Source organism: Anabas testudineus, chromosome 22 (genome assembly GCF_900324465.2).
Source record: "Anabas testudineus chromosome 22, fAnaTes1.2, whole genome shotgun sequence".
NCBI classification, from domain to species: domain Eukaryota; kingdom Metazoa; phylum Chordata; class Actinopteri; order Anabantiformes; family Anabantidae; genus Anabas; species Anabas testudineus.
The window spans coordinates 17728856-17869584 of record NC_046630.1 but is presented as its reverse complement, the minus strand read 5'-3'; the positions used below and the strand labels follow the sequence as shown (position 1 = coordinate 17869584).

The 140729-nt window shown below is 39.8% G+C and overlaps 13 protein-coding genes across 15 annotated transcripts in view; 9 read left to right on the top strand and 4 right to left on the bottom strand.

Moving 5' to 3' along the window:
- Window positions 1-5136, top strand: part of spp1 (secreted phosphoprotein 1) — a 6979-nt gene extending 1843 nt beyond the window's left edge. The window contains exons 2-8 of one of the 2 annotated variants that reach the window (XM_026339034.1): window positions 1224-1295; window positions 1424-1465; window positions 1544-1597; window positions 1815-1886; window positions 2004-2138; window positions 2778-3128; window positions 3869-5136. In XM_026339034.1, coding sequence (XP_026194819.1) covers window positions 1242-1295; window positions 1424-1465; window positions 1544-1597; window positions 1815-1886; window positions 2004-2138; window positions 2778-3128; window positions 3869-4288 — 1128 coding nt within the window. In that variant the 5' untranslated portion in view covers window positions 1224-1241 and the 3' untranslated portion in view covers window positions 4289-5136. Of the gene's footprint in view, window positions 1-1223; window positions 1296-1423; window positions 1466-1543; window positions 1619-1814; window positions 1887-2003; window positions 2139-2777; window positions 3129-3868 lie in introns of both variants that reach the window. The other variant, XM_026339033.1, reaches the window with a different exon arrangement.
- Window positions 5137-24870: 19734 nt separating this feature from the next.
- Window positions 24871-30655, bottom strand: parm1 (prostate androgen-regulated mucin-like protein 1). The gene is made up of 4 exons (XM_026340428.1): window positions 30522-30655; window positions 28157-29038; window positions 26314-26392; window positions 24871-25775 (listed from the first exon to the last, which is right to left on the bottom strand). Exons 1-4 carry the CDS (start codon window positions 30586-30588, stop codon window positions 25694-25696), a joined length of 1110 nt encoding a protein of 369 aa, XP_026196213.1. The 5' UTR covers window positions 30589-30655; the 3' UTR covers window positions 24871-25693.
- A 24657-nt stretch (window positions 30656-55312) lies between these two features.
- On the top strand, window positions 55313-58018 carry LOC113148743 (formin-G). The gene is made up of 3 exons (XM_026340521.1): window positions 55313-55441; window positions 56274-56669; window positions 57082-58018. Exons 2-3 carry the CDS (start codon window positions 56377-56379, stop codon window positions 57542-57544), a joined length of 756 nt encoding a protein of 251 aa, XP_026196306.1. The 5' UTR covers window positions 55313-55441; window positions 56274-56376; the 3' UTR covers window positions 57545-58018.
- An 11917-nt stretch (window positions 58019-69935) lies between these two features.
- On the bottom strand, window positions 69936-71186 carry LOC113148408 (5-hydroxytryptamine receptor 1A-beta). Its single transcript, XM_026340108.1, has one exon. It carries the CDS (start codon window positions 71184-71186, stop codon window positions 69936-69938), a length of 1251 nt encoding a protein of 416 aa, XP_026195893.1.
- A 2150-nt stretch (window positions 71187-73336) lies between these two features.
- LOC113148244 (E3 ubiquitin-protein ligase RNF180-like) lies at window positions 73337-77928 on the top strand. Of its 2 annotated transcripts, none has more exons than XM_026339861.1 (8): window positions 73337-73449; window positions 73912-74007; window positions 74203-74298; window positions 74488-75207; window positions 75396-75515; window positions 75772-75991; window positions 76131-76259; window positions 76688-77928. In XM_026339861.1, exons 2-8 carry the CDS (start codon window positions 73951-73953, stop codon window positions 76882-76884), a joined length of 1539 nt encoding a protein of 512 aa, XP_026195646.1. In that variant the 5' UTR covers window positions 73337-73449; window positions 73912-73950; the 3' UTR covers window positions 76885-77928. The 2 variants fall into 2 exon arrangements, with proteins under 2 accessions (XP_026195646.1, XP_026195645.1); XM_026339860.1 differs by having other exon boundaries at window positions 73337-73454.
- A 2656-nt stretch (window positions 77929-80584) lies between these two features.
- On the top strand, window positions 80585-84503 carry LOC113148247 (regulator of G-protein signaling 7-binding protein B-like). The gene is made up of 6 exons (XM_026339863.1): window positions 80585-80716; window positions 80907-81079; window positions 81559-81689; window positions 83102-83240; window positions 83375-83445; window positions 84024-84503. Exons 1-6 carry the CDS (start codon window positions 80585-80587, stop codon window positions 84113-84115), a joined length of 738 nt encoding a protein of 245 aa, XP_026195648.1. The 3' UTR covers window positions 84116-84503.
- A 3850-nt stretch (window positions 84504-88353) lies between these two features.
- Window positions 88354-96411, top strand: c6 (complement component 6). The gene is made up of 18 exons (XM_026339858.1): window positions 88354-88665; window positions 88777-88953; window positions 89374-89530; window positions 89814-89958; window positions 90151-90289; window positions 90669-90807; window positions 91098-91310; window positions 91609-91852; window positions 92071-92193; window positions 92288-92454; window positions 92542-92767; window positions 92896-93064; window positions 93188-93299; window positions 93722-93854; window positions 94005-94199; window positions 94667-94754; window positions 94973-95217; window positions 95704-96411. Exons 2-18 carry the CDS (start codon window positions 88808-88810, stop codon window positions 95883-95885), a joined length of 2823 nt encoding a protein of 940 aa, XP_026195643.1. The 5' UTR covers window positions 88354-88665; window positions 88777-88807; the 3' UTR covers window positions 95886-96411.
- Window positions 96412-96897: 486 nt separating this feature from the next.
- On the bottom strand, window positions 96898-106124 carry c7b (complement component 7b). Its single transcript, XM_026339859.1, has 18 exons — window positions 105863-106124; window positions 105598-105659; window positions 105314-105389; window positions 104203-104344; window positions 103891-104035; window positions 103637-103775; window positions 102054-102182; window positions 101666-101909; window positions 101214-101327; window positions 100863-101029; window positions 99962-100190; window positions 99192-99363; window positions 98935-99022; window positions 98697-98829; window positions 98355-98546; window positions 97707-97803; window positions 97408-97589; window positions 96898-97266 (listed from the first exon to the last, which is right to left on the bottom strand). Exons 1-18 carry the CDS (start codon window positions 105866-105868, stop codon window positions 97088-97090), a joined length of 2496 nt encoding a protein of 831 aa, XP_026195644.1. The 5' UTR covers window positions 105869-106124; the 3' UTR covers window positions 96898-97087.
- A 1823-nt stretch (window positions 106125-107947) lies between these two features.
- On the top strand, window positions 107948-123564 carry ghrb (growth hormone receptor b). The gene is made up of 10 exons (XM_026340192.2): window positions 107948-108457; window positions 112655-112742; window positions 118358-118493; window positions 119973-120002; window positions 120174-120244; window positions 120492-120670; window positions 120951-121095; window positions 121301-121391; window positions 121663-121732; window positions 121908-123564. The coding sequence occupies exons 2-10, from the start codon at window positions 112664-112666 to the stop codon at window positions 122781-122783; spliced, it is 1677 nt and encodes a 558-aa protein (XP_026195977.1). The 5' UTR covers window positions 107948-108457; window positions 112655-112663; the 3' UTR covers window positions 122784-123564.
- LOC113148246 (coiled-coil domain-containing protein 152) lies at window positions 123558-128205 on the top strand. The gene is given in 9 exon segments (XM_026339862.1): window positions 123558-123970; window positions 124224-124329; window positions 124676-124744; window positions 124890-124954; window positions 125498-125633; window positions 126028-126071; window positions 126073-126156; window positions 126489-126596; window positions 127317-128205. Coding segments are annotated over 9 exon segments (804 nt in total). The 5' UTR covers window positions 123558-123907; the 3' UTR covers window positions 127446-128205.
- A 691-nt stretch (window positions 128206-128896) lies between these two features.
- Window positions 128897-131655, top strand: si:ch211-22d5.2 (serine/threonine-protein kinase NIM1). Its single transcript, XM_026340563.1, has 3 exons — window positions 128897-129608; window positions 129816-130084; window positions 130398-131655. Exons 1-3 carry the CDS (start codon window positions 129335-129337, stop codon window positions 131151-131153), a joined length of 1299 nt encoding a protein of 432 aa, XP_026196348.1. The 5' UTR covers window positions 128897-129334; the 3' UTR covers window positions 131154-131655.
- A 1155-nt stretch (window positions 131656-132810) lies between these two features.
- gadd45gb.1 (growth arrest and DNA-damage-inducible, gamma b, tandem duplicate 1) lies at window positions 132811-133911 on the bottom strand. Its single transcript, XM_026340564.1, has 3 exons — window positions 133711-133911; window positions 133384-133591; window positions 132811-133273 (listed from the first exon to the last, which is right to left on the bottom strand). The coding sequence occupies exons 1-3, from the start codon at window positions 133851-133853 to the stop codon at window positions 133160-133162; spliced, it is 465 nt and encodes a 154-aa protein (XP_026196349.1). The 5' UTR covers window positions 133854-133911; the 3' UTR covers window positions 132811-133159.
- A 3408-nt stretch (window positions 133912-137319) lies between these two features.
- On the top strand, window positions 137320-138410 carry LOC113148770 (growth arrest and DNA damage-inducible protein GADD45 gamma-like). The gene is made up of 3 exons (XM_026340565.1): window positions 137320-137426; window positions 137529-137736; window positions 137847-138410. The coding sequence occupies exons 1-3, from the start codon at window positions 137326-137328 to the stop codon at window positions 137958-137960; spliced, it is 423 nt and encodes a 140-aa protein (XP_026196350.1). The 5' UTR covers window positions 137320-137325; the 3' UTR covers window positions 137961-138410.
- Window positions 138411-140729: the final 2319 nt, after the last annotated feature.

Sequence of the window (140729 nt, the reverse complement as noted above, 5' to 3'; positions counted from 1 at the left end):
CCAGATCTTAAAGTCAGACTGGCCCTCACAAAGACAGACATAAGACAAATACACACTTGCATACAGCCATATGGGCGTCTGTCATGATTCTGCTGCACTGTGGCTTTCCAGTTATAACCTGGTGAATTACACAGTATAGGAAGAGTCCATCATTAAAGACAGACGCAGACTTTCAGACTGCACGTCCCACAGCATGGACAAAAAGAAGAGCTTGTTGGAGCAAGGGAGGGGGAAGAAAATAATGTTTGCTTTAGAGCTCTGTTTTTGCAGTAAATATTTCAATAAAAGGGTTAAAATCTTTTAAAATTCTACTTGTTCGCAATAAGTTCCATGAAAACTCCAGCAATACGTTGCTCCTGCCGACAACTAATATCTGTGTAGCCACTGAACAATGCAGGTTCTGTGCTATAGCATTAAAAATACACATGCTGCACTTGCTGACACTTTCCTTTATTAACTAGTTTATTTTCAGTCAAACGCCGTCTTGTTACTTAAAAAACTCATGAGAGTATATTAGTGCCACGGACTGAGCAGGACAGTTCTGAGAGGTGGGCAAACACAGTGCTGGTTTGACTCTTTTCATTTGTTTTTCTGACAAAAATAAAATGACAGAATAACGGCAGGATGTCCAGCGTCAAGTTGAAACGCTGTCTTTCCGAAGAGTCCTGTACATGACGATTGATGTGAAAATGCTAAGCCGAATCTGACAGCAGAGGCCTTTAAACGGGCAAACTAATTTAATCTTTGTCTAAATTAAAAAAATAAACCCGTTATTTTCTCACGTCTTTTGGACCAGAAACAGCCCGAAACATCCTGACTCATAGTTTAACAAACCACAAACCAAAGCGATGCGATTTGCTTTGCTCTGATGACAGAGAAACGGACACCTAACCGCTTGTTTAGGTCTGTAATTAGGGACTTAATGAATTCCAGTGTATATACCAAGCCACAGGAAGTGCCACTGCTAGTTAACAGTCATGTGATCGCGCAGTCTCCATTTTTAGGATGGAATCTGGGCGAGAGGATTTACCGACGGAACTCGCTGCTCATTTTCCATTTGACATGTCATTGTGTTTCCTGTGAAGTTATGGCCTCCGGACATGTATTTTGGTGCCGGACCATCTGCGTGTATCGTGATTATGTTCTATTGTTTTATTGTGTTGTGAGACGATGTTTTATTGTGTGATTCCAACCTGTGTGTTTCTGGTTTTCTTCCCATCCAGACACCAAACTGTGACACAATGAAAGTGGCTGTTATTTTCATTCTGCTCTTTGCCACAGTTCTCTGCCGGCCGGTGAGTTATTTTGTCTGCCAAGTCAAAACCAAGTTAATTCTGGCTGAACTGAGAACAGTAACTCTGCTCAGCTCATTCACTATTTGATACATATGATAAATGTGCGATTGTTTTTTTTGTTTTTTTAGGCCAAAAAAGTTTCGGACAGTTCAGAGAGCTCCGAAGAAGTGGTGAGTATCTAGACAGACAGATAGAGACAGATAGGGAGAGACAACCATTCAGACACTCACTCACTCATTTGTCCACAGGTGAGACGACCAGCACCTCAAGCTATCAAGAAAAAGGCGCCAGTGGCTCCTCAGGTTCGTGTATCACAAGTACAGGTAAAATATTTTAGTGTGAAACTTCCTGTTTGTGTTTCTCTGGACTGCAAATGTTTGGTTGCAGTGGAATGAAAGTAATAAAATGAGAAAGTACTATAAACGCACTATAGTTTTTGTGATTATGACTCATGTGCTGACTGGAATTTGCTTGAGCCATAAATAAATTACTAACAAAATAAAACACTGTGTCTCTCAGAATGTTGTAGCAGCAGCAGCAGAGCCAGCTGCAGCCGAATCAGATGAGAGCAAAGAGAGTTCAGATGAGGAGGTGAGAGGCGCCCTTACAACAGTTTCAACTAAATCGGGACTGTTAACCATGTTAAACAGAGGCTTAAGTTTACGCTTGTGATTATGCAGTAACTTCATGGCCTGATGACTTTTGCAGAAAGCACCTGAGGCCCCAGTAGAAGTCAAATCTGGCAGCACAGCGTCAGCCTCCGATTCTACCTCTGATACAACCTCTGTCACAGGCAACAACAGCGACAGTGAAGACGATGATAATGATGATGATGAAACAGAGGTGAGTATGATCAGCACACAGTTAACACACTTTTAACATCAGGAGCATAAAAACACACAATGATCTGGACTTCAATGAGGGAATTTCAATTTATGAAAGGAAACTGCTTCTGATTGCAACATTTATCCTTGTTTGTAGATGAGTTTTTGCATTGAGGCCCACTGTGTTTATGTGGCCTGCTCATGTTTATCACTAGAAATGTCCCAGATTTTGCTTTTCTGTGTTAACACAGTACATGAATACAGCAAATGACCTGTGACAGTTTCTTCCATATTTGTATTTTTACATCATATCATGTATGATGATCATCAATAATATTGGCTGATGATATATTAAAGATGATATAATATTATTTAATCTATCCTAACTCATTATTCAAATGGCACACAGATAGAGTAGTGTAGTAGTAGTAGTATAAGTTGTAGTAGTTCTGATATTCTGGTCTTTCAATACTTCACTTCAGACATAGCAATAAGCATGCTGACAATATCAAAAAGCTACTTGTTATGTCTTACTCATCTTCTAATCTGAAGAGTTTAAGATCCCAATCCTTGCTCCCTGCCTGGATGCTCCAAACCCCAAATCCCTTTTTCACTCACCAACCCTCTGACAGCTCACTTTTCAACTCTTTATCTCCAGGAGACTGAGGAGAAGGAAGAGGAAGAAGAGGAGGAGGAATCCAGCTCAGAGTCAGGCGAGTCTTCCACGCCTGCTCCCACTGTTGTCAACCCCGTGGTCATCACAGATGCACCTGTAGCTGAAACCACAGTGGAGCCCATCGAGCCAACCATCGTCACTGACACTGACACAGCCCGTGGCGACAACCTGGGAGGCCCCAGTGACTACAAGTCCATCATCTACGTAGAGGACAAATCCTACCACAAGATTCCTGTTCCATACAAATCCTATGAGTTTGTTGGTACAGGAAAGAAGGTGGCCTACGACATGACCTATGGCAATGAGGTGGAGAAGTCCATGAAGGTGCAGAAGGTACATGTCAGTTTGAACTTGCTCCGAGTGTTCTGTCAACCGCCTAAATGAATGAAAAATCTGGATAAAAGAATTATTTTAACATTTTTCATTTTTCTCTCTTCAGTTTAACCAACAAAAAAAAAAAGTTTGAAACATGCAAGATTGTAAAAACCATACTCAAATGCAAATAGCTAATATTTAAGCACTTGCACTTCATGACTTCATGCTGACACTTAGTGTTTTTCTACTTTTTAACCCAAGCTCAACTCTTTGATTTAGTTTTGACTTTGATTTTCACTGCAGTCATAGTCAATGTGGCTGCTCATCATAGTAAGGCTGCATGAAACTGCTGTCATGTTGTCTTCAATGTGACAAATGAATGAATTTTATGAAGTCCTTGATTCTTGGTTTGTGACTATAGCACAGCAGAGAGAATAATCTGTATTTTCAAGTGTTCTCGTGTCACCTTTTGTTACTGTGTCAGCTTGTTTGGAACCTCCAAAAAGAAAAGGAGCAGGGTACCAGGTGCTATTTGTCCTGTTGAGCTGGCAACATGAGACAGAAAAACGCTACTTATAATTCAGCACTGTCACTTTATCTCCTTTTAGAGCTTGAACTTGAACTTTTTCTTCATGTAAATTCAGCAGGTTTAGTTTAACTTAGTCTTTGCTTAAACTAACTTTCTTCCAATTTTAACTGCCACTTGCTTTCATTAAGTCTGTTCTGTGCTTATGTTGTTATTTTTCCTCTTCCTCCAGGCACTTCAGGTCCACTCTGACCTTCTGGAGGAGGGCACTAGCACCCATGAGGAGGGCCAGGCCCTGGATTCCTCTTCTGGCACCCTGGACCTGGACCCCAGCCACCGCCAAGCCTCTATTCCAGAGGAGGAGAGCACCAGCACCAGTGAAGCGAGCACTAGCGACACCACCAGTGAGAGCTCAAGCACCCCAGACGAAGAGGAGGAGAACGATGAGACCGCCAGCACTGACAGCGACAGCAGCACCAGCCAGGAGTCTGAGGATGAGGAGGAGAGCCAGAGCAGCGAGGAGGGCACAGCTACGCCTGGAGCCGCCGACAGTGATTCGGATGAGAGTGACAGTGATGAAAATGAATCAGACAATGAGGAGGTGGGACCTGACACCACCACTGACATGCCACAGGTTGTCACAGCCAAATAAGTACCGCCCATCCACGACCTTGAGTGGATGGCGGTGTCATGATTCACATAATGAGCGCACGCTGCATCCAGGTGCAAAAAGTTCCTTCTACAGCAACTTTTTACTGCAGGGCCAAACAGGGACAGTCGAGGCTTAATTAATATTGATTTTCATGTGCAATGTGCCAATAATTCTGTGATTGTTTGTGCATCTTTTGGGAAGCAGAAACTTTATATTTAAATAAACCAACATCTGTTGACATCCTTTGGTGTAGTCATCTTGGCAACCCCATGTTTAACCTCACTGGAGAAGAGCCGTTAATGCAACTTATAGGATGTTCAAACTGACAACTGCTACCTGCAACAGGAGGTTGACTGACCTCATGACCTTTGCCCCCACCCCCTTGCCCCCCTGTTAGTGCAGGATAAAATGTCAAAACTTAGCAAAGAACAAAGAAACAAAGAAAGTTGACTCCTGGTATCTACACTAGCACAACTATGTATTTAGTCTTTAACAAATGCAATATGCGAACCTTCATTATTTTGTGCTTACGACATAACAAAGAAAGTGCACAGTTTATTTAAATATAAGTAATCATTTTCAGCTTTATAAAACTTGACAGTAACTCATAGATTAACTGCCTGTGTGGCCTAGCTTTGTTGCTTGCTAGTATCAAATCTGCTGGTGTAGATTAAAGGATGAAAACAGAGAAACTCAACATCAACTACAGCTTTCAGTCTGGTATAGATGCAGTTCACACACATACAACACAGTCCTGTTTATTTGCACAGTTGCTACCTACACAACATGTTGTTTGTCCCATGTTGTTTACTGTAATGTATCATGTTTTACCATTTCTAAAAATATTAATAAAGATCTTTTTCATAAAATGAGATTATGGATGTTTTTGTCAAAGGATCACTTATGCAGGGGCTCTCGAGCCTAGCTATTTGCATTTGAGGCTCTTACGTGTGTCATGGCTGAAACTAAATACATTTCTGAAGGTCTTAGAAGATGTTTAGCAGACTGGAAACGTCTGGCACATTGTGTGCAAATGGAGAACATTCAATCCCATACTATTGTTACTAGAAGAGTTTTCTGGGGATGGGTGAGACTTTTTGGCTTATATGAGACACATGATGTTTGATGAACAAACACTGCGTTTAAACATCTCCCTTGCTTACACCCTCTATGGTGGTGGCAGTGTCATGTTGTGGGCCTGCTTTATTGCCATTGAACCCAGACAGCTTGCCATCATTGATGGAGCTATGAATTCTACAGTAAATGTTAAGGTATCAATCTGTGAGCTAAAGCTTAACAGAAAGTGGATCATTCAGCAAGAAAGCAAACCTAAACAGACAAGTTATACTGTCAAACAATAGGTAAAGCAGAGAAAATTGAGTGTTTTGGAGTAGCCAAGTCAAAGTCCTTAACCTATTCCTAAAGAAATGTTGTGGAAGGACCTGAAGCAGACAGTTTATTTTTAGAAGGCCAACAAACATCTGTGAGCTGAAGTTGTTTTGAGAATTGGCTAAAATCCCTCCAACTGATGTTCAGGGCTGATAAACAGTTACCAGAAATGTTTAGTTGAAGTTTATGCATAAGGGGTCACAAGTTCCACAAGTTCATCCAACTGAAGTTTGATGATGATTTTCCATGACTTATGAATGAAACTGTGTAGTGTTTGTTTAATTGGGTTCTCTTAATCATTTTTTTAATATTATCAATCTTCATATTATTTCAATATGAATTCAAGTATCCTTCACATGTTTCTACCCGTACCATGGAACTATCTTTGCTCTGATGTCTCTAATGTCTGGAGGAGCAGATATATGTAGGACACCCTTGACCACGGAGAGACAGACGTGTGAGACTGTGCAGAATGGGTCCTGCTGGCCCTGACCATGAAGATAGCAAGAAAGGGAGTGTAGCATAGTTTGGTGAGAAGATATAATTCTGCTAAATAGCTGTGTAACAGGTAGTCCTTTGCTCACTAGTTAAATCCTCTCATGAGAGTGTTGCGCTGTATAACTCAGTTGTGTTTGTGCTTTCTTATTTCTTCCTCTTGATATAAGCATTGTGTTTATGTCCATGACAGCGGTTTGGGATTAGACAAAACAAAGAACATAATTACAAGTAACAGCGTAATTGAAAATGACTACTAGGCTATATTATGTTCATGGTAAAATTCAGGCAAAATATGAACCAAACCTGCACTATGTAAGTGAAAGTGTCCCGAATTAGCTTCTAGTGTGCAAACCTGCTGGTGTTCTTCATGAGCAGAAATGTTCAGTACAGAAATATGAGCGTTATTTCTGCAGAAATCACAAATCAAGGTACTCTTATGCTTTATCTAGGCTTCATCTTTTTATCTGCTTTTGGTGAAGACTGTAGAGACACATAAGCACAGAGGAGTTCAGACTAATTACAGGCTTCATATCTTTGATGCCTCCAAAATGTAGCAGTAAAACCTCTCAGGAAGAAAGACGAGACAGGTAAAAAAAAAAAAGTATGTCTGTCCTAAATATAGTATGTTAATAGACTGACAGTACATTCTATCTAGACTAATGAAGATTTCGATATTGCACACCTTTGGCCAGTTGTTAAGGATGACTGGTAAGTGGTTTTAACTTTGTCCAAATGTGACTACACTGTGGGATTCAGGGAGCAAATGTTTATTCAGCATATACATTTAGGGAGTAATACAACCGTGCGAGCTTAAGACGTGAACAGTTTTGTACCAGTAGCCTCTCAGAGGCTCCAACAGTTGGTGTTTCTTAAACAGGGTTTTGGTTGTTGAACGATGTCCTAAGTCTGCCGGGGTCGCTCCTTCAGGGAGGACTGACAACTCATCCAGTCCTGGGAATACATCAGAGCTTTAGCTTTTATGTAGGAGGCCTGCATAATAATAACAACATGTTAATAAGCCAATTGCGATTACTGTATTTACCCATGAGTCACCGTGACAGTTGTGTAATCCTGCGCTGGGATTTGAGACTTGAAGAAGCGATCAATAAATCTTTTTTTAGAGTTGTGTGATCATGTGTGATCACTGTGATCATAATCCAAACTGTCAGTAGAAAGGAAAGAAAAACTGCATTTAGGATTTTAATGGACCTACCACAGCTGCTCTGGTGTAGCGCTGCCCTCAGCAGTAGAGCCTCTAATTTGGACCAGTTTGGTTGCGGAAACATGTTACATTAAATACATGCTGCCCATTCACATCCTCAAGTGTTTTTGCTGTAAGTTGTTTAGATTATGTGGGAGGGAAAAGCTACTAGCCTTCTTTGGTCAGTCTTGCACAGAGAGCCTTAGGGATGTGGGTAAAGTGTATTATTTTAAGAAAACCGTGTTTGAATTATTTCCTGGTCACCCAGATCTAGACGCACTAAACCCGGAAAAGCCATGATACCGTATCAGCCTGCGTTTTTCTGATTTCAGGCTGTCAACTAGATGTTGGAGCCTGGCTGCAGACATTTGCTCTGATTCAGCCACAAGATTACAAGCGAGGTCCAACACTGATGCTGGATGATAAGGTCTGTGTCCCGGGCAGTGTTCAGTGAGATCCTATAAAGGAGGTCAGTGGGGTTGGGGTCAGTGCTTTTGTGCAGGGTAGTCAAGTTCTTCCACAATTAACTAGAAGGAGAACTTTTTAGGAGGAGGATCTCTGCAATTGCAAAAAGGACAAATACAACAACACACATTAAAATGTAGAATGCTGCAGCTTAAAGATTTGTCTTTGTAACAACAAAAGGGCCAATAAATGGAAAATATAACTAATAAACTAAAAGACACGTTCTACATTACATACTGTAATCATCTTTTATTATACTGTATATATTGCTCATCTGCAGCAATATTATTTTTACTAATTAGTCCACATGCTTGGACTAATAGACCATATTGTGGGATTCAAGGATGCAAAGCTTTATTTGTCACATACACAAGCAGTATGTGTAGTACCTTTCTCCAGGACATAAGTAAGAGGAGCTTAAATCTTAGTGTTGTTTTGCAGACACAATTTTCATTATGCTGTGATGAAGGACATCCCCCACTAGATGGGGCTGAGACATTGAAATACAACAACCAACTGTGTTGGGTCACTAGGTTTGCTGTTAAACAACATTCAAAGAGACTTAATTTGAAGAAACTTAGATTTTCTCAGATACATTCAGCCTCACAAAAAGGTTTTAGTGTTTTGTGCCCAAGCTTTCATCACAGAAATTCTTTATAGGCACTATTTCTTAGGTACAACTGAGTTTCAAGTAAAGTTTCAATAAAAACTGTTGATGTGCAGAAATGTAGATTTGAGTATTGTAATGAGAACAGTGTTTCTAGAGATACAGGTTAGTGTTCAACCCCATTTTTCAAGTTGTGGAGCATCACACATTGAATTTACCTCCTAGGTAAACTGAAGCTGGGAATCTCAAAGGAATGTACCTAACACAGGGCTCCCAAAATTGTGAAACATTTGTTTATGGTCCATCATAAACCATGCGAAAAGAATGAGATTTTATTATTACAAGGCAACAGAAATGATTGATAATGTGGAGGCTTGACTACGTCAGACCAGCAAACTGGCAGTGGAGATGACAGAGGAAGAAGAAGAGAGCCAAATGAGTAAGTATGACTATTCTGAATATAATTCCTTACATAATAAGGGTGGACTGGAGGTGTCCGGTTTGCTAGGGAGGTTCCATAGGAATGAGCACTCGGGTAAGAGCGTCTAGTGGAGCTGAGGGTTCTGGGAATTGTGATTTCAAGGACCAAAGTGGCAAGCAGTTGCAGGTTACATTACAACAAGCACGAGACAATGAAAACAAAGTAACAAATAAAACATAAAAAGCTAGATTTTCCCAAAAGACAACAGAAAGCACGATGTTTACTGGTAAACAATTCCGGGAGCCAGGTTAACAGGGGCGTCCTGTTGCGTCATAGATCATACGAAGAGCAAAAACTAGAGAGGCAAAAAGGGGTCCAAACTACAAGAAGCACTTTCAGAGGGGATAAGAGGTCAACACAGGTAAAAACCATCTGGATTAACAGAGTGAACACAGAGAAGGCCCGGAGAGGATCAGAAAAATAAAAGTTGGAAACAGGAAGTAATGCTGGAATAACGACAGTAAATTGACTTTTTCAGATCATTGTCCTGTTGCATCACCAAACCTCTACTAACTTTCCGGTGGTGGACAGCCACCCAGATATTGTGCTGTAGGATACCTTGACAGATTGGGAAATCATTTTCCCCTCTATGATGGAAAGCTGCAGTTTATCCACAAAACAATTTCTCGGTGGTGTTGTGGAGTGTTGGCAAACTTTAGGCATGCTGCAATGTGTTTTTTGGGCACAGCACTATGTATGAAGAGAAAGGGAACCGCATACTAATATTAAAACAATGTGAAGTACAGCAGAGGGCCCATCGTGATTTGGGGCTGCTCTCCTGCCCTATAGCCTGGACATCTTGCAAAACGTTTTTTTTTTTTTTTTACCAGCACAATGAACGTTTATTAAGTGTGTTTATTATGAGAAATTAATGCAGAACTCAAAAGGGTTTAGTTCCTTGCCATTGTTTAAAGTACTATGAAAGGGAGATACACCGCACACAGCACAGTGTAGATACACATTCACATTCACATACTGTACGTATAGGTGCATATATACATAGTGCATCCGTACATCACAGTAATCTAGGCTCTGAAGAGATAAAACAGTGGATGATTAAAGCAGAGTAATTTACCTCCCACCTCTGTTTTATATTGTACAGGAGAAACACCTTTTCATGAGTCAGTGAGCATCCAGTCAATTTTTTAACTATTTTGTTGAGACCCCATATAGAATCACTTCATACTCATCAGAGATTTTTTACAACTGTCATATATTTAGGTTTACATTTCTTTAATGTTTTCCATTGATACGTTGTGCAAACATTTAGAACTAATCTGTAATCCGGTGTTATTAATTATAATGCATTGTTTTTATACAAATTATTTGATAATATGAATTCATTTAATGATAATATTAAATTGTAATTGGCTTTTATTTATTTTTTATTAGAAAAGATCAGCACTGTTATGTACAACATGTTCAATCATGCACATTAGACCCTTTCCAACACAAAGAACACAAGTTAAAACAGAAACACATCAACAACATGAGCCCTGTGGGCCATATTTAGATTGGGAAAAGATGAATCCCCAACCATCAATTAAACAAACTCACTGCAGCAATAACTCAGTTTTAACTCAACATGTACGGACAACAGAACGGGGCGCTACACAAACACGACACTCCCTGCTCAGACTATAAACACATTACTGTGGCATACATACTCTGGATGCTTCATACATTTTTTCCTAGGATTTCTGTGAATTGTATTCAGTGTGTACTGACAGTGTTCACCTTACGTTGTGATTACTTGAATACTCGACTGTAGCAATTCTGTCTTTACTGCTGCTACTACTACTGATACTTGGATATTGTGTCAGTATGTGTTTTATGTATGAGTATTACAATTCTATCAACTTATAATGACTTTTGATTCAAATTCAGTTGACGCTTTATCTTAGATTTGCTGTCAACTTTTTACTATAAATTGTCATTGAAAGAAGTGCATGTTAAAGCACGTAACTCTAAAGATTACAGTATCACTATTTAAAACAGTTAACTAGTAAGCCATCCTAAGTTCAAACCAGTTTTATTGAGTATCTCTATAAGTTTATAAAGCAAGCTTGCACCAAATACACATGGGTTTATCTCTTACACATAAAGTTAGAATAGAATAAAATACAAATACCCTGGTAATAACAAAACCTTGATAGAAATGTGGTAAATTGTTGTTTGCAGTTGTTGAGTGAAGGTACAGCTTAGTTATCTCCTCTATTTTCGGTGATGGGACCCTCTGTTGGAATGTCTTTAGTAACACAGTGAGTCACACCGGTGGATGATTCGGGAGCGGGTGTGCTCGGTGTTCCTGCCGGGGGAGTGGTCTCTGCCACCACTGGTCTGTCTGTGTCTATTTCTGGTTCAAGGGTAGACGTACTCATCTCTCCTGTAGTGACATCTGTCACAGCGAAAGTAATCATGGAATCAGTTGTCATAGTTCTAGTGGTTGTGGCCCGCGTGGTCTGAGTGATGACAACTTCCTTAGATGATTCTTCTGAAGACCGACTTTCTGAAGAATCAGCGGATTCTTGTGCAGATGAGTCTGACGATTGATCAGACTCAGAGGAAGAGCCTTTGTACTTGGATTCATTAGACCGGGAAATTTGTCTGTACATGTGTCTATCCAGCCATCCATGTCTCCAGCTACGTTCAGGGATGTCAGCATCATGATGCCGGTAGTGCCTGATCTGTGGAGTAAATGAAATGAAATTTTTAAATAAGAGAGACTTAGATCTATAAGATAAATCAAATGTATTCCTACTGGACAGTTCTGCAGCACACAATATATATTTACTTGTATAAACTATATGATCAGTACCAGTGAGCAAAATAATGTGCTCTTTAGGTGGAAAATGCGGGTGTGAAGGGGAGGGTGTTGGAGGCCTGTGTGGTTGATGACAATTCCTCATTAGTCATTTTAAATCTAATTTAATCATAACCATACTTTTTACCATACAAGACATTTTAACAACAGAGGTATTGAAAAATAGAATCAATTAAATTAATTATTTGAAATGAAATTTTGATTACTACTAACTTAGTGTGATTGGAAAACGTTTGGGAGGGTCCCCTAGACTTCCCCTCTGGGATGTACCTAGTCATTTTAATATAGTTTTTTTGATTGCAATAGGACATATTTTATATCTAAAGCTACAATATAACATTTTAAGTAAGTGTACTCAGTCCACTCTGCCCTGACCAGCCAGAACTCCTCACTCGGCTTTTTTGCCATCTGTTATGCTCTGCTACGCTCTGTACAGATATTAGTTATTACCAAATTGAAATTATTTAAATGATCTGATTGGTTAGAAGTCAAACCCAAAACCTCCCAAAATTTCTTGTAGCACTTCAAAGACACCTGCCTGTCCCTGGGCTACACGGGACCACCTCAGCCTCCAAATATGTGGTAAAGCAACACATTTTAAAAGCATGACTCCATAACTGGAGTGTTAGTAGTGAGTGAGAAAGAGAACTGAGTGAGGGAGTGTCGTGGTTAGCTCACTGGCTTTGCGGAGGTTGCTATAACAAGAGCGATGATGAGGGCGGTTGTCAGGAGCTTCATCTCTGATTGGCTCAGATCTGGGAAGGAGGGAAGCCACAAACAAAAACACTTACAGTAAACCAGAAACAAGAGACTGTGAGCATCTGGCTCTTACTGGAAAACTGCGAGAATCTATTCATCCTACAGAGATTTAAACTAGTACAGATTCAACTTTCTTTACTGAATACATGCATGTTTTCAGTTGGTGAAAAGAAACACCTGCAAAATGTCATTAGATATAAAATAACAAATTGGTATTCATATATTTAAACTTACCAATTTTCTGTAGCACTCCTCTTCTGTAGCTCCTTCTAATGTCTCTTAAATCCTCTATAAATTAGATGGATTCTGTGCTGCAGAGCTAGCTGCTGTTCATATATACTGCCTGGGCAGAGGGGCTGGTCTGGGTTATAGAGGAGGGGAGGGGCTGAAGAGGTGACAAATCGTTGGCAAAGTTTGTTTCATAAATTATGTTTTTTTTGTTGGTGTTGTTTTTTGGTTAATACTTTATGGATAAATACTTTCTATAACTAATATTATATATATATTGGATATTTTGTTTTATATTATATTATTTTAATAGCAAACATCTGAATTACTAATATGTATGGTACTATATCAAAAAGTACCTTCATGTACCTCACCATGCTTGATGATTCAGCTGATTGTAGTTCATGTTGTATTTTGATTATATAACTTTGGAAGAATATATCCAAGAATCATAAACTATGTATGTTTGTAGAGAAATATGGTCAGAACTGGGGTGTAGTAATATTAATATGGAGTCTAAGACCATTTTGACAATTTGATCATGGAAGAACGCTAAATGCTTTAGTTTCCAGTTGTACTTTTATTCTATTAAGTAGTTTTATCCTTCGTTTTTTTTTCACTGTGTTGTAAATTGTCATTTTGGCCCATTAAACTGGTCTCAAAAACAAAAAGTCAAGACTTACACTCGTACTCGTAATGATGAAATCTGTTAATTTAATACCTTGTAGAAGCCTCTTTGACCCTAAGTGGAGAACTTTTAAGTAGCATATGATTATGATTGATTGATAAAAGTGAATCCTTCTCGCATGTGTATTTAAAACAATAGGCTAAGATTTGGTGTCTTTTACATGTATCCACAATCTTTCTAACATTAACTTTACCAGAGATGCTATATGCAGGTATCCTGGGAAGAACAGAATGTCATCAGCAAGGATAAACAAGAAGCCACTGAAAACAGACGTTTGGTTGAAGTCTGAATGATGTCATGGAGACATGCTCCAACACACAGACTCTAGGAGTGTTCAATAACGTGAGTGCAGGCACCCCTTGATCCTGTGTGTGTGACACACTGTTTATTCATCGCCTTGAAACTTCCCTCCCCTACTCTTCCACTCCTTTCTTGTCACGAAAATCACCTTAGGAAAAATTTGCTGCTGCTTCTTGAAGGAATGATGCTTTCAGTAGGGATGGCAGTGCCAGGCTTTCGGTTGATCAGTTCACCACTTAATTAAAGGAATTCCTCGTGGATTACCAGCGCAGTACTACAACACAGGTGTAATACACAACTTGGCTATTCAAACTAATCTGATAAATGATTAACCAGAATGTTTTGGAATGTTAATTAATAATTTAACACACACAAAAGGGATGACGTCAACTTGATGTTTTATTTATAACTATGTATTAAAATATAACAGGGTTTATAATAAGTGTAAGTATAAGTCATTGAACTAATAAGTTTTGATATTTTTTTTTGAGTGTATAAAAACACTTCCCAATTTGGCAAGAGCATTTGCACATGTGTGTGGGTCTGTGGAGGGGAAGAGAAGCAACAGTGGAAGCACGTCTGCAACATCATGATTTGTTCTGAGTCAGAGTCCGAAATAACTCGGGAAACCATTTTAGCCACATTAATTACACTTTAACCAGGGGCATTCAGGGGAAAATTTCAGCCATGGTCACTTATTACCATCATGTAACCATGTCTTTGTACTGAACTGCTGAACAGCAAATGTATCTTTACACTTTTGTTCTCTGTTAAGCTGGGGAAAAAAGAAACTATTGTTTTAACACTTCTACCTCCGTTTGCTTTCCTATATTCAGACTGCTTTCTGTGTTCAATAATAGAAACTTTATTTAGAGATGATTTCGATTTTAAGGTATTTGGTGTCTGCAGAGGATCTGTCACAAGTGTTTTGCTGTAGTGCAGTGTAACAACATTTCCTGAATGTGGACATTGCTGCTCATTTACCATCAGAGTTGCTTTGTACCTGTTGTTTTCTTTCAAAATGTATCTTGCAGTAGCTTACATTGTGGCTGGATATGCAAACCCCTTATTGCAGTACCTAAAGAAGGAAGTATACATCTGACCCATTTGCAGTCACTGGGCCTCCTTGACCGACCAAGTATTTAGTTATTCTGTCTTAGAAGCCAATTGTGAAGATTCTCACATTCATGCATAGTTATTCAACAGGAAATATTTTCTTTGTGCTGATTGTGTCAATGCTCCCTTGCTTGCTGTAAAACCAATACATGTTAGTCACAGTTTATTCACACAGACTTTGTACTAGGGGCTCGCAGGTAACATTTTGGCCAATCGATAAGATGACTGCTTTGGACGATTGCATTTTCACTTGCAGCCCAGAAGTTCAGGGTTCCAGTGTGAGAAACTGATATCTGAATTTTTCAAATGCAGACAGACTAAGCATGATAGATATGCCACCACAACCAGAAAGAGACCCTGCAGTTACTGCATTTCTCCAAACAAATATCAGCTACTATTCATCTCTCCATTATACCATTATTCTAACCACGTGTCCTCCCATGAGTTGCAGCTACTGTCTTACAACTAATGGCATAAGCTGTATTAGTCAAATATATTGCATTTTTAGACTAAAGGTGTATGAATGGATAATGTAAGATATTTCTATTCTAGATATAGTACATAGAGGTATTTTCATGTGGTTATGGTTATTTTATAGGGGGAAAATGCTGCTTATGGTAATGCAAATTAAGAATGCATAAGATAAATGCATAAAGAGAGGATAAAGATCTGTAACAACAAAAACTGCCAGTCCAAAAAAAAAAGACAGTAATTCCTGTGTTGGACCACCTTTAGCTTTGATTACAACACACGTTCCCCGTGGCATTGCTTAAATAAGCTTCTACAATGTCTCAACATTTCTTCCCGTCCAAAGTTGCATTATTTAGATCTTGTATTGATGATGCGAGAGTCTGACTGCTGCTCAAAGTCTTCTTCAGCACACCCCAAAGATTCTCAATGGAGTTAAGGTCTGGATTCTGTGTCATGCTTCTTGAACCACTCTTTCATAATTTGAGCTAGATGAATCCTGGTATTGTCATCTTGGAATATGTGACATCAAGGAAAAAAAAAATCCATTGATGGAATAACCTGGTCATTCAGTAAATTCAGTTGTCCTCATTCTTTGGACACATAACATTGCTGACTCTAGACCTGATCAACTGCAGCAACCCCAGATCATAGCATTGCCCCCACAGGTTTGTACAGTAGACACTAGGCATAATAGCTGATTCACTTAACCTGCCTCTCTTCTCACCCTGATGAACTCATCACTCTGGAACAGGGTAAATCTGGATTCCAAACCTGGATCTAGAATCTAGACCTAATTCCAGTGGACAGTTCTTAACCCAGTTTTAGTAGTTTCAGTCTCCTTAAATATTTACTTTGCTTGATGCCAATAACAACACAACCACAACACTACAACCACAGGATGTGTCTTCAGACATGGTTGTTTAAGAAATAAGAAGCTTCTCACTGCATCATTTAGGGTTAAATAACTTGTTGCAAGCTGAATAATAATCATCCACACAGTAATTATCTAATAGGAGGCTTTTACCTATTTGCTAGTGACTGGATTTAACTACCTGCAGTGTAGGATTTATTGGAACTTTGAATGGTCTGATGACATTTCACCTTCTTTGTGGCTAAAACACAACACAACTTTCACAGTGGAGTGTGCATTACCGTCATCATTCGTAATGATGCTGGTGTGACGGAAAAACAATGACTCATGGTCATTTGGTTCAGTTCAGTCTGGGACTGCAGACATTGTTGCAACAGTAATAAGAAGCCAGTATGAGGACATTAATAGCAAGTTACCACAGTGACTCATTAGTTTTGTCAAATGTTTAGTGTATGTGTATGTGCTTTATCATGACGCGTGATTCATACACTGTATTTGTTATTGTTGTATCTTCAAAATCTCCTTTTCGTTTCTATATTTTTTTGTTTCTCCTTTTCCAGATTCTACATGTAGTTTAGAGTTTATTAACCCAAAGGTTTCTAAAGTCTCAATGTGTAATGTTGAAGTTTAAACATAAAAGTAAAAGTTAAAAACAGAAGCAGATAAGCTTCAGTGAGCAGAAAGTTCCCAGGGACGCGGAAAGTGAGAGCTACCTTCCATGTAAATGAAACTGCAATTCACACAGTCTCTGTTCTGTTAGACCTGGTGTTTGTGTGGGCCGATAAACTGTGTGTGTGTGTGTATGTGTGTGTGTGGTTAACAGTATCACAGCATCAGATCAAAGGTAAAACGTATGTGTGTGCATGCTTCAAGCTTCCAAGTGGAAATACAGCAATGTCAGTCCCTATGTCAGTCAGTCACTTCAGTTAGACTGAAGTAGCTTGACAATAACTCATAATAATCAGAGGTGTTTAAAGTGCTCAAACTCAATACTCCAGTAAAAGTGTTTCTTAGAAAAATGCTGCGCAACAAATAGATGTCAAATGTTTAGTGTATGTGGGAACCTGGAAGAAATAGGAAATGCCATGGTCAAGTCCTACAGTGTCAATATGTGAGAAGACATGTTTTAGTTGTGGTTAGGCAAATAGGTTAAGGAAATATGTTGTTTGTGATTTGGACCAGGGCAAACAAATGTGTAAAAAATACCCTTATATTTGCTGGCTTTCTTTTCTGAAAGGGGCTTTGCCAGACCATTCTTGCAACTGTATTCAAATCTCAGAGAGTCTTTTTGATCTAACCAACAGTGATGGCATCATTTTGTTATCAACCAGTTTGTTTTTCCAGTGTTCTTCTAGACTGTTGTACCTGAGCTCACTAGAGTGTTTTCTTCGAGTTGTGCCTTGAAACAACTAAAAGCTGTATTTTATTAATTAGTTTGAACCTTTGTTTACGTGAGTGTTGTGTGTGTTTAAGGACAGAGGCGTGTTTTACACAGAATTACTGTATCACCTTCCTTTTTGATTACATTTCTAATTGTGTGGTTATATTAGTTATTATTATTATTATAATATTAATTGTTGGAGTGGAATATTTGCCTAAACATGTTGGACGTGTTTGTCTGATTCTCCTCTTCATTATGCACCACATATTTTTAGTAAGAGACAGGGCTGCAGACGAGCCAGTCAAGCGCACACACTTCGGGTGTGAGGTTAAGGTGGTTACTGATAATATCTAAGGAACCAAATGGGCAGACACAGAGTTGCAGGTAAACAGCCTTTAAGTCCCAGCACAAACAAAAGCAAAGTAAATCTATAATAAAGGGGGCGAAGCAGTCTCTGAACGTATCTTCAGTAAGAAGAGTTCGGTTCGCTACTAAGAATTAACAGAAGCTAAACAAAAACAAAGACAAAGAGGAGTTCAGAACTGGATGAAAACAGACACAGTATGTAGCATTAAAGCTGCTCTAAACAGTCTTAAACTTACCAACTGTCCAAAACCACAGACCTCGGACAAACTAAAAGGGTTTGAAGAGCAGCCACACTGTAGTGGAGACAGGCGACTGCTGATGACACTCAGTCAGGAGCACAGGAATAACAACGCCCCAGCTGGTGGTAGTGATGTACATTAAGTGCGGCACACAGGTGAACATAATAACAAGCATAGAAGGGCACAGGAAAAAGGTGGATTGGCTGAGAACACAAAGACAACATAAAAAAACAAACAAACAAACCCCAAAAAGAACATGATCACAGTAGCAATAATAATCTTCATCATCATAATGATAATTATCTAAATGTTTTATGCCAGAGATGTGCTGTGAGAAGATCTAATCAGAGCATCATCTGACCTTCATGGCAGCATTTCTTGGCATTTCCACCACACTGAATGTGGAATGAACCACTCAAGATGTAAGCAAAGTCAAAATTTACAGTGTTAATTCAAGGGGTTTGAGTCACTTTCATACACACCCCCTCATTTTTGGGAGCTCATAAAGAACACAAAAATGGCTTTGCATAAATTTGCATTTTCATCTCTAGATTTTGCATTTTCAGTCTGAAAAACTGAATGATGCTAAATGTGGTATTTGTGCTAGCAAAAATGAAGTAGTTCCATTTTTGGTTCAAATGAGAGTGTGCAATTAAAACTTGAATCACATGCCCACACAGGCCAACTTTACATATTGATTAAGACAAAACCTTAAAATGTAAGAGTTAATACTTTTACCAGCCCTTTGAAGTTTGAAAAATTGCATTTCTACAAAACAATCACAGAATTTTAATTAAGAAATCAAGTTTTTGTTTCCCTGAAAGAAATGAAGTCCTACTTTTCAATAACAAACATGTCCTTAACATCTCCGCTTCCATAGAATCCTAGGATTCGCTTATTAAAACCATAAAAGAGGAAAGTGCAAATAAAGTGTAGCCTAATGAAATGTTGTCCTCGGGTCTGATAAGTTGTCTGATTGTGTGTTCTTCTGATCTGTAATTTAAAACACGTTAAAGACCATGATCCAACACACCAGTATGTGGATTTCTTTGTTCTACACATGTCACATACATTAATGTCTTATACTAATAATACTATATTAATAAATTATTCTGCTCCAGGTACTTGAAGTACTTGAGTACTCGAGTTTGTGACAGCATCATGAGCAAGACTGAACTAAAAGAGTGTTGACAACACATGCTCAATGTCTCAGCCTGTTGCATCATGTTACAAATGTGAGTGATGAGCGACCTCTACAGGTCGTTAGACTCTGGTGCAATCTTATCTTACTCTACAGTAACTGCAGTTTCAGTGGTGGACAGATAAACAGAAAGTCCTCACATTGCCAACATGGACACAAAAGGGATCTTTTATCCCCCAGTTGCTGCTAATTCTGGATCCAGGTGTTGTATACTGTCTATATTAAGACAGAATGCTTACTTGTGTGGGTGTAGGCAGCGTCTGCTCTATTTAGGCTGATCCAGAGTGTGAATGTGAGGTTCTTTTATTTACTTGATGTTTGTTTTTTATACTGTTTCGAATTATTTATTCTGCTTTTATTACTTTTTTTATATATACATTACACATACTGGTTGGCACCTTAATCTCGTTGTAAGATGTTGCAATGACAATAAAAGTTTATCTCTCTATCTCTCTCTTATCTTATTAAGTACTTCACAACACACATTTAACATTTACAATGGAAACTTTTGCAAACTGAAAATATGAAGTGTTGTGTGTTCACTAGCTACTTTTATGGAGTTTATGTAGCTTATTCATGCACACTCAACATGATGTCCAATTCATGATCCTCACTATGCTCTAATCCAGTGTCCAGTGCCTGCATTTACACTACTTACATTAGGTGGTCTATTAAAAGAATTATTCCATTCACAAAAAGCTACATCGCTGTCTTAACAATTGCCAAGAAAGTAAAGGCTGAAACTGAAAAACGGACAAGCTAGTGTCTTTGTAAAGCTTTTAAAATCAATATTAATGCCATGGTGCTAGGGAAGAGCTCTGAACCAGCAATGTCAGAGCGGATTTTAAATTAGGTTATAGGTAAATATATGTAGAGCAAATTTCATGGCAATCAGTTATATGGTTGACACAGTGTTTCAATCTAAACCACTGACATCAATCTCATAGCGCTAGAGGAGAATTCACAGGACCAAATGAGTATCTGCATCAAATTGAAGGGTAAATGTATTTTCTTTTTAATTATTTACTGTCATTTTCTCTTATGTCTCTCCTGCTCCTGACCCTCTGCTGTGCACGGCTGCAGTAGCCAAACATTAGCACGCGTTGCTGCTAACAGCTGATACTATGGTCTGGGCCCTGCACGTCAACCTAACCTGATGTGGCTTTCACTTTCCCAGACACGTGATTGGCTGGCGGCGCTATAAAATGAATATTTTAATAGTTCTTTTGCCCAGTTCTACCTAATACAATGAATAAAATTTTCTTGTTAATATGAATTTGTAAGGGCTCCCAGTGTTTGGTTTTCTTTTAAACTAATCAATTCATATTGATTGTGATTAAGAAAACATTACTTGGCTTTTGAAACTCAGCTGCATCAGTCACATTTTAGATGTGGACAGATGAAACAAGCTATTATATTAATACAGAGGCGTGTGGTTCACTAACATCTAAAAACTGCCGAGGTGAAGTGTCTGTTTCTTGTGTTGAATTTTACTTCTAAAAAACGCATCAAAGCAGAAGTTACAGTTGATTTAAACCAGTCCTCAAAGGTAGTTTGTAGTTCTGCTTTTAGTTGCTTCCACATCACCACGCGGTTGTATTTGGAACATCGAACAGGTTGGCCACAGAGTGGCTTACTACCTGAAAAAAACTGCTTTATCATGACGCGTGATTCATACACTGTATTTGTTATTGTTGTATCTTCAAAATCTCCTTTTCGTTTCTATATTTTTTTGTTTCTCCTTTTCCAGATTCTACATGTAGTTTAGAGTTTATTAACCCAAAGGTTTCTAAAGTCTCAGTGTGTAATGTTGAAGTTTAAACATAAAAGTAAAAGTTAAAAACAGAAGCAGATAAGCTTCAGTGAGCAGAAAGTTCCCAGGGACGCAGAAAGTGAGAGCTACCTTCCATGTAAATGAAACTGCAATTCACACAGTTTCTGTTCTGTTAGACCTGGTGTTTGTGTGGGCCGATAAACTGTGTGTGTGTGTGTATGTGTGTGTGTGGTTAACAGTATCACAGCATCAGATCAAAGGTAAAACGTATGTGTGTGCATGCTTCAAGCTTCCAAGTGGAAATACAGCAATGTCAGTCTCTATGTCAGTCAGTCACTTCAGTTAGACTGAAATAGCTTGACAATAACTCATAATAATCAGAGGTGTTTAAAGTGCTCAAACTCAATACTCCAGTAAAAGTGTTTCTTAGAAAAATGCTGCGCAACAAATAGATGTACCTTGTTTTTTTCAGTACCAAAGCACATGTATAGCAACTTGGTAGTTTAAACGAGCGTTGAATTTGATGTGTTTTATAGCCCTGTAAATGTAGCTGTCTACTCCAGATTTGTTTTGAACTCTCAAAGGTGAAAATTATGACAAAAAATATGTCGTTACCTACAGACTGTGGAACAAAAACAGCAGCTGGTAAAGGTTGGGTTGATTTTAACCACCTTATTTAGTGAGTAGGGTTAAGATATAAATTAAACATAAGCAATGTATTAGTTTATAAAGTTTTTTTTTATTAGAAAATCTAAATCTGCAAAAAGTAATTAATAACTAGCGGTAGCACTCAGCTCCAGCTGGAACTGTGGGGTAACTAGGTGTTGACAACAATCGTGTGTGAAAAAACCTGACTGGCAATCAACCATACCAGAATTGGATATCTGCTATAGCTGCATGGTCACCAGTCATAGCTGATCAAACTTCGAAACCAATCTTAGTTTAATTATTCACACCAAGTTTATGTTAAATGTCAATTAGTACATGATAGCTAGTATTGTATATAGTAACACAATCCAAAATTCGTAGATAAACATTAATATATATATTTAATATATAAAACTACCTTATTGGCTTTGAACCCATTCAATCAAATGCAGTGGTTACATTTTACATCCACTCATTATTACCCTGTCTCCTAGAGGGCTTTTTTCTGATCAGTTTAATTAGAGCAAAAGTAGAGGAGACATCATAACGATGAACATCCTCAGCACTGTTGTCATACTGCATGCTGTCAGTCTGTGGTTTTTAACTGCTGTGAGCTGTGAGCAACAAAAAAAAAAAAAAAAAAAAAAAAATGCAGAGAGGAAAAGGCTTCTTCCGGTTTCTTATAGTCTGACATAGTTCTGTATAACGAGGCCAGTGAATGAACTAAAAAAAACGTGTTGTTCACACATACTGCATATCAGTTTCATATTGTGCTTTTTCTGAAAATCTTATCAGCAATAGAGGACTGTTCATGTGTTATACTATGTGTAAAAATAAACACAAACAGAAAGCATCTTCATAGTCAGCCTACTGACACAAAGGTGCACAAGTTTATATCCTAATAATCATTCTGCCAGAATGAGCCGTAGAAGGTCTTTAACCCATCAGTAAGAGCGATATATGCTCTTTTCTCCAGATCTGGGAGGAGATACCCCAGGATACCATCCATCCATATCCAGCATGATTTTTTTCCCTATTGAGATCTGATGTGTTTACAAAGTGTTTTTGACATTGTTTCGTTTCACTCTCTACACAACTGTAAAGGATTGAAACGAACCTTGAACCTTGGACCTGGCCTGTAGTCCATGTATAGTAATAATAGACACAGATGCACAGACACACACATCAAACTGCATCTTCACTGTAAAATGTAATGGATTAGATTATGGGCACTATGGGGACTTTTTTGTCCTCAAAAAGAACACACATACACACACAACATGCATTGCATATATTTATTTGTGGCCTGATAATAACAGTGCAGTGCATTGTTCAGCTCCCTCTGTTATTACTGCTGCTGCCCAGTAATGACGACAAACAGAGAGGTGATGTACCAGTGGAGGAAAGTAACTACAAGTAAGGACATGTAGTGTAATTCAGTACACTGTTTAGGTTGCGCAGTTACTGAAGTATTTGAATGTACAAACATTATCAGTAGCTTACTTGTCGTTAAAGTAATACAATATCCTGATCAGACCCAATAAATCACGTGTTGTTATCCTGTAAATGCCACAGCAGCTGCTGTTTGCCAGAAGTTCACCTTATTGCAGTAGTGCCTAATTCAAAATCTTTTGTGAGCTCTGATATTTCAGTTCCTGGTTACAATTCATTCAGATCTGTCCCACTCCAGTGTGAACACAGTTGGGGCACTGAAACTGCCACATATGCACAGACTTATCTGAATTGTGAGACACGTAAACAAGAATAACAGCTTAATTTGAGCGAATTTATGCTGGTTTCTAAAAACTGCTCAGTTACAACATGCTCGTTCCACTTTCCCTTAAACAAAACTTGAAGGAGCATAAAAGAACAGATTATCTACTATCCTCTCTGTTGTCCACTCACCCCAACCCGTCAAGGCAGATGGCCGCCCAGCCTGAGCCTGGCTCTACTGGGGGTTTCTTCTGTTAAAGGGAGTTTTTCCTGTCCATTTTTAGAAAGTGTACATTTTACTTCTGCCTCAACCAAGTGTAACATTCAAATATTGCTGTTGGCACATTAACTCATCAGTAACTATAATCCACACAGTTTGTATGCTGTGGTACATACTATTAGAATACAGTATTTATATATGCTTCTGAAAGGGGCCAGTAATAAATGCTTTTGATACATATTTTGCTGACACGTCATGTAACGTGCAGTGTCACTTTGTGCTATTAATAAATAAGATTAGTACAAGAACAAAGGTGGAAGTTCAGAAAAACAACACAAGGAAAGGTGGTGTGGGTACAGTAAGAAGGATAGCAGGGGCAGGAGAGGAGGGTTTCATGGGAACTGTGAAAAAGAGGAAGAATGGAAGCAGTAAAGGGTAGGAGGGCACATATGATAGGACCCTCATTAAAGCTGTCACTAATAAATGCTCTGCAGCTCATTGAGGAGCAGAGACAAATGCATTCTGCTGAAGCCCTCTATCCATGTTTTACATGCACACATTGTTGTGTCACTTTATTTGTTTCACATTTTTGGAACAGTAATTACAGCTATCATGCTTTTGTATTTAGATAGCTACAGAACAGACGTAACTGAGATTGGACCCTGGAGCCATGCTACTAGCACGCCTAAGACTATAGTGTACTTATAATGCTTATGTGTGCTTGTATTTCTCATGCTGTACTGTATGTCATTTGTTACCACTGTTTTTCCTCTAAACAACAGTAACACACTCATAGTATTCCTTTATCACTTTATTGCACAAAATATTATACAATCTGTCACATTATATTTCAACTGAATACAAACAAACAATACTCGTACAAAGTAAAAAGTACAATTGGGCACGCAGCCTGGCAGAGCTGCAAAGGCAAAAATCTCAGTAAGTGAACAAACCTTTACCTCAATAACATTCATTCTGAATGGTGGCTGAAACTGCACAGGGTCAATAGAAATATTAATAATGAAGCCATATTTGATCAAATCTGAATTTTGTATTCAGCTAGTAGGAGAAATTTTGTAAAGCCTTTTAAAGATATGTAGAAGCAAGATAAGTTACAAAGAACAAATCAACCATTTTAATGCTTTTAGTTTAATTGAATAGTGCAGAGCATTAAATATTGTAATGGTAAAGTGATGCAATGCTGTTGTTTTTTTTTTTGTTTTAGTCTTTAGTCTCGTTTACTTTCTGGTTGGTTACTCTAATTTTAGACCACCCCTCGCTGTTTTGTCAAACCACACAGGCAAAGCTACAACAGCTATATTTGTCATGCTTTTTCGTCATTCTTTTTTTCAGAACTTCCATTGCTTCTGTCCTGCACGTGTTCTCTTGGGGATCCAATGAAGCTAAAATGATTTGTAAAGGCAGGACATTTTGCTATCTTGAGTCTGAATTGTTTAGATTGCTAAAATATAATTTAAAATTTTGAACAAAGACATCTGAAATGACATCATTTCACAGGAAAATGTACCTCTGTAGGTGGCAACTACAAAATTTAGTAAGTCATCTATTGCAATTCTAAACTGTTCTTTTAGTCATATCTTTCTACAATTTCATAAATTATGGTGTAATATCTTTATTTTTCTATAAAATACATTCTCATTAAGTATTTCTAACCCACATGTCAGATCTTTTGTATGAATGATACCTCTAATGACCTGCGACATATCTAGAACCTTCCTGTGTCTATGCAAAAAGAGCTCTGAAAAGTTACCTGAGTAAAATTTGCAACAGTGTTTACCCAGTAATAAAAACTAGGCTAGTTGAACAAAGATCAATAGATATGTCACATTAGTTTTCCAACTGAGAACAATTAAGCTATCAGGCTGCATGTCAGCTATAAAAGGCAGCACTCCTGAACACAGTTTGAAAACACTGATCAGAATCACGTTGCAGACTGGTGACACTTCATGGGTCGTACATAGGATTGCTGAAGTTTCCCAATGTGCCATAGTCATTATTATCCAGTAGGGGACCATAAGACGTGCGTCTGTAATGAACAATAAAGACAGAAAAGAGGAAATTAAGCAGAGAAAGAGGAACGAAATAAAAAGTCAGCCCAATAAAATTACTTAAAAACCCAACACCACACCAAATGCCAGTAGACAGCTAAAGGATTGGTTGGTAGTAGAAATATTTCCCAATTAAATGAACCGTGATCATAAACTATAGTCAGAACAGTCCCTATGAAACCACAGTGTAGTATAGTAGTTGTGACTAACTGGAATACTGTTCATGGAAATAAATAAAATGCTGCATTACCAGTGGAATTCCATTTAGTTTAATTGAAACAGAAGCAGAAAGTTTAGAAAATTACATCTAAAAAAACAGTTGAGTGAACAATGCCTTTCCAAGCTCAAGCCAAAGGTTCCTGACTGTTCTCAGTGACCTTAAGGCCAGAGACAAATTTATAATCATTGTTTTGCACAGTATGCTGTCAGCATATAATGTTTCCCACAAAATATCAGCAAAGTTACAGCTATGTCGATTGTTTTTTTCCAGGACATGTGTTTGTTCTCTGGACTCACCTCATCTTGTAGTAGTAAAGCGCACCCAACACTAGGATGACAGTTACAATGAACACACAGACAATGACAGCAACACTTCCTGGAGAGAGATGGAAAAAGACAAGGATTGTAAATTAAAAGTCTTTCCATAAAGTTATGATCTGACCAAAATATTCTTCTGTAGTTTCCTATATATGATATATTATAATATATTATATGATGTAGGTTACACAGCTTTTGAGTTGGAGTATGTAAACTACATGATCTACATAACATACTCACATACCTAAAGATTTGCCAGAGCCCAGTTGCTGCCAACTGCCTTGTATCGGTACGCTGTACCTTGTAAGTTGCTTTGGATAAAAGCATCTGCCCAGATTACTAAATGTAAATGTAATATAAACAGGAAGCAATTTGAAAAGGTTGACTGACCATCAACTAGCTCAACATTGGTGGTTCACAAACAAGGTGACTCCTGAATGTAGGCATGCCTGTGGCTTATATTAGTAAGCTACAGTAACAAACTCACACAACATGTGAACAAAACAATGTTGGAATTACACAGTCACATCTTACACTGACTAGCAGCTTGTCAAGCTTTTGATTCCAGCATTAGCAGAGACAGCTACAGATACAGCTGTAATCAAGCCATATCACAGTTGCAGGCCTGCCAAAGTACTGACCTATTTGTCAAGTTCAATACTATCATAAAAGATGTCGTAAAAAATGTGACTCGTGCAATAACTGATGATGGAAAGAAAATTGTCTTCACACAAGGGACAGAGTTCAAACTATGTTTGACAACAACAACTAATACTTGAAATTGTTTGAGGTTTGGTACCTAGTTAACAACATCAAAGTACATAAGGTACAGTATTAAGAGGTAAACCATTCAAAAACCAAGACAGAATAAAATAAATCTTGTAAAGATGTGACTGCAGTGTAAAGAATGGAATGTGAGAGGCAGATTCTCTGTTCACATATTAACCACAGATTGGCACAGCACATAAGCTGGTCATAGAGGCAGGTGTGGCTAACATCATTTTTAGATTTCTTCCTGTTGTGAGTTAGTCAATGTATAACATTTGACACATTCGGAAACATTCAGAGTTGGAGTTTTTATGATGATTTCCATCTGATTTACATGAGAAAAAATTTATGGTGTGAGATAACATCCTGTTTACAGGAAATATATTTTGGCTATACTAAGAAGATAATGAGTAACATGCACGTCAGAGACCAACAGCAAGTCTAAGATCACTGCTTGTGTGCAGTGGATGGTGGAAATAAAAAAATAAAGAAAAAAACAAGACAAACAAAAAGCAGAATCGTGTCCAGACAAAGCACCAAGATTTAGCAGTACTGTATATTAAATACCAAAAAAGCGTTACTACTGCATGGAAACATTTTTGTAGTGCTTCTTTCAACATGGTTACTTTTATATAGGCGCTCAGCACCTGTGAGTGTATTGTAAAATGTATTTGCTCATATATTGTATATTTTGTTAGCCATGCTAAAGGGCCCCCACAATTACATTCCTATACAAGTAATCTATAAGGGCAAATTAGTTTTATAGGAAAACAAAATTTCACATTAAAGCCCAGAGTGCAACTTCACAGTTTCATCTATGGTTAGGTTTGGCATAAAAAGCATTGGAAGTTGCCAATCAATGGCCCACGGCACCTACAAACCACAAATAGGACTGTGAAGTTCAATGTAAACTCAATGTAAAATTGAAAAAAAAAAAAAAATCTAATCTAAAATGTATATGTTTTTGCAATCACATATCTTACATTGTGTTTTTACAGTTTTACAGTTTACAGACACAAATCTAAACATACTTATAAAAAATGGTATTGCGTACCTGAGCTCAGAGCATGGGACTTGTGTTCTTCCTGCACCGTTGTGGTTATGGTTGTTTGGTCGGAGATAGTACTTTTGGGGGTATTGAAGGTGGTGGTGGTTTGATCTGTTATGATGGTGGTTGCGGGTGGGATGATGGTGGTGGTGCTCATTGTGTCGTCGGTTTGGTCGGTGTTGTTAGTGGTACTGGTGGAGATACTACTGATGGTGGTGGTGCTCATTGTGTCGTCGGTTTGGTCGGTGTTGTTAGTGGTACTGGTGGAGATACTACTGATGGTGGTGGTGCTCATTGTGTCGTCGGTTTGGTCGGTGTTGTTAGTGGTACTGGTGGAGATACTACTGATGGTGGTGGTGCTCATTGTGTCGTCGGTTTGGTTGGTGTTGTTAGTGGTACTGGTGGAGATACTACTGATGGTGGTGGTGCTCATTGTGTCGTTGGTTTGGTCGGTGTTGGGGGTGCTGTTGACTGGAGTAGTTCTGAGGCTGGTGATGCTGTCAGCTGTGGAGGTAATGTTTCCTGTCATCGGGGTCTCAGATGTTGATTGAGGCACAGAAGAATTGTCCGGGGTGTGAGCTGTGTTAGATGTGTATGTTGGGTATGGGGAAGAAGATGTAGAGGCTGAACCTAAAGAGCTGTTTTCTTCAGTGCTGGCGGTCATTGGTTCTTTTGTATGTACAGTGGTAGAAACCATATTGTTGGTGGACATAGTTGAACTTGTTGAACTTGCAGTGAGATCAGTTGACGTTTCAGGTTGGGTGGTTGGTGAATTCCCAGTTATGGGGTAGGAGGTTAGGGTGTTTGACGCAGAGGTCACTGTAGAGGATGGTAGTGTGGAGGATTGGCTTGATGCAATCTCTGATACTGCACAACCCAACAGTAGACCTGTAATTCAAAAAAACAGATGCTACTTGTCAGGAGCAGATTAAAGTCATACAGTACATGCTCTGATTCAGTTTATTAATATTCTGCCCAATCTGTCAGGAAACCAAAGTTGATTAACTTTTCACCTGTACACATCAAGTATTTGTCCTCTCAGATGTACATTCACATGAAAGATGACACAAATATGCAAGGACATGTTCTAGTTGCTCTACAATAATACTATTCCACATCAAATGATGATGACCTGGTGCTCGTACTGCTGAATACAACATTCTTAAAGAGGAAATCTTAGGCGCATCCCACACTGACTGGAAGGAGACAGCATTGAAGCAGTATCATTGTCACTTTTGGAGCTCCTTCAAAATTTCTGTGGGACAGGTTGAGGAGTCGTTTGCAATGATAACACCACACATGAGGAAACAGAAATGCCATAGAAATAAAAAAGTATTGACAGCAGGAATAGCATATTGGTGATTTCCTTTCCAGATGATTTGTTGATAATAAGAAAAACATAAAATAATTCTAGAAATATTCTTTAACAGTGTAGTCTGTCAGTGATAAACACTTTAACTTCACCAACTTGTGATGTTGCTCTGAAAAAAATAGACATTTAAGAGGCTGATAGTTAACAATCATGATCATCAGTGTTTGAGTAAACCGGAAATCACCTTGTATGATGTATGGTACTAAAGCTTTTCCTGTCTTCTTAGTAATCAGGTCAGTGTTTTGAATTTAGTCAATGGAGTAGCTAAAGCACCAGCAAAAATATAGTAGATGACTGATAATACTTTATCCAGTATCCATCACAACCCATGTTTCACACAGCCAAAGTTGAAGTACAAACAACAAACTACAAAACATTTCCTTCTTCATAGTTTTAGAGCCACAACACAAATTGATTTAATTACAAATGAAGAGCTATAATAAACATGCATTTCCAATGTGATCATAAGGCTCTGTACAAAATCAACAAACTAAACTAAAAGAAAAATAACTTTTTCCATTGAAAATTAACTTGTGGCAACGTGATTCACTAAAAAAAAAAGTCTGTTCTTAAAAGTGGAAGAACTGAAACGGAAAAATGCTCGAAACAAACTTCAACAGAAGACTAAAATGGAACTTAAATTAAATTTGAAGGGCTTTTTAACAATAACAGAGACGGTTCTTTTTTGGCGCCTGCTTATTAATCACAATCTCGCTGTCACTTGAAGTGGCTTGTCAACTTACACGTGTTTCCTTTACTTCCCTGTGCCAAAATTTCACAATGAACTAGTAAATTATTAAAAGTGAATAATGTTTTGCTAATGTCAAAAACTGTTTGACATTATTGAAATATATTTAATATATAATATATTTATATATTTGGATTTGCATTACATTTACACAAAAAGGCTGAAGTCCTCCTAAACAGAGTAAGAGAAGACTTGTCAGAAAATGAAACTCAAACTGAAAATGAAATGCTTTGTTATCAGAATCTACTTACATATTATCGCGGCTTGCAGGCGGAACCTCGTCATTTTGCTCGTTTGACTGTGTATCTCCACAAACATTTGTGTAGTTGCAGCTCTGCTCTCCCTGCGAGCAGCTGTAGTGTGTATGGCCGCCTGTGACTATAAGTGACTGATTATAAGAGCCTGGAGGCGAGGCTACATGTTGATGAGTCACAGTCAAAACCTCACAGGGGGGCTGGGTCATGAAGCTACTCTGATGAAGGCTTTAACACTAAAAAGCACAGGAATTTCAATAATAGATGGCATCATGTATTGTTTTTTTTTTTTTTTTTTTTTTGAAAGCTTGATGTAAATTATGTGGTACGTTAAATTACCAGTGAGGTTATTGTAGATGATGGTACTATGTACAGTTGTACTGCTCTTCCTATTTTTTGCATAAATAACATCTAGTGGGCACAGGATTAACCTATTGCCCCAAAATATTCTGTACACACTCTTGTACTCTCTAATAAATTGTTGCTGTGAAAACCAGCAAAGAAAGCTTAAAAATACCCTGTCATCTCTCGTTACAGTATGAGTTTCTCATTAGGCAGTTGTGCTTAAATGTCAATATTAATTCCATTCTTTTCCAATAACGTTTTAGTCCCTGTACTTACGACTGCTTTAATTATGCCGAGTTATGTTTCATTGTAATTATTAATGCATGCCAGCAGAGAGCAGCACAGACATTAGAATGTGGCATGTGGCTTTTTAACAAGGCCTGGAGTTAATGTGCTGATGATCTGAGGCCACGATAAAGAAAAAAATAAAATAAACATCAGTGAGTGAATGTATGATCATTCTATGTGATTATGTGTTCTAGGTTTAATTCTGCATAGCCATGCACTCTGTCTGTGTTTTTGACGACAGTATCTGTGTTTTAATCTTTCAGTTTGTTGGTCAGCCATTTTGTTAGAGACTAAATATCATTAGATGGACTGCAATAAAATTATGGCCCAACTCTGCTGGTTCCTAGATGATATTTCCATTGATTTGGTGAGCAACCGGCATTTCCTGTACCACCATCATCACCCTGTGATTTGACTACAGTATCTGTCATTTATCAGATAGTCTGGTGGAACCATGTTAAAATGTAGTCTTGTCCAGTGTGTTGCCTGCAAATTAAACTCTGCTATAGCGTACTTTAAACTGCCAGCATGTTAGCAGTGTTAGCATTTCCTGATTAGAAAACCAAAAAAATTTAGGAAAAGAAAAGATGCTGGGCCTCTCAGAGGGACTAGCACAGTTGTAAAGCACTAGGCCAAAATCTCAAAATTTCTAAACCACTTATCTAAGACATTCTGGCTGATACATTTACTTTTTTGATCTGATGTTGCCGTGGGTGCTGCCACTAGATGGTCCTGTATCGACAACTAAACTGGCTTTGCTGCTTTCTTCAATTCTAGCTATCATAAGGTCTGTAGATTGAGATAAAACTGTAGAGGTGGAGGCAGCAACACTGGTGGATGAGGTGGTGATGAGGCTAGTTGGGAGGTTGGGTAGATGAGTCGGCAGTTGTGATCGGTCGTGTTACTGACAATTCCCCCATCAACTCTTCAGGTGTGTTTTGAAAGACTTCATGGACCACACAATTATTGATTCATGTTGTATTTTCACCCAGTGAGACAGGTGCACTCCTGTTGGGGCAATGCAGAACATCAGGCATGCAAATAAATGAGGCATTGAGGCATATTCGCAGGTATCTGCATTTTTTTTTTTAAATCATGCTTTTAGGAATTCAGAATTTAGACCTTCAGAAAGAAAATAAATAACCATTAGGCCTGAGCAACTTATTTTAAATCTGTCAAAATGTAAATATTCTGTTGTCCACCAGAGAGCATTGACAGCACCTTTAAAATCATACAGAACAATCACAAGATATTCTCACCAAAATTGACTTTTGTTAGAGACCTTTTTAACTTTTTAAAAAGTAACTAAAACCGCTTTCTCTAATATGTGCTGCAGCAACATGAAAACATTGTTTTTACATTATAACTGGGAAGGATTTATGTTAATTTGGGTTGGAAGTCAGAGATAGTGGTATTGTTGACAAGTGGATGTCACAGTGGATTAAACATATATAGAAGTCTTCTGTCTTGATTCTGAGAAAGAATAAAATTTTTGACTGAGAAAAAGTAATTGGGTGCCTAGAGTTAACTGCCACCATGAGCTGTGTGTCACAGTCAATGACCCGATGGTGATCAGCCAGACTATACTACCTAACTTCCTGTTGCCCTTTTTACCTCATACAAGTTCGAAGCAGCTGATTATTTGTTTTTTTCTGGTTTTTGCTTCTCAAAGGACAAGCTAAAACAAGCACAAATAGGACCAAAATCCCGAAATGTGCAGTGATGTTAAGACATGTCTACTGTGAGTGAGTTTTGCTTTCACTGATAAAGGCCAACAGCAAGAGGTTTACATATACCTCTGTGGGAGATGGGAATAATGGACCCTCATGCAATGACCTTGCTGTGACAAACTCCCTCTGCTGCCGACTGATTGCCTAATTAATCTGCCTGGCTGCTGATAGCCCTGAATTAGTTTGCAAAACAAATGAGGACGGCTGCCATGCCACTGAAACCTCCATGTGGGGAAGGGCAGTGAAAGAGGGGCTAGCATAAATGAATAGCAACACTTATACTTTTGTAATATTTGGGAAATGACTTTATATTTCTTTTTTCGTTTTACACTGATAATCCTAGAATATGCAAAAGATAAGAACAGGTCTAATTGACACTGGCTAAACACAGAGAAGCAGCAGGTGGAGTTTAGTATTCCTTTACCTCAGCTTGACACAAGTAGATGTTTGGTTTTTCTGGAGGTTGAACTGGCGACCAAACAGTCATTGCGACTTTTGTTTTAAAAGAACTTTTCGCTTTATGCAACACAGGAGGCATTGCTGCTGCAAAATACAAAGACAGTGAAACATTAAAGCGGTTTTTCAGGTGCCACTTCATCAAAAGAATAATGGGGGTAATTATCCCTGAAGTGGAGAAAGGTCTGCAATTTAAATGGACTGTTTCACTAGGCTGGAGTTAAACCACTACTAAATTATGTGCAGAAAAGAGGTCCCCATCTGTTTGTGTGTACATGCCTGTTCCTTTGTGTATACATGCTAAAACTTATAAAAAACATAACAAACTACACATTGACAATTTTCCTGTCTGTAGCCTTAAACAAGGACATTTGTCCTGAAGCTTGTCCTAAAGATGGTACTAGAGAATCATGAGATATTAAAATGCTAATTGAAAAGGACAGTGAATGTGCTTATTGAATTTTATGAGATTATGCCCACAGGAATGTCTCCATTTTATACATGTTGTAATCCTCTAATTATGAGAATCTAAAAATTGGTCCAATTTCTGTGTTAAGTATAGCATCATGGAACAGTGTTTTATAAGGAAAAGTGTGGTTCTCAAGTAAAGGGAGAAATCATATGAAACATCTACTGTGCTGAATGTAAAATGTGGAATTTTATGATTTTATTTTGTCATAAAACATGATCTGATTTACACAACTCAACCAAGTGCTTCCTGTAGCTGGGGATCAGACCTGCAAATTGTTCAGGAGGAATTTTAGCCCATTCTTCTAGACAGAACTCCTTTAGCTCTGTCATATTTATTGGACGGCTCATGTGTGTGGCTCTCTTCGAATTGTTCCATAGCAACTCTATTGGGTTGAGATTTAGTTTTTCTGAAGCCAAACAATATGTTGAAGATGTTATGTTGAATTTTTTGATATACTTGGGAATTCCTCTTTCCCACAATCTCTGGAAGCTGGCCAGGCCCTGATGCAACAAAGCAGGCCCAAACCATGACGTCTCCTCCACCATACTTTACGATGGGGATGATGTTTTCATGATGATATGCAGTGCCGTTTTTATGCCAGATGTAGTGCTGTGCGTTCTTTCCTAATAGTTCTTAGTTTCATCGGTCCACAAAACATTTTACCAATACCGCTGTGCAGTGTCATTGTGCTCTTCTGCTAACTTCAGGTGTGTAGCAATGTTCCTTTTAGTAAGCAGCAACTTCCTTCTTGGTGTCCTGCAATAGACACCCTGCTTATTTAATGTTTTACTCATGAACTCAGGTGTTAGCCAGTTCCAATGCCTTCAAATCTTTGGCTGCCACTTGGGATTGTTTCTTTACCTCATTAATAAGTGTTTGTTTTGCTCTAGGGGTTATTTTGACTGGTCGTCCACTTCTTGGTAGAGTAGCCACAGTCCCAAAGTGTCTCCTTTTGTAGATTATTTGCCTAACTATAGACTGGTGAATTTCTAAAGTCTTTGACATCACTTTGTTACCCCTTTGTAGTACCTGAACATCAACAGTTGTTTGTTTACATGTTCCATCAGTCTATTGTTATCCTTCTCGCATTGAGGCTACTCAATGCTAGAAATTGTGAGGAAACTTAACATTTCTTATCATGCTGTTATTACTCCCTTCAGAAAGCAGCGCAAACTGACTCTAACAGGGACAGAAAAAGGGGTTGGAGGACCCAATGCACAACTGTGCAAGAGAACAAATATCTGAGAGTGTGTAGTCTAAGATAGAGATGCCTCACATGTCCTAAACCGGAAGCTGCACTAAATAGAACACATCAAACACTAGTGTCAGCATCACAAGTGGAAGAGGAGACTTCAGGATGCTGGACTTCATGGCAGAATTGCCAAGAAAAAGTTGTATCTAAGACTGGCCAATGAAAGCAAAAGACTGAGATGGGCAAAAAATCACAGACATTGGAGACTGGGAGACTAAAGGAAGTGTTGTCTACAGATGAGTCCAAGTTTGAGGTCTTTGGATCAAACCGGAGAACATTTGTGAGATGCAGAACAAATGAAAAGATGCTAAAATAGTGCTTAATACCTTTAGTCCAGCATGGTGGAGGCAGCGTGATGGTCTGGGTGCTTCGGAGGTGGTAAAACAGGAGATCTGTACAGAGTGGAAGGGACCTTGATGAACAAAAGCTATCAAAGTTAACAACCAAAATAACTGCGGTCTGCCAGACGAGATGATGGCACTAGATTAATCTAATTACAGCATTAGACACAATACTACTGTACTTTTAAAGCTTATCCTGAGACATCAATGGATTTTTTTTTTCAGTTGGCATTTAAGTATTTTAATGAATACGACATACAGGCAGCTGTAACCTGCTGATGTTGCTAGAGGAAAAGTGAAGGCTGCATTCAATCTAGTTGTTGACCAAATGACAATGACACATTGAAAGAAATTTGTAGAGAACGTAAAGCAAGAAAGTCTTAACTGGGAAGAAGCTGAGAGTTGTGTGCTTATTACTTCATGGGCATTTAGTTTGGAGCACAGGTTTTTTCAAAACACAGTAACTGAGAAATTTCATAGATTCTACACTCTGTTGTAACACGTACATCTGTTAGTTACATGTCAGAAAATTTGTCTTTTTGACCTTTTGTAAGTAACTTGCTAAAGACATTGTAATAACTAAATCATCTGTTTCAACAAAAAATTTATAATTTCTTTAAAAAAAAAAAACATTTTTTTTTCTAAATTTGTAATACCCTGACATTTGTGGATGCATGTTTAAGTGTGTTTGCTTCACTGCATCACTAAGAACTTATCCTGAGATCATGTTGTGAATATTAATTAGCAAAATATAATCTGGCCAGTGAAGCTCCTGAATATGTTCTGTGGCTATTGGCTGTTATTAGTCATTTAGGTCATGTGTTCACACATTCTCTCCGTGCAAAATGGTTCCGTTTTTTTTTTTTTTTCATTCTTATTCTCTGATTTAAAAGTTTCAAGGTAACGAATCACCTCATCTTAACGAATCAAGAAGGAAAAATGGAACTAAAGACCAAAAGATCTAGCAAAGAGGAAATAAACCAAATTCACCGTGTATATAGACAGTGCCTGAAATGACAAAAGGTTACATGGTTCTCTTGGGCAGGTTTACCTCACTGTAAGGGATTTGACACATTATACAGCTGCCACCCGATGCAGCAGTCCCAGCTCTGCACATCTGAAAAAAGCAATATTGTTGCTCTTTACAGTGTACAGACGAGTCAGCTGATCCCCTTTAAGTTCTCTCTTCCAGTCTGGGCAATCGCCCGAACTTAATGAGCCAGTGACCTTTCACAGCATCGTTTTGCTCAGAAGGGTCTACTACTAAGTCATAATCCAACACAGCCTTGCCAGATTGTATGATTTGCATTTATATTGACAGGAGGAATTTGATGATTGATGCAGTGGCGGTTGCAGAAGCTACAGCCTGGACGCAGTCAGATAAATGACATACTGGATCTTCTGCAAAACTTTTGACCCCCTCAGTTGAAGCAAAATATTAATTTATTTATTTTAAACTTTGTGTTTCGCTCAGGGGCATACGTTTCATTTCTAATCACAATCGAATATAAGAACACACAAGCACTTTAATTAAACATAGAGAAACGCTTGATTAATTAAGAATTAAAAGTTGCATTCATAACGGCAGCAGCCCCTTAACACACTCCCACCTCCATGATTTATAGTGGGCACTATACACTCACTGTAATCATACTAGTCCATGTCCTGGGCATGCTGGACCTCATCTGAAGTAAAATATTTTACTTTGGTTAAATCTGACCAGAAGAATGTGCTGCCAATATTCATCAGGTTTTTTTTTCATATCATATAAGATTAATCTGCCAGTTTTGTGCTGTTTTGTGAGGATACCAATGAGTGTGTGTGTATGTAAATGTATGGAATTCCTAAATGGTAAATGGTAAACTTTTGTCAAACCCAATGAATCAAAGCTGAACATCTTGACTTAGCTTAGATCTTCAGTGTTTCGTTTGAAATTCAATGTGGTGGTGTACAGAGGAAAAAATGACAAAAATAAATCTACTACTTACAAACCCAACTGTTCCATTAGACTCAACCCAGAGAAAATACGACCGAAAAAGCTGTTATCTATCACATTTTACAGACTTGTTCATGCAGTAATCATTAACTTGAAATCACACACAATGTTGAATTTTCTGTCGAAGTATACACAGTTTTATTTTGCACCTTCATTTAACAATTTCACATTGTGCTAATGTAAATCCTATTTTATCTATAACTATGAAAATACATATGAACGTCATTATTTTATCAGGGACATCTGATATTTAATTAAGTCCCATATCGTAATATCACTGTAACCCAATTACCTTTAATTAGTTTTTGTAATTAATAGAAAGATTTCCCTAGGATCAAAATAGTGTATGAAGACATCCCAAACTCTTTCTAGTTCACAAGTGCAAAATTGTTCTTTCCCTTATAATTACTCGCACAGTGGCTTTCTTGAATGGAAAGACTGTTATGATTGCGTTACATGTTTGTTTATCTAGGAACATTTTTGGAGCATGTCTCAGGTCATTGCTTGTTCTGATGAATGCAGATAGTGTGAAAACCGATGTTGGGCTGTTGTAGACTGGCAGATGGGAGCAGTGGGAGATGCAGTCTGTTACTAACTTCACAAAGAACTGGAAGACACAGATGAGCAGGGATCTGTGAATGACAGGAAGTGTGGCACTTTGTGATTATCAAGAGGACAGACTTTCTTTCAGTCAATAAAATATGTCATGACAGGTAATCACACTTTACTTTCTTCAGAATCCTGTCAAATTTCAGACCTGAGAAATGCCAGAGACAGATGTACAGGCTGTTGTCTGTACTTATTTCTTTACATGGACTTCCAGAGGACTCTGAGTCACTGTGTGTTTCTGTTCACAAAGATACAGAATATGAAGGACAAGAAATTTATAACTTACTTTACTTGCTGTCTTTTTTTAAATTTTGTTATTTTATTTTTTCAGTCATAATCGTGTAATTAACCTTCTGTATACTAGTGGATACATAGAGACTCAATGTCTTAGTCTTTGCAAGCAATGATAATTAAAAATCACAAAACATCAATAATGTTGACAGTGAAGGAGACGATGATTCAGTAGAAAGTCATACAGACAATAAACACACAGTAAAAACTCCTTGGATGGAGTATGCTGTGTTGCAATTGCATTGACTCAGCAAGCCCATGCATGCACGGCTGCTGATCATCTGCTCATGTTAGATGATCTCTGTTTTCTGGCTTCTCCCTTTTATATCATCACTGCTTTCCACTGCCCCTCATCTCTGTCCATTCCTAGTTCCACCAGTTGCCTCAAGGATACACACTCCTTCACAGCGTTTCCACACTCATGTCAGTAGCTTTTATGTCACGTTTGAAGACATCTTTACACCTGAGGCAGGGTCATCCTGTAGACAAGAAGTAAGCTCACCATACAGGATGTCTTCTGGGACCCTGCCATTTTGCATCCTCCACAGGCATCTCTTCCTCAGGATGGCATGGCTGCTAAGGGACGGAGCATGCTCGGGGACCTCTGAGTTGGTGATGTTGTCTTGCCATGTAATCCTAAGGATGTGCCTGAGACAATGTGAGAGAAAACTCTGTCTGTTGTCGTGCTTCTAGTATGTTGAGTGCACAACTCATACTATTAGTACATTTTAGAGGTGTGTGTGTGAGAGAGAATATTACTTTTTAGTAATGATAATGATAATAACAATAAATAAACATTACATTTTCAGAAACCTTTAACATGACTGGTAATACTGATATCTGTGATCATTTTGGCCACTATAATTGGAATTGTGTATGGTACCTCCCACCAAAAATTTCCACTACTGTTCATTTACAGTGGCAAGTGGAAGTTTTTGGTGTCCTCCATGCTGATTATCAGCCTAAAATCACCATGTGCCTGACAACTGGCCCATGAACCTTTGCAAAGTGTTCCTACTGTCGGGAAACAAGGTCAGCATCATCAGCAAAGAGGAAGCTTCTGAGTAGGTCCTGACAGACTGGTTTTGGCTTGCATCTGCCGAAGGAGCTTTTCATTAAAACTAGTGTTTAGGTGGCCCATCACAGAGGAACTACATACATAAAGACAAAGGAACCAAAAATGTGTGATGTCAAAGGTTCTGTAACAAACCTCATGGGGAAGGTCTCCTAGGTGGCACACAGCTATTTTCATGCTTAATGGAGGAGGTTTGGAGGTAAACCAGTTTGTGGAAGCTTGATGAGAACACTCGCTTGCTTTGGTGAGATTGAAACAGGCGGTATACACTGTCATAGTTTTCTCTGCTCTCTGCAGGTCATTTTAATTGTTGACAGCCTGCCATTAAATTACACTGACACTCTTGGTAGACATGATCAGCTGCAGCTTGTAATCTGGCCAGACCAATCTGGGCAATGCTGAGTAGCCTTGCTGCAGTTATGGCTCTTGAGTGATTTCTCAAGCCGACTTTAATAAGATCACTACTGAGATCTGCCATACCATGCAGAGTGGGGGTAGTTTGCCAGTGACCTCACAAGACATTGTGTATGTTTTTTCTTTCCACAGCTTTCCCCTACTGTTGTGGTGATCCAAAACTGCTGCTGACCTTTTTTAGCCCTAGTCGTCCTGGTCTAAGTTGCATGCTGCAGATGTGCAACACCAACATTCACAAACACAACAAACACTCCTAAGGAATGAATGCTGCGTGATGTAGGCATGAATGCATAGTAACAAGTAAGCATCGCAGCTTTAGGAAAAACTGACAAAAGCATAACAAGTGTTAAACTTCTAAGAATAGTAAAATTGTCTCTCCAGTTTTCATCCAGTTTGCACTGCTTGTGAATTGCAATTATGCCATGCCTCTATCTGAATAGTATGTAGTCCAGGGAGAATGAAGTTTCAGGGAGCAGGTTTAAATTCCAAGGGCAAAATGAGCTATAGGCTTTTTTTTCTCCACCCACTGGCAGAGCCCCATAATCAGCAGCTGAGTTCTGACTTACAGTCTAACTGTGAGAGTATAGCTCCACACATGGAAAAGGGCTGGAAGCTGGAAACTAACATTCTACACTCATACTTTTCTCTTCATCCATGTGGTGTAACCAGGCTGAATTGCCAACCAATAAATCACATTAATAAACTTTTTGTCTAGGAAAGTATGAGTGGATGGGGCACAAATGTTGAACTTATGTGGGACAGACTGTCCATACACCAGTTTCATTTAACAACATCAGATACAGTAAATTTAGGAGGGCCTTGGCCATCTGGGCGTGTGCTCACTCACAGCATGCTCAGTTGGATGGGACCTTCTACATTTTGACAGCTCCATGAGGCCAAACAGCTTTCTGGGAAGACATGCTGCGAATAAAAAAGAACAAGCCATTTATTCTCAATAACAAAATACGGCATCAGTGAATAGAAGCACGGTATGGTTGTCACTCTTAAGCTGGGAAAAAAACACTCGTTCCAACTTTGTGGCAACAAAAGTGTTTCCTGTTTAAATATGACAGGCATTGGGTTTACATTAACTTTGCAAAATGGTTATCTGGATAAATCAGGTTACACAGTTCTTTGATTACCCATGTATTAGTAACCTGTTTACTGAAAACCATATACAGTTCATGTAGCCACTGGGCTTCAGTAACTTACAACTTATTTTAAAGATTTTTTGAGCTGATGGACAGCACAGTGAGAGAAAGACAAAGGTAGCTCTGTGAACAAAGCAGGCTCCATAAAGAAATGGTTTTCCCAGTTTGGTATGAAAGAACTTGATTGGCCTGTGCAGAGCCCTGACTTCAAACCCATCCAACACCTTTGGAATGAACTTGGACACTGACTGAGCCAAACCTTGTCAACTAACATCAGTGTTGGTCCTCACTAACACTCTAGTGGCTGAATGGGAGCAAATCTCAGCAGCCAGGCTCCAACAATTTGTAGAAAGCCACAGAACCATAAGAATTAAAGCTGTTATAGCTTTTGGTATATAGATGTAGTGTTTTGGTGTTTATAGTCTTGAAGATGTGATGGTATATTGTAAAGTCTTATTATATTTCAATAATAACAACAACAAAAGATCAGTGAGGACTACACTGATCAGCAACAGCATTAAAACTGTTTTTTTCTGTTCTGACTGTAACAAGCACGTTTTGCAAATTTGTATCTGTTTTCTTTTCCCCATCTCTGTTAAAATGAAGCTGACAGCTGCTCTCACAAGCCTTTCTATGGAATCTTTGCTGATCTTGTGGTTGTTTTATTAATATTAAATTAAATCAAGTACACATATTTTGCAGTCATACATTATTATTATTCGGTGTTTAACTACATTGTAAAAATCTATGTCAAATTGTTAATCCCATACTGTGCTTTGAATTTTATTAAGAGTGAAGCCTGTGGTCCCATTCTTACTTCTTTTACATTAACAATAGTTCAAATGAAACATGTAATGGTAAAGGCCACTAGTAGTGATGACCTAATGCAATCATTTCAGCTTTCCCACGCTGTCAAAATTCCTTTCTTTCAATACGTCATTACCATCTCAAACCAAAAGTGTTTTTTCAGCTCAAAGAGTCCTTTTATTTTAATTCCTTAAAAATCTACTTGTTTCTCTCATTCTGCCTTTCAGACCCACGCTCATACAACACTTTTCCATCCCATTACCACCTTACCCTAAGGGCACTCCAGGCACGCAGCCAGTTCCATTTTCTGCTTCTGGCTGTGGAGCTGCCACATGGACCATGATCCATGCACACATTTATTTGGCACTTTTTTTTTTAAATGTCGAATGCCTGACAAAACCCCTCCCCAACTGTCCCTGGGCTTGGGACAGGCACCAGCATCACTGGCTTGTGCATCCTCAGTGTCTCAGGCATTGGGACAGTGTGAGGGTTCAGTGTTTTTTACAGGAGTACTTCAACATACGGCCAGGAGGACTCAGGCCGTGAACTGCTAACCCTAAAGTTACCCTAAAGGGTAGAAACCAGCAGGGGTCCTGCAAAGTGCTTGATTTTAGACTAGATAATAAAAAACGGTGAACGTTTGCAGGTAATTACCTGAATAACTGTGAACTGTGTTTACTGTACAGTTCCCTGTACTGTACTGTACTAACCCTAACCCTAACCTTTATGATTATTGTACAGGTGTAATATGAGTATCAACAGTGACAGTGTAGTTTTTGTATTTCTTTACCCAACTGACCTTATTTTTCATTCATGTTTTATCCAAAGAGTCACTAGGTTGAATTTCTTGATAGAAAATGACCAACCACATTGACTTTATCATTTTCAGCATGAGTTACAACAACACACTTACAGTCTCACTTGTTCTCATCACTCCCTCACTTTCCTGAACACTCACACGAATATAAAATGACAGAGATCTTCAGACATCAAACGCGGACAGGCACTAGCCGAGATGACTATCATTACAGTGCATCTTCTAAGTATTCCAACTCAATCAGAAGTGATGCAAAAGGCCTTATCAGAGCTGACGAGCTGCCCTCTTGAGTCCTCTTCTTCCTTCTTCTGCTGATTGCAGCTATCAGTGGATGTGTGGGCGAGATGCCGTCTGATAACTCTCCTCTCTCAAATGAGTCCATCTTCCCATCAGAGAGGTGATGTCCCCAGTAGGTGTCATAGCAGAATGCCATGTGGTGTGCACACACATCAAGGCTGCATGTTAAATGTGCACTTCATGGTTGAATGTCACACATTAATGTACTTATCATTTAGTATCCCATTTTCCATTTCAACATTTCAAATTACTATTAGGGTATATGGTATTTAGACCTGCACATTTACTGTATTTCATTAGAGAAATTAATTAGGTATGAGGAAAATGTAGTTACCATTGTAGCTGTTGGGAGGAAAGGCCCTTTGTAGATTAATGGAATTTCATCTCTTGTTGTCTAAACAAGGCTAAAAAACCTTTGTAATTCCATGGTTTCAAAAGGTTATTTCAGGACGTTCCCTGACCTTGCTGGAGCCCTGCCAGAGGCAAAATCTTGTGTTGACCATAACTTTGATAGTGCTGGACGAATCCCGAGGATCATTTTATTAGAGACTATATCAAATGTATTAGTTTAGGTTCCTAAGATCCAGAACATTTGAATTATTAATGAAGACAGCACTGTTGTGCATTGTGCTGGGATTGTACGTAAGGTAAAGGAACTAAATTTAACATTAGAAAATGGCTGCTCAGTGGGGTTGTTTTCTTTACAGTTTGTAGATTTTCCGTCCTAGGATTTCTTCTCAAATACAGAGTACTACCACCTGCTGTATAGAGTGGTATGTCCCAGTGCTACCTGGATGTGGTTAGCTACAATTCAAACACAAACACATTCTGTCTTATGCCTCAACCCCCTTGTGGATTATTAGTATTAAACAGTGATTTCTAAGACTTAATCAAGTACTGCTGGTGACTAAACAAAACCAAAGGTGTTATAATGCTGTAGTGCACTAGACAGTATATATCAGAAAACAAACAAAGCACATTAGAAATGTGTTAAGTTCTTTCTTGTGCCAATCGTCAGATGTATTGTTGAACACAGAGCTCTGGTACCTAAGGCCCCAACAGGCAGCTTAAACTTGTATTTAAAAAATGGGATAAGGATGGTTTTTATCTTTACAAACACAAGGATTTGTTGAAATGTGGTCACATCTCGGAGATGCTCAGTCCCCATAAGAAGGTTAGGATCAGCACTACCCAATCCGGCACATTGGGTTGGTTGGGTTGGGTTTTTAGTCATCTCTTCTAGCAGTAAATACTTTTGCTTTATATTAAGTAGCTTTTCTAACTTTTTTGGATAAACCCTCCAACCTTACAGTAATATAGACTACATTGAGTACAATAAAACACATACATGGTAACATGAATAATTGTTTTTCGATTTTTGGGATTTTAGCTTTATTTATATTTCATACTCAAATCTGAAACGTGCAAATAAAAGTATATGGGAACATAGTTAGTGTGCACATGTTTGTCACTGTGTACTTCTCTCTGTCAGTGCAGATTGGCACATGTTGTCTCTGATCAACTATCACATGCTGCTATTGGTAATGACAGATAATTAGAAGCCAGTGGGTATAAGAAAGCACTACAAAGCGCCAAGATTTTAAATCCTGAGGGTAGTGATAATTATCATTATCATGTTGAGCAGACAGCAGTTTACGCAGTTCGTTTAAAAACTAATCACAACTCAGTGGAGGGTCCTTGATGTGAGCTGGTGGACAAACTCTGGATTTTGCGTCACTCTGATTTTCACACATTCGCAGCCTAAATAATCGCTGCGGTAGTTCTAAGCTGTTAGCTAAGCTTGTCACCAGTTTTGTATTAATTTCTGCCTCAAAGAGTTTTGATGATAGAATGCTGTAGAACTGAATCTTAAATCTTAAAAACTAGTTAGCATTTTAGCACCTCCCTTTCTCTCATCTTGATGTCAATTGGGTTTTTTAAATGTGTTTATTGTTCGATGCCTGAAATAAGGGCTGTTGGTACGTCACTACTGATGAAAAAGTCCTTACAACTTGGAGATTGATTAAGGTCAGGTCACACTGAAAAGAAATACTTTTGTAGAGGAGGAAAGTGGGCTGAATCAAATTACCTGCTAGAAAACCAGCAATTCATCCATTCATCTGCACTCAGTTGAGATATCAAATTTGGTTTTATCCTGAAGTAGACAGGAATGATCATTTGCACTATAAAAAATGTATTTGCTGTGTTGCCTCTTTGCAGAATTTAAAGGAGAATAGCATAGGGGTCCTATGAACAGATGTGAACAGGAACCACACATCTAGTGCACTGTACAGCAAATCTGTGCTAATTTCTTGAATCAGCTTCAATAGGAGTATGAGCTGATGCTTTGAATCTCACTAAAGTGACTCCACACCAGACAAAAATTGCTCAAATACTGTTGTGCCAGCATTCCCTCTCCACTGTATAGCATGTACCACACAAACAGACACAGCGAGGTGGTGATAGGTCTTGCCTGTGGCACCAGATGTCCGATGAACCTCTACTAGATTCAGTCCTATAACAACAGACTCTATTCTTTCTACTTTGAGCACTGTCTGGTTTCACTCAGCCACCACTGCAGAGCGGCAGGTAGTCGACAGGCAGGCTTATTTCAAAAAGCTTAAGTGACTGAGCAACAAAAACGTCTGCCCACCTACCACCACACTCTCTTTTTATTGGTAGAGTCATTAAACAGTTATTATTATATATTCAGACAGGCTGTATTGTTTAGCCTGATCACATGTATCTAACACTATTTGATTAAATGAAGTACATGTAATAATGGAAACAGAGTCACAAGGATGGTTGGGTTGGATGGCAGGTGTACCAATATAGCGCAGAGTTTGGCTGCCAGTGGTTAGGTTTAGGTGACAAAAGCACTTAGGAAAAGATTCTAGTTTTGTTTAAAGGTAAAATAAATCTGTCAGAATTATTAAATGTTTCCCCTTTAAGGCAGGACACAGTATTTCTGTAACCATAACCAAGTGAAGGGAGTTTCTAAACACAAATGTAGTAAACTGTACTAATGCTGTAATCTGAGACTTGTCATTTATGTAAATCAACATGTTCTTGTTATGGTAATATAAAATGTGATCTGGTTGTAATTACGTATTTGGGGTTGCAGTTTTATTGTATATATACAATTCTAATCCATACACGGTCATTTCCTCCTCTTCCCTATTTTATACTAACACCCTGTAAACATCACTTGACCTTGTTATATCTCTAAGTGTGTGTTGAGATGTTTTTGGCTCCCTTTCTACATCTATATAAACTCTATAATAACTGTATTATTACAGTAAATAATGTGTTCCAAAACTCGCTGGTTCTCTTTCATGCATCTACAGGTGTTGTTGAGGCCACATTTTTAACTCTCTAGTGGCTAAAGAATCTAAAATCAATAAACTTGTCCTGCTCAGACTGTCAACTATTATTAACTTGTCACATGACCCACATTTTACTAAATGTCTGTTTTTCATGTGTTACATTATCCAACTGTAACCATGGTGACTAAAAGCATATGACTTTTTTGTCAGAACTTTTACCTCAGAGCATGACTGTCCTGTACATGCCCACTCCTTCCAGGACAAAGAGCATATTTTAAGATTTAATAAGGCTGTCTGAATGGAAACCATGTTGTGAAAAAGCAGGTTGGATGATGCAGTGCACCAAGCCTTGTGTACAAGAACTTTTCATAGTTTACATGGACACATGGAACTACCAAGTACAGTTTTACATGCTTATCTCACCTTTGTTTATATTACTGAACCATTGCAGATGTGTAGATGTTTGAAATTATTTATTTACAGAAGGACAAGTAATTTAGTGCTTTGTACAAGCTCCTTTGGCAGAAACTGTAGCTTCAAGTTCAGATCAAGATTTGCCTGGATTTTGGCAGTTAAACCCACTCCTCCTGACAGATGCTTTTAACTTTTAGTCTGACAGACTTTCGAGTCGTCTCCTTTGTTCACCTAAATCCAACAAGGTGGCCCATCCATCCTTCTCCCTACCCACTCCACTGGCTCTGCTTAGAGAATGCATGCTTCCTCAAGTCTGCCCTGTGGATCTCCTGCCTCTGCCTACAAGGACATGCCAAGAAATCTGAATAATCATATTTTTTTGAACAATCTCAACTAGGTCCTCAGAGCAGCATGGTGGCGCTACTGTGAGCTCCTTCTGAATGTTTGAACGTCTTACTCTTTACTTGGAGTGAGCTCAGACACTGAATGAAATTTGTTTTAGTCACTTGTAAACCTCTTACTCACTAAACAGCTCTGACAGGTGTCAATATGTGCAACAGATACACACACTGGATGAACAGTGCAGACAGTTAAATGAAATGGCTGCAGACCTAAACATTAGCTCCTTTGGAGAATACTGGACAGGCATTAAAAAACCCTTAGATGATAAGAAAGCAGTCATCCCAGTGGATATACTGTGGATCGAGCACACTCATACATGGTGAAGACATGACCTCTGGCTTTTTAGAGAGCAGTGTTATCTTGATATATCATATGTTAGGTAATGCAAAAATAATGTGATAGTGCCATATTAATGTATTAAAACAAATTCTTACATGAGCATATTACAGTAGAGCTGAGTTGTTTATTCACTGAAAATCATAAAATAGAGTGAAACGTGGTGCCCTATCACTTTAGCCCAAGGTGTCCATTCAAGGGTTTGTTTATAAAAGTTTACTATATCAGAACATTTCAATTACAGTAACTGATCATGACAATATAATTCTTTTTCTAATCTCCTATTACCAGGATGTGTGGATTTTAAAGTGCATTCATTCTGAAAGCTCCTACTTTCTCACTATCAAAAGCCATCAATGGAGGAGCTGGTAGAAGAGGCACATGTATAATTTTAACACCTATTATAGACTCAGAGAAATTGATCCACTTTACTCGCAGACATAATCACTCTGCTTTTGGACTGTTTCTTCCTGTGTCCTCGTGTTGCCCTCAGTAAGACAAAATCTGGTCCAGCTCTTTTACTGCAATCAGGAGTGATGTTGTTAACAGGATTAGATTGAATATGTTTACTGCACAGTAATTTGTGGTGCAGTGATGCATTTGTTCTGTTGATCATGTGGCTTTTGTGGCCTGTAAAACTAGATTCAGATTAGCGATTCTATCATATGTATATTCACACATCCACAGGTATTTTTCACTTGTTCACTAAATAATTTTTAAATAGCTTTTTCTTGATTCTGCAGAGAAATTTTATTTCAATAGCATAAGGACATTTTGGTATTATAAGGGCAGTTAGCCTGGTCCTCACAACTTCAAAGAGCTGTTTCAGGATTAAGTTAGGGTTAGGGGCAATGGAACTTAAATGTGAATGAGTTTCGTGGCAATTATGAAAAGATAAATGTGTGTATGTTACTGAACACAAAAGAGCTGGCAGGTGTCTGGCCACCTGCCTGACTGAAAATCCATTTAAAGCCTTGAAAACCAGCATCTGCTGCGTTACGAAAGTCATGAGGCAGACCAACTGAGTGACATTTGATTCAGAGCTATTCATTTGACTCAGTGATGGACACGTCTGGCTGGCAATAATAAAACGTTAATTATTCTTCCCGGAGGTGACCTGCAGGTAGGTGCAGTAGACGTTTCTTGGACGCGATTATGCTGTAATAATGCCATCTAAAAAACGAAAAGAGGTACTTTGGAGAGTACGAATGTAAGGTTTTGAAATTTTTTATTCTTGCCAGGAAAAATTAAAGCCAACACATCCTTTCCTGGTGATTTAGAAATGTCTTAATATAATGAATAATGATCCCAATTTTTCTTGCCTGAATATTCTGTAATTTAATGTGCGTCATAGCAAAAATTTTTGCAAATTGAATTCAGCCTTTCTTTTTAGAATGACTGATCACACACTGTCATATTCTGTATATTTCATTCAATCATATTTAATTCCATTTTGCATTCCCAGTAATGTAACCTGTGAGTTAGGACTTTCTGTGGACACAGACAAGTCCTCAAACTCCTTTAAATGACCAATAGAAGCCTCTGCTTGTGTAATAATTACCATTGCTGCTAAAGGTGCCTACAATTTGTCACTGATATTGGTAATAGCATACTGGCGCAAAGGCTACTTGGACTTGTATTTTACTAAAATCTGGGATTTACCTGACTCAGGCTCAGGCTGCTTGTCTAAAAGGTTCAGTCTTTGCAGGCAAAGATGGGTTGTGCCTCATCACTTTGTGCCAAGACCTCAGGTGTCATTACATTAGAAAGCGTCATGCTACCGTGATGAAATAGTCACATGGGCTCGGGAGTACTTTGGAAAACTGCAGGCAAATCACACAGTTCACTGCTGCCTCCAGAAATTCTAATTTGCAACTCAAAGTCAACACCAACGTATCATGAGCTCATGTCACATGGGCTGAAAGACTGTACACACATGTTCTGGTCATCCCATTTGCTGAAATTCATTACTGCGATTAAATTGATCCTAATTAAGTTCTTTTGTACATTTGTCAGACAAATAAAGATTCAAACTAATTAACAAGTCACATATTTTATTTTTTGTGCAGAAAGAGTGTACATCTTATGAGAGACAACCACCAGATACAATTGAAAACATCAGAATAACCTAGTAAGCTGACATTAATTTGAATGATGACATTACTTCTCCATAGAAATGCAAAAGTTGTCATCAGAAAACTTTTATGGGTTTTTTCACACTTTGTGTTGCCTAACCACTGTTTCAAAGGTCAAACTCTGACCTGTATGCCACAGGCAAGAATATTGAATCAGCCTGGAAATTAAGAAGTTGATTGAAGCATTGCTTGATGAGCATGAAGCATTTATTAAGCGTTTGGCTTGAGACTAATGAACACCTTTTAACCCGCGTCTCATCTCTGTATTGAAGACAAACCAAGTCTGACACTCACCACCACTTTGAATCAGGAGCAGTGAAAACTAATGCTAAAATCCACACTCGCATCTCAAAGGCTCAAAGTGGTGAAGAAACTGTGGAGGTTTTGCATTTGCTGATATGGACACTTAAAATCACGAGGAAGCAAATACAACAGCCAAAAAGCAACATATAAATAAGAACACTGTGGTTCACTGTCTTACGTTTCACTTCCAGGTTGATGATATGTAACCATAAGAGCAAAACTCAGGATGCTAGATTGTTGAGTGTGAATTATGCTGATTGAATTAGTTCTTTGTGCTGAATTCACGTATGTGGATATTTTTTTTACCTTACTGACAAAATAACGATTACGTTAGAACAACTCAAGGTAACACTTCCATTAAACTAATATGGCATCAGTCCACTATGTGCCACCTAGCCCTCCTCTACTGTGCTCTTATACACTCTGTGTGTGCTCATGGGGTTAAAATCTCATTTTGTGTTCAACAATAGAGAAAGAACTGGGGTTGGGCTTTAGCTGTTAAATAAATCCCTACGGAACCATGTTTTCAGATGTATGGCATTGTAAAACATGGGCTGCCTCTCTCCTAAATGTTTAAACATAAAGCTGTTATTAATATTTAAGCATCAGTAAGACAGCAAATCAGTGAATTTCCCAAAATATTGTGCTTTCCGATTACGATAGCGTAGTTGAACTGTGAGTGTGTTTATGTGGCCCTGCTGCAGAACAGTGCCACCCTGTCTGCTTGTGAGCACAGGACAGAGGCCGACTGAAAATGAGTGTGGACAGCTGAGCGACCGCGGGGCAGCCCCGGCCGAGGGTCGTCATCTGATGACCTTGTGCTGTCTGCCATGGAAAGTTGATCTGACAGCGCGAGGCCTGGGGCCGCAGACACACATGTGAGAGCACAGATAGCCACCAGGATGCAGACTGACTGACAGACATGGTGTCAGTAGGACTGGGAGGCGTTGAGTCATTAACAACAACACTTTGCACATCAATTAAAAAATTAGTGCTCAATTCTTTTTTCCTTTCTAATTGCCAATATAGAGTCAGTGTGGTGAGTAGTTGTCACTGTGGCACATTATGTGGGTCAGGAGTTCAGTCCCTGCAGTCAGTCAGTACTGACATGTCCAGGATCAAGAACCTGGGGGGTTAACTCCTGACTGACAGTGACTCAACAGATAGATGAGAAGTCCTTGTCCCTGTGCATGTACGAAGGATTTTTATTTCTAATGAGAAATGAAAACCTACCTGAGACAACTATTGTTATTATTATTGTTGTTGTTTTTGTCATTAATATTATTATTGGTATTATTATTATTAGAATTATTTCCACCTTCTTCATTTATTTACATTTCTTTTAACAGCATGTTTTGTTGAGTTCAGCTGCACCTAGGTCAATTTGTTGGGGAATTTCATTGTTAATTGTCTAATTGTTCAGTTTTACAGGATTCCAGAGTTTGTACAATAAAAAAAATGAAAAATGTTTAACTTTGTAACCTAGCTTTAAAAAAAAGACAGAAAATTCTTGTGGCTAGCAATCACAGTTTCCCCTTAATGATTTATGCAAATAATGAATAATTTAGCTTGGGATTAGAAACTTTCCTGTTTCGATAAAGCAGTTTGCATCTACTCATGTCAGCTCAAGTCAATTTAATTCATGTTTCCATCATGAATCAAAAAACATACATTTGATGCCACTGCCTTTCGACTTGATATCTTATAAAGTTCAACATTAAGGGCCACTTTTTTCTGAGCTGCCTGACCTCTGACAATAGGTAAAATGTCCTGATATGAATATGATAAATGTATCATTGGGCTTATAATCACTTTCTGACGACACACCAGTTGGCGAAGCTCACTGTGGTGGATGCTGTGCAGCCGTGTGTGTAAATTCTAGTCATGTTACCCTCTTATGGCTGGCTGAATAGATAAGGCATAACCACTCCGCAGAGACTGCAAAATGCAGGCCTGCTCCCAAGACAGAGACCTGAAGGTCACCAGAAATTTGAAAACCCTGCTGATACTGTGTTCAACGTGTACCTTCATCTACTGTCAAAAGATCCCAATTAAACCTTGAGCTCAGGCAGGCCCTGCAGCTCTCCAGTAATTGTCCCATTTCACAATGATGTCATGGAGTAAAAAGCACATTTCATTCTAAGAGAGAGTCACCTGCGAAATGAAAGTTTGATTTTAGAATTTTAAAAGGAGGAACTTACACATATTACATTTTACAGAGGTTTTAGTCACTGCCTTGGAAATTACAGTTTTAATTTTAGTAGTAACAGTAACATAAAACTTTTTTCTACTCATTATGCGACTCTGTATGCCCATATCCTCTGTTTCTTTCTCTTCATGTCATTCTTCCCCCGCACTCCGTCAAACTTAAACACTGAAGGTCGTTGCTGTGAGTAACATGTGTTGAGCAGTCTTGAGTTTAACAATGTGGATCAACAGTGGATGGGCAGTCAAAGAGCACTTAACAGCTCCCTGCTAGTCTTTAGTCATACACACATGGTGGGGAAAAAAAAAAAAAGTCCAATCACTGAACTCCTACTTCAGACGTCTGAGGGCTCCATCAGTCTGACAGAGCAGCGGCTCCACATTCAGATGAAAACGGCCACATTTGCTCTTCACATTAAGAGCTCATGAATAGATTTACATCGCTGGGATCATTAACTGGAGGATTCTCTCCACTGGCTTTCACACGACACTCTTTATTACGCTGCCGCAGGTGCCATCGCCATCAGTTTCAACGCCTCGACTTCACCCACTTCATTATCAAACATTGTTACCACGAGATCATCATCATCGTCGTCATCGCATCACAATGCAATCATCCTCTTCTCCGCCGCGTTTTCATCGTCATCAAATCGCTATTAGCACTGGTTAAATGAGGATTTGTGAGGACAGAGAGTCCTCGTCCAGTGTGGGTGTGGGGGTTCACAGCCCACACTCTCACACTGTTTTCATAGGGATTATTTCTTCAGTAGAAAGTAATTGATGTCTGTCCAGACTAACAGTAGAAATTCCCCAGACCAAATTATTATTGGACTTTTGCTGACAAAACACTTTGCTGGTGTTATGGATGAGTGGTCTGAATCCCCATTCTTGTGATGATATAGCCCAACCAGTCGTGTGCTAGTGTGCTTAACCTCATTCTTACTCCACCTCCATCCAGTTGCCTCTGCATAGTCCAGAGTTGCATATAGTAGCGACCTGTAGACAGTTTCCCTATTTCTCAGCCATCGTTTCATCACACGTGCTACTGCACAAAACCGAAGCAGTGAACATAATCTTTTGTGGTCATGTTGTTCTTGCCATGCATTAACTTTGTTTGATAAGTCATATATATCCCAACGTGTGTTACACGTCATGTTTAATGTCACAGAGCTGATACTGTACCTGTGTGAAATGGAAAGCCCTTTAGGTGGTGTTTTTTAGTTCCATTTAAATAATCAAGGTGCCTTGAAGCATGACCACAAAATAAAGTGGGGTTTCTGTAAAATGAGGGCTATGGACTCATTGGGCATTAAGATTAATGATACTACTACAATAAAGGTACTTTGATGAAACACTTTAAGGTGACTAAAGCAGGTCCAGTTACTATGACTCTAGTTCCAGATAACTTCACTTGGATGACTGAGAACCTTCAAAGACAAATCTATTAAATGGATTGAAATTGACTTATTGTACAATGCACTGATCATGTGACCCACACTGACCACCCAGAAAAGAGAATCACAGCAAGAGGAGAAACTATGAACTGGTAGTTCAGCAGGCTTTAGAAGACTGGACTGTTCACTCCCAAAGAGATCACAGACTGATTTCTACTATGTGACAGTCTGGAAGCGGCACACACTCACAACTTCCTCAACTGTATGCAACACACTTAACAACTAGACATTTTGCCAGTCGACAATACTGCAAATCCCATGAGAATGACCATGCATCCCTGCTAACTGGCAGCTAGCTGTGTTTATATGAAGTGCAATTTACACTGAAAAATAAAAAAAACATACACACAAAGACAGAAAAGTGCAGAGTTTGGGTAAAGTGACAGTTTTGGCTGTATAGTACGACGAAGTATTAGAGCCATGAGGAAGAATTTTTTTTAGTTTTTATGTTGAGATTATGTAAAAAAAAAAAAGTAACAACAGGAAACGTCGTTAAACTTCCTCCAGTATTCTCACCTTCATCAACACTCATCAGAATTCTCATAATTCTCATTTTCTTTCCGATCTAATTCTCATCAGATTGTCACTATAGCTGATCACCCACATCCTTCACTACTCTTTTCACATGTCTTTTCATGTTTCACAACTTGAGAACAAGCTTGATGACAGAATGTTCTGTTACTTTCTAATGATTTTATCATTTACTGTAAAACCTGTGCTGGGGAATCAACCACAAGAGATCCTCATCTTCAATCAGGTAATGGAAGTGTTCTAGCATCCACATACCTGACAAAGTTAATGGATAAACAGTGTATATAAAAAGTTCTTGTTGGCCTTCAGCAAAGCTGAATTTAGACTAATTCATCTAAAGATATTTAGAATAATAAGCTACCTGAAGATATCAGACACTTATTTCTATAACTGGCTTTCTTTTTTAAGAAATAGCATAGCTTCTGAATCCTTTCCTTGCACATTGTTTGAGCAGATCACCTCCCTCCTGAACCACAATTGGGTCCCTGATAACAGATCTTTTAATATTACTCTGTTCTTCAATATCAGAGGATTGTGAGGATATTGAGCGAAAGCTAAGAGTTTCTCCCTTTTAGCTTGGCCCAGCATCAGAACTTATTAGACAGATAAATGAGAGCGGGACTTGCGTCGGAGCGGGCCTCTCTCTGCGGCCCCGCGTGTCATTTATTCATCGCCTGAATACTGGCTCAATCAGATAGCACGCAGCCTTTCACAGCAGCCACCATCTCCCTGCATCTGTTGACCTGTGCTGGCACAGCCGAAAACCAATGTGGGGGGCTTCGGTGGTACTGAAACAGCTTTTTCCTTTTCACTTTGAAACCGCCTTTGTTCAATTAGGTTTTTTTTTCCCTCCCCAGATAAAGCTCAGATCTAAAGGTCAGCCTGTGTACACCATCCACTATTCTAGTTTGTGTTTTCTTCCTAGATTTATCAAAATAAAGAAGCCTTGTAAAGCTTTTCCTTTGTGTTGCGAGGTGTCGACTCTCATCCTCTGCAACAGCTCGTAGGACGTGTGATGAGAGGCCTTTTTTTTTTTTAACTTTCTTATCCTTTACGTGATAATGTGTGGTAACGTTTATAGCTAGAAGTGGACTGGAAGAGTAGCTCTTCCTCCCAGTGGACACTACTGTTCTGAGTATGTATGTGTTCACGTGTGTTTTGCTCACAGGACGAAACACACACTCAACTCAAAATGAACATCCTTGAGCGGTTTCCTGTAACCATGGCAATAGGAAGTGCTCTCCAATCCAATTTCTGTGCTGCGTGTTAGGGAAGTGCACTGTTTCCTGCTGTTTTCACCAGCTTCCTCCCATTGGCATGTGCTCAGGACTCTGCATTTGGTCTTGGAAAGTCACACCAGAGCCTGTCGTGTGTTGTGTGGCTACGGTTGGTGTGTGTGTGTGTGTTTCTCTATTTTGCGCCATTGTTTTTCTTTTTAATTTATTGACAGCTCCATCAAATTTGAATGACGTAAGTTGAACATCTTTTTTTGTAAAATACTAACATAAAACTACTCGTAGTTTTAACAGAGGAAGTTTTCTTTATCAATGCCATTACTATTTCCTACATACCTAGTAAACTAATCTGATGTTGTAATGTAATGAATGTGATTTGACTAAAGTGCAGCACTGAGATAACGTCATCCGTTTAAAAACTGTAGGTGACTTGAAGTTAGTCGTGACTGTTAGTTGTGTTATGAACGACTGGTTTTACAAGTGCGTCCTAATAAACAGTTCAACCTGTGTTTTCATGCTCTTCCAAACACTGACTGTCCTGAACCACAACTTTACTGTTAAGGTGCACTCTCGTGGCGCTCATAGCAGCATTTATTACTGTAGCAGGTAGTTAGGCTGAGAAAGTAACTAAGTTAGTAACTTGCTGATGGACAAAGTGGAGCGTTTAGCAGCCAGAGGCAAATATCTCCCTCAAGAGTTGGTTAGAAAACAGAAACAGAGCTGAAGCAGAGTGAATATTGGATTTAAATTTAATCAAGTAAAAATAATAATAGAGTTCTAAAATGCTGGAATGTGTAAATAAGAACATGCATCATGTGTGATGATGTGCTAGTCTTGTGTGGTCATGTTTGTCCAAAATGGACAAGAAAACAATTATTTAACATAACAAAAATGGCTTTGCAAACATTTGTATTACATTATTTAATATGTGACTGACCCCCATGTTAAAAAACAGTTTCGTTATGCTCCGTGATTGCAAATCTCAAGTCTTTTATTGTTACCTCACCTACAGCATTTGTGCACTTGTAACCACAGCAGTGCAGTGATGAAAATCTTTTATGTTACAGAGCATCAGACACTTAGAGAGAACATCTGTATTCAACATGGGGAGATGGTTTACAGCAAACAACACTCCACTTGTGCTCCTCCGCTGAATCAAACCTGGCAGCGATGCAGTATCTTTATCAGGTTACGGGCAGCAGATCTTTCCACATTTCTCCTCAGCGTAGACGCCCGACCCTGCTGGATACCGTCGAGCCCACCTTCGTACGAGCCATCATTAACCCAAAGCGCAGGGTGGAGGAATCCCTCCAACCACAAGCATCACAGTCACCTAATACCTGTGGTTCAGCTGGAACAGCTGGTAAATCATGCTTGGATGTGAGGGTGGCTGTGCTCCTGGTGACTCTGGCTGGAGCTGTGATCCTGCTGCTGCTGTACAAACTCTTACAGCTGAGACACAGGTGCGTGTTTGCCACAGAATATGACATGGTGTTACAAACCAACCGCAGCCCAAAGATAATATATACATATGTTCAGTCAGGTAGAGTAGATTAATAAGCATTGATGGAAGGATGAATGCAGCCTGACATAGAGACGTTCTTCCAGAAAAATGTGAGACTGAAGGAGTGACAGTTAACCTTTCAGCACAACAACGATCCAAAGCAAACAGACAAAGATAACGATGGAGTCACTCAGGACAAGTCTTTGTCTGTCCTCATGCGGTCCAACCAAACCTTGATGGTTTTATAACGACAACCTTCTTGTCAGTCTTAGATGTTCTGTTGCTAAGAAGCAAACGTTACAGTGTTGATGAGAGTTTTACTTGGTTAAATAAAAAAAATAAAGTGTTTATTGGTGTGTTGCGTCCTTCAGGCTGCGGTTGGCCCGGGCGCAGCATGCTCTGGAGTACTACAGCTTCTACCACAGCGCCACCTACACGCTCAAACACCCCGTGCCATGTCAGGACCCACCAGCCAAGAATGGGGTCATCTGTGACGCTACTCCGCCGGTCCTAGCCGCAGCCACAGTGACACCCCATCACCCGCTACCACCCCCACCTGCAGCAACACTGCCGCTTCCTTCACCTCCCGCCCTACCTCCACCTCCTCCTTTACTTGTCCACGCTCCACCTAATCTCCCACCTCCACCCCCTCCTGCCCTCACCTTGCCGCTGCCCCTTCCTGTTATCCACACCACCCCGCCCAGCCCTCACCTCTCATGGGGAGCGTGCTCAGACACAGACGTCTACTCGAGGATCAGAGCGTTCAGGCCCTCCAGGCTCTCTGGCCTCTCCAACCGTTCAACGGTCATTCTGTTTGAACACTCATCTCTCTGACTTAGAACACGACTTATCCAGGGGATGCTGTGTATGATGTGCTCATTCAAGGTATCACCGACTATTACTTTCAGCGCTCTACACAAATTTAAAGATGAAGTTTGGGTTTTGAGAGCCACTGAATGCATTTATCTACTATCCCCTAGAAAGATCCAAACTTTTTGCCAGACCAGTGGAAGAAAATTGTAATTAGGTTTTGTTTTATTGGAGAGTGGATGTTGGCACTTAATTCAGACTGGTGGAAACAGACGTGGGAAGTTTATTTCCCTCAAGAACTTTAACAGCATCACGTCTATTCTGAAACCTGTTTCACAGTTAAATAAGACACTTTCACATAAAGAAAGACTGTTCACAAATTGAGAGAGGCTTGTTATTCAGAGCGTCATCTTCAGTCTTTTGGAGTTTTATTTCCTATATGTGAATTTTGAGAAATTAATGTAATAAAATAGATCCATCTAAAAAAAAAAAAAAAAACCTTCAGTTTACTCAGGAGTAACTTATCTTGTCTTTTTTAAATGATATAATTCAAAACTTGCTTGCTAAGTCTGCTTTATTGAACTAGAGTTTTCAAATCTGTCCTCAAACAATACATATGCATGTGAGAATATGTCTTGGTTTCTGTAACTAGTCCTACTCTCCATGTTGGCCCTAAAGCTTTTCACCCAGAACACGGTACTCCGTAAGAGATATTTATTTTATCTTATCTCTATGTGTACAATATTTTGAGGAATACATACACATGCACACACCTCTGTTTCTTTTGGCAACTGTCCCCGTTTCAGTGTAAGTGATCTGCCGACTGCTTTGTAATCTCTACAGCCTTTCTAGTAATACTGGATACTGGATAGTGAATCTCTATGGAACTTCAGTTTGGTTGATTGATAAATAACAACATGTGCTATGTGTTTATTTGCACTTACATCTCTGTCAGTTGTTGTTAGCTCAGCTGGTGATGACACAGCTGTGCTTTTCAGACTTTCTATCACAACAACTCTCCTACTGTGGTAATTGTCCTCTGAGAAATGGGCTACACATACACTCAGCTCTCTCGGCTTTGCAAAAAGGTGTGTTTATGCCCATTTTGAGCACTGTTAACAATAACTTTAACAACAACTTGGTCCTTTCAGGATGTTTCATGGAAAATCTTGTAGAATGTAGAAATAGGACGAAAGACTGTACTGTAGTCACTCTTTCCGAAAAAACAACGGCCTTAAAAAACTAAGTAAACAAAGAATTGTATTTAGTGTCAATTAATCATCATTTAGTGTACTACACTTACACTTTTTCAGTTTCAGTAAATAAAAAAAACTACACAGAGTACTTGATCTTTTACTTCAGATGCACTCTTAACTAATTATAGACTACTCAGAATTACTATTTCAATCAACTAAAAACCTTGTTTAGCTTATTGCTGACTTTCCAATTTAATTCAGATGAAGTAATGTGATGGTTTGGTAAGAAAAGCACACACATCACCATGGTCAGTGTACTATGTAATACTAGATTATACTACACTACTGTTGTTCTGTAAGCTGTCAAAATTGGCATTCACACATTTGGGGTAACTTGATAAAAACATGTAAGAATTACAGTTGATACTGTTGCTACCCATGTAAATTGAGTTAGGACAGCATTGAGTGACTCACATGCAGAAAAAACTGCTTTTCCAGCCCCTGTGCTAATCTCAGCTGACATGCTGTTCAACCACTGTGGCCTAACAATAGTAGTAGAAGATAGAGAGTGGCGTACATTTTCTCATCTGTGCCACCAGCAGAAACCAAATGTTCCCAAAGATCCAGATTGAAAAGTTCTGAAATGACTCTCAGTGTGACAACAAAATCAGTTTAGTTTCCATTGAATGGAAGTTCTTGTGATCTAATTGCAGCAAGAAAAAAAAGCCCATTTAATCTTATTCCACATATTCCAAGTAGAAGAAATACTGAAAGTCGTTTTTCCTGCATTCTACAATGTAAATAATATGTTTGTTGGTATTTTTGCAGTGTCGGTATTACCACTGAGGCCATTGTTTTGTCAAATGGGAGGCACTTCCTCAGATTGTTTGCCATAGCAGCATCCCCTCCCATTCTCTGTTTCCCCTAAGTCTGTCTCTTTGTCAGTTGCTTTTTTAAACTAAAACATACGTTTCAGGCAAAGTGTTTTTAATTGTATAGTATTGTATAGTATAACGAGTGCTGGTGCAGCACTGGAATAATTCCACATACTGCATATTCCACAGTGGCTACCATACTGAGCATTTACACATGAGCACAGATGACTCTGTAAAGTAGCTTTGCCTACACACAGCTAACATCAACTGTGTCCACCTTGGTCGTAACAAACTATTAAGTTGATTTATCTTTCATTATTTACACAGATTTTCCCAACAAGTCTCTCATCAATATTTCAGCACGAGTTTGTAAATTCATGAGTGAAGCAGTTTTAGTTGATGCTGGTTTGTTTTCTCCTTGCTGAGGTGAAAACCGAGACCTTGTTCAACATGCCCCCTCAGTTGATTCTCTATGTGAGCCTGCTAGTGAGGGCTCTGTCTCCATATTAATAGCATGTTAATTCAATCTGTGCATACAGTGCAGCAATGCAGACAAGTGTAATAATATATTAACTGAAAATTTGCATTTCAGAATAGAATTTGTTTTAAGAAAACGCATGAGGCCATTCTCACCAAAGTGGTTCATAAAGGCAAAATATAAAATCTCTATAAAACATTTCAAATTCAACATACATTATTTATGCAGAGCTGCAGTATCATTTTAATCCTTTTAATATGCAAGTCACCTCTAGAAGTGGTTTGCAACCACAGACTCAAGAACAAGCAGCAGACTGCAGATTATCCACCAGGGGGAGATGTTCAGTCTTCAGAGCAGTTCTGCAACCAAGTCAAACTGTTCATTTTAAGGTCAGATTTTGCTAGAAACCCCTGTTAGAGGAAGCAGAGAAGAGTGAAGGAGAAACAGGAAAGGGACTGCTTGCATCATGGCTGTGCAGTTTGATGTGGAGAGTTAGGGGAAGATATGTGCAGGGGCTCTCCCAAATCAAAGGTGCCTCTCTCAGCATTTTAAATAGTTCAAATAGCCCTTTTTTATATTTTGGCACCTGCACTTGAGGAACTCTCTGCACGTCCCAGGTTGGGGACACATGTAAGGATAGGCTAGAGAGCAACCATAGAGCTACATAAATACCTCACTTCTAATTTCACAACAACGCCAAACATACAAATATATATACGTGTTAGTTAAGTAATAGAATCAAATACATTGTATCCATCACGCCACATTATAATAAAATATAATATACAATAGACTGATGTTTATCTTTACCACAAAGCTTTAGTTAATCTTGTTGTTCATGATAGTCCAGATCCTAGCCCTTAATGTATGCAGTTTTTGTTCCAGACCACTTTCCACCGCTGCAAACCATCCCTGGTTGAAATGGACTATGTGATACTTGATGTGTTGCAGCTCATCTAGGCTCCTTAGCATGTTTGTGGGGGAATGCCAGTATGTAATTGTAGCCTTACTGTCTGTCACTGGTAATATCACTGTTTGTCAGCTCTAAAGATTTTGCTAAGCTTTCAAAACACTCAGCGTTATCTGCAGGCCTGCATCTTCTCAATCTGAATCTTGGATATGGCAGATGATTTTTTCGAGTGTGACAACAAATGTTTAGCAGCTGCACTTCCTACAGTGCCTCTCTTTGCCTGTAGGAGGCACAGTTGAAAACATTGCAGAAGCTATTACTGTCCTTGTCTGTAGGTGGCGATGGCAGTATGTGGAAAACTTGTGTGAAATCAGCTGAGCCTGGTTTGAAGTGTCACAATAATTACACTGGTTTGTGTGGGACAGAGTAGAGTTGACAATCAGCTAGATCGTAAATCTGACCCAGACTCCCTATAATGGACTGTTTGTCCCTAAAGCCCTTGGCTATAAAGAACAGACACTTGGTAATTGCATTAGCCCTTCTCTCACTTTCTAATTTCTGCAGTCACAGTGAGGGGAAATGGTGTTCATTTGCGTTTTCCTCACTGTTGTTACCATTGTATAATATCAAAACAAGCTCTTGATTTGGGAAATTGTGGGATGCAGTAAGTGGTAATTTTGCAACTGGTCAAACAGATGAAAAAACACTTTGAAGGCTAAAGATCTCTCCATTATTAAGATGAAATTCTTTATCAAGCAAAACAAAACACACACAACATATAAAGTAGCTGCTTCTGTCAAAGCAAGCGATTTCTGTAACCATGACAAAAGAAATGCTCAGGATCCTTTTTTATATTACACACGTTTTTAATTTTGCTTCATACTAAACTTTTAAAAATATTTGTATCATAGAAATAATTGACGCTCCAAAATAAAGGTTCAGAATTCCACACTTTGCCTCATGTGTACTGTAAGTATGCAGAGGGCGTACGTTCATCTCAAGCAAATAAATAAATTCATACACATTTTCAAGGTTGTATTTCAAAAGGCATAAATAATATTACTTTACATTTAGCATATTGTATGTGAAACAGGTTGTAACCTGAGTTTTAAAACTGTTCTTTTAAAAGAAAGATGACTTAAAATAAAAGGTCAAAGGTCTGACTGTCAGTTTGAATTGATTCTATACACTCTATTCTAGGGCTTAGCAATCAGAACCCAGAGTGTGTTCCCGACATGCAGTCCAGGAGGAGGTTTCACTATGAGTAGTTTCACTGATTTCTTACCGCTCTCTGCTGTATGCATGTAGTATGAGAGCCTGGTTCAAGAATCTGAATCAGTGCCACATCTAAAACTGACTTGCATGACTGATTGGTAAAGTTGAAATAAACTGAAACATCTAACTTAAAGACAACGCCAGACTGAAAAAAGGAAATGTGATTATCATGCTACTAGTACCACGTACTCATGATATGTGTCTTTCAACTTACTGCTAGGTGTTTATCTCTGTAGCTTCAGATAAAACATCACATCATATGTTGTTTAAGAAAAGCAGGACAGTCATTGTTGCTTTAATATGTTTTTAATACTAACATACAGTAAATTAGTCCCTTGCTACTTATGTTATAAATTTATAGCAGGATCATTAATATGTTTGATGACTATCATTAATCACTTAACAAAAAAAACAAAAACAAAAAGCTTCAAAAAGTCCAGATCATCAGTGTTGAAATGTTGGACGGTCTGGTCCAGACAACTGGCTTCAAGAAACACATTGAAAAGGTCATGGATTGATCCAACCTTAATAACACTGAGTATTTCTCTGACAAGTAACACACGCCTTGCTGCGTTCGAATGGTGTGCCCTCAGAATAAAGTGTTTTCCATTCTTCTGTAGGAAGAAAAAGATCCATTTTTGTTCCATTACAGTCATTTAGGAAATGATAACAATGGACCACAGTTAGGAAATGGATGGGATTGCTACTGCCTGTTAAAAAATCATAGTCATATCCCTTCCCAGTGATTAAATTCATGATAGATACTAGTGATGTTTTTCCTTTACATGCATTCATGTCTGCTATATGAGTGCTGTAAACTGCAGTCAAATACTTCAAAGTGCAAGGCTGCAAGTTTCATTACATCTAATTTACCTAAGTGTCAGGCTGTTGTCCAACCTAAACTGTGGTATAGTTATATATATGTTGTTTGTTCCTAACCTCTGATGCTCATGGAGAATCAGTGTTAACTGGACTTGCTTGAGGTTTGTCGTTAAATCTGGACAATACCCTACACAAACCCCCAAAATATCACTACCCATTGTTAGCTATTATAATAAAGCAATCGTTGGCGTTACTGATTCTCACTGAATCAAATAAAAAGTAGTCCTTTTGCAAGGTAATTACAAAGTAATTTACATTCTCAGTAAATGCCATTAGCCTGCAAAAACCAGACCAAATGACTCAGTTGAACAGGAAACTTTTCTTATATTTGAAATCGGATTAGAGCAGGAACACCTGTCAAACATATCAAACAGCAAGACAACAAACAATGAGCCTCTGTTTGATGTCTTACTTAAAATGGCTGACAGTGAACCCAAAGTGATGGGGCTAACACCTGCTACTGGTTCGGGTGTGGAAGGCAGATGGAGCCAAAAACACAGCAGGCTTTAAGGTTTAGGAAAGTGATGGAGTAAGAAGGGAAAGCAGCTTGTGAATGGACAAAGACGATGAACATTAGTTAGTTACGCCATGTAAAGTCTCCTCCCAAACTGTTGGAGCTGCAAGGCCAGTTGATTTGTGTTTGTTGTACACTGAAGACATTTGGGGCTAAGATCAAAAAAGGAAGATCAGACAAAGGTTGAGAATTTCAGCTTTTATTTGATGGTAGATACACACCTAGATACATTAAACATCACAGGATGTCGCGCCTTCTGAATCAGATGACCCACATTTTATGTGAGCAAAAGTATGGGAAATTATGACTGAAATGTATTTCTTTTTCCCTGGTGTGTACTCTGAAGTTGCTTGTTCAAACAATAATTACCTCTGAATCTTGGTTTAAGCCTTGGGTTTGTTGTTAAAAAGGATAAACCTGAATATGAAACATGAACAACAGAGAGCTGACGAAAACATGAAAGCAAGTCTTTGTGAATCTGAGAAAGGAGAGAAAAAAGAAGGAAACCTCTTGTGTACTGAGCAGCGGAATGATAGAAACATTTTTGAACATTATGAAGAAGGCAGTGACATCTCCAACAACCTCCACAACCTCGACTATTGAAGAAGACTTCATGGGAAGAAACTACAAGATGTGAACCAGCAGTAAGAATCAGAAAGACAAAAGTTCAGAAGCAACTGTTTATTGACTGATAAGACCAAGATTAACCTCTAACATGGGACTTTATCAGAGAGACAAATATAAGGTTTTACTGAGCAGGTCAAGATAAGATAAGATAAGAATTCTTTATTGTTATTATACATAAACATAACAAAAATTAGCTTGGTAGCTCTTGTCAAAAAGAATGAAAAAAAAAACCACATAATAATAACAGTAATAATCAATAACAATAAATGGAGTAAAAAAACAAAACAAATTTGCAAATAGTATTTACAATAAGTAGCAGCAGTAGAGATGTAGGTGGTAAAGCTCAGTTGATCAGAAGAAGCTGCGTGTCAGTAACTAGTTCTAGTCCTTATGTTTCTGCACCTCTTCTGTAAAGAAAAACCGTACTCTTCACCTCCTCCTTCAATAGGCACAAAAGAGCAGTCCATGACCTGCGTGGGTGGGATCTGCAGCAATACAGCTGGCCATCTTCTGGACTCTACTTGCGTTGAGTCTGAGTCTTTAGACTGTGTCAAGGTCCCGTAGAGGACATCATATGACCCCCTGTGCTGTTCTTGTGGTCAGTTATGGTCCTGATGCCTCACTTTGTGATCAATGTGCTCATCAGTGCATTCTTTATACCTGTTTTTAGCCACCCCGATGCCCATTTTCAGTTCTTTCCAAGCCACACTATAAGCCAGCTTGTCACATGACCTGTAGGCAGCATCCCTTGACCAACAATATGGTCAAGGCATGTAGCAATTGTGCAGTACTGCACATAGTCCAGGATAGACGACGAGTAAGCCTCCAGGTCTGATCCTTACTTGAACACTCACAAGACCTTAACCCATGCATGCATGTCAAACGATGAGTACAGGAGGATGCAGTAAAAGCGTCAAAAAGCATAGCAAAAAAAAGAAACCAACAATTGGCTGATGTTCCCCAGCGCCTCCTACTCATCCGAAGCCATTAAGATACAGTATGTCAGTGCTATTTATAATTCCCAGTTAGTTAGAAACAGTTAGTTTCTGGAAATATATCAATGTAAACCAGCTTGTGTGGCTCTAGGAGGTAGAATGGGAAATAACCACTGGATTACATATTTGAGGAGTTCAGAATAAGGAAGACATTAAAAAGCTTTATTTAAAAGTAGGTTAAATAGATTTTTTTTTAAACTAATGACAAACTATCCTCACCGAGGTTCTAACTAAAAATATTTCTCTTTTACTTCAGGTTTCCATGCAGAACCAGTGCAAAGTTTGACCAGCCCTTAGGTTGGTGAAGTTACTTTATTAAAGATGAACACATAATTAGTTGTGACTTCATTATTGTTGGAGGAGCCCTGTGAAACTGTCCGACCTCACAGCAGAGACTTCATTTGTCTGCTTATAGCTCCATGAGAGACACTTGTGCATGACCAGGAATCCATTTTTAACATGATCCTTTCAACAAAAGTTTGATCGGTGAAGAAACAAAGTTACACTTTGGTAGCTGCAAAGCGATAACAATGATATGTTTACTGTGTTCTCCAGAGAGCTTTAAGATGATAAGGGTTTATTTTTAAGAAGCTAAATATTGAGTACATTGATCCAAAGAGGCCGCGAGAGATTAAATACAACATTAAGAAGAAGAAAATAGGATTATGGAGCAACACTTCACTTGTCTGTTGCCTTTTTGTGGCACTGATCTGATGCATAAAAAGCATTATGAATAAATAATGATAATGTATTTTTAAGTTAAAGTGACACCGTGTTTTAGGTTTTTCCCTAACAAATACACTGGGGATTTTGCTGCTTGAGCGTTAGCTGCTTTTAGTACATCTTAAATAGCATTTTCGGTGCTTTTTCAGGTGAACTGTGCACTGCTAAAAGCCTCTCTAGGTTACATTTAATTAAAATGCATTGTTTGTAAGTAACCCCAAAATTGAATTTCTTAGGGTTCCAACCCAAGGACAGTAAAAAATGAAGCACAGCATTTTTCTACCAGCAAAACTCTTCTGCATCAGAATGATTTGAAATAAATCACAATCATGACAAACTTCTACATGCAGGGGCTTTATTAACAAATCTTTTTTTGCCTCTAACTGTGCAGCATACTGCTGCTGCATGTACAGCATATACAGTAAGCACTATTTCAAGTGAAAGGTACATTTCTTATATTGAATCATCTGCAGGTTCCTGCTGTGCTGTTTTCCTCTGAGCTCATTAATAGCACCGGTTCCAAGAAGAGATCCGAAAAAGATGAGAAGTGTTTCTCTTTGGCTCCTGCAAGATTATGAAATACCGTAACGTAATTCCTCTGACAGCACAACGCCACAGGCACTCCTGCCGGGAAACATCACCATCATGACTGAACAGTTCAAGAGAGTATGGATGAAATTTAATCCACACTCTTCACCTCCTCCTTCAATATGCACGCTGATTTACAGCCAAGTGCACTCGGCCACAGTCTCTGAGGAAGCTACAGACAACAAACCTGGAGATTACACAAGCATCTGCAGTCATACATTAAAACGTGGTGTGAAATGTTTTAGTGCTTTTATTATTTTCAAGCAACCTTGTGGAATTGACTTCCTGTCAGGGAAGAGTCTTGTCTCAGGCTGTTAAATCTTGTTTTGTTCTATAGTTTGATGGGAAACTTGATGAAATAGTCAATGAAGGGACAGAATAATCAATCAATACAATAATCATATCTATACAGATTTTACAATATGATCAGAAACCTTTTTGTTACTGATCTTTCTGCCCTAACTATGGATTTACAGTGTGAACAGGCAGCTCAGTGCTCAATAGTTAGACGGTCGGGTAGGTTGAGTAGATTTATTATATGAGCAGGTTTTCCTGAAAACCTTGGTGGTGGGCGAGTAACGTCTATAAAAGTTGCTGATTTAGGAAAAGACAGACTTTCTTTGAAGAATGGATGGAAACCAAAGAAAAACATGCTAAAATATTCTGGTTAACAGTTGTGTCAGTTTATACCCAAAGTTTGAACAGTGTGTGTTACTGCAGTGCCGAGCTGAGATGATGGTGTCATCAGCATACAGGTATGTAATAAGACACAGAAAATAATTTACAACTGTAAGTTTATTTCTATGCTTTAAAATTGTTTGAAAAAAGAGAAAAAAAAAAACTAACTAACTTGCAGCCAGGTGCTTTCAACTAGATTTCCAGATCCTGAAAATGTAATCGTAAATCAATGCAAATGTTCTCCTCTTATTAAAAAACATGTCATTGGTGAAAAACCAATTATGACACACAGTTAATTGTAAAGTTGGCAAATGCCCCAAAATGACATGTTTATATTTAGGTGACAAAGTCCTTTAGAGGTTGTAGTAATTAGCAAATAGCAAACAGGAAGGCAGAGACGGGTCCTCCTGTAAAAAATGACTCCATATGTTGTTTATGCCAGCAGGTTAGTACCACCCACAGTACAGTGCCATAGTAATTACTGAATGACCTGAGCAAAAGAGAAAGTTAGGTGGCCATGGAAAGACGGTGTAAGAGGATGAAAGTCGTTTAAAACCAAAGCAAGTTTTTATGTGCCGCAATGTAATCAAACTGTGATGGTTCCATAATCATAGGAACTTACAAAGTATAGTAAATGTAGTAAATGTCTAGTGCAGCAAGTGGAATAGTGGCAAGGAAAAAGTTTTAAAAGGAGTATACAAATTTGACCTTTTATATGTATTTATATATTTAAATGTAATCCAATTTTTAGCAGACAAACTCTGACAACATCCCAGGAATCAACTTGTAATAAACCTGGATTATAAATCTGTATGAATTATTTTAAAATTATAAAGCCAACCAACGATGTGTATACTCTTACTTTAATAACCTTAGAGTTAGTGGAAAGTACAACTGTAAAAGAGAAAGTTTCGCTCAGTCTCGTGCAGCTCCCAAACAGTGGCTGTGAAAAAAATATCCAAAATACAAACCACACCTGCTTATTGTCTGAGTAGCTGCCAGCTGTGGGCCCCTCATACACACCTCTGTATTCCTGTGCCACAACAGGCCTTTGATCAGGTAATTGCCCCTCGGCCCCCAGAGTTTGCATCTCCCATATGTTGCTATGGCGACCACCTCTCCAGCATCCATCTGCGTGCCCCCATCGCAGCCTTTTTAAGATGGACGTGTGTGTTATGCGGCTGTGAGTGATGGAGGATAAAGGGCAGAGATGCTGCTACAAGAAGCACCCCGGCCAACCTTTTAATGACAGCCCGTGACGAACGTGCGTGTGTGTGTGTGTGTGCGTTTCTGTTTCTGTCTCTTTTTCTCTGAGTCTGTCTATGTCTGTTTGCCCGCACACGATATCTGAGTCGCTTTCCCGTGTCAGTGTCACTACCCGGGATTGACAAAATGCATTTCTTTTTTGACTGTAATAAGGATTTTCTTTGTTGAGATGCAGCACATCCACACATGCATGATATGAGAGGATCAGAGCAGAGGTGGACCTCAGGGGGAACAATCTGGGGGCTCAGGATGCTGTTTGAAGACACTTTGAGGAGGATGACATATTTTCAGGTGCAAGGGATTAAAGTCTTTGAAAAGTTCAGCAGAAAAAACCCACAGTGACAAATTTAAATTCACAACTCTTTTTCAATAAACATTGTTATTAAAATCTGTTTCCGCGATAGCTGACAGGATTTTTTTTTGTTTCAGTTTGTTCCAGATTGTCAAGTGTTTGCATAATTACCAGATCATAGGCTCCATGTTTTTATGGTTGTTTTTTCTTAATCACATTTTCAAATTCTTGTCCAACAGAGGAGGTTTAGCCAGACAAGGATTTTTAAATTCACATTCACCCACAAAACATCAACTGTAGATCTGGAAGCCACAGGAAAAGTGTCTCCACTACATTCATGGAGAATGTTTAATGTCGTATTTTTCATGAATCCAGAAACCATTTGCAATTATTGGCACTTTAAGACAGTTATTACTCAAGAAAAGATCAGAAGAAGCTGATGTTGTGACTAACAGTTGTTCATGGAGCAAAAAAATTATATTTGGCAGCAGCGTGAGACTTTTTCATCTCTTAGTTCAGATGCTGAATGTCTCATTTTAGTAATTTAATGAATAAATATTGCTCATTTGGCTCCACATTAAATCGTTCAAACATACAAAGTGAAATAGAATAGAAAGGTGATGGAAATATTGTTTTTATTTCATTATGTGTTGGGGTTGGATTTATAAAATGTTATAAAATAATGAAAACTCTTCATCAATATGTCTGCATGTTGCTCCTGTCTGTCCAACAGCACCAAATCCAAAGATATTTTATTTACAATAATACAAGACAGAGAAAAGCACCAAATCATCCCATCTGAGATGCAAAAGAGGTGAACTCTTTTAAAATCATGACCTCAGAAAAAGACATTAATTAGAAAAGTATTTTTATTGAACATTACAGAACAGGATGAGAAACATGGAGCTTCAATCGGACGATCACAGCTTTATCTATGCATAGACTACAGACATCTCTGGGAATATTTAACGATGGCGATCAACAGTTATCTTTATATGATTATGTTTATTCTCTGTGCCACTGATACGGGCTGTTGGGTTTTAGAGCTGCTCCACTTTTCATCTGGATCTCTGTAGATCAGGTGAGTCTCTAATGACACCACAAAAGCCGAAAGCATCACGGTCTGCAGAAATGACACTTGATTATTTTCTTGAAAGCGCTCTGAAAGTCTTTGTTGAAGTACGCGTAAATGATGGGGTTGAGCAGAGAGTTGGAGTAGCCCAGCCAGTTTATCACGTCCGCCAGCCAGCGAGGCATGTAGCACGACTCCTGGCAGAAAGGCATGACCAGGGCGACGATGAAGAAAGGCAGCCAGCAGAGGATGAACGTGCCCATGATGATGCCCAGGGTCTTCACCGTTTTGCGCTCTCGTGCCAGCGCGATCTTGCGCTTCGCCTCTGTCGCCTTCTCGTGCCTGCTCTCGAACAGGGGCACGGAGCTCGGGGTGTTGGGTAACGGCAAGTTGCCTTTGGAGTTGCTGTGAACTTCGATAATCTCCAGAGACTCGCCGTCCTCCGCGTGTTTCACCGCGCCGTTGGCGCTCGGCAGTGGCCGGGGAACCACGCTCCTTTTCCAGTTTTTGCCCTGCGCGTCCCCGTGGGTCTTTTTGTGGAACAGAGCGGGGGATAACGCTAAGCAAGAGTCGGACACTTTCTTTTTCTCCGTTTTACGCACCGTTCTCCTGATCCGAAACCTGGCAGCTTTGAAAATCCGCCCATATAAAACCAGCATCAGTATCAGCGGGATGTAAAAAGCACCGAATGTGGAGTATATTGTGTACCAGGGGTCTTGCCTGATTTTACACTGCTTAGGGTTCGCCCTGTCCTCTGCCACGCTGCCGGGCTGGGAGCGCATGATCAGCATAGGCGGCACTGAGATGGAGAAACCGACGAACCAAGTGACACTTATTAAGACCGCTGCTCTTCTGGGCGTCCTCTTCTTCAAGTAGTCAATGGGCTCTGTTATCGCCCAGTATCTGTCCAGAGCGATGGCGCACAGGTGGAGGATCGACGAGGTGCAGCACAACACATCCAAGGAGACGAAGATGTCGCACGGAATCTGTCCAAGAGTCCACCGGTTTAAGACTTGGTAAAGCGCCGCCATAGGCAGCACCAGCACGGACACCATCAGGTCGGTGACAGCTAGAGAACCGATCAGGTAGTTGGCTACATTTTGCAGAGACCGCTCCAAGGCGATAGCTGCAACGACGCACGCGTTCCCAAATATTGCGCACAGGATGAGCGCGCTGAGCAGGAACGATGTGACCACTTGATAACTCAGCTTCACCTCCTCGTCTTCAGGTTTGAGAGTTTTGTTATAAGGGTTGTCAAACTGAGACCACGCCGTCGTGTTGTTTGTGCTGTCCATTGCCGGTAACGTCGATTTTTTGGAGACCTGGGATTACTTGTTGGAGAGCCCGGTGCGCATGACACCGTGGCACCTTGTGCTGGGCATAGTGGACTGTTTGGTGCTGCAGAGGGTCTGTGAGTCTCCGCTGCTGACGGAGAATGATGTTGCGTATTTATACTGATGATGGAAAATGCGTCACTTGTCTGTGAGGATGTAACAGTCTTGCTGTTTGTATCTGTTTAGTCGGCAGCACAGACAGTGAAGATGTCGGTATTATTAAAAAAACGTACAGGCCAACTGACTTTGCTTCAGACTGACAGTCTATTGAAATTTCTTTAATAGATGTACATTTTTTTGAAGCCACAGGGTTTTTTCATTTCGCTGAAAAAGAACTTGGTCAGTTTCTAATCCCAGTTTTCCTGTTTCATCTTTATAATAGTTAAATAATGGTATAATAATTCAAAAATATTAAGGTTTATTTCATTTTACAAGCCACTGAACGTAACCATTGCCATAAAAGGAATAATTGCTTTATGTTTAACTTGTGAGCAGTAAATATATTGTTTATCCACCAATAGACGCTTTTCTCCGTTTTCAGCACCACGGTCAGATCAATAGAGAGTCCAGGTGGGACACTGCCACCTGGTGTTCGTCCACTTTGACTTCCATTCTATTGCACTAAAAAACTTATTTTAAGCAACAGTAACACTGAAAAATGACCTTATTATATAACCTAGTTATTTTGCAATAACTAGGTTATCGTTACTATTATTATTATTAAAATACTTTAATTTAGTACAATTATCACTTGAAATTCTTTACACAATTTCAAATATTGTGTAAAGACTTAAGTACATATTAAGTACATGCTACGTGTATGGACAATTCGAAAATTTCCATACATAGTAATTAATAGTAAATTAATAGTAGTAAAGTAATAAAAAAATACAAACAAAGATCTGATGTGTAAGTGGTTATAGATCTGCAAAAAGTAATTAGCTAAAGCTGTGAAATGCTGAAGTTTCCCTCAGAACAGTGAGTTTTTGTGAGCCATTACTCAGTTAAAAGAAAATATGCGGTGATGTTCATCACAGCATGATCCCTGTTTCTAATGCAGTGCCGCCTGGAGGCCGAAGATCACACGCATACTATATCATCCTTGTCCCTGGCTCACAGAGATTTCTCCAGATTCTTGTAATCTTTGGATGAAAATATTTTGAAAAATCTGTTTCAGATATGACATTTTTTAATAAATGTGAAAATGTTTAGGTTAGTCTAAAATATCACCATACCACCATCTCTAATAAAGAAAACACTATCTCTTTTTATAAAAAATATAGTATAGTAAATATAGTAAATATAGTAATACGTTTTTCTGCATTAAGACGCAAGTAGGAATATTTTGCATTAAGTTTGAGATCAGCCTCTTCCCAGTTTCTTCTGTGCATAGATAGATAGACAGATAGATAGATAGATGGATAGATAGATAGATAGATAGATAGATGGATAGATAGATAGATAGATAGATGGATAGATAGATAGATAGATAGATAAATAGATAGATAGATAGATAGATAGATAGATAGATAGATAGATAGATAGATAGATAGATAGATAGATAAATAGATAGATAGATAGATAGATAGATAGATAGATAGATAGAAAAATAGACAGATAGATAGATAGATAGATAGATAGATAGATAGATAGATAGAAAAATAGACAGATAGATAGATAGATAGATAGATAGATAGATAGATAGATAGATAGATAGATAGATATACAGATAGATAGATGGATAGATAGATAGATAGATAGATAGATAGATGGATAGATAGATAGATAGATAGATAGATAGATAGATAGATAGATAGAAAAATAGACAGATAGATAGATAGATAGATAGATAGATAGATAGATAGATAGAAAAATAGACAGATAGATAGATAGATAGATAAATAGATAGATAGATAAATAGATAGATAGATGGATAGATAGATAGATAGATAAATAGATAGATAGATAGATAGATAGATAGATAGATAGATAGAGCTTGTGTGTTTTCTCCGACAGTTAGTGAATTGTCTCCTATAACAATAAATAGAAACACGTGGATTTATGTATGCGAAGGTTTTTTGGTGTAGTGGGCTTTCCGTAGGAGTGTCATCGTTTTCATGACGTCACGGCCTCGCTTAAAGTAAAAAGGCTGCCGCGTTATTAACTTTACTGTTTTTATTCACAGGCTTTCGTCGTTACCTTTACTCTCAAAGTCTTCAAAGCGGTCGGGTGCGAGTTCACATCTTTAAAATTCAAAATGCTCTGTGTCTTCATTCTTATTCTGCGTTTTAAACGCAGCAGTAGAGTCTGTTGTTGTTGACACGGCTACTGACCATGACGTGACTGTGTTTTTATTCCACCACTTAGCTAGCTTATGTAGTGCTAACATGCTAAAACTTTAATATAGCAGTGGTAGTTTGAACACAGTGAAAGAGACAGTGCCTCAAGTCATACATGTTACATTCATGCTTTAAGTTTATTGTTTCTGAATGTGTCAACTGTATTCACTTTGGGGTTCAGGCTAAAAGCAGCCACATCCATATGGTGTCAACGCAGAGGAGCTACAGCATCAGTTTATCTCATATGTAAAGAAGCAGGACTGCTAAGTGTTAATCAAGTGTAACTATGTTAGTGAAGATGTTTTTCAGTTACATGTCTTTACTGTAATTATCATCATCATCAACAGAGATTAACTCACTGTTGGTGAGCCTGAAGAAAGGGGACCATGCTCCGCTGCAGGAGGTGTCGGAAAGGTGTCATAGAGTCAACATGCCTGGAGACGGTGGGTGAAGTGTCTCAGTGTCTGTGCTGCCACTCTTTGACATATGCCAACACACACTGCTCTAACAATTAGTTGAATAATCAGTTGGTGGGTTTCCTAAAATGAATCACCAATGTTCTTTCAAGTTTATTTTAGTTTAGTTGGGGTCTGATGGGAACTGCCTTTGCTTAATATTTGTCTTTAATGTTAAAACAGGTTGAGGAAACAATTGAAAGCTCAGCCGCTGTTTGTAGTATTTGGCACGTGAATGTTGACATGTTACCAGAGTGGATTCTGACCTCTGTTCACCAGGTTAGTGTGTTATCTATGTCTTTGCAATTAAAATACATTTGATTGTAAATGGTTTGTACATACAGTTTACATACGTACGGTATAGTTTATACAAATCACAACATGTTTAGTTTAGGTGTATTTCCAGTCCAAGTTTTACATCCAATAACAATACATTACATGATCTATGTATCTGTGGTTTCTGTCCAGGCCCAGTGGACTGTAGGAAAACTGAACTGCCAGAACTGCCGAGCTCGTTTGGGTGGTTTCAACTTCATTAACCGTTGTGAGTGTCCCTGTGGCCGGGACGCCACTGTTCACCTTAACAAAAGCCGTGTGGATCCAGACCAAAAACACCACGTTCTTATTGTCCAGCTGAGGAGGACGAGGCCTGAGAAGGGAGGAAGGGCTAGTCTGCTGTCAGACCACCCTCAGAACAGCGAGGATAGGCCTGCACTGCACAGTCCACAGCTTAACTGTGCTGCTGTCACGTCCCACATCAGCCCTACAGAGCCCTCAGAGACAGTGACTGACAGTGAGAACAAATTCTCTTTCAGTCCTCTGTATTGCATCACTCATAGGAGAAGGTGCAGTATGGAAGATGATGCCGCCTTCATGTCATCATGTTTTTGCCCTGCAGGCCTGGAAGAGTCTGCTTCTAATTTGTCAAGGTTAGGGGTGGATGAGGCTACAATGCCACTTATTTCTTTTCCTACAAGTCAGCAGTTTGACACAGGTGCTACAGCCACATTCAGCACTGTCGCCCACCGTCCATCAATTTCTGAAGGGAGACGGTCAGATCGAGCGCTGCTGCAAAATGTGGAGCATGTGGAGTCCTCTGTAGAGACCACAGCTGTCCACGAAGACATTTCAGATTCTGACCTGTTCTTCAGAGGAAGAACTGTCTCTGAGCAGGAGGATGAAGTGGTGGTACGTTGCTAGTGCTTTTCACAGTAAATCCAACAGTGCCTTACAATGCATTAAGATTTATGCCAACAATCATTCAACGTGTTGATCATGGTCGGAACTGAGCTGATGGATTCTGTTGTTTCAGCTTTTGAATCTATGGCAGGGATCATGATTTTGTGTGCGTGTGTGTGTGCGCGTGTCCTTGACAGCCTCCAGCCTCCCCAGCTTCAAACAGACTGAGCAAAAGAGAGAAGAACCGTCTGAAGAGTGCACGCAGGAAACAGAGGAGGAGAGAGCGATGGTTGCGCAGTCAGATAGAGCAGGAGCAGGTGAGAGATCCGGCTTCTACGTTACATTGGTGCAGAGTAAAATCTAAATTACTTAAGCTTAACAACAATGCTATCACAACTCTTTTACAAATTCATTTAAATATTTTTTTTAATTATTGGACATTAGGATGTGGACAGTATCTTGTCTCATGACAGGATTTTAAACTAAAAGTTACTTTAAATATAATTAATGTATTCCACCTGTGTTATTGAAAGATGTTTAACTTGGGAAACATTTAACCTATGTTGTGTCCAGGCTGGGAGTGTGTGCGGTTCACTGTTGGACAGTGAGGAGGAGGTCAGAGAGGGCCTCACCTGCGCTGTATGTCTCGACGTCTACTTCAGCCCGTACAGCTGTCAGCCTTGCGGTCACGTCTTCTGCGAACCTTGCCTTCGCACACTCGCCAGGAACCGGCCAACAAACACACCCTGCCCTCTCTGTCGCATGCTCATCTCACATACCAACTTTCACAAAGGTGAACCTCGTCCACAGCTACAGCTACAAAAGTATAGTACTATATGCTATGTGAAATGTTGACTACTGATCAGATTATAACAAATGATGATTTAATCTTCTGCTGTTTTTCTCACTGTGCTTTTTGGTTTCTTCTTCAGAGCTCAACCAAACAGCAGAGACATTTTTCCCAAAAGTCTACTGCGGCCGCAAGCAGAATTTCCAGAGTGCTCCGTGTGCAAAATGGCCTCTTCCCGCCTGTCACAAACGTACTTTCCGCTCTTTCTGGGGTGAGGAACTGAAAATGTTGGCATGTAGTTGTATGAACATATTTTAATCTTGTCTTGACAGTAGGTCTATCGTAATGACAGTGAAGTTTCTGTGTTCTGCACAACACTAAATTATAATGGGAAATGGGATATACGGAATAATACGGGGGGAGGGAAAGTAATTTAGATTCATAGCTATAGACAAACATGAATGCGAACTTAAAACAAAAGTATTTCTTGTAAATAAAACTTTTTTTCAGAGTGTGTGCACAATAGTTGAGATTTGTAAATTCATACAGCATGTGGGAAATTATTTACTGGGATAAAAATTAATTGCTTTGTAAAAAAAAAAAAAACTGCAACAAGAAACAAGAAATTTGAGCCAGAATTAGGTAACAAGTGGCTTAGTGACTGTGAACCCAGATTCTTACTTTATCTGTTACATTCAGGACAACCGAGACAGGGAGCCACAGCAAGGAGACGCTGGCGCTTCACCCATGCAGGCTTCACCCTGCACGCTTTGGACTTCACCGACATGCGAGGCTGGCTCTTCGACATCGGCCTGGTCATCATCTACATCCACTCAGTCAACTGGATCCTGGCTTTCCTGCTGCTCAGTTTCCTCATGTACTACTTCTTCTTTTGAGACACTGAGGAGATCTCAAGTGTTTGTAGCACATGCTCATCTGTCTTCATGTTCTTTAAAGAGCATCTCATATGCATTTTTCTCCTTTAGCAGTGGGCAGATGTCACAACTCCAACCTGTTATTTCAGTGTTAAAATGTATCTGATCTGCTGTCGCTGATGTTATCAGGACATGTAAAAGCACAATCTTGAAATGTGTAAAAGCTCATAGTGGTTGCACATTATACACTATGGGCTAAGTAGCTACAAGCTAATTTGATAAATATGTCTTTTTCTGCCTTTTTTGGTCCCTGGAAATTCCCCATCATATATGTACACTAATTCAGATTAAATAGAGGTCAGCTGTATGGCAGCTCTGCCATCGCTGTGTGTGTGTGTGTGTGTTTGAGAGCCAGGTAGGTAGAAAAGTGCTATACAGTATAAGTACAGACCATTTACCATTTGTATACGATTTAGGTGTTCTGATGTACAGAGCTAAAGGGCACAATTAGAAGTGAAGGCGAGTAGTTTTTTCTGTTAATGCTGTAGCTGTTTAACATGCTGTGACACTTGTAGTTTATTGAGGAACTATTTGGGTAAGGTAGACTCATCACATCCTGATTCAGATTCTTGATTAATAGTAATGTTCTACTTTGTCTTTAGTCAGAGTGACCAAGCTCATTTTACTCCAGTATTACTGGAGAAGGTTTAATCCGATGTATTGTGAGGCACAGTGAGGGATTATGTATGGGGACGCTCAGGAACCAAATGTCTAACAAACAAAAAGAGCAGCTTGAGCAGAAAGACCAGGCAGAAATGTAGTCTTGCAAATGGGTAAAATGCCCATTTCAGCATTGTGCCTCTTTGCTTTTTGTGTGCCTTCTGTCTACAACAGATGATGGGCAACTGGAAACAACATTAGTATTCTGTGGAAATAGTTGTCTTGCTACAAATAATTTCTCATTGATTTGTGCACATATGCATTTTTTTTTAAACATACATGGTTAGATTTAGCTTTTTGTTCTTAGGAGAGTAAAATTAAAAGCAATAAACAAGCTAGTTTTTATTCTTTTTTCATATTGGTCTGTTCTGTTTGCTGATTGCTGAGTACTGATATGAAAATTAAAAACAGATCAGGTTACTCACCAGGTGAGTTAATGGTATTAGGTTATGAATAAAATAGAAAAAAGTCACACTAATATTTTTGTTGGACCACCTTTACTTTGATTACAGCACTCATTCACCGTGGCACCGTTTTAATAAGCTTCTGCAATGTCACAACTTTTATTCTGTCCAGAGTTGCTTTAATTTTTCATTGTATTGGTGTCGAACTGTTGCGCAAAGCCTTCTCCAGCACATCCAGAAGATTCTCATTGGGGTTAAGGTCTGGACTCTGTGGAGGACAATCCATGTGTGACCTTTATGTGTCAGATTAACATCTTTTCCACGACCACAGAATGTGTCTTCTGACATGGTTGTTTAAGAAACGAGAAGCTACTCACTGCATCAGTTAGAGTTAAATAACATGTCTACAGTGGAATGATAACGTTGATCTACATCTATTATTTGCAAAAGCTTTCTACATTGTAAACTCGTACACTGGCCATGTTACTTTAAGGTAAACACTACTATAGTGTCATTGTCAGTACAGTTCAGAGGTTTTCTTCCTTCTAGTGGTCAAAAGAGTAAAAGTTGCTTTAAAAAGAGGTCTGATGAACAACATCTCTGAGCTTTGTGATTAGAGAGTACATCTGAAAAACATCCCTCTGCATATATTAAAAATCTTTCCTTAAGATGGCATCTTTTTTGTTTGCAGTGCAAACTACTATTTTACTTGTATCTCAATATTCGTAAATTCACATTTGTAATTTTTTGTGCAAAATGTCAATTATTCAAGTACGAATATTCATTTATGCATTTGTGGGTTTTTTGAGTTTGCACATATTTGTGTATATACTATATTTACACACATGTATATATTTCCCAATATAAGAACAACAGCTGCCAGTCAAGTCAACATGGTCCAGTTGTCAAGATGGTTTTGTCAATACTAACCATCCTGATAAAAAGATAAGCTTGGCAATATATTTATCTAATGTTAAACATAAAAGTGTCTTCTTTTATCATTAAACCAAATGTTTTGAGGACTCTGTAAAACATAGCAACTTCTAAATAAAATGAACATGAACACTTTTTCAAAATTAGCTTTATTTTATTCATATTTTTGTTAAATTGAATGTAAAATCACCACATTGGTAAGCTGCGGATCAGCAGGTAGAGCCAACCAGTCATGGGGTAACATTTATTATTATTATTATTATTTAGACTCGATGACTAGATCTGTATTTGATCTTAATTTGATCCTAATGTTCACATTCACCAGTTGTAACCAAAATGAATGTGGACAATGATACTTTTAAATCTAATGTGTCGTTATATATTTAATATTATTAAACTAATCGAATAAGAAACCCAAAGGTTTTCATCCAGGGTCCTCGTATGAATCGATCTATGACATCTCTTTATTGTTGCTGTATGATAACCTGTAATATCAAACGCTAACCTAAGGGGTTAGCAAAGCATTCATCACTAGTTAGCTTTTCATAAAAAAAACTTAAATTAATGTCATAATTGAGTATGTCGTTAGTAAATAAATAACTAAATAACAGTTTGGGACACAATTAGCTCTACATGGGTAATATACAGTATATGATCGCTAGCCCGTAACATTACAGTAAAGCTAACGTTAGCATTAGCAAAAATTGTAAAATATTCAATAACTTACCTTAAAATTAAGTGCACATCATTTAATACAGCATTTTAAATCGTTTATTAAGTTTGAACAGTAATGTCTGTGAAAACATGTCACAGTTGTTCGACACAATCCATTCTGAGACGGTGTGGTAACTCTTTTTAACGCTGATTCGTTCTGCTGACCACCGGAAGTCGGGGCTCTGAGTCAAAGGTCAGTTGTGGTGTCCGCTGATTGGCTGCGCGACACAGCGACGTGATTGGCTGATGTGTGTGAGAGGATTTGTATCCGCAGGACGACAAATGCGTAAATAAACAATTTTATAAGATCAAGTTACTTTTTGCACAAGAAACACAAATGTGAATTTAGATTCTGTGCCCAAATATTCAGATACAAGTATGTTTGCACTGCAAAACTTAAATTTAAAATCCAAAAACACACGTGCAATATTTTTGCACTATATTAACAAATATAGCACAAAGACCCATGATGTGTGAAAACGCATCATGATGTTTAATTGAATAATGAAATGAAGGAATCCTGGGAGTCCTGTTTTTCTCTGGACCACTGGTGCTACTAAACAGTTAATTGTCAGTCGGGGTGACGACTTGTTTTGCTGTTGGCTCCCTCTGAATCCTCCTCACACGTGAGCGCGCCGCGGAAGACGGAGAAGCCTCCGTCTCGGCCTTCAGGAGGGGCTGAAGGTGACTCTCCTCTCGGCTGGGATGCAGAGGAAGCTGCTGTGGAGCTGCTGGGGGTCTGTCCGGCCCGCTTCACGGCCCTGCTCCAGGGATTAACACACACAGCTCTTGCTGGAGCTTCAACTCTCACCAACCCGTCGACCCTGCGGCGTCTGAGCGGGTTCTTCTTTTCTCTGCAGAGGACACAAGAGCTACCAGAAAGGAAGGGGGGGGGGGACTCTCTGTGTCTGCCTGCACCTTGACTGGTCTTCGGTGGTGGATGTGCATGCATGAGTTCTGCACCGTACGGGCGGAAGAAGCGCCCACGATCAGCAGGGAGCATCTTCCCCATCAGTAAAGGGGCGCAGACGGAGCTGGAGCGGAGGGAGAGCACGGAGGGGGCTGTGGACTGCAGCAGGATGGTGAGTCCTGAGATGCTGAAGAGAAATGGTTGATGCTGAGCGCAGCTCTGCACCAGATTACTGATTTCCGTCGTACAGGTGGCGAAAATAGGACGAAAACAGAAGCGCTTAGATTCATTTGAAGGCTTTCTGTTGTACTTCTTCATTGCATTCAGGCTTAACAGCAGTCGGTGGTGACATTTTCTTCCAGACTGTGCAGGAATTCAACACCCTCGTCGCGCTGTACCGGGAGCAGGTGATATCCGTCGGGGAGATGTCCGCGGACTGTCCGTCTCTGCGGGCTCAGATGCACCAAACGCGGACCAAGGGCTGCTCCATGGCCCGGGCTGCGCACCAGGACCTGGCCGTCATTTCTGTTTCAGGGTAAGAAGTAATCACAGTGTGATGACCGGGAAGCGCAAAATAAGGTTTTTATGTTTACTCTCCATGTTGCTGAAATGCTGTTGACTCTATTCTGACCTCTTGAACCTTAGTTCAGGCTACATCTGCTTGATCCAACACACTCTTCAACGTGCAGTATGCTATACTATGGCTACAATAGCCTAATAATAGCAATTCTTTAAAAATGTTCAAAAACATTTAATAAAACAAATATAACTAGTGTGGTAAAAGAATCAGACAAGATCATAATGGCACATGAAATAATTCAAAATGTAAACGGAAGAAACAAAACATGGAATTAAATTTTTGTGGTAGTGAATCCACTGTCTCCTGTTAGCGTCATATTCCCCTTCTCCGTTTGACAAATTATATTTTCTCCTGCCTCTCTGTCATCCCCTTTCTCCCTCTCATCTGTTCCCACCTCTTCTTCCTCCTCCTCCTCATCCCCGTTCCCGCTGCAGTCCAGAGGACGGAGAGATCCACCCTGAGATCTGTCGGCTCTTCATCCAGCTGCAGTGCTGCCTGGAGATGTTCATAACAGAGATGCTCAAATCCATGTGCCTGCTGGGGGTGCTGCAACTTCACAGGAAAAGTACAAATCACAGATGACAAAATGACAATATCAAAGAAATCACAAGTTGAGGTTCTCATGTACTAACAGATTACTGGCAATAGGGAATGCTAACAAACACAGACTGAGTTCATTGAACCACCTCCATGTGAATCATGTGACACTGGACATTGCCCATCACAACAAGAAAAAGAATCCAGTAAATCTGTGAAATAATCATTACAGTAATCACACGCTGGCATGAAGTAAACAGGCCATTAAACAGAGGTAAAAGCAAAGTAAGTGACATAAGTGAAAATAGATTTAAAAGTTAGGTGGTAAAAATGTGTTTGACAAGAAAAGAGACTGATTTTAAAATCTGAATTTGGATTTGGTTCCCATGCCAAAATACAAAATAACAGTTTTCCTTAAGAACGTGGTTCTAATTGTATTAGCTAAAGACAGCTGAAGCTTTTAATATTTCTTTAAACACATAAAATGGTAACACATATATTAATATATATAGAAATAGTGAAAAGTCATCTTAATTAACCTCTAGTTTCAGAATGAAAACAATCTAATGCCAAAATCAGCAAATGAGCAGTTGAGGGCAGATTGTTGCCATCTACTGGTCACTGGTTTCAGCACCTTGTTCTTCCAGCAATTCTTCACAATTCAACACAGATTACAACCACGTCACGTATCCCACGTCTGCAGAACAAAACATTTCAAAAAGGTTCCAAATTACAGTTAACTTTAAAGTTAGGAATGTTTTCTCATGCTGCAGTTTAAAGTTTATATAACAAACTACAGCATGCTGGTAGAGTATACTAATAGATAAGGAGTGATGATCATGCAGCACATGAATTGAATTCCTTAGATATAGCTGTGCAGTGCTTTTACAACCATAAGAAACTTGAGACTTCACTTGGACTTCATCAGCAAAGACGTTGTTGTTCATTGTTTTTGGCCATATGAAGTTACACACTAGATAATTTCCTATCAAAAATATGTTCATATGTTTTTAGTATTTCTTATGGTGAACAAATGTCTGGATTGTTGATGATTTACATTTTATTTTGTCTGACTATAAAACCATAACAATATAACTTTTTTAAAGTAAATTCCCAGAGAACCTGGAACAAGCACATAGATTTTTTTTTACTTGCATATGTACGATCGCAGTTCAACAATGCAGTGTGGACATACAGTAAAACATCCAGCAGACAAGACAAGAACTTGTGTTTTATTTGTTCTGGTTTTTGGAGGGAAGAGATACAGACCGAACCCAGCACCATTGAGACAGCAGAGGGCAGCAGAGATCTCTTAGTGTTTAGAAGGACAGGAACTCTTTTACACCATATCTTACACTCTGAGATCAAATACAGTGGATGTAGTTGTTTATTGACGTGTTGACAGTGCCTCCGTGCTTTTGTTTTTTACCGGTCCTGAAGGAACAGACTCTGAACCGAAGGTGGACTTCAGGGTGGATGAGAGCTCAGATGTTCCCATCCTGGAGGACCGATCCTCCTCACCCATCGACTTCCCTCAGGAGCAATGGCTGGTGGGAAATGACATTGAGAACATAGAGAGGTACGCTGGCTCAGCCTGCTTTTTAAATCCATTCTCAATGATTTTAATGCAGCGTGAACAGTTTTTGTGAAGTCAGAGTAATTGTCTTTAAAAAAATGACGATTTGCTGATTGATTGGTTCTTTGTGTTCACAGAGATATGAGAGAGATGAGAAATTTACTCAGTAAACTCAGGGACACGATGCCATTGCCACTGAAAAACCAAGGTATGTAATGTTGTGAAGGAGACTCGAGATAGCTGTCGAATGCTGGGGAAATGCTCGCCCTTTGGAATGACCTGCATTAATATATAAAGAAGTCCTAAAACACAATCAAATCTTCATTAAAGTTACAGTGATAAACCATTACCACACCAATTAATGTATTGAATTACTGATCCCCGCAAGCAGTCATGTGACGAATGTAAGAGATTGTCTAATAAATAGTTAGTTAGTGTGCAGGACTGACAGACCACAGACCCATATTTATTTGTGGGCAACACACATTTAATCTTCATGCTAAACTAAGCTAATCAATATTTATTTAGTATTTGACAAAACATAATGTTTCTTTAACAAGGCAGTTTACTTTTTATTGAACTACTCACAACTTAACAAGAACAAAAACAAACAGTAGAAGCAACAGGACAATGGAGTAATCGTGAGTGATAGTCAGTCAGATAGAAGACCAAAGTTAATTTAAAACAAACAAAAAATAACAGGGAGGTCAGAAGAAAAGAAAAAAAAAGTCTTAATAGAAATAAAGCTAACTTTGAAACTTATTGAGGTGTGTGTGTTTGTTCCAGATGACAGCAGCTTGTTGAATCTGACTCCTGACCCGTTGATCAGACAGAGGAAGAGACGCTTCCCTGGACTCTGCTGCATGGTGTCTGGCTGAGAGCGTTAATTGTTTTCGTGTCTGATCCAGATGTATGAATCTTATTTCATTCTACTAGCATTATTTTTTAAACATCATCTGAAATTATAATGTGTAATACACTGCCCGTCCAAAAAAAAAGTCACGTCACACACACTGATATTTCGTTGGACCAGCTTTAGCTTGTATTACACCTCACATTCACTGTGGCATCGTTTCGATAAGCTTCTGCAATGTCACATATTTTCCTGTCATGAGTTGCATTAATTTATCACCAAGATCTTGATCTAGTATTGATGATGGGAGAGTCAGACCGCTGCACAAAGTTTTCTACAGCACATCTTAAAGATTCATAATGGAGTTTAAGGTCTGGACTCTGTGGTGACCAATCCATGTGTGAAAATGATCTGTTCCCTGAACAACTCTTTTACAATTTAAGCATGATGAATGCTGGTATTGTCATCTTAGAATATGCCTGTGTCATCAGGGAAGAAAAAATCCATGATGGAATAACTTGGTCATTCAGTATATTCAGGTAGTCAGCTGACCTCATTCTTTGGACACATAACGTTGTTGAACCTCGACCTGACCAACTGCAGCAACCCCAGATCATAGCACTTCCCCCACAGGCTTATACAGTAGGCACTAGACATGATGGGTGCATCACTTCACTCTCCTCTCTTCTTACTCTGATGCGCCCATCACTCTTGAACAGGGTAAATCTGGACTCATCAGACCACATGACCTTCTTCCAGTGGACAGTTTTAGTAGTTTCATCAATCTCCTTGGATGTTTTCTCTGCTTGATGTCAATAATTTGACCCTTCTGAAATAGATTAACATCTTTTCCACAACCACAGGATGTGTCTTCAGACATGAAATAAGAAGCTATTCACTGCATGAGTTAGGGTTAAATAACTTGTTACCAGCTGAAACATAATCATCCATGCAGTAATTATCCAGTGGGAAGCTCCTACCTGTTTGCTTAATTAAATACAGGTGTTGACTGTCTTTTTTTTTTTTTTTTTTTGGACAGGCAGTGGATCTGTTACTTGATTTTATCCCTTTTTTTAAACGTTGATCATTATTTTTTTGCTGGCTTTTCTTTTGGTTTTTGAGTTCTGCCACTGAGCTTTCTTAGATTTCTGGCTTTGATCTGTAATTAACTTATACTCTTCCCAAATTGTATAAGAATGTCTTTAAGTGAACAGCAGAAAAACAATAGCCAGTGGTAAACGCTTATGAAGCAGCTCCATTAGAGTTCAGCTAGCCTCACACACTGAGTTTGTGTATCAGTTCCTTCAGTTAAGGTCAGACATCTTTTTTAACTTACACAAACAGTTATTTCACTCCTTATCCTTATGTTGTGGTTCTTTATACAATGAAAGATAAATGTATATATTCAGGCTATGCACAGGCATTTTAGTTTTTGTGTCTTGCTGTGCTTGTGTCACATCCTCCATATCTGAATGTGTCCTACTATGATATGTTTTAGTCCGAGCACCGACCTGGTGTATTTCATTGGAGCATCATTTAGTAGAGACTAAGTCTAAGTCTTAGTGTCACTATGTAGACAAATCAAGTCATTTCCTCTACTATGGTGCAGACACACAACTGGCTCGTATAATTATAACACTTACTCTTACTTACTCTTGGAAAAAAAGGATTTTGAATTTATTCAGTGTACATGTAAAATAAACATGCTGGATGTGACACGGCTGTTTGAAAGCTTTGCCTAAACACAAACTCTTAGATGTTTTCAGCCTTTATTTTGCTCCAGTATTGTCAGTGATACACAGTGATGCAGTTGTTGGTTAGTTCCCACTTCAGTACAGGCCAGGTCTTGTTTGGCTAGAGAAGAACCTTTTAAAGTTTTTTGTGACTTCACTGTCTTCACTGGCACCAGGTTTGAAATTGTCAGTTTCAGTTGTAGTACAACACTAGGACCTTGAAAACTATTAGACCAGATTTCATTTCCATGTCAGGTTTCTGTGGATATTCTGGATCCCCAGAGAATGAATACTAATAATCTTACTGACCTCAACCTAATCAACAGTAGTAAACCTCAGCTTGTATTCAGAAAATATTAATATTTAGAAAATATTAAATTTTTGTAACTTGGCAAACTAGACGAGAAGAAGTGTTAATTTTACATATTCTTTTATTATTTTGTGGTAGGAAACTGAGGACACGTAATCTAACCCGTCAGATCTAATCCTAACATGACATTTTATTCTTGACATATAACAACTTGTTTCTCAAGATATTATGATTTTCTTTTCTTAATATTCACAGAAGGGTATTGTAAAAAACACTATATCTGTATGTTGGTCAAAATGTCCAAAGCTTCAATAGTTTGGGGTGAAACGATTACTGCAGCTTTTAGTGGGCGCTAGCAAGGCATCTACAGTGGCTGTAAAGTAAAAAGTAAAAAGTATGTGACTCTTTTGGAATTTCATTTTTTTTTTTTTTGCATTAATTTGTCATAAAATGTGATCCAGTCAAGAGTATTAACAAACATAAGGTGCCTAAAATAATAACGTAAAATATTTCAACCATAAAAACCTCATTTTGCTAATGGAGTCTTGTTAAGGAAATTAGTTTGTATTAGAGCTACTTTGACAAAAACAACTCAAACTTTTTGGGGTTGCTCCACAGAATACCCTTATGTGAGCCATGGCTCGCCAAAAGGAGCTTTCAGCTATGATCAAGAATTGTTGATTTACATAGAGCTGGAAAGGGTTACAAAGTGATGTCAAAGACTTTAGAAATTCACCAGTCTAAAGTTAAAAAATCTACAAATGGAGACACTTGGGGACTGTGCCTACACTAACAAGAAGTGGGCGGCCAGTCCATGACCCCAAGAGCACAATGAATACTTATCAGTGAGGTAGAGAAGCACCCCTGAGTGACAGCCAAAGATTTGAAGGCATCATTGGAACTGGCTAACATCTGTGTTCAGTAGGTAAAACATTGAACTGGCAGGGTGTCTATGACAGGACACCATGAAGGAAGCTGCTGCTTACTAAAAAGAACAATGCTGAACACGTGAAGTTTATCAAAGAGCACAGTGACACGACATGTTTTGTGGACTGACAATACTAAGATTGAACAATTTGGAAGACATGAAAGATCTGACTTTTTTTTGTGCTGTGCATCATATTTATCAATACTCTCGACTTAGCTGAAGATTAGATCATGTTTTATGAGAACTTAATGCAGAGAAGGTTTCACATGCATTTTCTTGTCACTGTAGTTTTGTTTTATGCAGTATGTGCAAGCTGTCATTAGTAATCGTACCTGAAAATAACGTTTCAGCTTTACTTTTTCATCCCAAGGGCTTTGTAGAAGTTCCACAAACAAAAAAAGAGAAAGAAAAACAACACACAACAAAACTAATTAAAAACTAATTGTAAGTGCTTCATCTAAAGCATTTTGCCATAGACATTTTCCCATTGAATGTAAGTGCAATGTAGTTTGTAATTTGTGTGTGCGTGTTTTTTTTTTTTTTCTTAGATGTATTCTGATGTGGTGATGTCTAAATATCTAAATTCTTTGTTGTGGCATGTAAAGTGTATGACTCAGACAAGGCCATGCATAGTTAGTGTGTCCTGCATTATAGAGAATCCACTATGTACAGCTTAGGACATTTTATAATATGAATAAAGTTTTATACAAAAATAAGACGATGTGTATTTCTGGTAATTCTTTTAACAGTTTATCATTTTTGAAATATAGCTATTTTCATTTTAAGAGCTGACAAGATCAGTAGCCTCATATCTAGAAGTTAAGACAGAATGAAGTTAGTGTAGCTTAGCATTGAGGCCGGAAGCAGGGGAAACATTTTTCTCACTAAACGTTCGAGGCTCTGGGAAGGTTTCACATAACTGTAGAGGTGTGTTTGCACCTGCTTCCTCATAGTAGAGTATTTCTACATCATTTATATTTTAACCAACTCTGTTAAGTCTATAACATTACCACAGAGTGTGTGAAGCAAAAACACATCACACCAAATCAACTTTTGTTTACTCATTGTAAGACACGTGCTTGTTGCATTTGTTCCCATTTTGGTGAAATTGAATTATGCATTCTTCATAACCATTGGAACAGTTTAGTGCCAGATTGTGCAAAAAAGCCTGGACAGCTAAAGAAAGTGTGGAACGAAAAGCACAGCTCCTCCCTCAGTATCTCAGCTGTCAAATCCCAAAACATCTGGTTTATGTCTCAGGAGCTGGGAAACTCCAGAGCGCTGCAATTCCCGTAACAAGGAGATACAAGAGGGTTATGTAAGAACTTTTCTGTTTTCTATGTGTTCTGATTATTGCCATTATTAGGTAGAGGCTTTTTTTCGGACACAAATTGGGCAATAGCAGTCCACACGTGAGAAGATCCCCAATCCTCTGAGGAGTGGTGCTGTTGACACAGACGCAAACCTCCCAGTTACATTCAGCTCTGTCTGCAGTGCAGAGCGAACTTTCTCTGAGGACTTACAGCCAATTAAATATATATGCAAGCAAAGGATCTGATGACTTACATGGTGTAAAATCTGCTGAAGAGAACGTCTTTTATGTGGTAAGAGCCTTTTTCAGGTTTTTAAAAGTATGTTTTACAGGAATGCACCATAACTCTTAGTTGCTTTGATTTTTGTTTTCTACCTTTTTATGCTTTATGATTCTTTTTCAGAGGAGGTTTGAAACGAGTTTGAATTTCCCAGATGGCTCCTTCCAGTTTCTTGATCCTCCTGCTACAGCTTCTCAGCTTCATATCAGCTGGCCTGGCCTGTTTCTGTGAGCGGTACCCCTGGGGCTCTTGGTCCGCCTGCACCACTACCTGCAACCACGGTACACAGCAGAGACACAGGTGAGACACCGAGCGAATGACGCACAGCACAGAAACAGGTAAGGTGCAGCTCAGGGCTGGGCAAGAGAGCCAGGCAAAATAATAAAGATAGAAAACAAAAATCAAAGCAGCTTAGAGTTATGGTGCATTTAAGTACTCATATTAAGTTGTATATTATTTTACAGCATGCAGTGTTCCACTTCCTGTAAAACATACTTTTAAAAACCTGAAAAAGGTGAGGCACAGCACAGACAGGTCGAGGTCATAATTACCAATGTACTGGAGCATTTTAGTTTGTGGACTTCTGTAAGTGAAATCAAAAGCAACTGTAGAATTTTTTTTTTATTTTTTACAAGCTGTTTTCATTTAGTGTTGTGAAATACAAGCCTTATGCAGATGATGCCAACAGCTACGTTTGTAAAAATAATCACCTTTCCACAGGAATTTTCAGTATGATGATTATTACTGGAGGAGCAGCTGCAATGAGCTCTGTGAGAGATACGACCAAAGAGCCTGTAACGAGAAGGCCTGTCCAATAAACTGCCAGCTGACAGACTTCGGGCCCTGGTCCGAATGCTCACCCTGTGCCAAGAAACAGGCAAGAAACACACACATCACACTGCAAAACAAACTGTGTGTTTAAGAAGGCTCTCATGCTGCCATCACCTTGCTTAACAATATATATTGATGTTTTTGGGGTTGAATACCCTACGTGTTCTCCAAGTCGTTTGTCCCACCCCTCTCATACAAGCCATATGAGTGAAAGTGTGCCCCCACGTACAGAGGCAGGCGTCTCTGCAATCCTGTAATGGACTCATTTTTTCTGCAACGGTATTTTCTGTCTCATTATTTTCTCCTGTGTTGTCATGCTGTCGTCGTAGTTTCGGACTCGATCTGTCATGAGGCCATCCCAGTTTGGTGGGTCCGACTGCAGTGTCGAGCTGACAGAGGAGAGGCCCTGTTACCCGTCCACAGAGTGCAAGTTGCCCCCTATCGATTGCAAAGACAACTTTAAGTGTGATAATGGTAAGTGTGTACAAGAAGAAAAAGAAAAACTGTGGTGTTGCTAGAAGGAGGAAATGAATGTTTGTCGCAGCTGATTGAGGGAGTCAAACCAACATTTCAGACACAGGCCAAGTCTCATCTGCTACACACACACAAACACACTATCAGCAATACAGACACACACACACATCTGACACATTTCTTCTGTTGCAGGACGCTGCATCAACTCAACCCTGACATGCAACTCACAGAACGACTGTGGAGATAACTCTGATGAGAGGGGCTGTGTCGACCCCAGCACTTTGTGTCCAGAGAAGAGAGTGGCCCCCGGGGCTGACCTGGCGGGTAACGGGTAAGCTGAAGTTGAAAAGGTCAAGCTATCAGTTTTAATGTTAATGAGCCCACATTCCTAACCTACTGTGGTCATAAACTACATTCCCTACTGTCAGGCTCTCTTGTGTTCTGTTTATCCTCTTAAAAACATGCTTTTGTAGTCATTGTGATATTCTACTGGCACTAACTTCCGTACCATAGCTGCAAGGACAAAAATTCAACTAGCTTGGGTCGTACTGTAATTTCAAGGGCAATACAAGTATTGATGCTTAAAAATAATTAAAACAAGGCAAAGAAATTCTCACTAAAAAGTAAAAATAAACATTTTGTGATGTGTCTAAGCTAACATGACAAGACAAGTAAATCCAATTAGACTTTTCCTTGATTTGTGTTTGAAGGTTTGATGCTTTAGCAGAGGAGCCCAGGGGAGCAGTGCTGGACAACATGTTTATGGGAGGAAGTTGTAATATCAAAAGGCCTCAGAGCACGCTGATCTACCACCGAGTCCCTTACAACTTTGAGAACTTCGACATAAAGGTAATACTGTCTAGGTTTTTTGTTTTTATAAGTTAGACTGATTCAAGTTCTCTAAAACACAGCATACACGTTTCATTTGTTCAGGGATTCAAATGAGTCAATAGATATATGTCTAGGCATTACTTGGATAAAACATACAGGAAATAATGTCATTATGGTAACTAAAAACAAGACTAGTGTTTTCTTGGGTTTACCACTAAATACCTCAGGAAAAGTTTTGTTTTGTTTTTTGTTGTTGTCATTAATGTTGTTAGAGACTGTTGCTTACATTTGTAATTATGCTTGTAAAGGTTGGAGTGCTGGAGGACTTCAGCATCGAGCCGCAGACGCTGCACACTGGGCCCATCAATATGAAGAAAGCCAGTGGTCCATATGGGGACAGTGCTAGCGATAAAGACTTCTTTTTCTTCACTCCCTTAATTATCCCCTTTTTTTACTTCAGTAGTGGCTCTATGACGCGTTCCAGCTCCAAGAAAGATGCTTTTGAATCTTCAAAGACAATGGTAACTGACTCAAACAACAGCACGCACACACACACTTGTAGATGTAGACATACTTGAGATGTACATAATGCATGTCGTCATTTTACAAAATGTCCTAACTATCAAGGTCTACTGGTGGTTCCAACAACGATGTTAGGACAAGGAGTATACACATACACAAACACACACACACACACACACACACACACACACGTACTGTATTTGATCCCACGCACACACATTGGTTGCAGTCCTACTCTTTATACTTTTTCTTTTAATTTTCTTTTATAGATGTATCTTTTGATATTTCTCTTCATAGGACTCCAAGTTTTTCCGGGTGCACCAGGTTCTGCCAGTATCTACATTCAAACTGAGGCAACCTCGAGACCTCGTCCTGTCACTGCCTTTCGTCCAATTCCTCCATGCTCTTCCTCTCGACTACAACTATGCCCTCTACAGGGAAATCTTCCAGCGTTTCGGAACACACTACTACGGCTCAGGGTCACTTGGAGGACACTATGATCTCCTGTACCAGTACAATCGACAGGAGATCATTAGTTCAGGTACAATGACAATATAGTGTCTATATTTGCTCCACATGAACATGTAAAATCTGAAGATTTGAAGCTGATTTTTTCCATCTTACTCTCTTGAAAGATAGCTCTAACATGAGCTTAAGAATAATATAGTGTACCTATGCTAGACCTATGGAACGTCATATGCTCCTATTTGTGAGTTTCTTTGTTTCTAAATCCTGTTGCTCTACACTATACTCCAACAGGTGTAACAGAAGAGCACATGTCAAGCTGTCTGGGCAAAGACACCACCTGGACCATCATCCTCTACACCGAACACAGCAGTGTAACCCGGTGTAGTAATGACAGGATGACTCAGAAATATCAAGGTTACATCAAACATCTGGTCCACTTTTCTCATCGGATTCTGAAAAGAGCACAGATTTTGTTAACATCATGCTCTGCCTTCATTGTTTGTTCCAGGTTCATACATTCAGGCATCAGAGAAATCTTTCTCCATGGTGAAGGGAGGTCGAACCAGAGAAGCTGCAGCTCTGGCCTGGGAGAGACAGGGATCCACTCCAGACAAAGAATCCTTCAAGAACTGGGCCAAGTCTGTTCTTGAAAACCCTGTTGTGGTGAATTACAAGGTAAAACGTGAAGCGCCTCACTCAGACATCTTCATTCAGAACACATACCCCCTTGCAGACACTTTGTTCATGTGTGTGTTTCTCCAGTTGCTGTCCATCATAGATCTGGTCCGGGGGATCCCCTGTGCTGCCACAAAGAGAAGGCACCTGAGGAAGGCCCTGCTGCAGTACTTAGAGGAGTTTGACACTTGCAAGTGTGCTCCCTGCGCCAACAATGCTAGACCAGTTCTCTCTGGGACTGAGTGCAAATGCATTTGCCAGACTGGCACATTTGGCACCTACTGTGAGAAACGAGCTCCTGATTTCACTTCAGGTACACAAAGACAGCTGAAAGACAAAATATGCTAATTAACTGCAGATTTAGAGAACCACAGCCACCATAACTATGGCAGTTGGACAATTCAATACTTCAGTTCAGAAACCCAATTTTCTATGTAACAGAGGAGATGGATGGTTACTGGAGCTGCTGGACGCCATGGAGTCGCTGTACAAGCTCCATGAAGAGACATCGGACCAGGCAGTGCAATAATCCTGCCCCAATGAGAGGAGGTCAGCCCTGCCAAGGTCCTGACAGACAGGAAGAGTCGTGTCACATCTCCATCTTTGCAAAGTAGGGTGAATGTTATTTAAAAAAAAACTGATATTCAACACTGCATGAATGCAAATATTGTGTTTCATTACTCAGTCAGTATTAATTTACTGTTAATGTTCTGGTTCGTACTCTCTTGTGCAGACAGAACACTTGTGACAATGATGATGACTTCACTGTGGGCTGGAGGAATGAGCTGCCCCCTGGTGTTCAGGGCTGTCTGAGGCCACAGAGCCCCTCCAACAGCTTCCTCCGGGTAAAACCAACCCATCAGCAACAATCTAAACTAATAACTCTGAAATTGTCTCAACTAATTGTCTAAACTACTGGAAATGACTTCTCTCTACTCCAGTCTCAGAGAAATGATTCTACAGGAGACTGATGAGTTTCTCCACTTACTAGAAGTACAATGCACAACTGTCTTTAACATAAATAAGGGCACACATCATGACACCTGAAAGAAAAGTAAAATCCAACTCAGACAACGGGAGCTCTGATCAGTGCTACTCATTGTGTGTAGGAGCACTGAACCACTGTCATAAGATGTAAGCAGAAGGGGAAGGACATATCATTAGCCAGGGAAAATGAAGCAACAGGAAGGCACAAATTAAGCTGTGCTATGTTATATTTGGAACATTTCTAACTTTTGTCCTTTTCATAATTTCCATCCACTGACAGAAAGCAAAGGAGTATTATAGCTTTGGTGAGGATGAGGAGTTCCAGTGTTTCACTGGATTTGAGCTGGAAGGTTTTCAGTTTATCAACTGTCGTCCTGATGGAACCTGGAGTCAAGCAACTGGAAAATGCATAAGTATGTTTTTTCTCACCACTAAACAATGATTTATTCAACAATGGCCCTTTTTGGCCTTTTTATTTTTAAGTCTATTTTTATTTCCGCACATAATGAACCACTGAGATTAAATTGGATATTTCTGACTCAAATATCGTCTTTTGCTTTTAGGGAAGATCTGCCTTCCTCCTGACATCCCTGATGGAATGACGTTGCTCCCCGACAAAGACGAGTACAGGGTAGAGGAGTCAGTGAGTTTGAGCTGTAACAAGATAGGCCAGGTGCCTCAGCCACAAAGCTCCTTCAAATGCAGCAGCAGCCTCACCTGGGAGCCCTCAATACCTGCTGACCTGCACTGCATCGATGGTACAATAGATCACTGCTTACACTGTGACAGGAAATAAAACACTTTTTATACAGGGTCAGCCCATTGGAACACTAAATACTAGAGAAATAAAGAGGAATTAATAATACAATCTAAACATGTACCAGCATACAGGTTCATTGAGACAAATTTTTCAGTCATTTTATTGTTTTAATTTGGATTAATCTATGGAGTATAATCAAGAGAATGATGAGAAACACTTGACCCAGGAATACAGTTGAGCTGAAGGCTGCTATCAAACCAAACTGGTCTTCGATAACATCCCAACAGCGAAACAGGCTAATCACCCTCATGTCGTGTTGCATTGATGCAATAATTCGTGCAGCTAGGTGTAGTACGTAAATACACATAATTTACTTTTAGACGTTTTCATTTCTGTATTATAGATCCTATTTTGATTGATATTGATATTTATTGATATCCTATGTTTGTTTTTCTACTTCATCAGTAGAGAAGCCTTCTGTTCCAGGTCAGTGTGGTCCAGGGCGGAAATTACAGAACTCTCAATGTGTCTGTATCCAGCGGGAGAGCTGCCTGTAAGTTCCAATTACTTATTTTTATTTTATCTTACATTTCAATTTTATAGTGCAAGTGATTTTCTTTTGTCTTACAATCATATTATAAGATTATATTGAAACATATCCAACATATGGGGGATGTATGCATGTATGTAAACTATGTGTATATGTGTAATGCATTGTGATTTCTTACCAGCAGCTGACTGACTTGTTTGTGTATGTCTGTGCGTGTGCAGTTCACAACCAGCAAATCTCTGCGTCCTAAACGTTGACATCGGTGTCACCGTGTCGATGTCCCTCTGCTCCTTCCATGCTGGTCGTTGTCATGGGGATCCGCTCTTCTTTGTCAGCGAGGGTGCATGCAATCCCGCTGACTCTGCCAAACTGGAGTGGGCCAAGTTCAGAGCCAAGATGTCCAACAAGAGCTCTGTTCAGGAGCCCTGTGAACTTGATACCTGTTACGAATGGGAAACCTGCAGTGGTGAGTGTGTCTGATAGGAAGGGTGGTTTATGTAGCTCCATAAACTAGAATGGGTGGTTACATACTCAAACATAGGCTTAGATATGATTAAATGTAGTCTTTAAGACCAATTGTGTGGCTTGGTGTTGTTGCCTACACTTCTGTGTGTTCTCTATTTCTCTGCTTTCCTTTTATGAATGAAGAATGCCGATTACCGCCACCTCCTGGTATAGAGCATTATTACCTGTCATATAGCCACTGAATGTGCAGGCTACTTCACTGTTGCCTGTAATCCTTGTGGTTTGTTCAAGTCAGCCTTTCTTGCTGTTTGTTTCTTCTTTGTGTCAGCTTGGTTATGTCTTTGCTTTATCTGCAAAGATGTAGCTAATTTCTCACTCTAAGAGGGGATGTGATGAGCAAATTGTTATACCTTTCTGCCGTTTGCAACAATTGTAGTGGAAGTGATATCAGATGCATTTAGTGATGTTATCTCACATGTGTCCTCAGTATCCAAGACGTGTGAGTGCAGAGCTGCCCGGGACTGCCCCAAAGTGGAAAAGCACATGTTCTGTGTGAAGCTGACAAGGACCCAGAGGGTTCGCAGCATGGACCTTTGTTCTATGGCCGCCCTCAAATGTTCCAGCTATCAGTTTGAGGTTATCAATGAAGGCGTCTGTGAGTCCAGATGATCATGGTAAAGGTTTTCTCAGCCACTGAATAAATCTAACTGAGGTGTGTTGAAGGTGATTTTCATTTAAGTCCAGTTATTCATTCTTTTAACTGCACTAGAACCACAAATTAAGAAACGTATCACCAACATAACACTATATTATTCTCTTAAAAATGACATTATATTTATTATAGCAAGCTTGATCTGACACAACCTATAATCAAGGACCTGAACCTGATGGTACATAAATTAAAGCGTACATTTTAGGCCTAACCTGCACAGACCTGAGGATTCTCAGATCTGCTCCAAAATGCATCCCACCCGAACAGAAACCAACCTTATGTGCAATTACAAGTATAAAACAACGCTGAGATCACAGGAACACAGTTTTCATGTCATGTACTATGCAGGATGTGCAGCACATTTTACAGCCAGTGTCAGTCAAGTCTATCTAAAGTTACACAGTGGAGAATTTAAACTTGCTAAATGTAGTTTAAATGCAGTAATAAAAGTCTTAAATTGTCATCTTGTTTGTTTCCTGTCTGTTTTTACATTCTTACATTCATTCGTCGTTGTCACTCTTTACCTACTCAACAATGTAATCCCCACTACTTAGTTATATTTACCTATACAGATGTTTATTCACAGTGACGGACATTAGACGAAATTGATGCAGAAATAAAGAAATGAACATGATTATCAAACAAACATGCCAATAACAAAAGACAATTGATCCAGGAATTTGATACTGTAGCACATCCAAATTTTAAAATGTATTGAAATTCTGCTCTTAAGTCCAGATGTGTCTGCAGCTTTTTGCTGTATTTTGGAATAAATGTGCTGAACTTAATTTTACTGGCAATTTACAAAATTGTGTGATGTTTCAAAGTGATGTTGAATGGCCAGGTAGAAAAGTACTGTATGCTCTTCATGCAGGGTTGTATGTGGAGTTAGCATGTTCTCCCATGTAACAAAACCAACAGTGCAAAAATGTATTCTAACGTTTTTTTTTTTTAACTTTCTATTACAAAATACTATTAAAAAATCTTTAACAAATGCAGTTATAAAAGATATTGCCAACATAACCTGATGACAATTTACATTTAAATGGCTTCACTTATGCTTCAAGTGTTGCTTCTATTTACAGTTCAGTTATTGAGAGAGTTCCAGTTTTTATTTTATGCACAATATAAGAACTCACAGTGAACGAAACCACCATCTTTATTCAGGACAAGCCTCAATACTGATCACATCCACCTGTTCACCAGCACACCTTCTGGCCCCCACCTCGCATTCAGTCATCGTCACAGCGCCGCTGCCAACATCAGACTTAACGCACAGTGGAGGGGAGTCCTTATGACATTCAGACACTTTCCGGCATTCGCATTTTCTTGCTGATTCTAAAATTGAAAATCAAAAGATTAAAAGATATTCAAGAGCAAAGTTTTTTTGTACTCAAATCATGGTGTTATTTTTTTAAGAATGCTGGTCAAAACAAATAATAAAGCAGTTCAACTCTTAAAGGAATCCAGCACACTCACCCTGACAGATTGTCCCTGGTTTGCAGTTCTCGCAGGACGTGAACGTCTCCCGTGGCCACACACAATCACTGTCACTGGCCAATGTGAAGCTCCGTCCCACACACTGCAGTGCTCCAAGCTGGCAAACACTTAGTAACCGCATTTGGCTTGAGCTGAGTTTGGCACAAACCTGCAAAGAAGTCCTACGTAGAGACAATATGTAGAAAAATAAAGCATTTTAATGATTGTATTTTAAAATGTTAGCCAGGGGACATCATGGCATATTTTATAAAAATATAATTTCGAACAATCCTACTTACATGCACTGAAACGGCATCTTACACACACAGCCAGTTTTTCCCACAGTCTCCCATGGTTTACACTTCAGGTCAGGAGGTGGTGATGGAGCTGTGGGCACTGAGAAGAAAATATAGAACGCAGGATTAGACACAACACTAATGCATGACCACGTGTGTGTGTGTGTGTGTGAACAGAGCCACTCATGGTGAAAGAACAATAATAAGAACAACCATAAGTCTCCACGTCCCTCACACCTACAGAGCTTTCAGTCAATTGTTTCGCTGTGTGACAACAAAATAAAAATAAACTCTGACTGCCCAGCACAGACCAGGATGAGTTTTTTCACTGTTCTGCATCTGGACTGAATATCTGTTAAAATATACTAGTTAGTCACTTGCTTTGGCTTAGATGGTTATTTCAGCCTCTAGCAGACACAGAACAAATTATCATCCCACTGAAACTTTGTTTGTAGCTCCCTCAATAAAAGTCCAGTCTTGTTATCTTTGATTCAGTCTCAGGACATTCCTAAGAAACATATGTAGCTTCTTAGAAGGTTAATTTTCCTTTTGTCTTCACCAGCTAGCTGCTAACTGTATCATTCTGCCCTTTGGTCCAGTTTAGACATGAGATATGAGGCTGGAACATTTTCCTCTCAGGGACAAAAGTACCTGCTTTACAATGTGCGCCTTCAGGAGAAGGAGACCACTGCAGACTGGGACTGCATATGATCTCTGAAACATCACTGTCCAACAGTGACCCCGCAGGACAAGACAGGGACACTCTGTCTCCGATCTGATAGGCTGCTTTGGTAGGTGTGGATATAACTTTACTGTTGAGTGGAGGAACGCCACAAGTGGAACCTGGAACAGAAATAAAGTGATTTTAAGTACGTCAAAGTGTCACTGACAATCCCAGCGTAATGTGAAACGTTACAGCATTTAGAAGCTGCGTAACTCTTTTTAACAAACCAGAATACAAAAATAATTCTTGTTAACAAGGTGAAGACATACTTTTACAAACCATCGCTTCTGTCGCCCACTTCTGGTTTTCAGTGCACTGAGCCACAGAGCTTCCACTCAGGTAATGTCCCTCTATGCAGGAGTACTCCACTGTGTTTCCCACCAGGTAAAAGTCTCTGGGATTCTGAGAACAAGTACTCTTAGTCATGTATCCTCCTATTTGTCATACATCACTGAAACCAAAAAGCCTGCAGCTCTCCAAAGTTAAAAATCTTAAGTACACCCTCACCTGAATATATCCGTTCCTCAGGGTTGGAGGTGGACCACATGTTTTTGGTGGAGTCGCAGAAAGACTAAAGCACTGAGGCTCCATCATCCTACACACAAAGGTTACAACGAGAAGAGTCAAATACCACCAGACACCTGCTGCTCATATAATGTATATAACAAGACCCACGGCCCACAACAACAACATAAATAACAAGAATCAAAGAATGAAAAACATCACAAAAAAGTACGAGGTAATATTTGACTGTGAGGACTTACTGTAAGTACTGGATATCAGAGTCCTCACAAGGTTTCTGCTCCACCTGCAGTCCAGTGCAGTGGTGCCCTCCTCGACTAGGGGCAGGGTTATTACAGCTGCGAGTCCTTGTCCTTTGTCCCCCTGAGCAGGAACCCCAAGAAGACCAGCAGCTCCAGCTGCCATGGATCACTCCTGAGAGAAAGACCAAAGATTCTCTTATACTGACTTCTTGCTGAAGGATCATTTAGACCTGGTACAATGTTAATTCGGGGTGGCTTTGGATCAATAGGTAGAGCAGTTGACTGCCAATCACAGGATTGGTGGTTCGATTCCCGGCTGCCACGTCACATGCCAAAGTGTCCTTGGGCAAGATACTGAATCCCTTGTTGCCCCCGGTGAGTCAGGTCAGCTGCATAGCAGCTCTGCCATCGGTGTGTGAATGGGCGAATAAGATGCAGTGTAAAGCGCTTTGAGTACCAGCTAGGTAGAAAAGCCCTATATAAGTGCAGACCATTTACCATTTAATTCTAGCTTCTGAGTTGTCATAGATGAAGGTGGGTTAAAACAATCTACATTAACCTTAAACCTAGATTAAATCTTGGATAATCTTGTAATTCTATAAATGTCTAACTACATTTCAAACTGTCTATTTCATATCTTTAAAATGTTTAAATCCTATCCCAAGTCTTGTTTTGTCACACTCATCTACTTAAAGTTAAACTCACTAGTTTGGCTAATTTAGAATTAATTTATAAACTAGAATTAATTTGTGAGTTTATTGGCAGTGTACCTGGTTGTGCTCCAATCACAGTTCCAATCTCACAGGCTCGACCTGAAGTTCCCGGCTGGCAGACGCAGCGACACTCGGAGCCCATCAGCAGTGGCTGGCCGTTGTTCTGGCAGGGCCGGCAGTGACAGGGATGCTCCTCCGCCATGTACTCCTCTGTGGCTCTTTTCAGGTGCAGCTTCTTTAAACCAGCACACTGCACCTCTTTCACCAGCTCATACAGAGGACGCAACTGGAAAAACAAGTTTACACTCTATTTATGTGCATATACAGAAAAGGAAGCAAAATCAAGGTGTTTTAAAAACATTCAAAACATCTGAGACACCAATTAATATTTAAGGATATCATTTACATGTAAATTAAACAATTTTTATTTTATATATCATACTATATACCATACACGGCCCTATAGCTTCACCATAACAAAGAGTACAGTGTTAGGGATGGAGCAGCTAAATGGCTGTTGCAGCATTTCAACACTAGTGTAGATATTACTTATTTTGTGCTGTTATGTGTTCAGAAAACTGTTTTAGACTGGCAAGTCTACTGTGAAGTATCTAATGTTTAAAGGTCTGTCCTGTCACATTTTGAATTTGAGAAAGTTTACACTTCATGGATCTGAACCAAACTAGTAGCCCAATCAGCATTACATTTGCCAAACATGTGTCAACTCATGATACTACAAATAAAAATAAATAATTCTAAGTCCTTCAATCTAAGAATATCAGCTTGTCATGTTATATATTGTAATGAGCAAGTGAACAGGTCTTGTATGTCAGAAACAGCAAAGTAATCATTTAATTTCCTCAACATACTGGAAAATGACACATTGCTTATAATATGAATAAATTTTTTGCCACCATTAGCACTGTGAATGCAAACAGCAGCTAAGAGACTGTCCTACCTTCTGGTTTATGACTTCAGGGAAGTCTCTGACAGACGAAGCCCAGTTATCGTAGACCTCTCCATTAGCTTCTGGATTGTCCAGATCCAGAACAGACAGAGCACCTATGAAAGCTGGATCTCCTCCAAAGACGTTGACCTTAATAGGCATCTTGTTTACATTGTGTCCTGCAGACGAATATCAATGGAGACTATTCAGGGCTCAACCAGACTGTGGGATTGCCAAGTTTCATTAAATTTATTCAAATACAAACTCAACAGAGTTAAATTGTAGATGTAGATTACAGATTTTTATAACCTTTGGAGATACACTGTGCCATTTGAAAGTCTAAATGTGAAGGCTTTCACTCACCGTAGCTGGATGATAAAGATCGTGTCAGTTTTTCACAGACTGTTGTGATTTTCTTCCTGAACAGGCGACGTTTGACCTTTCTCCAACATCTCTGGTAATCTATATCTGTCGTACCTTTACACAAGCAAGACAAGAACATGCAAGACAAGAGTATTTTGTTAGTTCAGAATACTACATTTATCAGCTGACAGGTACTACACGTAGAGAATACACTCACAAAGGAAAAAATACAAAGTAAAATCTAAACAACAGGTAACACTTCACAGAGTTAAGTTAATTACAGTTAAATAAGTAGAACATGACTCAGTTTCTTTGATCTAACTTAAAACAACATGTTTCTTGTTATTGAATTTTCTCCAAAGGCATTCAAATGTATTGTTGCCTTTAGTTTTGAATCAATGTTTCTTTAGTTCCTAATAAAAACAGCAACAATATGCACCAAAAGTTCTTACTTGTCGATGCAAGCGCTTGGCGGTCTAATTCCAACAAGGCTTGATATTCGCCTCCTAATGAGCCCTCAGAGAGGTAATGTGTGCCATATTTCTGTAGCAGCTGGCGGTAGGCTGAGTAGTCATATGTGAATGGCAGAGATGACAAGGCCTTCCAGAAACCTTCAGCAAGAGTCAGGTACTGAGGGGCAGAGTTTTGGAACTGAGCCAGTTCCACTCTGTTCTTCAGGATTATCAACTTGTAAGCCTAGATGAAAGTTAACAAAAGACTGAAGGGTCACTCTCTGTAAGCTGGTGAATACAAAACCTTAACCAAACTCAGGACAGAAATCTGAAAAATAGACCAACAGAAGCAGCGTAAAAAAGCATGGTGATAATAAGATATCATTACCTTAGTGTCAGTAAGCTCTTTGTGGAAGGTACGACGGTCATGTCCTACCAAGGCATTAGACTCAATGTGCTGCATGTAGGACCAGGCGCTGTCATAGGATTCGTCGCTCTCGTCATTGTTTACTGTCACCTGTAGCACAATATTCAACATTCAGTTTCCTTAGCTACTGTAAGAATAGTTTACCATGTTCTGATAATTGACACTATGTCCAGTACTTGGACCTATGTCAGGTAGTAAAAATACAGTGGCAAGAAAAAGTAGGTGAACCTTTTGGACTTTTGTGGTTTTTGAGTTTGCGCCGCACAAGAAGAATGTGTTTATGTGAGTCATGCCTGTCCAAAAGGATAAAGAACTGTTGATTTACATAAAGCTGGAAAAGGTTAAAAAGTGATGTCAAAGACTTTAGAAATTCCCCAGTCTCCAGTTTTAACAAATAATCTACAAATGGAGACACGTTGGGACTGTGGCTCCACCACTAAGAAGTGGGTGGCTAGTCCAAATGACTCGAGGAGCAAAACAAACATTAATGAGGTAAAGAAACAACCCAGAGTGACAGTTAAAGATTTGAAGGCATCATTGGAACTGGCTAACATCTGTGTTCATGAGTCTACAGTAGGTAAAACATTGATCTAGGACAGGACACCACAAAGGAAGCCACTGCTTACTAAAAAGAACATTGCTGCTCGCCTGGAGTTTGCCAAAGAGCATACTGTTACTGCACAGCATTATTGGCCAAATGTTTTGTGGCCTGATGAAACTAAGATTAAACTATTTAGAAAGAACACACAGCGTAAAAAGGTCACTACATATCATCATGAAAACATCTTTCCAATCGTAAAGTATAGTGGGGGTAAAATCATGATTTGGGCCTGGCCAGCTTCCAGCGATTGGGGGAAAGATTAATTCCCATGTGTATCAAAAAGTTCCTATAATGTGAGACTTCTGTACATCAGCTGAAACTCTGTAGAAGTTGGGTGATGCAATAGGACAACGACCCAAAACACCAGAGTAAGTCCACAAAAGAATGACTTTAGAAAAACAAAATCCGCCTTTTGGAGTGGAGTCAGAGCCCAGACCTCAACAATAGACCCCCAATAGAGATGCTAAGAAACAACTTTAAGAGAGCCACACAGGAGATGTCCAAAGAATATGACAGAGCTAAAGCAGTTCTGCAGGAAGAATAGGCTACACTTCCTCCTGAACAATGTGCGGGTCTGTCTACAGTTACAGGAAGCGCCCGGTTGAGGTTATTGCTGCTAATGCAGAAAACCACAGAATTTGACATACTTTTTCTTGCCGCTGTACAGAATGTGTTAGTCCTCTCACATGACCTATAGAACAATTTGCTGGAACAACTCTCCCATATTCAGCAGGTATCTGCTGTAATTGCAAAATGGTGTCTGCTGTAATACAACAGCTTTCAGTAACAGCAACAGACAGTGCCATGTTACAAATGACAGTCTCCACCTTTCTTGGAAACAATGTTGTATTTATCTAAGTCATATTACATTTACAAAAGAAATCAGGACTTTGCAACGCTTCATAAAAATGACCACTAACCACAAAGTTCTCGTTCAACTCACCTCGAAGTTGTACCTGAGGGTGTTTTGTGGCAATCTGTAGTAGGTATTGTGATCACCACTGAAGACCTTTCTGCACTGCCCTCCAAAGCTCAGAGTGTTGATAACTCCTGCCCTCAGTTTCCCTGTTAGCACGTCATACCTATAAAACAAGGCAAATAAACCTATCTAAACATGTTTTGGCTGTGTCATGCAAGCAGTCATTTTAACTTCTGAGTTATAATGAAATGTCCTGGTGTTGAGTTGTAGCTCCTCACCCTCTGCCTGTGAAATCAGAGTTGGGAGGCGTTTTGTCAAGGTCACATGAATACTGACTATTGTCCGAGTTACAGTTTCTCTCATCCAGACCATCCTCACAATCCTGGTCCCCATTACACACTAGAGAGCGGCTGATACACTGACCTGCATCAGGGGTTTCAATAAAAAGTTAGATTTAATTTCATTTCCAAGACACATATTCTAGAAAAAAAGGAATTGAACTCTGATTGACCATATGTGTTAAGTATTTTTGAAAAATATCATTGGTGATTAAATATTAAGTAATGCAAAGTCTACATGTTGCAGTTTACCAGAGGTGCAATGGAATCTGTTTCCACAGCCTGTTTCCAGGGGACATCTTTTCTGTGGGACACATCGCTGTGTTTGTGTAGCCTCTCCTGAACATGGCATACCCCCAAATTGGGCGTAGATCTCCACATGTCGAGTCCGTACCTACAAAGGAAGCAATTATACATATTAAATTAAGTAAAGAACAACTTGTGATAAGCAACATGTGAATTCATTCATTCAATTCAGAACCACAGTGGAATAAGGACTGAACACTTAAAGCCAGATAGTTGTTTTTCTGACCTTTCCAGTGACTCTATTTCAAATGATAGGAAGTGGAGTAGGGCCCTGCTCTCCCACATCTATGGTCCCAATGAACAACTGATAAAAATCTATGCATTTTTGAAGGATTGCTACAATCAGCATTTCTTTTAGAAGTCTTTGTAATCCAGTTTAGCTTTGTGGTCCTTTGACACTTGAATGTGCATTCTTGACTAACAACCAACAGTCTAAACAGTACTAACCTTTGTGAGTACTGAAACCAAAGGTTTTATACTGTACGTCTGTGCTACGCTGAAGTGTACAGTAGTACACAAGAGTAATTAGTATGTTGGCAGCTATTGTTATTAATATGCAACACTTTATTAATAAATGGTATGAGCTGTTTGAAAAGCTATTGTTATTGGCTAGCCTTGCAGGTTTGCAGCTTGTTAATGCTGCTAGTTAGTTCAATAATTTATAGCTACTAGGCTCTATATCACTCTGCCTCCAACACCAACTGTTAATCAAGGACACATTGACTGTACTGTGCATTTTCTTTGGATTATACAAACATGGTGATTCATTGTCTGTTTGGTGGGTTAACATAACAGGGTTGGTACTCTGACACAACAGACATGACAAAAATTGTGGCTTAGTAATTATAATCTTAGTGAGTTTCTGTATTACATCACATTCATGTACTCACATTTTCTCTTACTGTCCAAAACTTTTCTCTTATTTAAGTTTAGTCATTTACAGTGTTTTACTGTTAATATGTGGAATTCGAGTCAGAATTACAGAAATTAGGTTAACGTTAATTAAGTTTAACTTATGATTACATTCTGCACATATACACTGTGTGTTCTGATGTACCTTTGTACTGCTGCAGCCATCACACTCAGACCACTCTCCATAAGGCCCCCATCTGCAGTTTACAGGCTGCTGACACCTGAGAAGAATTGACATGTTGTAATTGTAATATAAAGATTTCTTGATGACTTATTGCTTAGTACAGTTTACAGCAAGACCATATATATGATCCACACACGGATCCATACATGGATCATATAATGTTTGAAAGAGAACCACACAATCATTAGGATGCATTATTAGGAATATAAGGATAGATCATGAGGTTTACATGTGTGTGCACTTACCCAACTGGAGATAAACAGACGAGCGACAACAGCAAAGAACACAGGACTGTGGCTAAATTCAGCTGATCAAGACATAGAAAATGATTGACTTAGTCTCACAAATTAATATCCAGTTAAAAAACTGCCCTTTAAATCTTTAGATTACTAACGATCAGTGATGATTAGAACAGATCGTACCACAACAATACTAAACAATACCATCAAATACTGGATGAAATAGTTGCACCATATCTGAATAGTGAATATATTGTGGAGATTAGAGTACCTTCATGATGTGCTCCTCACAGTTTGGCCTCCTCTTCTGGTCCAGCACTCTCAGACGCAGGGTAATTTAAGCAGTGCGAGAGGTGTATTACTCAACAGAACCACGAGTTCAGGAATTCCCACACAGACAAAACTCAGATCCATTGAGTCTGAACGACCACTTTTAGGTCACTTCTCTTCACACCGTGACTCATACAAAAAGACCCAGTGTTCTTTTCCACAGCTTAAGCCCAAGCACAGCCAAGCTTGTGTTCATAGTGAGCTTTATTCCAGTAAATTTAACCATAATCCTGTTTGCTTTGAGCGCTCAAAGGCACAAGACATCTGCTGGAAGAGCTTCAGCAGAGTATGACATCAGAAATTGCATCACAATTGTTTATCCTCGATAAGGCAACCACAAGCTAAGTCTGCATGATTTCGTCATACTATGTCAAAAAATCCCTGTTTGGCTCAGATTTTAATGCATTTGATTTTAATGTTCATTTACAAATTGTTCAAAATGCACATACCCGTTGTTTGTTTAGTACAAAAAAAATATTTTTTTTCAATTACATTTGACCATTGTTAAAAAGATAAAAAGAAAATTGGTCAGTGAAATAAAAGTCTCCTCAAGTCTGTAGGTTAATCAGAACCTTTCAGTCTAAAGTGGTTTTCCCCCTCTCCTCTAGTTTTGATCAGTTAATTCTTTTTACCACATTATTCGTAGACTTGGTGTAACTTTTATTAATTCATGTATGGCCCAGAACGCCTTCTAAAATAACATGTTGGCAACATCCATAGTGCATGGAGCTAATTTGTGATCTTGTTTATGTCCTTTTCTTCCCCGTAGTGGCCAAAGATGAGTTAGTGCAGCTTTAATCTAAATGTTTTACTTACTTTAATCCTTGACCCCAATAACGAGTAAACTTAGGTACTGTAGGTGAAAAAAATGTTTAATATATGGTTTTAGGAGGAATGTTTGTTATATAAGAATAACAAAACAATTCTACTTGACAAAAAAGAAAAAAGGGATGTTTTTTTTTTATTGACATTTTTATTTTAAAAAGTAAAAAATTATACTAAAAATTATACTTAACAATTTGATAGTTTAGGATTTTAGCGGGGCTAAAATGACAGATAGACTAAAAAGGGTCTACAGCCACTCTGACTAGTAAAATAAATATCATAGAGTAAAATGTACAAAATGTCCCTCTGAAATGTAGCATGAAATGTAACTACTCAAGTAAAGTACGGGAACCTTCAAACTGTGCTTGAGTGCTGTACTCAGTATTTAGTAGAGACTAAATGGCTACTTGCTGCCACTGTAGCTGTGTTTGTGTGTATGTGTGCTATGTAGAGCATGTGGAGAGTGTGTGTGGGTGGTCCCTGCAGTGTGTTCAGTGGTCTGACGGCACAGAGCCAAAAACAAGGCAACGCTGCTGCTGACATGTGAGTGGGTGAGACTCACATGTACCAACGAATGAACACGTAGGTTACTGAAATGTGACTCCAGGGGCTGGGAAATACCACTGTGAGCCTGTGGAGGAACACTTCCAACACGAACACAAACTGGTTTTCTAATCCTTCACCAGTTCTAGTTGTTGTTTAATGTTTTACCATTATGTTGAGTATGAGTATCTATTTGCATTTATTTTGTACATGGGAAATATAACTTGTATTTTACAACTGAAACATGCTTTTTTGAGTTACAGCACATAACTAATGTGAAGATATTTCAATTTTCATTTTTCTTTAATATCAAAAGGAAATACTTAACTTTTAATTTTTACTTAAAAGTAAACTACAGAGACTTTAATTTGCAGAGATACGTAAAATGTTTGGTTTCTTTCTAAATGTAATTTTGACAATTCACTTTAATAGAGTTGCTTATTACTTGATTACAAGTAACAACAACAGAAGCCACAGTTGAACCAGAGGAGGTAGGTTTAGGTCCAATTGGAAATCTTAAGAAATGAAGACATCTTTAATATAAGCTAGTTATTGGATATGTGTAGGTAGTATATGATTTGTGTAGATACATAAACTGTTGTTCAGTGTTCATATTACTATATTCTATTATTTAATGTGGGCCTACAGATGGTATTCTGCTATTTTAAATGTATTTTAATGCCTCTCCACCGCAGCAGTGAGGACACTGGACTGTTGACCTCTGGATTTGTTAGTGTTCCTGGAGCTTTGCTGCTTCTTTTCCTGTCGCAGCCTCGCTCCGTCGGCAGATGTCGTCCGCGTCTCTGTCTCCAGAAGCTCCGGGGTGATGTGCACAGATGCACAGACGCGCAGCTCTCCAGCTCTCCTCCAGCTCTCCTCCAGCTCTCCAGCTCTCCTCTGCCGCGTCCACCGTTCGCAGGCGCAGAGGCGTCGCGGACGCGCTCCGACCACTGTGGGAGGTTTTATTTCTTCGACAGCGTTTCCAGCCTGCATGGATTTGGGTTAAACACACATCCCTGGTTGACTTGTTCTGTGTGTGTGTGTGTGTGTGTGTGTGGAGAGTGCGGTCCAGTTCAGGACTAGGTCTTGTGCGTGTTTGGAGCTCGCCGTTTCCCCCCGTGTCCCTGTGGAAAGCCGTCGGAGCCCTGCTGTCCGCTCCAGCACGGAGGTGAGTTCACTCTCTCGCGTCCGTCCTGCTTGTTGCCGTGTTGGCCTCCGCTTTGACGTATGTAACCTCAAACTGTCAAAACACAGATCACAGAGTCCTTTAACACGTTGTTGCGCCAAAGCGTTTAGACGTTTTCCTCCACGAATCGCGCACATGAACTCCGGATATGGAGCGAGCCACGAGGGTGGAGGACGGTGGAGCAGAAAACACGCTGGAGCTGCAGCTGGAGCTGGAGCTGCAGATCCCAGTGATCAGCAGCAGGTCCAGCCTCACATGGTTCAACAACAAGTCAAGTGAGAAAAGCCTGTGGAGGTTTGGATGGATTTGGATTTTAAAGGACATCATTTTATTTACAGATTTATTTATGAACATTTATAGTCTATGAGCAGGTTTCTGGATTGTTTTGTCCTGGAATGGCTGTTTTAGTTTCTTTAGTTGTGGTTGGTGTTGGTGTTTATTTAGCCCATGTGGCCTGGTCATTGGAAAATGGATGACACCATAAGAAAATATAATCAAATCAAATTTATCAGCTGATTGTTGACAGAGGCAAACTGGGACTGAGAAACAGTCCTGGATTATTTGTCCCACAAAAACCAGCACACAGGAACTCACTAAAGTCTTACTTGACAATAGTAAGAGTCCAGGTCAATTACATAGTAACCCAACCACAGGTGTTCCTATTATATCTCTATAATAATTCATATGTTTCATATCAAACATACGCAGAGGGAGTAGCAGCTTCTTCAACAGGTCACTTTTAAATATTATTATTATATTATTAAGGCTGTCAATTTATGGAAACACACTGACATGTGGAAAATGAATGATCAATTGTTAAAAAAAAAAATCAATGTTCAAATCCAATACAATAGACATATATTCAGGCCACAGTGGATTAGGCATTTTGAGTTTAAATGTATATAAATATAAAACTTCTCATCAGCTGATAATACTGTTAGATACTAATAGATATTTTTTTACTGGTTGTCAGTGGCAGTACTTCACTTCTAGTTCATGACTTTATGAAACTTTCAAGCAAAATATCTTGACGCTCGTGACAAGTCCTGGAAAATCCTACCAACTCTTTAATTAACACATTATCAGTGATTTTGCAGGGTTTTTTTTACTCACCATCAGCAGCACACAGCACTTTTACTGTTCTCATCCTCACAAGCTCTGTCTGCTGCCACCTCCACCTGATGTTCCCCTGTTGTTAGTCATTATGACCAGTTTCTTTGGTAAACTGCTCAATGAAGTTCTTGCGTGTGGAAGCCTCGCTCCACAGCTTTCCCAACACCTATCCCACTCACTCTTTCCTTTAAGTTTTTCCTCACATTGTCTTTTTTACCATTAATAATGTTATATTAGTATACCAGGACTGACTCGCAGAATTTTTCTTCTCAGTTTTTGTTTTTTAAATGAAAACTATTACAAGCATTTTTGTTGCAGAAAATAACCAGAAAAGTCAGATGAATTTAGTGAGTAGCTGGTGAACAAAGGTGAACTAGATATTTTTCTCAAGCGTTCATAAGAGACCACACTCCAAAGAAGAGTGACAACTGGACTTGAATTCATCAGGAGCCCAGAAACTTGATGGACGTAGGATGCTAATGAATGCTAAGGTTGCTTTGTGTCTGTTTCTGTCTCTTCAGCCTAACCAAATACTATAAAATCATTTCCATTAATTAAAATCGGATACATCAATTTTGATAATTGTTACAAAAGTCCAAAAAATCGCAATAATCAAGTGTGTCAATATTTTTTCACAACCCCTAATTAATGGTAATGAATAGTGGTGGAGAAGTTCTTTATGTTAACTGATTCATAATGCTTTAAACACATTACCACTAATCTATGTATTTTATAGAGGTCAGCAATGAATGAACTACATGAAAACTGAAAAAGTTCCAAACAGCATTTAGCACAGAAGCCTCAAAGGCTTGTATCTTTGCAAGCTCTCGTTTGTCCATGTATTTAGTTTTCTGCTTCCTCGAAGTGACACCTGTCCTATTTATTCAAGTATTATGTTCTCAGAGTAGCGTGTTCTCATCCTATAGTTTTACATCTACAGTTCCTTCAAAATGTCAACAACCCATGTGCCATTGAACACAGACATACAAAACAACGGTATCATATCAGGACATCTGTACACTTTGTACATTATTCAGTGCTGTTTAGTTTGGAATTTTAAAAATAAAACTTTAGTCTCATTGTCATCTCAGGATTCACATTGTCTGTCTCCTGACAGCAATGTTAGGTAGGCAGGTCACAGCCTTAGGATAGTAATAAAATAAATCAAAAACAGTTTAATGTTGTATTTGCACGAAGAATTTCCAGTTTATTAAGCAGAACAGTTCCAGCTAAGTTTAAATGAAGTATACCAAATACTCACTGTCTAAAAACTAGAGTCTGTATGCATGCCAAGAAGTTTTATGAACTGTATGTTCCCAGTTCAGAGGCTGGACAAATGGACATAAAGTCTACAGGTATTACAAATCAGTAAACAGAGGCCTGATTGCAGTAAGCTCAGTTTTAAAGTCACAGTAAGAGGCTCTTCTATACTTTCTGTCATGACCTTGTACGCCCACACCTGTGAGGGTAGTTTAGTCTGTTAGTCCGTCTTATCGGCATGAGAAAACGGTTTTTATCTGCATGTAGAGTGTCTGTGAAAAATAAGAGTAGTTGTTATGTTTTGACTTTTTTTAGTGATACTTCTTTTGTAATTGTAATCTTTAATTGTAAATGTAACTTTGTCATTTAAAAAAATAATTGTATATTATCTTCTTCTCTGACCCGTGTTTTAGGCCCTTGAATAATCAAAATATTTACATTTAAACAGCTTTTACACTGTCAGTAAAATCTAATAACCACATTCCTTTTTTTCTTAGTATGCAACTAGTTTTGAATATAATTTAAATATCTTATGAAATACTTCAATAAATGGTATGGATAATTAATGTTAATATCCCCACCCTCCTGCGGGAGACTGGGGTTTACCTAGCTCCAGTAGTGGTCCTTAGGCAAGACCTCCTTACGCTGTCTTGTACCTTCTACCCTTGTAAGTCGTTTTGGATAAAAGCATCCTGCAAATGACTAAATGTGGTACTTAATGCAATATATCTTAGGAAACCACAAATTCCCACATTGCCTCATCTTCTAGATTGGAAACATTTTGCATTAGAGGGTTCAATAAATAATCACTAAACAAGATTTAAATGAGGCCCAGAACTTAGTGGGGAAGGATTTCACAAGTGTTGACACAGAGCGTGACATCCAACTGGCTAGAGCTATGGCATGTTCAGAACAAAAGTGTTTACTGTTGCAAAACATGCCTCTCCAGGAAGGATAAACAGTGTGATTACCAGGAAGAAATTAATGAACGCTCATGTGCAGCTTCAGGTTTGGAGCTGCATGCCCTCTCCCCTGTCAAATAAGTGTGTTGTATTCTGATTCATTACTTTACGTTTTTAACATGCATTATTTTTTAATAATGTTCCTCCAAAAAAAAAAAAAGTTTTTAAAGAAAATGTGATAGAAAATCTTCAGTAAAAAGCAAAGAGTGATGGACTGTAAAGTTTCAGAGTGCTCTGTGATTACTAAGTGAACTTATATACACTTTTAGATGAAGTAACAATATTGAAGGAACTGAAGCGTAAACATGACATATAAGCATAAAAATGAGTTGAAATGCCAAAAAAATAAAAGTAAAGTTAAGTGGAGCAGTGATGTGGCTGTTCTGAAAACACTTGTGCATAAACACTTGTAAACAGAAGGAGCTAAATTGTTTCAATTGAATGAAGCCAAGCAGATTTAAGTTTAAGTGGGAGTGAAAATTAAGTGTTGAAAGCAGTTTAAGTGGGAGTTAAGGTGTGCTTGTGGATTGAAGTTGAATTGACAGCTGATTGTAGGTGCTGAGTGAATTTAAATTACTAGTTGAAGTGCTGAAAGGAGTTGAAGTGTGATTATTTACTTATCAGAAAATGTAAAAGGTTTAAAAGCTGAAAGACTGTCTCGGGATCCTGTCCTAAATGAATCATTTTTTCCAAAGCACTTGTATTATGGGTGTACTTAATCTCTCCTCTAAAATGAAAAAAGGAGTGGCAAGAGTGTTTAATAGTGGTAGTGGGCTGGGCCTCTATGTGGCTCAACTGGGTGGACTGTAATGAAAAACTAACATTCGCCACGTTTGTTCCACAGCTCAACACCATGGCTGCTGCTCTCACAATGCTCTTCTTCGTCCTTCACATCTCCACTGCTGCGGCCCTGGAATCAGCCTCTGAGCAAGGTATTTTTATGAATATTATTTGGGTTGCCGTGCCTTTTACTTTTATTTGCATAACATAAGTAGATCAGAAGTTTGAAAACATTTATTGGCACGTGAGACATGAAATGAAATTATGTTTATTATCAACCTGCTATAACCAGTTAATGCAAAGTTGTTTGCAACTTTTATACTTGGCATTGATGAAGCAACAATGATCTTTAACATCTGTTAATAAGTTTGGTTTGTAATAAAAAAAAAAAAAACCTTATTGGGACACAGGACAAAATCAGCTTGGAACAATTAGATGCTGCACAGTTACTTTGCTGCTTTGGCATTCAGATGAAAATGAAATGAGTTGCACAATAGCAAAGGGCTCCGCAGAGAGCCATAGAGAACAGCAAGCAGATTTCTAGTGAAGTGGCTTCCCAGGAATTCTGGAGTGGAGAGCAGAGAGCACTGCGCTGCTGAACAATGGGAAGCTGTTTATGTGTAGAGTCCCCACCCCCCCCCCCCCCCTTCCTACCAGACAGCCATTGAGAGGCGGTGGAAAGGCTGTGTATTTGCATACTTGAGCTATGTTTTATCCACAGCTATAAACTAGGTCTGCATTGGCCATTAAAGTCACGTACAGACATCCTGTGTTTTGTCTTGTTACGTAACACAAGACGTGGACAAAGCATGTCCCCTGCTTGCTCCCGCTGTCCTACTACTTATTCTGTCTTTGGTTTATGTCTGGATGTTAGATGAAACGAGGCTCCTTCTGACAAACATGTTTTTTTTTCTCCTGTAGCAACAGGTCAGAGTGAGAGCCAGTAACTTGTTCCTAGAAATCAGTGGTGCCTCATCTAAATATAACTGTTTATGCAGGGAAGCAACTTAGCCAACTTATAATGGCCTTTAGACTAATCACATCTTAAATTTTGTTGAGTTATTCAGCTTGCTCAGATGTGGCTCTCGAGATTGGCTGTGTTCCCAGTAGGAGAATTAGTTACTACAAATATAAATTGAAGGTGTTGGATGGGCTGTGTATGTTGGCTGGCTAAGTGCTACCCCTGTCTAACACATATTTACAGGAGCAATCTATAGAGCGACCATCAATGTAGTGGTTATTCCACCACTATTATAGCATTGTTTTTTTAGCATCAGCAGGTAGCAACCACATTTTAATCCAAAGAAAAACAGTATATATGGTTAATGACTAGCTGGTGAACATGCATTTAGCAGCTGAAGAGCCTCATAGTTCCCTCAGAGTTAGTAGAGACCAAAAAAGAGCAAAAAAGTGTGTAGGCTTACTTTTGCCACGTGGACACAAACATGCATCCTAAGAATGATAATATTACTGGATTGTTAGATATGAGTAAAATTAGCTTCTTTATTATATTTTGTGAAACTTGTCCATTTTATTCCGAAAGGGAGACGATTTCAGCTACTGAATCTTTGAACATGTGTAATCTTCAGCTCCCTGTTAGTGGCACTATGTGAAAATGAATCTGCGTCTTCCCTGTAGAACATTGGTTGCTCAAAATAACCCTTCTCAATTCCAAACTCTTGGAACACCAGAGGCTGGAGGTACTACTTCTAGGAATTTAATAACGGTCTCTTAGGGGTAAACAAGTGTTGTTGTTTCTTTTTTTTTTCTTTGTTGCCACCTGAGCATCACGGTTTATATCACTCAAGAATCAGAACATTGGCTGTTAACGTGATTACCTTTCTTGACTGGAAAGGTCATACTGCCACTTGTCCATTACGTGCAGACACACTAACACAGGCTTTATTCCCTGTTTTGCCCGTAGCGTTTTTATGTTTGTGAATGGTACAGAACAGTAATCACTGATGAAGGCACTGTGGCCCTTGGCCAACAAAGGAAATGGCTTTTCTAAATGCAGAGGATGAGGCCTTCCCCAGAGAGAGCGCTCTGATTAATGTCTTCACATGTGACTTTCTAAATAACTGTTTGCCCTGTGTGTGTGTGCTCACAGGAAAGACATTAACGACAGCTTCCCACCAACACAATTTTCAATGCTAATAGATAATGTAATGGGAAAAACACACACACTAATTATCATGAAGAGGTTGTTGTTGTGTTCCACTTTATAATCTATGAGATTTGCTGAAGGTATCAGTGAGTGCTGTAAAGGAAATGAATACTAGCTGTTATTTCCTAACATATCAAAATCATGGCTAAAAGTAAATGCATCTGGGCTTATCAAAACGGATTGAGCGAGGATGTTTGGTTTCCCTCTCAACTAGTCTGTATCAGCAGTACTAGGACAAGAAAAGTCATGTTGTAAACATGTTTACCTCACAGCATTGTGGCAGTTTGCCCAGACAGAGGAATCCTGAAATGAGAAGATATTGCTTATTTTGATATTATCATCTTAATAATAATCTCTGTGCTTCGCGGGTCTGATTACTGTTCAGAAACGCTGCACATCTACTGCTCACATGTTTACTTACACCAGCGGTGAACTCTGCTTGGCAGCTGCTGAGCAAACGCAGCAGCACTTTGACGTATAATCGCAAAAATCAAACCCGCCAGAGCTGCAATGTGACCGCTTTCTCTGCCAAGAGTGGCTCAGTTGCAGTTCTATGTATGTTAAGTTAAATATCATGAAACACAACACTTTTTTTCGTCTTTTTGTTTCATTTGATCTTGTTTTAATCTCACAGCGTTTTCATTGACTGAAAACAACCAAAAACAACCTTTTTCTAAAATGCAATGAAGACTAGTATCTGTGAAATATGAATTTGGTTGAACCTGCTCCAAACTCTTGGAACATCAGCTGCTGGAGGTGCTATGGGCCCTCATATTGTACTGTATGTCTAAAACCAAATATGAATTAATTAAAACAGTTAAACACATAAACCCAATATCAAAACTCAAAGCGTTCAACATTGCTTTGGTCACACTCAGCTCGAGCAATGGCAATGGTTCAGTGTCTTGTCCACATTGGGACACTTTGACATGTGGACAGGAGGTACTGCGAGTCGAACCAGTCCTGTGGTTCGTGGATGCGTCAGTTTACAGCATGGGTGCCTTGCATTTTTTGAATTTGATAAACAACCTCTGTTTTTTTAAGGTTTTGTACACATCAAATTCTAAATTTGCTCATTTCTACAATATGCAGTTGGTTAGTGGAAACAGTGGATGGGGGTGCAATTAATCTGTCATTTTATATATACAGTTTAATCTAATTATGTTGTTGAATAATTGACACAGTATTAAAATCAATAGTTTGATGTATATTCAAAATCAAATTATCTTTGCAGCTGCCAGCTCTTCACAAGTCCTTATTAAATGACAATTAGTAATGAATGTTGCATATCCTACCAGTCAAGCCAACATAATACATGATCTCTGATAGGTTAGAAGGCTGAGCCTCGCTCAGAAACATCTGGAAGGATAAATCTCTGCTGCCAGGCTGTCTGGCTCACAGAAACACAGCACCTTTACACATTCCTATGCATCTGTGAAGAAATAGTAATCAGATAAACAGACTTTGTGTGTGTGTCCAGTATCATACAATTCTTGTCTGGTAATAAAATATAAACTCAACTAAAGCTGGTTTAAAGGTGCTTATGGTTGTGCTTGAACATTTATAGCGGGAAAGTCATATTCTTGGCTACAGAAAAAGTCAACACTGCTTTAAGAACTGACATGCTTACCAGACTTTGACCCTAAATGCTGTTGAGGCCTAAAACCACATGTTGGTCTATGATGTCACAGTCCTGTCCTCTGTACGTCCATCTTCCAACCTAACAAATGTAACTGCAAAAACACTGTGAAGTAACAAAACATTTCCCTTAAAATGTACGTATGTAGCCCAAATTCATAGTTTATGAACATCGATCTTCTTGAAGAAAAGATTGCAGTTACATTAAAGGTAATGGAGTAAAAAGTAGTGTTTCACTAGTATAAATTGGAGTCTAGTACTGGGCACGTGGGTGGGGGTAGCCTGCCCTATATTTATCACAGTATATGTACTACTACTCCAATATCTCTAAATAATGTCCTGTGTTATGATTTTTAGGAAGTCCTGTGAGAAGCTGGAAACCCTGATGTGAATTTACATTACAGTTACACACTATACTGTGCTGCTGTCTCCAAGGTTTGATGCAGTAAACCAATAAATACAGTTAACATATACAGCACAATCTGCAAACCACACACATGTTCAAATTGGTCACGTTAAAGTGAGCCGCGAAAATGCTGAACTGGGCATAGCTGAGTGTCGTATTGATTTTTCTCTTAATCCTGAGCTCAGCACAGTTCCGAGGAGGTGTCAGGGATCTGGTAAACAGGTTATTTTTAACTGTAACTCCCCTTCCCTGAAGCACCCTAACAGGCCACAGATATTCATCATTTGCTCGCAGCGCTGCCTCTCAGCTGTGGAGGAGCCATCTTGTTCTCACACTTCTCAGTACTCAGCCAGCCTGGCCTTGTGTTGTTGTCCCTCCCTGAAGTGTTGATGTGGTCAGCTGGCTGCTGCTGCTGTCCCCAGAACCACTGATCACAACGTCTCCAGGGAGTACGGAGAGAATATAAATATAAAAAAAAAAACTCTGTTTGTTCTCTGTCTTTGTTTAAAGGGACAGGTTCCTCACTTCTTCTTATAGAAGCTACTCATTCAGGTGTTTTCGATGAAGGCTGTGAGATGTGATTGGAAGCTTAAGCAAAGCGTGGATTTTATTCATAAAATGTTTTACTCTTACATTTTTCTTAATGTGGAGAGATGCTGCTGCTGTCTCTTGTGAAGTCTTGTTGAACAGCGCTGGCAGCAGTACAGGGATATTTACCTCTAAAGGTTTTGGAGTCGGGCTCATTCTTCTAACTAATCAGAGGCTTTCAACGACTTCTGCTCGATTATTAAAGTCTGCAGCTTCTTATTGTGATTTGAAGGCTGCTGCAGAGAGTGGATTCTTAGTTCTTTATTAGTTTGTTTTCTTTATTTGAAATGTCTTTTTAAGACTACAGTTTCTAATGTAAAAAACATCAAGTTTAGCATTCTCTCATTTCTCATTTGCCTGTTTTGTAACAACATATTTTGTTCTCACACGGATGACGGTAAAATTCATCTTTTTTTTTGGAAGCTCATACAACTGTGCAGAGCTTTTCAGGTTCTTTTTGTGCATCATTCTGCGTGATAATCAACAATAATCAACAGCACACTTAGCACTTATCACATTTTTAATTGTGCAGACTGTTTTGAGCGCACTATAGATTATACACCAAGAATTGGAATTTGCTTTGGCCTTCTGCAAGATATAAATCTGCTCTGTGCACACATGCTTTGAGTTTATACAACCAACAAAACAGGATCCAAATGGTATTTTACATGCAAGTGTGGTCTTGAGTTCAGGGAAAGCAAATACTTTATTCCACGACAGCCATGGCTGTGAACTCCCCAGCTGCAGCATTTGCTTGGAAAGCAGTAAAATGACTTCCAGGAAAATGCTGATATTCGTCCTGTGGCTGAGCTGCTCGCTGGAGTTAGGTTACAGTTATTATCCTGTCCTTGAAATGCAGCAAAACCATCAACAGCTGCAACAAAGAAAATAAAGCAAAGCAGATCTTTACAGCATAAAAAAAAGATCAGATATGTAATTACATTCCTCTCCCATCTGTCTTCTTACAGTCCTCCCCCAGAGACGCCCACATCTCACTGGCTGCGTCTCCGCCAACATGGAGACTTTCCGCTGCAGATGGAATGTCGGTTCTTTCCAGAACCTCTCCGAGCCCGGAGAGCTCCGCTTATTCTACATTGACAAAAAGTGAGGACATAAATGGTGGGATTATGTGACATAAATCAGAAATATGTGGTTCCACTACGCTTTCAAGGAAATGAAGTTAACAACTTAGAACTGGAAAAAGACGAGGAGGAGTCTTGCACTGTTGGTTTGAATCCGCGTTGTATTTGAGTAGAAGTAGGAAAAGTACAATTCATTTATTAATTGCAACAAAGCATAAAAGCCTTGACCATCCTGGTTATAAAATGGTCTAAGAAAATGGAGATTAAAATGTGTCTTTAGCACAAAAAAACACAAAAAGGAAATGTCAGTTAATAGAAAATATGTGAATGTTTGAGACTCACACGTGTTTTAATTTTATCGTCAACTGTAGGTGACTGTGCTAAAGTGGGGTCACTGCTTCTACAGCTCCGTTGTGTACATTGTTGTTCAGCCTTATCTAGCACATGTTCATTTTGTGTTGACAAGGTAAAAGTCCAGTTCAAGCTGCACTTCATTTTAAAGCAGTTAACAACCAAAGCCCAGGGCATTACCTCTCTTTTTCTTTTTCCTTTTCTATTTGACCTGAATATATAACAACATAGCAAAAGGCCACAAGGTTTCTTGAAATCGCTGCTTTAAAGTATAAATACTTTTACAGTTTTTCAATGTATCCTTAGAATATCATTTTTTTAAGTTTTAAAAAGATGTTTTGCTGGGCACTGTAGTCAGAGTACATGGTGCATTTGTTGGGAACTATTGTCAGCTGTATATCAGTACATATTTGTAGCTCCAGTGAGTATTGAAGGCAGCACTATTTGTGTTTACACTGAAAGAACGTAAAAAATTAAGTGGCTTATGCACATGGAACACAGACAACAGGAAAACTGGGTGATAAGATATATTGGAGCTACAATATATTTTAGTAAAATCAATTTATTGTTGAGTTTCATATTTTTTAAGGAACTTCTTAACAGCTAAAAGCTAAGCTTTATTATTATTATTATTATTATTATTATTATTATTATTATTAGCCTTTCTATATCAGATATTTCTAAAACTTAGATGTTAGCTTTGGATATATGTAGTCTGCACAGGATAATTCATAATGAATTGGATGTTTCACAACCTGTTAACAGGATATAAAGAAAATCTATTTCCCTGAAATTTGTTTTGAATATTGATGGTTCTCAGAGAATCAATCCTAATGCATTATCTCACCCAGTGACCTTTTCTAGTACTTTGGCCACCTCTACACTAGGGAAAAAATATAAATCAAGTGAGCAGAAGGCCATGATTATTCACACTGGAAGCACATTTTGCAAATTGGATTTCAATATATTAGGGAGTGCATCTCTCCCACTTTCCTCAGGCCACAATGTCAGCTTTGTTCACATATTGATGAAAATTAATGAAAGCATGTTCAACAGATTTTCTGTGAAAAAGTTTGAGCTTTTCTGACCCTTTCAGAGTCTCGTTCATGCAGTGTTTTAGATTGCCTATTTTCTCTCCTGTACCTTGCAGATCCCCACATTTGACTCAAGAGTGGAGTGAGTGACGGTGCCTCGTGAGACATCGATAGGCACAGTGCACTCGCTCGAGGATCAGCCATCTCTGCGAAACCTTTTTTTGTTCAGAACTGCCTCGTGCTCTTCTTTTCAGTGAGTTTCATTCACAATAAACTATCTACTATTGTGCTAATGGTCAACTGTGAGTGGATCAAAGCTCTACATCACAAAAACAGGTAATGTACCAGGCTGCCAAGCTGATCATCCAAAGACGGAATACCCAAAGTGGTCAGAGGAATACACACAAATAAAATAACATCATAAGAAACGTAAAAGACAGTTAGACACAAAAGCCACACCAATAAAGGTTTGACTTTGTTCATTTCCAGCTTACATGTAGTGGATAGAGATAAAAGATAGACTAGATGCTCGTATCGTTGTTATATATGAAACACATTAAGTGTTTAGAGCATTCACTACTACTGGTTATGTACTACTACTGAAATACTTAATTAATACTTAATTATTTCTTTAGTGCAACCAGATCCTCCAGTGGACCTTAACTGGGTGCTGCTTAATGTCAGTTTGACTGGCACTCACTATGACATCATGCTGAGCTGGAAGCCGCCTCAGTCTGCAGACGTGGAGATGGGATGGATGACGCTGCAGTATGAGGTCCAGTACCGTGACTCCAGCTCAGACCTCTGGGAAGTGGTGGGTGCCTCCAAGGTTTTCTTTCTGAATGCTAAAATGAAGCATGAATTGGATGAGGCTTTACTGCAGATATACATTATGTGTTTGGCAAAAAGATTATAATACTGCATACATTAAATGCTGCATCACTACAGTTGATGTTTAAGTCACCGCTATATATCTTGATTGAATTGTATAAGAATTTATTATCATCAAAGATCACATGGACGTTTCTTACTAATAGAAGATGATGATGCTGTACACTGCTCCTGGTATTTGAACCATATTTTCTTTACCACAGCTTGACCTTGTGAAAACCACACAACGCTCCATCTTCGGGCTTCAAACTAACGTCAATCACGAGGTTCGGATCCGTTGCAAAATGCCCAGTGGGAAAGAGTTTGGAGAATTTAGCAGCTCAGTGTTTGTCCACATCCCATCGAAAGGTAAACACTTAATGCAATGTGTGCATCCACAGCAGCGTTACAAGTGCTTTTAAAAAGGTTTATCGGTTGTACATGAACCTTGAATGTTCATGTTACAGTGAATAAACCATTAATAATAATAATAATCATGACATCCATGAATAATAATAAGTATTATTTTATGATTATGTTAAATTTGTGTGAATATGTGTCCTTTCCCTCACAGAGTCAAGTTTCCCGGTGGCGGCTTTGCTCATCTTCGGTGCCTTGTGTTTAGTGGCTATCCTGATGCTATTTATCATATCACAACAGGAAAAGTAAGTTTTTACAGCCTACCAAGATTTCTGTGCAGAAGCAGAAGGTTTCAAAAAGCTTACAGAAATAAGCGAGTGCTGTGGGCTGCTTAGTAACCTGCACTCTGTGTGGGTTGTTAGACCTTGGACAACTGCCTGAGTGTTTATGCTTTATCGGTAGAATCATTCATAGGAGTTGAAAAAAAAAGACATTTTCTGTACATGCAGTGTTTCCTTTTACATTTTTGTGCTGTGTGAGCCAGATTTCACATTTCTCCATTTCTTTTTCCCTAAGGCTGATGGTTATTCTTTTGCCTCCTGTTCCTGGGCCTAAAATAAAAGGAATTGACCCTGAATTACTTAAGGTATGTACCCTATTTAGACACATTATGACACTTGACCATGACTTGCCTTAATTTACTAGCATGTTGGGTGTGAAAAAACAGAGTCATTGCTCATCTAGGTCAACATAGCTTTATTAAATCACTAATCACAAACAATTAGGCAAAACCGCTTACTTGCTTTTTATGTATTTGACAGAGTGGGAAGCTGAGGGAGTTGACATCCATCCTGGGTGGCCCCCCTGATCTGAGGCCAGAGCTGTACAACAGCGACCCCTGGGTAGAATTCATCGACCTGGACATTGAGGAGCAGAACGACAGACTGACAGGCCTGGACACGGACTGTCTCGTGGATCGCTCGCTGTCATCAAACTGCTCTCCCGTTTCCATCAGTTTCAGAGACGATGACTCCGGCCGAGCCAGCTGCTGTGACCCAGATCTTCCCAGTGACCCAGAAGCATCACCTTTCCACCCTCTCATCCCAAACCAAACCCTCAGTAATGAACTGCCGTGCGCAGCAGCCTCGGACCAAAGCTCCTCAGTCCTGGGCAGACCCAAAGCGGAGCCTCTTTTTGTAGCTCTGGGCAGAGAGACCATGTACACACAAGTAAGCGAGGTCAGGTCATCCGGCAGGGTGCTGCTGTCCCCTGAAGGGCAGACTGAGGTGGAGAAAACCACTAGTAAAGACTCAAAGAAAGACATTATCCCAGAGAAGGAGAAAAAGAAGGACGAGTTTCAGCTCGTGGTGAACACAGATGATGGAGGGTACACCTCAGAGCTCAATGCATGGAAAATGAACTTAAGATCCTCTGAGGGGGACGTGAGTGAACCCCGCCAGACAGAAGGCGACGTGGGGTCTTCACCGTTGCCCTCACCTTCCTACGAGCCAGATGCTACGGCCCAGTCCCAGCTCCCCCCTCCACCCGTCTACACCATGGTGGATGGTGTTGACAGACAGAACAGCCTCTTACTGACACCAAACCCGACACCCGCCCTGCAGCTGATGATGCCAAAGACTCTGCCGTTACCAGATGGCTACCTGACCCCGGACCTTTTGAGAAACGTCACGCCATAAATCAGAGGTGAACCGTGCGAAATGAAGAATTTGGAACAAGCTCTGGAACAGCTTGACTTTTACAAGACTGGGTCTGAATGTCTAGAGTTGGAAAGGGCACCTGGGGCTGTCCTGCCGCCACCTCTACCTCGTCTAACTTTCCACTGCACCCTCCGACGGCGGGGTCGCGCCCGGTACGAGAGACAAAGAGCAGGCAAGAACTGCAGGTTAGGGAAAAGGGGAGCGTTCAAAGGGAAATAAAAGCTGCTTCAGTAATTTAATAGTCTGATGATCTGACAACTAAACCCACCTACAGCCACTATGTTTTCAATAACTAGAGGACCGAATACCATCACTCCACACGCTTAAAAACTCCCCCATCACTCTGTCAAACACTTTCCTGGTTCAACAGCCGACTGAGGGACGCTGCTCCATGTATTTGGAGCTGTTTCTGTTTCTGCGCAGCCACTTAGTTTAATACTCTCACAGTCTTTCTCTACCAGCTGCTCTGTACCAGGGAGAAGAGGCTTTTCATAAAACTATAATCCCCATTTTATTTAAAGCTTTAAGATCAACATAACCACAATTACAGTGCTCTAATGCTAATATTATGTCAAAGGCCTAAATGCGCCTCTACTCATTGTCGTGCTGTACATGCTAATTATTTGGATCTGTTTTAAGTTCACGAGTGACTGTTTTTTATTTGTATTTTTTGTCCTTTAACAGTGAATTTAATGCAACATTAAAAGTCGAAGGTTTTAGTTTTGAACTTATGTTACTAATAAACTGCTTTCATACTTTAGCCTGAGTCTTCATGTCAGCTGGTTTCAGCTTTTCATAGTAACTTACCTCAAACAATGCACAGATACTGAAGAGGAAACTAAACGTCCTGCATCACAGTTTAATTCAACAAACGTGTTTACAGTAGGCTACAATGTAGTCATTAGGAAACTATTTTAATGAGCGTGTTAAATGTTTTCAGTGTTTACCAGCTGGTACAGGGAGGTTTGAGCAGCTAAACCTGAGTTTGTCTCTACTAGCTGAACGACAGTGTAGCACATTTGACTAAAACTCGAGCTGTAGTACGATAACATTACTTTTTATTTATTTTATTCCACTTGTTAGCTCTTCCCTACACTATTGTAATGCTTAAGTTAAACTGCGTTAATCTGGACAAGTTTCTGGAGGAGTTCGCTCAATTGGAACAGGTAAGCTAGGCTAACTAGCTAAGGTGTTGATTGCTAACGTTAGCTTAACGTGTGGCTGTCTGCCCCTTCATATATTAGATTCTTTAAGAGCTGCAGATTTAGGTTATGATACAGTTAAAATATAATGTAATAAGTAATGGAGATACTCCAATATGATAATGCCTAGTAATATAAATAAACGTTACATTATAGCTGCATATCTATTTGATACAACGGTGGATTAAAGTATTTCAACTCGACTTTTATATGACAGCAAATGACAGAGGTTAATGGCAAAAACAACGCGCTGGAGATGATGCTGGAGGACGCCAACAGACTCCTGAAACTCTATGTGACCAAGGAGAGGAGTTTTATGGAGGGTGAGATTCAGTCTTGTCGTGTTTCACATGGATCCTGTAATTTACCACAGAGTGTGTGAGGCACTGAACGCACCGCTGGGGCCTCACATGGTGTGTGTGTGTTTGTCTCCCTCTGCCGGCGGTTTAGAAAAACGATTGTACAGTAAACTAGCACCAGAAGGGGCAGTTTTCATTTCAGATAGTGTTCTACATAAGTTTATAAGTGCAAACAACCAATATAAGAAGGATAAACCTGCACCACTGTGCTGCTTCACTCTTGACTCTTTATATATCGTGTATGTGTAGCAGGTAAACACAAGCCATTGGAAGCTGCTGATTTATTTTTTCTTTAATCAACTGGCTGTAGAGAGAGAGAGCCTTCTTGTCACAGTGAACAGTCTGCAGCAGACCCTGCAGGAGCAGTGCAACCTCAGAGGTAACTGTAATAACCACATGAATAAAAAAAAAACAAGACAATCGCAGAGTCCTCCAAAATGCACACTGGTCTTTTGCAAGAGGTAATAATATTTCTGGTGTTAGTTGGTACCACTGTTTGAATATTCCTACTCTTAATGTTGTAGTGGAGAATGAGAGACTGAAGAGTGAAATGGCAAACCTGAGAGAACAGACTGCACAGGCAGCAGAGGTAAGCACTGATAGTTTGACTTGTTATAGGAATGTCTCTCTGAAGTTCTGGCATCGCATTCATGTTAGAATTAGAAATAATTTTAGGCTTTATGCAGTTTCCACATTACAAAATAGTTTTTTGTGTCCCCCACCACTTTACAGTTTCAGTTGATTTAGTCATTAAAATCTTTCTAAACTTTTTATTATACATGGGCCAAAATCCAAAGAAGAGAGGTTCTGAATTATGAATAATGTTCAGGTGTTATTTGGATTTGGATTCAATTATTACTGTGCACATAGCTGTATCAACCTAAACAGCCAAAAAGACCTTTTGGAGTTTTTTGTCCTGATTTTGCCTTTTAGACTACTACACCACAGGTTTACTGGGACTGCAGTAACTAATCAGCTTGTGGAAAACGTCCTATAGCATCAGCATTTTGATTTAGAGGTCCCAATATGTAAACTTTGGTTGTAGTCGTTAAACTATGCAGCAAAGGTCAGTCATGATTTCAGCTCTGCTGTCAGTCAGCGATGTGGTTTCTGGCCTGTTTGCTGTTGTCAGGATGGAGAGGCTCAGGTTCAGCAGCTGGTTAGTGACATGAGAGCAGAAGAAGAGAGACACAAGAGGGAGCTGCAGACTGTGAGAGAACAGTGGCAGACAGAGGTGGAGCGCGCTCACGGGGAGGTTATCACCCAGTGTAAGAACTCACACGTCACACTGCACTCACCTTAAGCCTTGAGGACCAAACCTTAACAGACCAACGTCACCTCTGGCATCACTGTATGTGTGTGAGTGAGTGCGCAGGCCTGTGGGAGGATATTAAATGTTAAATTAAATTAAATGTTGTCTTATGAATGCAGCAGCACCTTGTGAAATCCGATTCCTTGACACATTGCTATGAACAGTAAAATGTGAGGCTGAAATTGTGGTTAGAGTCTCTTATCAGTCATTTCTGAAAAGTGAACGAGGCCATCAGGCCACAGCATCAGAGCAGAGCAGCAGGACAGAAGTATAACAAAATAAAGCAACAGAAAGAAATGACTCCAGTGTTTCCTTGTTTTTTTATTATTATTATTATTATTCTTTGACAGTGGAAGCTAAAGATGCTGAAGTAAAGGAGCTCCTGGAGAAAAAGGGATCTGGAGCTGGAGGAGATGAAAAAGAGACTGAAGGATCAGGAGAGAGAGAGGCAGAGCGAGCTCCTGAAGCTACAGATGGAGGTAAATGCAAAGCTGCACTTTATTTGTGACTGTGATGCTCTCATTGGGCACTGGTATGAATACATTTCATGTGATATCATGATTCTCACTAAGTGTGTGATTGATTACACAATTGCATGTTTGACAGAACATGACGTTTTTATGCAATCTTTGTGTTTTGGATTTAATTGAATTAACGTACAAGAGTTGAGAAGCTTGACCACGAAACAGTGCAACTATATAGTCTCATTAAGTGTAACGTGGGATATGTTAAGGATTAACCTCGTGAAACAAGCCCCACCAGGTTAGACCTTACAATAATAACTAGTGCTTTTCTCTGTATGCTTTGACAGTTTGGTGCAAAGTTAGCCAGAGTTCAGAGTGCAGCTCACTGGAGCCAACAGCAGCAGCAGCAGCAGCAGCATGGCTCCAACCTGCTTCCCCAGAGTGTCTTCAAGAGGGTGAGCTGCCCAGGCAGAAATACGTCCTCTGTCTCTTTTTTTTATTATAGACTATAATCAATAAAGCAAATGCAAGTGGCAACAGAGTCTGTAAAGTCCTAGTGTGCAGCAGCTTATTTTATAAGTAAGGTAGGACTCATTGGTCTAACAGATGTTACTGCTGTTTGATCCTGTATGATACCCTTTGTTTTCTTTGCATGGAAACCTCAGAAGACCAAACTCCTGCTACAATTTACCTGCATATATCATCCTCCTAGTTAACCTCTATTTTCCCCTTTATTTATCTGAAAGTCCCAAACGCCAACTTTAGAAAAAAGTTTGAGTTTTTTTTTTATTTTTACTTTTGTTACAGTTACATATACTGTACCACTGAATGTGTGTGACAGTTAAGACACTAAATATTTGTAAGTTACAATATGCATGTTCTAGAAATAAAGCTAATGCTGTCAAAATCAAACCACTCTACTGCTCTAGCCCTGTAGCTGCGTTGTTACCTGGTCCTATTCCTATATTTTTATGACATATGATGTGTGTTTGTAGGTGCTAACCTACCAGTCAGCCATAGCAACATTTTATAAAAGCTAATACTAATTTGGTTAGGTTGGTTAGAAGAACAGGGTTTGCCCGGAGGCTTTTCAGTGAGTCTGTGTCACAGACGCCACAGACTTTTTTAAAGAGTAGACTTTTCTGTGTATAGTAGCTGTGCATATATGTTTTCAGAAGCTGCAGTTCTTCCAGGAGGAGAAGAACAAGGAGATTTTGGCTCTGCGCCAAAGAATCAAAGAGCTAGAGGAGAACCAGCGCGGCATCAGCTTCAACGACAGCCGACTGAAGAAGAGAAAGATATAGTTTGTTTAAACACTGACAAAGCTAAGTAGTAAAAATCCACATTTGTTTTTCAGGTTCAGTTCAAACCTCTAGTTCTTCAGAGTAGTTCTATACGTGCTATGTATTGCTTCTTGTCATATAAGGCTAGATTTGCTGTTTCACCTCTCTGTTTGCAGGTGAGCAGTGTTTAAACAGGCAGTATTCTTATCTTAGGCGTTAATCCAATCAGACACCTGCAGGGAGGGGTAGCAGGGAGAGGGAGGGGAAGGCGTAGAGTCAGGAGAGGTGCACTCCTGAGTCAGATAGCTGGAAGTTCAATCTCATTCAAGGAATTAAACCCGTTTCTCACCATTCATTCAAAGAAAAACAGAATCGGTTGAGTTTCCTTGTTATTTTAAGACTCTTTGAATTCAGACTTGGAAAAGTAGAGCGCTCAAAGTTGACTTCTTGTAATTTCTGTTCAAGGATTTCCCATTGCTCATGTTTAGAAAAGGTCTGCAGCTTTTTTGTGTTTACGTCACCTAAATAATTAGTGAGAAGAGTTAGCTTGTGTACTTTAAACAGATTGGAGTTTGAACATTCATCACACACAGTAGACAAATGTAGATTTTAAAGTGTTGTAGCTGCTGCTCAGCTTAGCTCAGCATGTAGATTGAAAACAGTGCAAAGGTAACATCATCTAACGTTTATTAAATATTATTTCATCTGTTTAAACCATGTGGGGAACTATTTCTTAGTCCTGTTTGCAGTTAGAGTCTCTTATCAGTCAGTCATATCAGTCTCTCCATTGTCATTGTACAGTTTATTTTTACCAAATTGCATAAACTGATACAGTTAATCAACCACACTTGCATTAATAGTCTGGTTTAACAGTCATGGTAATGTAACGATTCAGTGGCGCTAATGTAAAAGATGTGTTTTGACTGGTGTGCCCCCACTGCTGCTCACAGGGACGGCACACCTGAATGAAGACGCTCCGCCCAGTGAGATGTTGACCTCATGCTTTGTAATCTCTTTATCTGTGCTGCTCAGCCTGCGTCTAAAGGGGAGTTAATCTCTATGGGAACATTGGGTAACACTGTTGCATAACATTTCATCTTCACAAACACCCAGAGATCAACCTTAGCTGCATAACACAGCCATTTTCCCTACACAGGTGTGTTCTGCTAAACCCACTAAAGAAAAGCATTCAGATTACATCTACTGTAGATACAGATACATGTGCACGTTTTTCATCTGTTACAAATGCCTGGCCCCTTTTTTACCCGATGTAAGACATTATGACAGACCTGGAGTAAAACAGGATTAGCGTCACGACACCACACACCTTAATCCTTTATCCATCCATGATGCTGAAGCATGTGGCCAGTTCAGGACTGTCCACTGTCTTTGTGAGTGATGGCTCAAACAGACCCGCCCCCCCCCCCCCCTGTGCTGCTGGCCACCAATGTACAGTATTCTCTCAGAGAGGAAGGAGAAGGAGAGCAGCGCTCTGCTCACGGGAAATTGTTTTGGCACAAACAGAAGCAGACTTCAGCATGTAAGTGAAGAAATATCATTTTTATTGGTGCTGCGGGCCAAAAGGAGGATGTTCTTTCTTTAGTTCGATTGCTTGCACTGGATTCTATGGCTGCGTATTGATGCAAAGCACCAATTTGGAAACTTGGTAAGAAAATATGATTGTTATTTTCTATACTTTATACTTCATATTTAACTTTATATTTACATTTCAGCAGTAATTCAAGGGTGGTGTATTCCTGTACATATATATGTATATATACATTTTTTAAAGCTTTTTTTAACCTGTTGACTGTGTTCATGTTTTTTATTGATGAGGGATGACGTAGAAATGACTCAACCCTGTTGTCATATTTTTTTGAAGATGAGCTTACCTCCGCCCTGCTGCAGAAATGCCTGGAGGCCAGTACCAGGTGATGAGCACCAAGTTCCACCACAGCCTGTACAGCCTGACGGACAGCTCTGATGCCGGCCCCGAGGATGAGGAGCCCGAGGCCCCCGTACGCCTCACCCCTCTTCAGAAGCTCACAATGGACATGTGCAAGGATGAGAAGACCATCAAGGAACTGATTATAGGCCGCAGGGTGGGCTTCTACAAGGTCCGTGGAGAGATCGGCCAGGGCACCTTCTCTAGGGTCAAACTGGCTTTTAATGCTCTGACAAAAGGTAGGTGACCATAACTTCAAGCCCAATCATCTGTCCTCTGACCATCAGTCCCATTTGAACCATTGACATGAAACTCATTCCTTATTATCCATTATCATTCAAACTGTCACTTCAGGAATGTCTTGGTTAATTGTTCCTGTTTACTGTGACCAATTGTTGACCACCAGACTTAGTGTCTCCACGTCTCTTTATTTGTCACTCTTGTAGACAAAGTGGCCTTGAAAATCCTGGATAAAGCGAGGCTAGACAGTCAGGCCCACCGTCTGCTCTCCAGGGAGATCAGCAGCATGGAGTCTCTGCAGCACCCCAATGTGATCCGTTTGTACGAGGTATTGGAGACACCAAGCCGTCTTTACCTGGTGTTGGAATACGCAGGAGGAGGAGACCTGCACAACAAGATCTGCAACGAGGGAAAACTATCTGATAACACCAGCAAGATCACTTTCGCCCAGATCCTCTCTGCCATCAAATATATGGTTAGTAACATACAAACAGGTCACTCATTTCATTCTTATCTTTTTCATTCTTATCTCTTTGCCCCTGGAATTCTGTTTCCTAGATTGTGAGGAGATCAGTATCAGTTTAATGTTTGTGTAATCAAAGATTTGCCAAAGACATGCTCATTGATCCCCTCGGTTTTAAAGCTATAACAGCTCCAAACCCTGAGGATCAGTTCTTTATAACTATTAAGTGAAAGGTTATCACAACCAGTAGAACTGATACCCAAGACTTTGAAACGACATAGAGTGTTACTGCAGACTCTGTCATCAGATCTGTTTTACTGTGCAGCACAACATCAACATCATCCACCGGGACCTGAAGGCCGAGAACGTTCTGTTCACCAGCAGCAGCTGTGTGAAAGTGGCTGACTTTGGATTCAGCACGCGGGTTTCAAACCGCAGCGTCACCCTCGACACCTACTGTGGCTCGCCACCTTACGCTGCACCAGAGCTCTTCATGGATGAGTGCTACCTGGGGCCCCCAGTGGACGTGTGGGCCATGGGGGTCCTGCTTTTCTTCATGGTGACTGGCACCATGCCGTTCCGAGCTGAAACCATGGGCAAGCTGCGGCGCAACATCATCAAAGGCATCTACACCCTTCCTCCCTGGGTGCCCGGCCCCTGTCAGAGGCTCATCAGGGGCATCCTGAAGCCGGTCCCAGCCGAGCGCTATGCTGTCGACCAGATGCTGGGCTGCGATTGGCTCTTACCTGTGGAGTTCCCCTGGTCGTTAGTGCCTCCTGAACCAACAAACGCTCTGCAGAGCCTGCTGGAGTCAGAGTGCAGGGACCTGGAGGAGGAGGAGGAGATCAGGAGCTCACTGGAGGAGCTCGGCTTTACCACACAGCACCTACAGAACAATCAGCTCAACGACAGCCGCAGCCCCGTCACAGGGGTTTATCGAATCCTGCTGCACCAGTCCCAGAAGAGGAGGGGCTGCGACAGTCCACCAGTGGTCCGAGGTATGGTGAGGGACCCTAAGAGAGAGGGGCTCCGGGCCTACAGGGGTCTGAGACACACCTCCAAGTTCTGTGTGCTTTCCTAACAGACTGTTATGAGACGTTTGAGCCCAATTTTTATACCGACCTCTTTTATATATGAATTTGTTTTACTTTGTTTCATTGCAACGTTTTTGGCGTAGCTCTGTGCAAATGTGAAAGTGCCTGAAGAAATAAAAGGAAGCAAATAAAAGATTAAACTTAACTAAATTGATTTTTACTTTCCACATTATATATATATGTATATATTACTGTTATTGTTATTTTCATCTTGAATCCCGAATTTGAATGGCCTGACATGAGAGCATCTAGAAATTTGAAGACGAAAAGTAAAAAAATTCTGTTAAAAGTTTGTGAAATTGTCTTTATAAGTTGCAAAATAAAACCTATGTGGTTGGTTTTCTATTATATATCCCAGTAACTCTAACCCTCCTTTATGCATTTTACTTTACTTTAAATAATTGGAGTGTGAACAGGGGACTTTCATCCATTTACACCAATCGTGTCTTTTAAATAAATAAAAAAGTCTTATTATGTATGAAAAGATGAATAAAGTGCTGTAAGAAACTGATGCGTCATGCATGTCTGTGTCATTGTTGAGGCTCAGGGCAGGTGTCTGCTGCTGCACCCAAACAGAGCTGATCTCGCGTCTTTGTGCTCTGTTTACCAAAGTTTCACTCGTGCCTGAGAGTAAATAATAGTCCCGACAGCAGCTGGCAGGACGCCAGATGACACTCAGGAGCCCCCCTCTCCTCTCCACAACCGCTCCAAACCGGCCAGACCCGACCCGGGTGCCCCCTATGGCACTGGAAAGAGCCAAACCCCCCCCAGCTCCTCCCAGCCCTGCCCCGGCCGACCCCCACCCACAGGAAGCGGCAGATGGCGCGGCGTGGCTGCGGAGACATCTGCAGCAGAGACAATAGGAGCTCTGTGCGGGCCGCTGGAGCTGACAGGCCCGCAGCTCCGCCATTGTGCGCTGCGCCATACACATGCAGATGAGGTCCGCAGGAGGAGGGACCGCAGAGGGTGTGTTTTTTTTTTTTTTTTAACTTTACGGACACCAGGGAACAGATGACAGGCCTTAGCGCCTTCCATGCAAATTTGGCTGAGTTTGACACTTTTGTTTGCCTCCCTCCCCTCCCTCCATCCTCTCTGACCCCCTCACCACCTCCTCCATCCAAAACACACACATAACTCTTGGCAGCTGGGCAAGAGAAAGTGAAGAGACACAACACCAAATAATCTTTAGTTTAAATTTTTTATTGAGCCTTTTGCACACATACAGTGTCTAATGTGAAAGTGGAAAGACATCAATTCACTTATTAATAACAATATTCCAACTTCAAATCTATTATGCTTAACATTTTGTTTTCAGTAGATCCTGAAACGTTTCTAATGCAGAACTTTATATAACTTCATCTTATAAAATCGTTTAATCTTTAACATTAACTTATTTCAGCCTTTTTCTAAAGTGAAACCTTTAGAGATCAGACTTTTCTCTTTTTTTTTTCTTATGTTTCTTGCAATATTTGTTCTCCTTGTTAAATTTCTAAAGTGAAACCTTTAGACAATTAAGACAACTCTGGAAAGTGGGAAACATTTCTGCTGACTGCAACTGATGTAATGTTGCTCAGCAGCAAAGAGGACATCTTTAAAAAGTCCCTTTTTAAGAAGGCCTCCTCCTTAGCACCGCTTCTTCTCCTGCTGCGCGTGCTTCAACGTGCGACATTTGCTCTGTGGGACCACAGGACGCAGAACTCGCTTCTCCTTCCTCTCCAAACCTCATCCGCACAAAGAATGAGGGTCGATGTGTCGCTCTCGTGGCATACCTGACCTCGTTCACATAAAGAATGAGAGTCATCTTGGCATGGACGGGACAAGAAGCGACGGTTCACGGGGGCCCTCCTCGGGCCGGCGCCGTGCTGCCTGGATGGGATTCCTCCTCAGGAGAATCCAGGGATGAGAAGAAACAGGGTCATCCTGTTCATAAGGATGAGTATTTCCAGATAATAAGCTTCACAGCAGCTGTGCAACAGAGGAGCCCAGGCCCGGATCAACGCTCGGGGAGGCTGATCTCGGGAACCCAGTCGTTCAGACGCCGGCTCTCCTCGCAGAACAGGTGCAGCTTCTCCAGAGCAGGGTCCTCCCAAGACCCCTCAGCTGGGTTCTGTTCAGACAACAGGAGGAGAGAAGCTTTAGTCACACGTTTCTTTCAGACAGACATCACATAAGTTTCCTTTCTCAATAATCGGACTCCTTTTACTGAGCTCTACGTACCGTGATGAGGACGCAGTGAGCATCTTCAAGCTGCTCCGTCTTGTCACCAACAATCTCAGCCAGACGCTGCATGTCGCTCACTCGGACGATGCTGATGTCGTTGTCGAAGCAGAACGACTGGATGAGGGTGAAGTGGATCTGGAGAGCGATGTCACACTCAAACTCCTCGTCCATGGCCAGGACACAGAAAGACACGCTGTCCGGATCACTGTGGGGAAAAGATAAAAAGATAACTTCTTTAGATTTCATTCAATATTTGACTAAAGTATCGGAGGATTGAGTGAAAATGCTGTAAAGTGTTAATCAGCAGCTGAGTCTCATACTTACAGGTTCATCACTTTTGCGCACTCGTAGACACCCACGGTGAGGGAGTCGTTGTCTTTGGCGGACACCAGAACCTCCTCCAGGGCTTTGCCGGCGCACTCAGCGCGCTCGGTGGGTTTCTGAATCAGAACCTCCTCAAGAGTCATGATGAAGCTGATGAAGATATTCCGCAGAGGGAGAGCTTTAGAAAGGCTGGTAGGAAGAGTAAATCCGAAAGGGAGCAGAATGCTGTCAGAGCCGCAGCCTTCTCTCTTTTATACCCTGCAGCTCTTGCGGCGCAGTGAAAGCGGCTGCGCCCTGATTGGCTGAACCTCAATGGTGTATTGGTATGATAATGCCATTGTCACACTTCGGCTCGTGGCAGATTGATGGGGGTCATCGAGCCACGCACGCCCCCTCCCCCACTGCTCTCTGAGCAGCAGCAGCAGCAGCAGCCTGGTCTGAAACTAAAAATAGCTTAATGTAAAATAGAAAGAGTTTCACATTGTTGCTTTACAGTTTCGCGCAAATAAGAGAAAACGCAGCAGGTGAATCTGACTGCAATCTGATGCATTTGAGTGCACTGGTGAAGCTCTTACAAGCTTTGATTCAACTCTTAAAGTGCATAGAAGCTTCTTATTGTCTATTCTGGAAATGCAAAAACTAGTTATGAACACTATGAGCCCCGTAAACCAGCCATTACACGTGGATAAATAAATAAATGACAGAGACAATCCAGAAACATCACACTGTTTATGTGCGTTGATGCTTTTTTTTTTTTTTTTTTTGCATCTTGCAGAGTTTTGCTGATTGTATTTCAGCAGCAACATGGACAAAGTGTGAACCCCCCCACCTCCTCCTCCTCCTCCTCCCCCCCGAGCAGCAGAGAGAAAGGGCAGGTGGATGATGCCATCTGTGGACTGTGGACCGGCCATAAAACGGGCTCATTGTGCACACAGAGGCCCTCCATTATCACAGCGGCCATACAAATGCAAATGACCCGCGCGTGCCAGAACGCTGCGTGTTGCTGCACAATCTGCACTGCTGGCCCACGCTGACCACGTGGCCATCAGCTGGCCAACAAAAATCCTCGCTGGTTCTCTTTTATTTATTTACTCTGGGGAGTTCAGGAGCGGCACGGGCTGAATTCTCTAGGAGAACTTTTCAGGGTTTACGCACCGTGGTTCTCCACTGGCTGCAGCTAGATCCAGCAAATGTGCCCCACTGTTATTTTATGTGAAACCTTTTTCTACTCTGATGAAACTTCTGCACACGGCTTATTTTGGTTCTGTTAAGTATGTGGTGTGCAGCACTAAATGTTTTTACGCGTGGCTTTAAATAAACATGTTTTATTTTACGCACGGCTCTTTTTTTTTATCCAGTTTGAATGATCAGTTTCTCAGTTTCTCCACAGCGTGCGTATTTGGAGATACTTAAGCTGCACAATAATACAAAACATAAGTAGCAGCAGGTCAGGCCTGCTGCCACTGCTGCGTAAATGAAGGGGGCTGGAGTGGAGAGGCGGTGCAGGAGACACAGGTTGGCGGTGATTGATTCAGCGCTATTGTTCTGCTGAAGGCAGAACGGCAGATGGAGAACTGTCGCTATGAGGGACCCCCCTCCCTCCCGCCCTGCCTTTCTCTCTCTCCTAAACCCAGGTCAACCCCGACCCCAGGGTGCGCCGATCTTTTGTCAGCGAGTCTGCACATTATCCAGCGTGTTGTCTGAGTTTTGATTAAATTTGAATGCCAAAGAGGAGATCGTAGGATCTGAACGTTGTTATCTCCAAAAGATGTGTGTGCCGTGTGATGGCAGATTAAAATCACTTTCAGTTTGAGTTGTAAACACGTGCAAGAATGCAGAGAGCGTGTTTGGCTTCACAACAACTCTCTTATCTCTACATTATTGCAGCAACACGCTTTGTTTATTTCTACAGCGCTTTCCATTTTCAGCTGCAAACCCCTCAGCTGTCCAGAGGCTTTTTTTTAGGGGGGTAAAGTTTGATTAAGATCCAGCTGAGTGAGATTCAGTTGAACTATTTTAGGAAAAGATCAGCTTGCATGGCCACAGGCCAGGCGCGTGCAAATCGATACCGAGCCATTGTTGGAGAAGTACATCTGCCAGACGGTGGCCTCCTCGGCGCAGCGCGACAGGTGTTGCTGGTCAGAGCTCCTTTCTGGTGACCTGCGGCGACTCACCAAAGCCCTAAAACCCCTAAACCCCTTTGTGAGGATGGAGGGCTGTTTGGATATTTGGCTTCTAGTGTGGACAAATACTACTTGGTTTTAGGGAAATGAGTGGAATAGGCCAGTAAATATAGTAGAAGTAGAATAATTATTTCATTTCAGTGATCAAATGAGTGATAGTGAGTCATGTAACATACTCAACTCATTACACTTGCGTGTGGTTTTGCTAAACGTCTGCGTTTTGGATTTAGTTTCACTGAAAAGTCAAACTGGAAAACTGCAGCAATCACGCTCAGCAGGTGCTGCGTGACTTCCTTTGTCCCCCCCCTCACCCCACCCCACCCCACCCTACCCTGGGGACAGATGGTGTGTCTCCGTTGCTATGGAGAGTGATGCAGACAGAGAGATAAAGCACGCAGGCATCTCCAGATGCCACGCGCCTCAAGTGAGGACGAGCTTTTTACGCATGCAAAGCAGCGGCGCGTGCCACTGTCCAATCTCCAAACAAACAAAACAAAACAAAAAAGTTCACAGTGTGAAACTGGTCACGAGTCAAATAAATGTGTCAGTAACATTAATATGGAGGATAGATCAGCATTAGACTGCAGAAAACTGTGTTCTACTTTATGTATATGTACATTTAGCTGCTTTTCTCTAGTCAGCCATTGACTTCCATTGATTTCAGTCTGTGAGTAGAACAAATCAATAAGCTCCCAATTCGTGCCTGAGTTGTGTGAGCATCAAGTCTGCAAACTTTTCTGTCAGTTACCTTATTATTATACATCGCTATCAACCATATTACAGCATAAAAAGCAGAAACTCCCACAAGCTCCTTGTTTACTGTAATGGATCACAGAGCTCTAGCAGCTTTTGCAGGAGTTTAACTTTCCTGTGCTACTCCAGACGGCCATTGACTCTCATTTTTTTTTGCTGTACCGTATGACATTTAATGACATTTGCTTGAATTGTGTAATCAACAGTACAGTCAGAGTTCTATAATATTACATGATGGTGTAAGTTGAGTTTCGTATATAAGTGCCTGTTTTATAATCAATGGCTGAAATGGAAAAAAGTTACATTAAAAATTGAGCTATTAATTGCGTCCAATTAATCCCAACCTCTGAGGACTATGCTGACACCCAGTCAGGTCTTCATGTGTGGTTTAATTATTCCTGTAAGCTAAAAGAGTCATTTAAAGGTCAGAGTGTTTCTGCATCCAATCCTTTCAACCAAAGCTGCCCCCAACTTTTTTAGACTTTCTATAGGCACGCGTCTCTGTGGGTGTAGCGGGGGCTGCAGGCCTGTTCTAGCCTTTGTGCTCCAAGCAGCCAATCAGGGAGTGAGCGTGTGCCGGGTCCTCAGTATAAATGTTGGCTCATTCAAGGAAACAGCACAAACACTCTTCTCTGAACTTTCTGACCACATCAGCTGAACTGTTAGCAGCAACACAACCATGCAGTCTCCTGGAAAATCTTTGAAGGAAGCTCTGCTGTGTGCTCAGAGCGAGGATCGACTCACTGTGGGCGTCTATGAGAGCGCTAAAATTATGACTGAGTAAGTACACTGAACACAATTTAACAGGACTTTGGCATCATGTTCAAAAATACCAGACAATCTGAAGGCAGCAGCTAACAGGCAGTGTTTTTTTTTCCACAGTGATCCGGACAGCGTGTCTTTCTGTGTCCTGGCCATGGACGAGGAGTTTGAGTGTGACATCGCTCTCCAGATCCACTTCACCCTCATCCAGTCGTTCTGCTTCGACAACGACATCAGCATCGTCCGAGTGAGCGACATGCAGCGTCTGGCTGAGATTGTTGGTGACAAGACGGAGCAGCTTGAAGATGCTCACTGCGTCCTCATCACGGTACGTAGAGCTCAGTAAAAGGAGTCCGATTATTGAGAAAGGAAACTTATGTGATGTCTGTCTGAAAGAAACGTGTGACTAAAGCTTCTCTCCTCCTGTTGTCTGAACAGAACCCAGCTGAGGGGTCTTGGGAGGACCCTGCTCTGGAGAAGCTGCACCTGTTCTGCGAGGAGAGCCGGCGTCTGAACGACTGGGTTCCCGAGATCAGCCTCCCCGAGCGTTGATCCGGGCCTGGGCTCCTCTGTTGCACAGCTGCTGTGAAGCTTATTATCTGGAAATACTCATCCTTATGAACAGGATGACCCTGTTTCTTCTCATCCCTGGATTCTCCTGAGGAGGAATCCCATCCAGGCAGCACGGCGCCGGCCCGAGGAGGGCCCCCGTGAACCGTCGCCTCTTGTCCCGTCCATGCCAAGATGACTCTCATTCTTTATGTGAACGAGGTCAGGTATGCCACGAGAGCGACACATCGACCCTCATTCTTTGTGCGGATGAGGTTTGGAGAGGAAGGAGAAGCGAGTTCTGCGTCCTGTGGTCCCACAGAGCAAATGTCGCACGTTGAAGCACGCGCAGCAGGAGAAGAAGCGGTGCTGAGGAGGAGGCCTTCTTAAAAAGGGACTTTTTAAAGATGTCCTCTTTGCTGCTGAGCAACATTACATCAGTTGCAGTCAGCAGAAATGTTTCCCACTTTCCAGAGTTGTCTTAATTGTCTAAAGGTTTCACTTTAGAAATTTAACAAGGAGAACAAATATTATTTTAAAAAAGGTTTGAAAAGAAATATCTAAAGGTTTCACTTTAGATACTAAACATTGAAAGAAAAAAAGAAACCATTTAAAAAGTGTTTAAATGAGAAATTAATGTTAAAATTATCTTGATTCTTAAATGGAAATGAGAGAAAAAAAAATCTGGAAACTAAAAACTAAGATGTGAAAGTAGTTCTTCCTGAAGGTTCCACTTCAGCTTTATTTGTGTCATGTATCTGATTTTATTGTACTACAGTATGAAAGTCTAGAAATAAAGTGTTTGAAGTCAGTATCACTCTCTGGTTGTTCCCTGACACTTTCATCTGATGTTCTGGGTTTGACTTTCTGAGCCCTTTTAAAGCTCCTCTACTTCCAAATTGGAGTCTGCATTGTCTGCATTAACATACACACGTTCACATATCTTATCATCTCTACAAACACACTTTTGATTTGGAATATCGTTCCAAGAAATGTACAATACTGAACCAAAACTAGTGAAGTGCTCTGTAGAGAGAAGAGGCAACAAATGACTTCTGAAGTCTGTGATGAGGTGGATCCATCATGCAGTTTTCTTTATTGTACGACCCTCGTGTTTTGACTTGCAGCCTTTGTCAGGTTTGCATCACACTTTTTTACTTCTCCATGCTTGGAAGCAGGAATCATCCAGAAAATATTCACTGTGCTTCACTTCTTCCACATTTTGTAATGTTACAGCCTTATTCCAAAACGAATTAATTGCATTATTTTTCTCAAGATTCTACAAAAATACCACATAATGGCAAAGTGTAAGAAGTTTCCTTGAAATATTTGCAAATGTATTAAAAATAGAATAAATGAAAATCGCATGTACTTGAGTACAAGTGCCTGAATTCTCTACTTCACATGAACCCGTAGAGAATAACTCTAAACATCTGTTCAGAAACATCAAAATCTGAATATATTATTGTACACGTTATACATTTAGAGAACCAAATTTAAAGGAACAGTCCAACATTTTGGGGAAACTCCTTCAAGAGGTGAATAAGAACATTTAAGATAATAAGAACATAGCATAAAAATATCGTAACGAAATCCAAGAAGCACTAAGTTCATATGTGCCCTTTAGATCCGCTCTAAAAGGTATTATTCTTCAATAGAATCACAAAAAACGAATCTTCAAATAGTGTCAAATGACCATATTGTGATTAATGTAAAACCTTACTTTATTTTGTCTCTAAATAGTTGATTGCATGTGTTTCAGTGTCTTCTAAAGCCTGATAAAATATGTGTAAATGTACAAATCAATGTGTATTTTTGTGCTTTGTGAGTTGACAATGCTTTAGATGTTTTGTAGATGGAGTGCGAGTGTGGAAGAGACACCTGAGTAACAAATTCAACCTACCAGCTCGACTACATCCCACTAGATGAACACAAGATGTGAGAATAAACTGGCCTTTGTGACTAAGTTAAGCACGTTCTGGATTTAGCTTCATGTCTGAAGCACACACACAGAAGAGTGGCAGCAAGCTTCTCCTTTAATAAGAGAGTGAATAGGTGCATTTTCAAAATGTCAAAATGAGCTGGAGAAATGTTTGGAGCCAGTTCGAAGATCAGTTAACAGCAACATGTCAAACTGACTTCAAACTGAAGCTGAAGCTTCACAAAGATGAACTTTTGCTCCTGGCACACGTTGCTTTGTCTTGTCTTTCGCTCATTCAGGAGGCTTTTGTGTGTTTGGATTGTAAACTCCAAAGTCACTCGGACCCGCGTGTTGCATGTCACTGCGATCTATTGTGAAGTCAACAGCTGGTGCAGCCTTTACGCCCCCACCGTGACACGCACCAGCACGCAGACATGGCTGCGACCTTTTCCTTTCACTCTTTCACTCGAAGTGCCCATTACAACCTGGTTTGATGCTCACACACATCTTATCAGCAATTTGTTTTGTTAACCATAATCCACAAACAGTGCAACAGAGTGCACAGTCCTGCTGTACTCCACTGTGTTGCACACTCTCATGTGCACACACACACACACACACACACACACACACACACACACACACCTTGTGTCGAAAAGGGACAAAAAAGGAAAAAAAAAAAAAAAAAAAAAGGCAGCAGCCCTTTAAATCTCCACAGAAACCAGCACTCACTCCATCTGCTGTCCAATTTAACGACCAAGAGAGACACAGAGGAGGAGACCATGTGCCCGGCACAAGCCTGCTGCCATTCAGCCATTCAGAACCAAATCCTGACTAACAACAAGAGCACC

What these genes read in the sequence shown, in the direction of transcription:
- parm1 (XM_026340428.1), bottom strand. Translation starts at nt 30,588, where the DNA reads ATGTTTGTGGAGATACACAGTCAAACGAGCAAAATGACGAGGTTCCGC. An exon ending in CCTGCAAGCCGCGATAATAT is followed by an intron (nt 29,039 to 30,521) that starts GTAAGTAGATTC and finishes TTTGAATTACAG; the next exon opens with GTCTACTGTTGGGTTGTGCA. An exon ending in CTTTACTACTACAAGATGAG is followed by an intron (nt 25,776 to 26,313) that starts GTGAGTCCAGAG and finishes TGTTCATTACAG; the next exon opens with ACGCACGTCTTATGGTCCCC.
- LOC113148743 (XM_026340521.1), top strand. Translation starts at nt 56,377, where the DNA reads ATGCAGTATCTTTATCAGGTTACGGGCAGCAGATCTTTCCACATTTCT. An exon ending in CTCTTACAGCTGAGACACAG is followed by an intron (nt 56,670 to 57,081) that starts GTGCGTGTTTGC and finishes TGCGTCCTTCAG; the next exon opens with GCTGCGGTTGGCCCGGGCGC.
- LOC113148408 (XM_026340108.1), bottom strand. Translation starts at nt 71,186, where the DNA reads ATGGACAGCACAAACAACACGACGGCGTGGTCTCAGTTTGACAACCCT.
- LOC113148244 (XM_026339861.1), top strand. Translation starts at nt 73,951, where the DNA reads ATGCTCCGCTGCAGGAGGTGTCGGAAAGGTGTCATAGAGTCAACATGC. An exon ending in TTCTGACCTCTGTTCACCAG is followed by an intron (nt 74,299 to 74,487) that starts GTTAGTGTGTTA and finishes GTTTCTGTCCAG; the next exon opens with GCCCAGTGGACTGTAGGAAA. An exon ending in ACATACCAACTTTCACAAAG is followed by an intron (nt 75,992 to 76,130) that starts GTGAACCTCGTC and finishes TTTCTTCTTCAG; the next exon opens with AGCTCAACCAAACAGCAGAG.
- LOC113148247 (XM_026339863.1), top strand. Translation starts at nt 80,585, where the DNA reads ATGAGTTCTGCACCGTACGGGCGGAAGAAGCGCCCACGATCAGCAGGG. An exon ending in GCCGTCATTTCTGTTTCAGG is followed by an intron (nt 81,080 to 81,558) that starts GTAAGAAGTAAT and finishes TTCCCGCTGCAG; the next exon opens with TCCAGAGGACGGAGAGATCC. An exon ending in GACATTGAGAACATAGAGAG is followed by an intron (nt 83,241 to 83,374) that starts GTACGCTGGCTC and finishes TTGTGTTCACAG; the next exon opens with AGATATGAGAGAGATGAGAA.
- c6 (XM_026339858.1), top strand. Translation starts at nt 88,808, where the DNA reads ATGGCTCCTTCCAGTTTCTTGATCCTCCTGCTACAGCTTCTCAGCTTC. An exon ending in CAACTTTAAGTGTGATAATG is followed by an intron (nt 89,959 to 90,150) that starts GTAAGTGTGTAC and finishes CTTCTGTTGCAG; the next exon opens with GACGCTGCATCAACTCAACC. An exon ending in AGCAACTGGAAAATGCATAA is followed by an intron (nt 93,855 to 94,004) that starts GTATGTTTTTTC and finishes TTTTGCTTTTAG; the next exon opens with GGAAGATCTGCCTTCCTCCT.
- c7b (XM_026339859.1), bottom strand. An exon ending in CAGATTCCATTGCACCTCTG is followed by an intron (nt 104,036 to 104,202) that starts GTAAACTGCAAC and finishes CCCCTGATGCAG; the next exon opens with GTCAGTGTATCAGCCGCTCT. An exon ending in AAGAGCTTACTGACACTAAG is followed by an intron (nt 101,910 to 102,053) that starts GTAATGATATCT and finishes ACTTTCATCTAG; the next exon opens with GCTTACAAGTTGATAATCCT.
- ghrb (XM_026340192.2), top strand. Translation starts at nt 112,664, where the DNA reads ATGGCTGCTGCTCTCACAATGCTCTTCTTCGTCCTTCACATCTCCACT. An exon ending in ATCATATCACAACAGGAAAA is followed by an intron (nt 121,392 to 121,662) that starts GTAAGTTTTTAC and finishes TTTTTCCCTAAG; the next exon opens with GCTGATGGTTATTCTTTTGC. An exon ending in TTGACCCTGAATTACTTAAG is followed by an intron (nt 121,733 to 121,907) that starts GTATGTACCCTA and finishes TGTATTTGACAG; the next exon opens with AGTGGGAAGCTGAGGGAGTT.
- si:ch211-22d5.2 (XM_026340563.1), top strand. Translation starts at nt 129,335, where the DNA reads ATGCCTGGAGGCCAGTACCAGGTGATGAGCACCAAGTTCCACCACAGC. An exon ending in TTTTAATGCTCTGACAAAAG is followed by an intron (nt 129,609 to 129,815) that starts GTAGGTGACCAT and finishes TCACTCTTGTAG; the next exon opens with ACAAAGTGGCCTTGAAAATC. An exon ending in TCTCTGCCATCAAATATATG is followed by an intron (nt 130,085 to 130,397) that starts GTTAGTAACATA and finishes TTTACTGTGCAG; the next exon opens with CACAACATCAACATCATCCA.
- gadd45gb.1 (XM_026340564.1), bottom strand. Translation starts at nt 133,853, where the DNA reads ATGACTCTTGAGGAGGTTCTGATTCAGAAACCCACCGAGCGCGCTGAG. An exon ending in TGCGCAAAAGTGATGAACCT is followed by an intron (nt 133,592 to 133,710) that starts GTAAGTATGAGA and finishes TTTTCCCCACAG; the next exon opens with TGATCCGGACAGCGTGTCTT. An exon ending in CTCACTGCGTCCTCATCACG is followed by an intron (nt 133,274 to 133,383) that starts GTACGTAGAGCT and finishes TTGTCTGAACAG; the next exon opens with AACCCAGCTGAGGGGTCTTG.
- LOC113148770 (XM_026340565.1), top strand. Translation starts at nt 137,326, where the DNA reads ATGCAGTCTCCTGGAAAATCTTTGAAGGAAGCTCTGCTGTGTGCTCAG. An exon ending in AGCGCTAAAATTATGACTGA is followed by an intron (nt 137,427 to 137,528) that starts GTAAGTACACTG and finishes TTTTTTCCACAG; the next exon opens with TGATCCGGACAGCGTGTCTT. An exon ending in CTCACTGCGTCCTCATCACG is followed by an intron (nt 137,737 to 137,846) that starts GTACGTAGAGCT and finishes TTGTCTGAACAG; the next exon opens with AACCCAGCTGAGGGGTCTTG.